Source organism: Tamandua tetradactyla, chromosome X (assembly GCF_023851605.1).
Source record: "Tamandua tetradactyla isolate mTamTet1 chromosome X, mTamTet1.pri, whole genome shotgun sequence".
Classification (NCBI taxonomy): Eukaryota; Metazoa; Chordata; class Mammalia; order Pilosa; family Myrmecophagidae; genus Tamandua; species Tamandua tetradactyla.
In genome coordinates, this window is record NC_135353.1 from 496,779 (window position 1) to 640,957 (window position 144,179).

The 144,179-nt window shown below is 37.4% G+C and overlaps 1 protein-coding gene and 1 pseudogene across 1 annotated transcript; one reads left to right on the top strand and one right to left on the bottom strand.

The window, feature by feature from the left end:
* The first annotated feature begins 1,508 nt into the window (after positions 1-1,508).
* Positions 1,509-108,281, top strand: TMLHE (trimethyllysine hydroxylase, epsilon). The gene is made up of 5 exons (XM_077146007.1): positions 1,509-1,556; positions 1,759-2,144; positions 3,613-3,842; positions 83,254-83,415; positions 88,178-108,281. Exons 1-5 carry the CDS (start codon positions 1,509-1,511, stop codon positions 88,186-88,188), a joined length of 837 nt encoding a protein of 278 aa, XP_077002122.1. The 3' UTR covers positions 88,189-108,281.
* LOC143670819 (cyclin-dependent kinases regulatory subunit 2 pseudogene) lies at positions 31,357-31,593 on the bottom strand (annotated as a pseudogene).
* Positions 108,282-144,179: the final 35,898 nt, after the last annotated feature.

Consider the following 144,179-nt stretch of genomic DNA (forward strand, 5'->3'; position numbering starts at 1 on the left):
TCAAAGCCACAATTAATACATAGTTTAAATCACTTTTCAAGAATTCTCAAGGTTATGAGTATGATTACAGAACATGAAAACTTCATTAAGATGCTGATAATGTCAACATTTAGATGTTGGTTAAAGATAATGTCTTCCACACATCATTCTTTTATGGTAGTCCAGACAAGAGATTGTGCTGATTTGGCCTAGAGCAAGGGTCAACAAATTACAGCCTACAGGTCAAATCCTGTCTGCCACCCTTTTTTTTTCTTTTTGTAAATAAAGTTTTATTGGAACATATTCAAGCTCATTCATTTACATATTATCTACAGCTGCTTTTGCTCTGGCAATGCAGAGTTGAGTTCTTGCAATAGAGACCATGTGACCCCCAAGGCCTAAAATATTTACTTTCTGGCCAATAGCAGAAAAATTTTTCCAACCCCCTTGGTCTTGTGTTAGCAGTGCAATTGGAACAGAAATGGATGAACAGATAGTACTGTGGAAATGGAGCAGTTACAAATTTGGTGTGTTCTAGGTACAGAATGAAGGCCAGTGTGGCTGGAACATAAGGGGACTCAGATTCTTCCTTTTTTTTTTTTCCTTATCCTCTAGCACATTTGTACCTATTGCTTTTTGTTCAACCATTAATTCCCTTATTCAACAAATATTCTGTAAATTCCCACTCTGTGCCAGGCACTGTGTTAGCTGCTTGAAATATCATTGTACTAAGCTCTAGATAAACAAAAACCAGATATAGTCCATGCTTTTGTGAAGTTAACCAGGCAAACAGGATAAAGAAGAGTATCCCAGAAAAAGAAAAGAGCATGGTAAATAATCCTGTGACAGGAAGGAGCATAATACCAGCATCTAGAATGAATGAGATCAGTAAAGGTAAAGTTTGATCAGTAGTTACCAAGTACCCAGAAAGCATCAAGAGGCTGATAGATCAATCAAGTTTTCTGCTCTCAAGAAGCTACTTGTTCATTTGAATCAGACATGCAAAGAAATTATAATCTAAATGATAAGTGGCATGTTTAAAGTTGGTACAGCATCTACTAGGTATATCAGATACATGGAGAAGGAGAAGATAAATTAATCCGGATTCATTGAAGGATTCACTGAACAGGTAGTATCTGAATTGAGTAAAAAAATCATAGGTAGCAGTTTTGTAGACTAACGGGGGTAGAGCATCTCCAATAGGAAGAATTCCAGGGCAAAGGTGTAGCAGCTTTTTCTTCTTTTGTTGAGCCTGACTTCTACAAACTGTTTCAATTGTTATCTTTTTGAAATTAGACTAATACTTTTCATATCTAATAATTATAATATTGCACAATTTCCCATTTTTCAACATGTATGCATTCTATTCCTTGTTTGTCTTTGCTCTCATTTTTTCCTTTGCCCTGGATTTCCATCACATATTTCAATACACTTATTGAACATTCTCTGCAACATTTATATTGCTCTTGAATTTTTATGTACATAAGAAGTTTGTTTCTAATGGCTGTACCTTCACCAGTGCTCACACTATGGAATACTGTACCTGGACCTTGGATTCAAGATGCTCAATTAAACTGGTAAGAATCCAGCAGTGGTGTGTGATGTAAGTTCAGGAGAGTGGCAGAAGGATAGAGGAAGAATTTTAGTGCAGCAAACCTCTTATTGCCCTGGATAATGTCATCATATTCAGCCAAGCTAAGTCACCATAAATAGAAGCGTAGAGGGGAACTCGAGCCAAATACTGAAACGGCAGGGAAGCAACGCGGGTTTTACTTGCAGTGGAGCTTTTTAAGTTCGTTTTTTCTCCTCCCTGCACCTTTGACTCCAAACCTGTTTAACGAATGTGATCGATTAGCGCTCCCCGGGCCAGATCGTTCTGGATTTGAGGCTCTAAGAAGTCCCGGCACCGAGCTAAGTCTTAGCCAGGCGAGGCGCCCACCCTGCGCCGCCGGAAGGAGCAGGGCGGAGCATCGCGGCTCACAGCTGGGCCTTAGCAGGCGGGGGGAGGGGAGCGCGGAGCCAACAGTTTCGGTGGCCGGGGCTGGCGGGGCGGGGGAGGGCGGTGTGTGTGAGTTAAAGGCAGGGCACAAGGCTGCCTCCGGAGGCTCTCCTTGCTTGCAATTCCTCCCGTTTTGCAGAGTTGGGATTCACGACCTCCAGCACAGGTGGGTCCCACCCCGAGGGTCGGAGAAGGGGTATCCTGGGTGGGTGTGATAGGCAGGTTTGCCCAGGTGCTCGTTTTCAGGCCTGGCGCAGTGGGTGGCGGCGGGTGGCGGCTCACACCGGGGCTGCTCGGCCCGCGGCGGTGGTACTCACCTTAACCTTGGCGGAGAAGAAGGCTGCGCCTGCTTGCTACGGGGCTGTCGTCACGGTTTGTGCCCGTTTCGCGACAAAGAGGCCGCCTACAGATCAGCGGAGGGCCAGTTGGGCCTAGCGTTCGGGAAGATCTGGAGCAAGCTCGTGTTGGGACTGCCGCCCAGTGTACATCGTTTCAAACTCAGAATGACTTACTAACCCTGGTCCTGTAACTGACTTGATGTCTACATTTCAACGAGTCCCTACTCTCTCCCTGCCTCAGTTTGCTAGGCAGTGGAGTGAAAGGTGGAACTCAGCTGTCTGCAAGACCTTACAGCGCTGACTTTCTTTCGTTCTAATATCCACTACAGTTCTCTGCCCAGATTTTACCCTTTGTCTTCCCCTCTGGAGCAAGGCTGCCCTAACATGACTTGGGAGTGGCAGAGCAGGGCAATTGAGGAAGCTAGGTGAGGAAGCTCTCCATTCTAAAAGCAATAACTCTGAAAAGCCTTTTAAATAGTATTGACTGCCCCCAAAATGGAATAATATTCATTCAATGCATTAATTGAATGTCAACTATGAAGAATTTTTTTTAATGCTTTACTATTAAAGATCTTAACCACATGATTACTTGCCCAAAGTGTTTGTGTTGAATAGTACACTGCCTGCCTAGCAAAAGTCTCATAATAAAGAGTTGGGTGATTTAACTGATTAACCAAATCCTGAAAGAAAAATGTGAGCTTTCATATTTAAGAACACCTCCATAATCCATTTTTCCTTCTTTATATATAATACTCCCAAACAGTGGTCTTTTTGACTTTTTATCCTGATACTGTCTTCCCAGAACTCACTAGAGTAAAGATTACATAAAGTCTATTTTACATTAACTTAATTATAAACATAAAAAAAGAATTATAAACACTATAGACCAGCATTGTTGTGTCCTCAACTTCCAATTCCTCCTCATTAGGAACTGGCAATAATGGCAACTATATACTATGCAAAACATTATAATCTTCACAACAACCACAAGGAGTAATGATTATTTATCCCCATTTAAAAATGAGTACACTTATATTAAAAGAACTTAAACTTCATTTCTTAGCCAGTGTAATGAATGGAATATTTGACTGGGGTGGGTGAATCTGGAGGCTTCTTTTGCATGCCCCACTTACTTTTTTATTTATGGGATGTGTAAACTGGAACTGATCACTTCCTTGTTTAGCGTCTGTACCAGGAACCACAAGTCATTCTCTCTTTCTGCTTGTGAATCCTGGGAACAGCAGTAAAATATTGTTGTCCACAATGTTTCCAGCAGTTGTGTTTTCTGCCTGCTAGGACTGGGGAAGAGAGGCCTGGATTAATAAACCTCTCTGGTGGGAAGACACTCTTCCTGTTTGGAGCCAAACTGAACAGAGATCCATCGTTTGTGCATCACCAGGACCCTCTTTCTACACCACCAAACATCCCCCACACTTTTGAGCCATGTACAGGCACCTTCCATTGTCCTGATTTACAGGATGAAACACTTAGCAGAACTCAGCCGGCAAGGAGTGGCAGAAATGAAGGTGGGTGTTCTGGGCGTGGGCCCTCATGACTTCCCAAATGGTCCTAAAAGTGGCTGAGAATTTATGCTGCGCATCTGCTGAGCTGGACTTTGATGGTGAGCTTAGGGCTGCCTTTTGTTTGTCAGGAACTGGTGAATGGAATTTTGATTGAGATTGCATTGAATCTATACATTGCTTTGGTAGTATTGACATCTTTATGATATTTAGTCTTTCAACCCATGAACACATAATGCCCTTCCATTTATTTAGGTCTTCTTTAATTTCTTTCGGCAATGTTTTGTAGTTTTCTGTGTAGAAGTCCTTTACGGCCTCGGTTTGTTTTATTCCTAGGTATTTGATTCTTTTAGTTACTATGTTGAATGGAATTTTTTTTCTTGATTTCTACTTCAGATTGTTCATTACTTGTATATAGAAAGATTACTGATATTTGGGAGTTGATCTTGCATCCCGCCAGTTTATTGAATATTTATTTTTTTATCTCTAGGAACTTTATTGTGGATGTTTCCGAATTTTCTGTATATAGGGCCATATCTACAAATAGGGAAAAAAATTACTTCTTTCTTTCCAATTCAGATGCCCTTATTTTTTTTCTTGCCTAATTGCTCTGGCTAGAACTTCCAGCACAATGTTGAGTAACAGTGGTGCCAGTGGGCATCCTTGTCTTGTTTCTGGTCTTAGAGGTAGAGTTTCAGTCTTTCCCCACTGGAGATGATATTAGCTGTGGGTCTTTCATATATGCCTTTTATCATGTTGACGAAGTTTCCATATATTCCTAGTGTTCTAAGTGTTTTGATCAAATAAGGGTGCTGTGTTTCCTCAAATGTCTTTTCTCCATCAATTACGATTATAATATGTTTCTATCCTTCACTCTGTTAATGTGTTTGTTGTATTACATTAGTGGATTTTCTTATGTTCAACCACCCTTGCATACCAGGGACAAATCCCACTTGATCATGATGTATAATTAACTTAATATGCTGTTGGATTCAGTTTGCTAGTATTTTCTTGAAGATTTTTGCATATATTCATAAGAGATATTTATAATTTTTTTTCTTTTGGTATCTTCATCCAGTTTTGGTATAAGGATGATGTTACCTTGTACAAAGAAGTTGCATTTCCTTCTATTCAATTTTTTGGAAAAATTTGGGCCAAATTGGAATTAAGTCTTCTTGGAATGTTTGCTAAAATTCCCCTGTGAAGCCATCTGGTTCTGGACTTTTCTTTATTGGGAGGGTTTTAATGACTGATTCAATCTCTACTAGTAATTGTTTTGTTGCAATCTTGAGTCAGTGTAGCTAGTTTCGAAGAATTTGTGCATTTTGTCTAATTTATTGACATAGAGTTGTTCATAGTATCTACTTATAATCCTTTTTATTTCAGCTGGGTTGGTAGTAATGTCCCCTTTCCCTTTTTGATTTTTGTTATTTGTATCCTCTTTCTTTTTTTCTTTATCAGTCTAGCTAAAGGTTCATCAATTTTATTGATCTTTTCTAATACAAACTTTTGGTTTTGTTGATTCTCTAATTCTTTTTTTTGTTTTTATTTACTTTATCTACATTCTAATCTTTATTACTTTCTTTCTTCTGCTCACTTTGGGTTTGGTTTACCTTTCTTTTTCTAGTTCTTACAGTTTGAGGTTTGGTCTCTGATTTAAAGTCTTTCTTCTTTTTTAATGTAAATATTTAGTGCTACAAGTTTCCCTATCAGCACTGCCTTTGCTGCATCCCATAAGTTCTTATATGTTATATTTTCATTTTCATTTGCTTCAAGTTATTTCCTAATTTCCCTTCTAATTTCCTCTTTCAGCCATTGGTTCTTTAATTTTGTGTTATTAATTTCCACATATTTGTAAATTTTGCATTTCTCCCTCTGTATTGATTTCTAGCTTCATTCCATTGTGATTAGATAATGTACATTGTATGATTTCTGTATGTTTTTCTTTTTTTTTATTTGCCTGACTTTAGTTAGCATACCAGTAGTTTATCTTGGTAATAAATTAATATGTACAGTTATCAAAACATGTTGAATGCTTTCCAAGGAGATGTACACTGGAGGTGTATACTAAAGTGTATGTAGAGCCATTTAAACAGCTGTCTTTATAATTTTCAAGTTCAAATGTGGTAACATCAAATTTTTAAAGAATAAAGTCTGTTTTTCTGTAATTCATGATTTAAATAGTTTAAGTTTATGTAGGTTTCAGATGCCATTTCAGTTCCTGCAGGCTGCCAAACCTGACATTATAGAACTTACAGTTCAGAAATCATCTGATGCAATCACCTAATTGTACAGTTAAGAATCCACTGACATTGTCAAATATTATAAAAGCTAGTAGGAGGCATAGCTCATACTACAAATTGTTTCTTAGGAAGGTTCCAGAAATATCTGTTGAGCTAAATAAGGCACATATATTACATGGAACTCTAGTCATTTGTAAAACAACCCTGATTTTACTTTCAGTTTAACATTAGATTAAATTCTGATGGTTCTTTTGTAGTTTGCAAACATATTTGGTGATTCAGTTGCTTTGGAAACAAAATCATTCTAATTATTGCTGTTTATTACCCATCACTGCTTATGACACCCAGTGACATTTCTGCTTCATTTTTCCTGGGATGTTTCAACTTTGGCAACTTTTCTTCTCGTTTTTCTGTACTCATAACAGACCTATGTCAAGGGCATCTGTTCTTATTTGAAATTCAACATCAGCAGAGGAAGCTAACATGGTATCAATATTTACAAAACCATCAACATTTGAGTTTGGGGCTACTCATTTAATTCAGTTTCCACATATCCTGCTCTGTTCATTTGAGCAGCCACTGGTTCTGAGACCAACTTTTACAGAGCAGCTGTGGATTACTTCAGGGGTGCCGGTATCCCACATAGCAGTGAGATTTCTCAGCACGTCAAGAATATACCATGTAATAAATGCTTCACATGATGTACCCTGGCAATTTATTATGCCTCAGGCTAATGGCTGCGCATAACCATGCTGCAAGCAAGTAAAAGGCTACCAGTGAGTGTGTGTAGCACATTTATCAATCAGTAAAAGAATGTTCAAATTCTAGCAAGCCAATTTTCTCTTTAATTGCAAGAGCCATTTCCCAAACAACCTGCCAGATATCAGTTCATTTTTTTGACTTTATATCTACACAAGAAAGTTGCATATATAAAGGAAAATTTTATATATGCAAATTTTATAAATGATTCTCATTTTGTGCTACTTCTCAGCACTGCAGCAAAGGAAGATGAATGGCCTATCTTCATATATCTATTTTTCTCCAGAGCAATATCTTGGTAAGAGTGCATGTCCTCCATGGGCATATTTATTCAGATTAGACCTCCTGTTTTCGAACTTCATCTATGGCAAACAGAAGCCATTGTAGAGGCTTCACTTTTATCCACAGTGGCATGATACTGTAATCATGCTGAAAACATTGCCTCCAGCCATAAAGACTGGACCTCCATCTGAAGTACAATTTCATTCAAACATCTCGTTTACTAAGTTCATATGTTTGGCTCCTCTTATTCTGTTAACAATTTTGCTTCCCTTGGCTGCTTGTCTTTTTATCTTATCCTGATTCTCAAGGAACATGTAGAATGTTGAAAAGGAAACTCAATATTCTTTGACCATTTCACTTTTTAACTTTTCCTTTTTATTGACTAACTTTTAGCTCTGGAAAAATTATGACCTCATCGTATTTTCTCTTTAAAAACACAGACAGCACTGTATGCATCAAGTATAACAGGAAAAGCATGCTTAACAAAATATTTACATTCTGACAATAACACACAAAAGTAGAGACTGATTTTCTTAAGTTTAGAATAGCAAGTTTCTATACTTCTGTATTTTTTAACTTATTGAGACTTTCTTTGTGACCCGTGATATGGGCTATCCAAGAGAATGATCCATGTTGATTTAGGAAGAATGTGTTTTCTGGTTTTTTGTTTTTTTTTCTTTTGGCGGGGGGAGAGGTGCAGTGTTTTATACGTGCCTGTTAAGTCTAGTTGGTTTAATGTGTCATTTAAGTCCTGTACTTCCTTCTTGCTCTTCTGTCTAGATGTTCCATTCATTATTGAAAGTGGTGTGTTAAAATCTCCTATTAATGTAGAAACATCAATTTCTCCCTACAAATCTGTCAGTATTGGCTTCACATACTTTTAGACTCTGCTTTTAGGTGCATATATATTTATAATTGTTACATCGTCCAGTTGAAGTGCCCCCTATTTCAATATATAATGATCATCTTAATCCTTCCTTAAAGTCTATTTTATTTGATATTGGTATAGCCATCTTAGGTCGCTTTTGGTTACTGCTTGCATGGTATAGTTTTCTATCCTTTCACCCTCAAACTACCTGTATCGTTTTTAAGTTTTTTATTGTATAGTATAACATATATACAAAGCAAGTAAATAAAAAGAAAGCAATTGTTTTCAAAACACTCTTCAACAGGTAGTTTCAAGATAGATCCCAGAGTTTATCATGGGCTACCATACCATCTTCTCACATTTTTCCTTCTAGCTGTTCCAGAATATAAGTGGCTAGAAAGTTTAAATATTTTTTTATCACCACAATCAACTTTTTTTCTTTTTTTGTGAAAAATAACATATACAAAAAAGCAATAAATTTCAAAGCACAGCACCACAATTAGTTGTAGAACATATTTCAGAGTTTGACAGGGCCTACAATTCCACAGTTTTAGGTTTTTATTTCTAGCTGCTCTAAGATACTAGAGACTAAAGGAGATACCAATATAATGATTCAGCAATCATATTCATATGTTAAATCCTATCTTCTCTGTATAACTCCACCATCACCTTTGATCTTTCTGTACCTCTCTTTAGGGGTGTTTGGGCTATGGCCATTCTAACTTTTTCATATTGGAAGGGGCTGTCAATAATATGGGGTAGGGTAAGGGAACTAGCTGATGTTCTGGAGAGGCTGGGCCCTCTAGGTTTCAGGACTTTTCTGGTCCAAGGACCCATCTGAAGGTTGTAGGTTTCTGGAAGGTTACCCTAGTACATGGAGCCCTTGTGGAATCTTACATATTGCCCTAGGTGTTCTTTAGGATTAGCTGGTATGGTCCTGGTTGGGGTTTGGCAAGTTATGATAGGTAGAAACATCTAACTGAAGCTTGCATAAGAGCAACCTCCAGAGTAGCCTCTTGACTCTATTTGAACTCTCTCTGCCACTGATACTTTATTAGGTATACTTCTTTTCCTCCTTTTAGTCAGGATGGAATTGTTGAACCCATGGTGCCAGGATTGGATTCATCCCTGAAAGTCATCTCCCATGTCACCAGGGAGACTTTCACCACTGGATGTCATATCCCATGTAGTGGGGAGGGCAATGATTTCATTTGCAGTGTTGGGCTTAGAGAGAGTGAGGCCACATCTGAGCAACAAAAGACGTCCTCCAGAAGTAACTCTTAGGTATACCCATGGGTAGACTAAGCTTCTCCACTACCTACATAATTTCACAAGAGTAAGCCTCAAGATCAAGGGCATGGCCTATTGATTTGGGTGTCTCTAAAGTTTGACACAGTATCAGGGGTTTTCCTGATAGTAAAATTTAATAGTTCCATATTCTTTTTCCCATCTCTGAAGGGATTTTGCCAATACTTTTTGATTATATGCTTAATATACTCTAGGATGTATCCAGGCATTATATTAGGCTTTACAGGATTAAAGAACCTCTTTCTTATTCTGGGCTCCCTGTGTTTCACTTGTTTAAATGAGCTATACAAATAGGTTAGACTATATGTTACAGAAAATTTTGATTCTTGACCAAAGAAACCTTTCTTCTTTTGGTCTCAAAGAGTATGTATGGTTCTATAATATAGGCATTGTCCTCCTTAACCCCTGAGTTCTGAATTTCTTTAACCCCAAGCTGATCAACTTTGTTATTATCTCTAGATATATATATATATATAACAGCATCTCGAAATCCAGAAATAAAAATTACCACCCCAGACTAAATGTGTCTGCAATAAAAGCTTACAATTTAGGCCCTTGTTTTCTTATTTGCATTTTCTAAGGGAGACCATACCATTGTTGTTCTTTTGTTTCTGGCTTATTTTGCCTCACCAAATGTCCCATGTGTTCATTCACATCATTGCTTGCCTCATGACTTCACTCCTTTTTTGTAGCAGCACATTTGTTCATAAATATTCAGCGCATCCCTCAGATACCTTCATTTATTGGGTATCATAGTGCCCAAAGTTCACAGTCCATTAACATTCTCAATTTTAGATAATTTCATTGTTCCCAATAGAAAGAAAACCAATAAACACACTCTCGCCAAATAGGAAATCTAAACCTCCTCTTAACTCTTGTCCCTCCCCCCGTCATTTACCTCGTCTGTTGCTGTGGGAGTGCTGATATTTTCCTTTTACACATGGCTCATAACATACAATAGCAGTTTTCCCTCTGTAACTTAGACTTAAACACTCTTTATATATGAATCATACCTTTGAAGTAGTTCTTACAAGAACTAATTTATGTTTCTAATGCTAATCAGTGGGACACGTAGGTCACTACAACCGATTTCAACCTTGTTCGTCTTCAGTATGATAATATTACTTTCAGACTCACTAGAGAACAGCCTTCGCTTCTATCTATTCCCTTACATTGGAGATTAACCTCATTAGCTAATCGTTCACCCATTTCTAGCTTCTATATATCTCTAGGTTCCCTATATTCTGTATTATAAGCCTCTGATTTTACCATTACCATGGTCATAAAAGTGAAATCATACAGTATCTATCCTTTTGTGTCTGGCTTATTTTACTCATCACTATGTCCTCAAGGCTCATCCATCTTGTCATGTGCTTCATGATGTCATTTCATCTTACTGCTGTATAATATTCCATCGTATGTATATACCACATTTTGTTAATCCACTCATCTGTTGATGGGTATTTGTTTTGTTTCCATCTTTTGGCAATTGTGAATAATGCTGCTATGAACATCAGAATGCAAATGTCTGTTTGTGTCATTGCTTTCAGCTCTTCTGGGTAAATGTGAAGTAGTGCTATTTCCGGGTCAAAGGGCTATTCGATTTTAGTTTCCTAAGGAACCACCAGACAGTCTTCCATAGTGGCTGCACCATTATACATTCCCACCAGCAGTGCATGAGTGTCCCAATTTCTCCACATCCTCTGTAGATCAATTTGGGTAGAATTGACATCTTAACTATATTTAGCCTTCCTATCCATGAACAGGGAACGCCTTTCCACCTATTTAGATCTTCTTTGATTTCTTTTAGCAATGTTGTGTAATTTTCTGTGTACAAGTCCTTTATGTCCCTAATTCATCCCTAAGTACTTAATTCTTTTAGTTGGTATTTTGAATGGAATTTTTTCCTTAACTAACTTCTCAGGTCATTGCTTGTGTATAGAAATGTTACTGATTTTTGCACATTAATTTTATATCCCAGTACCTTATTGAATTTGTTTATTAGCGCAAGTAATTTTGCTGTAGATTTCTCAGGATCTTCCAGGTATAGTATCATGTTATCTGCAAATAATGAAAGTTGTACTTCTTCCTTTCCAATTTAGATGCCTTTATTTATTTGTCCTGCCTGATTGCTCTAGCTAGAACTTCTACCAGAATGTTGAATAATAGTGGTGACAGTGGGCATTCTTGTCTTGTTCCTGATCTTAGGGTAGAGCTTTTAGTCTCTTTCCATTGAGTACAATGCCGGCTATCAGTTTTTCATATATTCCTTTTATCATATTGAGGTAGTTACTTTTGATTCCTATCTTTTGGAGTGTTTTTATCAGAAAAGGATGTTGAATTTTATCAAATGCTTTTTCAGCATCAATCGAAATGATCATGTGATTTTTCCCTTTTGATTTGTTAATATCTGTATTACATAAATTGATTTTCTTGTGTTGAACCATCCTTGCATTCCTGGTTTAAACCCTAATTGATCGTGGTGCATAATACTTTTAATGAGTCCTTGGATTCAATTTGCTAAATTTTGTTGAGAATTTTTGCAACTATATTCATTAGAGAGATTGGCCTGTAGTTTTCCTTTCTTATGGCGTCTTTACCCAGTTTTGGTATTAAAATGATACTAGCTTCATAAAATGAGTTAGGTAGAATTCCTTTTTCCTCAACTTTTTGGAAATGTTTGAGCAGGATTGGTGTTAGTTCTTTTTGGAATGTTTGAGAATGTCCCCTTTGAAGCCACCTTGCCCTGGGTGTTTCTTTGTAGGAAGATTTTTGATGACTGTTTGTATCTCTTTACAACAGATTGGTTTGTTGAGATATTCTATTTCTTCGTGAGTCAGTGTAGCTTGTTTGTATGTTTCCAGGAATTTGTCCATTTCATCTAAGTTGTCTAGTTTGTTGGCATATAGTTGTTCATAGTGTCCTCTTACAATTTCTTTTATTTCTTCAGGGTCTGTGGTAATGCACCCCTTCTCACTTCTGGTTTTGTTTATTTGCATCCTCTTCTTTTTTTCTTTGTTGGTCTTGCTAGTGGCCCATCAATCTTATTGATTTTCTCAAATAACCAACTTTTGGTTTTATTGATTCTTTGTATTGTTCTTTTGTTCTCCCATTCATTTAACTGTGCTTTAGTCTTTCTCACTTCTCTTCTTCTATTTACTTCAGGGTTAGTTTGCTATTCTTTCTTGAGTTCCTCCAGGTGACAATTAAGTTCTCAATTTTTGCCCTTTCTTGTTTTTCAATATAGTCATTTAGGGCAATAAATTCCCCTCTCAGCACAGCTTTTGCCACATCCCATACGTTCTGATAAGTTGTATTCTCATTTTCATTCATCTCCAGATAGCTACTGATTTATCTATCAGTTTCTTCTTTGACTTACTGGTTGTTTAAGATTGTCATTTAATCTCCAAATATTTGTGAATGTTCTCACACTTTGTTGCTATTGAGATCCAGCTTCATTCCATCATGATCAGAGAAAGTGGTTTGAATAATTTCAGTGTTTTTAAATTTATAAAGACCTGCTTTGTGCCTCAGCATATGATCTGTCCTGGGGAATGTTCTATGAGCAGTACAGAAGAATGTATATCCTTGTTTTTTGGGGTGCAATGAACTGTATATTGTCTGTTATGTCTAATTAATTTATCAAGTTGTTTAACTTCTCTGTTTCCTTGTTGATCTTCTGTCTGGCTTTCTATCTGGTCTCCTACTATTATTTGAAACATCTCTCAATCCATTCAGTTTTGCCAGTGTCTGTCTCATGTACTTTGGAGCTCCTTGATTGGGAGCATGTACATTCATGATTGTTATATCTTCTTGGTGAATTGTCCCTTTGATTAATATATAGTGTCCTTCTTTGTCTCTTATGATGTCTTCACATTTAAAGTCTGTTTTGTCCAATATTAGTATAGCTACTCCTGCTGTCTTTTGGTTTCAGCTTGTATGAAAAATCTTTTCCATCCTTTCACTTTCAATCTATTTGTATCCTTGTGCCTAAGATGAGTCTCTTTTAAAGAGCATATAGCTGGATTATATTTCTTAATCCATTCTGCCAATCCATATCTTTCAATTGGTATGTTTAGTCCATTAACATCCAAAGTTATTACTGAAAAGGCATTTCTTGAATCCACCATCTTATCTTTTGAATTTTATTTGTCAGATCTGTATATTCTTTTCCCTCTTTCTCTTTTTATCCTTTAAGTTATCCTTACTGGTACGCTTCAGTTCTGTGCCCCCCTACAGACTTCCCTTTCCTGTCTTTTTTTTTCCAAGTGGCAGAACTCCCTTTATATTTCTTATAGAGCCAGTCTCTTGTTGACAGATTCTTTCAGGATTTGTCTGTGAAAATTTTAATCTCTCCCTCAGTTTTGAAGGACAATTTGGCTGGGTTCAGAATTCTTGGCTGGAAGTCTTTCTCTTTCAGGATCTTAAATATATCATACCACTGCCTTCTCGCCTCCAAGGTGCTAGTTGAGTAGTCTGAAGTCAGTCTTATGTGGTTTCCCTTGTATGTAGTAGATTGGTTTTTTTCTTGCTATTTTCTGAATTTTTTGCTTCTCTTCAACATTTGACAAACTGATTAGTATGTGTCTTAGGGAAGGCATATTTGAATTTATTCTGCTTGGAGTTTGTTGGGCTTCTTTGACTTGTGTATTTATGTCCTTTATGAGGGTTGGGAAGTTTTCCCCCATTATATCCTCAACTACTCTTCCTAGCCCTTTACTCCTCTCTTCTCCTTCTGGGACACTAATGATTCTTATTTTGCATGCTTTGTTTTGTCTATCATTTCCCTGAGATCCAATTCAAATTTTCCATCTTTTATGCCATTTGCTATTCTGAATGTTTGAAATCAGTTATTATGTCCTCTATATTGCTTGTTCTTTCTTCTGTCTCTTCAAATCTGTTGCGTGCCTCTAGTATGTTTTTTCTTTGGTGTACAGCAGCTTTAATCTCTGTGATATCTGATATTTTTCTATTTATTCTTTCAAATTCCTCTTTGTGCTCTTCTACAGTCTTCTTGATCTCCTTTATGTCATTAGCCGTCCCACTTATTTAATTAAGTAGAGTTATATAAACATCTTTGATTAGTTGTTCTGTCTGTGTCTCCTCTGGAGTTTTAATTTGGTCATTAGGCAGAGCTACATCTGTCTCCATCTTCATATGGTTAGCAATCTTCTGTTGTTTTCATGGCATGTAAATATCTTGATTGATTTTGTTTGGGAGTTGATTTCCTTCAGTTGTCTAAGGCCTTGTGTTTGCGGGGTGGATGTGTAGCAGGGTATGGGGCACAGCAGTGTGGTGATTCATTTCAGGGCAGGTTTAGGCGCAGGTTTGGGATGTTATGTTGGTGCCTGTTAAGGTCTGTGTTCAGCGGCCAGGGAGGATGTAGCTGTGTGGGTATACAGGCCTGGGGGCCATGGCCCTGGTGTGCACTGGTCTAGGGCATGGGGCCCTTTGTGCACATGTGCAGAGCTATGGTAGTGGGTCAGCATTATGCCTTGATAGGCTGGGGGCGCAGATATGATCCAGCTGCACAGGTCAGGGCTTTCGCAGAGCTGAGGGGTGTGACTAAGTGCTGTGTGCATGCTTAGGTCTAGGAGTGCCTTAAACTGATGTTCCCAGAGCTGAAGGACATAATTGGGGGCTGTGCACATGTGCTGTTCCAGGAGTGCTGTAAATGGATGTTCCCAGAGCTCAGGGGTGTGATTGAGGCCTGTGAACATGTGTGGGTCTAGGAGTGCCGTAAACTGATGCACAGAGCTGGGGGGGTCTGTGTGATTCTATGGGCTGAGGGTGGGTGTCACCTGGGTATGGAGTTAAGCGCCAACATCTTTTATGCACTGGCGACAGCCTGCAGGGAGCAGGGAGGGGGAGGTAGTGCTCGGGAGGGGTACAGGAGAGGTGGGTTGGGCTGAACTTGGGGTGAGGGTGTGGGGCAGGTACACGTACATTGGTGCTTGCAGCCTGGGGACTGGGGACAGGTCATGGGTCTGTGCTGATGAGGAGTAGTGTGTTCAAGGAACACGGCTTGGCTTACTTCCTAGTCCCCGCTTCCCTGTTGTGCACTCCTGTGGGCTCCACGCTTCTGTGTTAGGCTCCAGTTTTCTGCCTCTCAGTTCCTCAGCTTTTGCAACCAGGGCCAACCTATGTGGTGCAGAAGGCTCTCCCAGGTCAGTTGCACTCTTGAATTGCTCTCTCAGTCACCCTCCCATCCCTTCTGTAACTTTTCCTTGGAGCCGGTCTGAACTCGATCTACCCTATTCGGCCATCTTCCTGGAACTATCTGTATTTTTTAATTTAAGGTGAGTTCTTGCAGACAGCATATAGTTGGGTCATACTTTTTTATCCATTCTTCCAATCTTCAGTCCTATCTTTTGACTGGAGAGTTTAATCCCTTTACATTTAAAATCACTACTTAAAAGAGAACTTTGTTCTACCATTTTGCTATTTAGCCTTTGTATGCCTTTTTGTCCTTAACTTCTGTTGTTGCCTAATTTCATTTATTTGCTTTTTTGTGTTGTACCATATTGAGTGCCTTCTCATGTCTATTTGGAGTTAAATATCAACAATACGCTACAACAATAGTGACATTCATAATTACCCAAATTGTTACTTTACTGCAGGTCTTTATTTCTTTATACTGCTTTGAACCATTGTCTGGTGTTCTTTCTTTTTATTTTGAAGAACTTCCTTTAGCATTACTTATAGAGCAGATCTAGTAGTGATGAAAGAGATTCTCACCTGATCCAAGTTTCTTGTCTGGCAATTGTTTTCTTTCCATAGTTTAAGTATTTCAACCCATTGCCTTCTTGTCTTCATGGTTTCTGAAGTGAAATCAACACTAAGTCTAATTGGGATCCCCTTGTTTATAACCCTATTTTTTTCCTCTTATAGCATTAGGAACTCTTTCCTTGTCCATTGTATTCAATACTGTCATCAATAAATGATGGGGTGTATTTTTCTTCATGTTTATCTTGTTTACTGTTCTCTGAACTTCTTGGATGTGCATATTCAGGTCTTTTGCTAAGTTTGGGAAGTTCTCTGTCATTATTTCTTTCACTATTCTTTCTGCCCCTTTCTCTCTATCTTCCCCTTATGGGGCTCCCTAAATGCATAGATTAGTGTGCTTGACGGTGTCCTAAAGTTGTCACAGACCATATTCACTTTTAATATTTCTTTATTCTTTCTGCTCTTCAGTCAGACTCATTTCAACTGTCTTTCCTTCACGTTCTCTCATTCTTTCCTCTGGTAGCTCCAATGTGCTCTTGAAATCCTCCTGGGCATTTTTCATTTCAATTTATGTGGTCTTCAACTTCAGTATTTCTGTTAGATTTATTTTAAAATTTTCTATCTCTTTACTTAAAGTGTCATATTGCTCAATAATTAATTTCCTCATAGTTCTGTCCTTCATCTACTTCAACATTTTAAAAATATTTTTATTGATATATATATTATATATTCACATATCATGTGTTATGGTCAGGTTCATGTGTCAACTTGGCCAGGTGGTGGTTTTGATGTGCTTTGAAATTTATTGCTTTATTGTATGTATTTTTTTTTCAAAAAATAAAAAAAAGTCCACTTGTCTGTTTGGACAAGTGCTAGCCTGTCTGTTGCTATGAGGACATTTCATAGAATTAAATCATAATCATGTGGGCTGCATCCACAGCTGATTCCATTTGTAATCAGCCAAAGGAAGTGTCTTCTGCAATGAGTGATACTTCTCTAATCACTGGAAGCCTTTTAAGGAGGATTCAGAAGAGACAGGCTCTCTTCTTCCTGCTTCGGCTGGTGAGCCTCTCCTGTGGAGTTCGTCCAGGCCCTCCATCGGCATCATCAGGTTCACAGCCTGCCCTATGGATTTTGGACTCTACATTCCCATGATTACATGAGACACTTTTATAAATTTTATATTTACGGATACTTCTTGTCAATTCTGTTTCTCTAGAGAACCCTAACTAATACACCATGTAGTCATCCAAAGTGTGCAATCAGTGGTTCACAATATCATCATATAGCTGTGCATTTATCATCACAATGGACTTTTTATTTTTTGTAAAAAAAATACATACAATAAAGCAATAAATTTCAAAGCACATCAGAACAATTAGTTGTACAACAGATTTCAGAGTTTTGTATAGGTTACAACTCCACCATTTTAAGTTTTTACTTCTAGCTGCTCTAAGATACTGGGGACTAAAAGAAATATCAATATAATGATTCTGCAAACATACTCAAATGGTAAACCCTGCCTTCTCTGTAAAACTCCATCATCACCTTTGGTCTTTCTCCCACTCTTTAGGGGTATTTGGGCTATGAGCATTCTAACTTGTTCATGTTGGATGGGGCTGACAGTCATATGGGATAGGAAGATGGAACTAGTTGATGTTCTGGAGAGGCTGGGCCCTCTGCATTTCAGGACTTATCTGGTCCAGGGAACATCTGGAGGTTCTAGGTTAAAGAAAGTTACCCTAGTGCATGGAACCTTTGTAGAATCTTATATATGCTCTAGATGTTCTTTAGGATTGGCAGGAATGGTTTTGGTTGGGGGTTGGCATGTTATGGTAGGTAGCAATGTCTAACTTAAGCTTACATAAGAGTGACCTCCAGGGTAGCATCTCAACTCCATTTGAACTCTCTCAGCAATTGATAGCTTATTTTATACACTTCTTTTCCATTTGGTCTCTGTTCTAGTTTGCTAGCTGCCAGAATGCAACACACCAGAGACAGATTGGCTTTTAATAAAAGGGGATTTATTTTGTTGGTTCTTCAGAGGAAAGGCAGCTAACTTTCCACTGAGGTTCTCTCTTACATGGGAAGGCACGATGGTCTCTGCTGGTCTTCTCTCCAGGCCCCTGGGTTCCAACAACTTTCCCCGGGGTAACTTCTTTCTGCATTTCCAAAGGCCTGGGCTGAGCTGCGAGTGCTGAGATGAGGAATGCCGAGCTGCTAGGCTGTGCTACCTCATTTAAGCACCAGCCAATTAAGTCAAACGTCACTCATTGCAGCAGACACACCTCCTAGCTGACTGCAGATGTAATTGGCAACAGATGAGGTTCACATACCATTGGTTTATGTCCGCAGCAACAAGACTAGGTATGCTCACCTGGCCAAGTTGACAACTGAATCTAACTAACACAGTCTCAAAGAGTAGATGAGGTTCTAAAATATAGACAATGTCTTCCTCACCCCTGTATTCTGAATTACCTTAAACCTGATCTGATAAGCTTTGTTCTTTTCTCTAAATACCAGGTTATACATATATAAAACAGTCTTTCAAAATGCAGAAATAACAATTACCACCTCAGACTAAATGTGACTACTACAAGAGCTTACAATCTAGGCCCTGTTTTCTTATAACTATTTTCTAAATGAGACCATGCAATATTTGCTCAACCTCATTAGCTAAACATTCAACCATCTCTAATTTCCATGTATCTCTAGGTCCCCTATATTCTGTATTAGAAGCCTCTGATTGTACCTTTACCATGGTCAAAAAAAGTGGAATTATACAGTATCTATCCTTTTGTGTCTGACTTATTTCACTCAGTGTTATGTCCTCAAGGCTCAGCCGTCTTGTTATGTGCTTCAGGATGTCATTTTGTCTTACTGTTGCATAATATTCCATTGTATGTATATACCACGTTTTATTATTCCACTCATCTGTTGATGGACACTTGAATTGTTTCCATCTTTTAGCAATTGTAAATAATGCTGCTATGACCATCAGTATGCAGATGTCTGCATGTGTCACTGCTTTCAGTTCTTCTGGGTATATACCAAGTATTGGTATTGCCAGGTCATAAGGCAACTCAATATATAATTCCCTAAGGAACCACCAAACTGTCTTCCATAGCAGCTGTACCATTATACATTCCCACCAGCAGTGCCTGTGTCCCATTTTCTCCAGATCATCTCCAATATTTGTAGTTTCCTATTTGTTTAATAGCAGCCATTCTTATGGGCTTGAGGTGGTATCTCATTATAGTCTTGATCTGCATTTCCCTTAGAGCTAATGAAAATGAGCATCTCCTCATGTGCTTTTTAGTTGTCTGTTTTTGCTCTTCAGAAAAATGCCTATTCAAATCTTCAGCCCATTTTATAATTGGTTTGTTTCTTCTTTTGATGTTGAGTTCTATGATTTTTTTATGTTGACAGCATATAAAACCTTTATCTGATGTGTGATTTCCAAATATTTCCTCCCATTGAATTGGCTGCCTCTTCACCTCTTTGACAAAGTCTTTCACAGTTTCAAAAGCATTTGATTTTCGAGTAGTTCCCATTTATCTATTTTTTCCTTTTACGGCTTATGATTTGTAAAGTTTAGGAAGTTACCTCCTTTTACTAGGTGTTGAAAATGTTTCCCTACATTTTCTTCTAGAAGCTTTATGGTACTGATTCTTATATTTAAGTGTTTGATCCACTTTGACTTCAGTTTTGTACAGCGTGTAAGGTAAGGGTCCTCTTTCATTCTTTTGACTATCAATATCCAGTTCTCCCACGCCCATTTATTGAAAAGACTATTTGATCCCAGTTAAATGGATTTGGGGGCCTTATTGAAGATCAGTTGACCATAGATTTGGTGGTCTATTTTTGTACTATTGATTGCATTCCATTGGTCAATACTTCTATCTTTGTGCCTGTACCATGCTGTTTTGACCACTGTGGCTTTATAATAAGTTTTAAAATCAGGAAGTTTTAATCCTCCCATTTCATTCTTCTTTTTTAGAATGCTTTTAGCTATTCAGGGTTTCTTTCCCTTCAAGATAAATTTGATAACTAGACGTTCCTAGTCTTTAAAGTGGGTTGTTGTAATTTTAATTGTTACTTCACTGAATCTGTAGATCTATTTGAGTAGAATTGACATCTCAACTACATTTAACCTTCCTATCCATGAGCAGGGAATGTCTTCCACCTAATTTAATCTTTTAAAAAAATTTCTTTTAGCAGTGCTATGTATTTTTCTGTGTATAAGTCCTTTACGTCCCTAGTTAAGTTCATTCCTAGATGCTTGATTCTATTAGTTACTATTTTCAATGGAATTTTTTCCTAAATTTATGCCCATTAGGTCATTGCTTGTGAATAGAAACATTACTGATTTTTGCATATTAATTTTGTATCCCACCACCTTACTGAATTTATTAGCTCATGTAACTTTGTTGTAGATTTCTCAGGATTTTCCAGTTATAGTATCATGTCATCTGCAAATAATGAAGGGTTTACTTCTTGCTTTCCAACTGGGATCCCTTTTATTTCTTTTTCCTGCTGGATTACTCTAGCTAGAACTTCTAGTACAATGTTGAATAATAGTGGTGACAGAGGACATCCTTGTCTCACTCATGATCTTAGGGGAAAGTTTTCAGTCTCCATTGAGTATGATGCTGGCTATGGGTTTGTCATATATCTCCATTATCATATTGAGGAAGTTACCTTTGATTCCTCCCTTTTGAACTGTTTTTATCAGAAAAGGATGTTGAAATTTGTTGAATGTTTTTTCAGCATCAATCGAGATGATCATATATTTTTCCCTTTTGATTTGTTAATGTGCTGTATTACATTAATGGATTTTGTTCTGTTGAACTATCCTTGCATTCTTGGTATAAACTCCACTTGGCCATGGTGTATAATTTTTTTACTGTGTTGTTGGATTTGATTTGCTAATATTTTAATGAGAAAATTTATGTCTGTGTTCATTAGGGATATTGGCCTGTAGTTTTCCTTTCCTATAGCATTTTTACCTGATTTTGGTATTAAAGTGGTGTTAGCTCAATTTTTTCAAAAAGTTTGAGCAGGATTGGTGTGAGTTCTTTTGAAATGTTTGATAAAATTCCCCTGTGAAGCCATGTGGCCCTGGGCTTTTCTTTGTTGGAAGATTATTGATGACTGATTGAATCTCTTTACTTGTGATTGGTTTGTTGAGATTTTCTTTTCCTTCTTGAGTCACTGTAGCTTGTTGGTGTGTTTCCAGGAATTTCTCCATTTCACTTTGTTGGCATATAGTTGTTCATAGTATCCTCATGATTTTCTTTATTATGTCTTCAGGGTCTTTTGTAATGACATGCTTCTCATTTCTGATTTTGTTTATCTGCATCTTCTCTGTTTTTCTTTGTCAGCCTTGCTAGTGGTCAATTGACTTATTGCTTTTCTCAAAGAACCAACTTTTGGTTATTGGTTCTTTCTATTATTCTTTTGTTCTCCTATTCATTTAACTCAGCTTTAATCTTTGTCATTTCTCTTCTGCTATTTGCCTTTGGGTTAGTTTGCTGTTCTTTTTCAAGTTCCTCCAGGTGAGCAGTTAAATCCTTGATTTTTGTTCTTTCTTCTTTTTCAGTATAGGCATTTAGGGCAATAAATTTCCCTCTCAGCAAAGACTTTGCTGCATCCCATAAGTTCTGTTATGTTGTATTCTCATTTTCATTCATCTACAGATAGCTACTGATTTGTTTAAAAGTGTGTTATTTAATCTCCATATGTTTGTGAGAGTTCTCATTCTTTGGTGGTTGGTTATTGAGATCCAGCTTCATTCTATTGTGATCAGAGAAAGTGCTTTGAATAATTGAAATGTTTTTAAATTTATCAAGACCTGTTTTGTGCTCCAGCATATGATCTATCCTGGAGAATGGTCCATGAGCACTAAAGAAGACTGTATATCCTGGGGTTTGGGGATAAAACAACCTTTTTATGTCTGTTAAGTCTAACTCATTTATCAGTTTTTTTTTTTTAGTTCCCTATTTCCTTGTTGAGCCTCTGTCTGGTCATTCTATCTAGAGGAGAGTGGTGTATTGAAGTCTCCTACTATTATTGTTGAAACATCTATCACTCTCTTCAGTTTGCTAATATTTGCCTCATGCACTTTAGAGCTCTTTTATTGGCAGCATAAACATTTATTATTGCTATTTCTTCTTGGTGAGTTGTCCCTTTTATTGATATATAGTGTCCTTCTTTGTCTCTTATGATGTCTTTACATTTAAAATCTTTTTTTTCGGATATTAGCTTAGTATTCCTCCTTTTTTTTTCAGTTACAACTTGCATGGAATATCTTTTTTTACATCCTTTCACTTTCAATCTATTTGTTTCCTTGTGTCTAAAGTGAGTCTCTTGTAAGCAGTATAGAGTTGGATTATATTTCTTAACCCATTCTGCCAGTCTGTATCTTTTAATTGGTACTTTTAGTCCATTAACATTCAAAGTTATTGCTGTAAAGACGTTTCTTGACTCCCCCATCTTGTCCTTTGGATTTTATCAGATCTAGGAATTATTTTCCCTTTTTCTGTTTTTATCCTTTAAGTTACCCTTACTGGTACTCTTCAATTCTGTGCCCTCCTCCAAACCACACTCTCTTGTCTTTTTTTTTTTTTAATTGGCAGAACTCTCTTTTATATTTCTTGTCGGGCTGGTCTCTTGTTGACAAATTCTTTCAGGATTTGTTTGGAAGATTTTCATCTCTCTCTCAGTTTTGAAAGACAGTTTGGCTGGATTCAGAATTCTCGGCTGGAAGTCTTTCTCTTTCAGGATCTTAAATATATCATACCATACCCTTCTTGCTTCCATGGTGCCAGTTGAGTAGTCTGAACTCAGTCTTAGGTGGTTTCCCTTGTATGTAGTAGATTGTTTTTTTCCTGCCACTTTCAGGAGTTTCTGCTTCTCTTCAACATTTGACAGACTGATTAGTATGTGTCTTTGGAAAGGCCTATTTGGATTTATTGGCCTTCTTTGATTTACATATTTGTGTCCTTTATAAGGGTTGGGAAGTTTTCCCCCATTATATCCTCAACTGCTCTTCCTAGCCCATTACACTTCTCTTCTTCCTCTGAGACACTGATGATTCTTATATTTGTGCACTTTGTTTTGACCACCATTTCCCTGAGCTCCAATTCAAAATTTTCTATCTTTTTTGCCATTTGCTTTTGTATGTTTGAAATCAGTTGTCCTGTCCTCCAGTTCACTTATTCTTTCTTCTGCCTCTTCAAATCTGCTGTTGTGTGTCTCTAGTATGTTTTTTATTTGGTCTACAGCATCTTTAATATCTGTGATATCTGCTATTTTTCAATTTAGTCAAATTCATCTTTATGCTCTTCTAGTGTCTTCTTGATCACCATTATGTCATTAGCCATCCCACTGATTTTATTTAATAGAGTTATACGAACATCTTTGATTATTTGTTCCAAAATCTGTATCTATTCTGATATTTTAATTTTGTCTTTAGGCTGGGCTATATCTGTCTGCATCTTGATATGCTTAGTGATTTTCTGTTGCCTTTGAGGCATGTAAATATCTTGATATTGTTACTTTGGAAATTCATTTCCTTCAGTAGTCTAAAGTTTTGTATTTGTGGAATGGCTGTGGAGTAAGATGTGGCATGTAGGGTGGGGCACAACAGTTCAGTGATGGGTTGCGGTGCAGGTATAGGCATCGGTCAAGGAATGCTATGCTGGTGCCTGTGAGTTTAAGGTGCAGGGTTTGGGGTTGTGGAGGTGTGGGTGGGTGCATGGAGTGTGGGTTTCATGGGTATCAGAGTGTGGGGTATGGGGTATACAGGTTGTGACCCAGGGAGGACAAGGTGAGAGTGTGTCTTTGCATAGGAGGAGGGGTCCAGGGGGGTCAGGATGTGGACGTGCCAGTGTGTAGGGGTAGGGCACAAGTCATGGGGGTTGCGGGATGTAGGTCAGGGGTGGGTGATGTCGGTTGGGTGTGGCCCTGGTGCAGGTCAGGGGCTATGTAGCACCGATGCCCATGTGATCACTTGCCAATTGTGGAAGCAGGGCACTTGTGCCAGGGGGTGGGGCAAAGTTGTGCACATGTGTGGGACAGGGTGTTGTGCTGCAGGCATCAAGAGGTTGGTGCTCAGATGCATGGGTACTTATGGGTGAGAAGGTGGCTCTGCATGTGTGTGGGTTGGGTGGTGGGGCTCTGAGGTGCATGTGGCCCCTCATGTGTATGGGTCCCTGGTGTATGTGGCCCTGGTGTGTGTGGGTCTATGGAGTGGGGTCCTGGTGTGGGCTGGTCTAGGCAAGGGGGCTCTGGTGTGCACATGTGCAGAGCTCAGGGACAACAGGCCAGGGTTGCACCTATCTGAGCTGGGGTTGGATGTGCACAGGTCAGTGCTTGCCCAGAGCTGGGGGGGCGTCATAGGTGTGCACATGTACACAGATCTGGGGGCAGCCAGATGCTGATGCCAGCGTGTGTAGAGCTCAGGGGGATGGAGCAGGGTTATGCAACCGTATAGGGTGGGTGTGTTTGTGGCCTGGGCATGAAGGTGATGTACAGGTGACCGCCTGCAGGGGGCAGGGAGGGAGAACTGGGAGTCAAAGGTCTGGGCCCAGTGCAAGGGTCACAGCAGGGATGAGGCAATAATACGCTTTCATGGGAAAGATGGGTTGGGCGGGGTGGGGGCTCTTGGAACACGGTGGCGGGGGTGGGGCAAGTGATTGTTCAGGTGTGGGGGTGTGTGGGGAGTCGTGGGGCAGGGATGGGGACAGCATGCATGAGGGTAGTGTTTTCAAGGAATGTGGCTTGGCTTATTTCCTTGTCCCTATCTCCTTGACTGTACAGTCTTGAGGGCCCTTCTACTTGAGCATTTTAAAGATTTTTTTTTTTGTATGTTGTATGGCAAGGGTCACATTTCATTTTTTTTCTATGTGACTATTCCATTATTGCAGCACTGTTTGTTTAATTTTTTTTGGGGGGGGTGCAGGAAGAGCGAACAAAACCCAGGCTTCCTGAATGGCAAGCAAGAGTTCTATCACTGTTCTACCCTTGCACCCTTAAAGATAATTTTTAGAAGGTTTTGTTAGGTATGCCCACATTCTTATCTTCTTCTTTAGTGTTTTTTGTATTTTTGTCCTCTTCCTTTGGATGGGCCATCATTTTCTGATTGTCTTAAATGTATAGTCTTTTGTTGTTCACTGTACATTTTAATAGTTTAAAATGTTAACTCAGTAATTTACTCCCTGAAGTATCTGTTTCTTAGTTTTGTGATGGGCTGGGGATGAAACAGAGGTTTACTTGAGCTTCAGCTTTCCTATCAGGAAGCTCTGCCCAAGGTGAATGCAGTGTATAGGGTTTTCCTTGTTTTTCTGGGCCTCTGTCAAGTCCTGTGCTTTTGTTTTTTATTTGTTTTGAAGTTCCTCTCTTTATAAGAGTTTGGTTGTTCCTTCTGTTTCCCAGCGGACAGACTTCCCTCTCCTGGGTGTTTGAATTCAGAGCCCTTTCTTCCAGACTGTAAGCATCTATAGTTTTTTTTTTTTTTCATTTTTCATATTCCTTTTGTTGTTTCAACCTACTTTTGCCTGGAGTGAAAATTCTGGGGGAAGGGTCACCCTGGAGAGGTTTCGGGGCCAAGACCCAGCTCTTGCATAGCATGGGAGGGGGCGACTACTAGACCAAAAAGCATGCCAGGTACAGAATTGGACATGGGTTTATTGGGACTTGTGAATAAAGTTTTTGGTGATGTCAGCTGGGCACTTAGTACACCACTAAAGGGACAGAAATGCATGAGGCAATATATGATTTCAAAACAAAGACATTCCATAGAGTGTGAAGACATTGGGTCTCTAGTATAATTATTAAAGGGTCCTAAGACCTGTTATTTTACTAAGGTTAGTGTTTAAGACCAAGATATAACCACTGCCATTTTTTATATTTGTAATTACATTCTTCCCCCTCCAGGAAGGTTATTTTCTTGACATTTGTCCTTGGCTAAAGCAGGTTTGCTACGGGCTTTTAAGAGGAGTCCTGGGCATCCAGCCACCACATCCCAACCCCCATCCCCCACAACAGGCTGCGTTGACCAAAGGACAGACATTTCATCCATATACAGCAACAACAATATAAAAGACAACAGAATAGTAATAATCCATCCTATAAAGAAATGCCACCAAGGCTGAGTGAGAGAATTAAACCAAGTAGAAAAGAAGCCAGTAGATAATTGATCAATGCTGTATATGTACACTTGCAAGTTATTTAGAGATTGTGAAATATTATGTGAGTGATTGGGAATATATACAAAACACTGTATGTTTATAGGGGTACAGATTCTGCCTTGTGCTATGGTTAAAGTATCTGAAGCCATTCTATTTTGTTACAAAACGTTCCATAATTGGGTGATCATATCATTTAACAATGATATTGCCAGTTAGGATTTGTTAAGTGTGGGAGCCGTGTGGTTACCTAAGGTTGTTATGCTTTTTGGTAACCTTCACAGTTCTCCTTTGGGCAAGAATAGCTAAAGGATGAAACCACTATGGGGTATGCTTCACACAATATCTAGATTTAACCATTTCCCAATTGCTTAGGAGTGTGTGGTAAACAGTCATATAATGTGACAGGGACATATGGCTGCCCCCTTTTACAGCATCCTGTCCAAATTATAAGGTAAATAGGGTCATCCATATTGCCCACAGGTCCAAAGCCACCCCTTGGGGGAGGCATAGTCTCCATATCTGTGGGAGGCACTTTGCCAGTGGAAAAGGCTATCATTTTGTAGCTTAACAGTAAAAGTACATACTTCTGAGGATAACCACATCATCACCTTCCCATTAAGTAAGACATTCCATGCAGACAGGGGCAATGTGGTGTAAGGCTACTGCTTCTGCTGTCAGCCATCTTATCCCATCATCTACAGCACATCTTAATTCTGGCCGGGGCTTATTTACTTGTTCCCTTGAAGAGGAAAAGATATAAGCCTGAGTCTCATTATGAGACAGTGATTGGATTTGTCTTAAAAGAGAAAATCACAATCTAGATATGTTAGTGCTTCAAATTCTGCCACACCAACAAGTCATTCTACATGGTCCTGTTTTCAGGAGCTATTGTCCAGGGAAGGCTAGTAGCATCTTAAGATGGCAAGTCTGTGCAAACCCAACATTGGGTTTCCTGTGGAAGTGAGTTACCACTGAACCCCACTGTAGAAAGGTGTTTGCTAGGGTGCTATGGGTGTTTATGGAGAACAATAAGAGGTAAATCTTGCTGATTTAGTAATATACATGCAAGAGTTCCGTTGGAAGATAGTAAGGTATTAGGTAGCTCATTGTGTGGAGGTTTTCAATACCAGATATTCTCCCCCGTAGATCTTGAAAGTCCTTCATCATGATATCAATCATTAGTCTAGGCTTAAGAAGGGTCCACATAATTATACATAGGTTCCCATGGGAATATGAGACCCCAGATTGGGTATAAAAATTTTAACAGGCATTTTTTGTGTGTAAATTGTGGTCTTATTACAATATTCTGGGTAAATCCTGTTCCCCATGGGTTTAAGATTCCCAACCAGCAAGGCTGCATAGGCCAGTACCAAGGCCAAAGGACCCCATTTTCCCCCATTTTATAGTCTCAGGAATTGGCAACAATAAATTATTATCATTCCCCCTTTCAAGCTGTAAAGCAGCTGGCCCTTCCACTAGCATTTCAATAGGAGCTGAGGTTGCAGCTTGAGGTGTAGAATTCAGGCTGGTTAAAGCATGAGAAAGCCTTTTAGTCCATTGTTATAGGGAATTTTTATCATCTTTCAACTGAGATGATAATAAAGAGGCCCAGTAATTCTTTCTTTCCATGAGGCCTGCACCTATGCTGTTATAGGGTGGATGAAAATTCCACGTTACATCATAATCTATAGCCTGTGCTTGGGTCATTTGTCCAGTGAAAGGAGTTCACTGATAACTAGGTATTCAGTAGAGGGCATGTACCCTTTCTATCAGTGTTTGGTGGATCTTTGATTAGTTTTCCCCTCTGGAAAAAGCTAACTGAAGTCTCATAGCAGTATCTACTGCAGTGAATGCATACCTTTCCCCTTCCAAGAGCAAGAGGGGGCTGAGGTAAGCCACTTGCCACTAAGTCATTGGAGTCTGTGTATAAGGAGGATGGACCTTAAGGTGACAGGACATTTCTGTGTCAGACCTTCCACTTGCAAAAAAACATTATAAGCAACATACGGGTGCTTTTCTAAGGGTTATGCTTACCTTAATTCTCCTCCTTTCTCTAATTGTGACCAGAACCCTGGGGGCAGTTGTTTAGAATGTTACCTCTGCCACAAGCCCCACCCAAAGCCAGTGTCAATACGAGCCACATCCAATTCACAGGGTAAATCAAGATCTGCCTTCTTCAGTGCTTGTGCCTGTGCTATTGTCCTTTTTGATTTTTCAAAAGCAGCCTGCTGGAGGTTACACATTCCCAAGTATGACCTTTCCTAATTGTCATATGTAATGCTAATGGTTTTAATATTTGAACAAAATGGCAAATAGTACTCCTAGAAAGGCCACTAATTGCTTTGTCATATGTGGTAGGAAAAAAAAGACACTGTACCTTATCAATTACCAAAAGAAAAAATAATTTTTCTTTTACTTGACCATACAGTACCCAAGAATTTGACACAGCATCCAGGGTCTTGTAGCCTGTTGTGATTGACTGCCCATCCCCAGCCCTCAAAATGGGATATTAATGTTTTTGACATCTCTTTTAGTTCAAAAGAGAATTGCTAGTTAACATAATATCATCAATATAATGAAATAAAGCCACAGATTTAGGTTTCTCCCAATTTGCCAAGTTTTTTGCCACTAAGCCATGGTAAATGGTAGGGCTATGTAAATAGCCTTGTGGCCCTATGCCCACTGCTACTTGGCATTATCTTTTTCTTTTGCTAAGGCTTAGTTGTCCTGCTATCTGTTGCAAAACAGAATTTTCAGGTCATCCCCATACTCTTACAGCAGTCCCCATTCATCCAGGAGGTCAACCACCCCTCCACACATGGATGATATAGGCCATTTTTGGATTTTCCCCATGGATTCTCCCCTCCCTAGACCCATACCTACTGCTGCTGGTGGGATTTTGGTATCCTGGCTGCCTTGCCAATTGCTCAGGGCCAGACCCAGCTCTTGCAAGGTATGGGAGGGGGCAGCTGCAGACTGGAAAACATGTCAGGCACAGAAGTGGACATGGATTTATTGGGACTTACAAACAGAAGTTTTATGGAGATTGATAGCTGGACATTTAGTGTACCACCAAGGGAACAGAGATGCATAAGGCAATATATGATTTCAGGGCAAAGACATTTCATATAGTAAGGACATTGGGTCTCTACTATAATCATTAAAGGGGTCTAAGACCTGAGGTTAGTGTTTAAGACTAAGATACGATCATTGCTGATTTTTACATCTGTAATTATACTCTTCCCCCTGCAGGGAGATTGTGTACTTTCTTGACTTTGGTCCTTGGCTAAAGCAGGTTTGTTATGGGCTTTTAGGAGGGAGCCTGGGCATCAGACCAGCACAAGAAAACTTTCACAAGACACTCTTTCTCAGGAAAAAAAACAGGTCCAGAAACCCATGAAGGGGTTTCGCACTGACTCCAAATTGCTCCAGGGTGGGAATCAGGAAGGGTGCCCAAATCTTCTCTGACAGCTCCACAAAGCTGAGCTTTCTTGGCCTGTCCAGCAAATGCAGTCCTTCAGTTAATTGCCCCTCCATGGCCTTGAGGAAGTACTTTGCTTTTCAAATTTCCACCGCCTCTACTCCTGACCAAGGGAGGTTTGAAACAATAGCTGCTGCCACCTTTCCCTTGGACAAGTTTGAAACAATATGCTGGTTTAAAACTGTTATATTTCATTTTCTCTTAACCCTAGTCTAATTTTGTGCAGGTAGCATGTTATTTTAATCCTGATCCAATACTGTAAGGTGGGATCTCTTGCTTAGGTTGTTTCCATGAAGATGTGACACACCCAATTGTGGGTGTGACCTTTTGATTAGATGGAGGAAATATGATCCACCCATTCAAGGTGGGTCTTAATTAGTTTATAGGAGACCTTTAAAAGCAGAAACATTTTGAAGAGAAGCGACACAGACAGATGTTTGGAGATGCAGAAGAAAATACCCAAAGGACCCACAGTCTCTGCAAGAGCCCTTTGAAATCAAAAGCCAGGAGAGGAGCTCAGTAGACATTATCATGTGCCTTTCCATGAGATGCTAAGAAAGCCAGAATCCAGAGTTTTGCTCCAGAGAAGCTAAGTGGAGGCCCAAAGATGTTTAGAAAGGAATTCACAGGAATCAGAAGTACAAAGCAAGAAATTGTGAGCAAGGACCTCAGACACCAGCCATGCACCTTGCAAGCTGACAGAGAAATCCCAGATGCTATTTGGCCTTTCTTCAGATTCAAGCCATCTTTCTCTGGATACCTTAGGTTGGACATTTTTAAGCCTTAAACTGTAAACTCGTAACATAATAAATCCCTTTTATAAAAACCAATCCATTTCTGGTATATTGCATTCTGACAGCTTTAGCAAACTAAAACAATACCCCCAAAATGTGAAAACAGGCCTTTTTTCCAGGGCAGGTTGAAACAATAGCTGCCCTCAGAGCTGGCCCCCCCAGCTATCCTAATGAAAATGGTGATCAGAGATCGGCTGTGTCCACCCCTATTCTTGGGGAATAAGATTTTTACATTCTTTTTTATCACCTGAGCTAGCCAGGATTGGACCCCAAATCATCCTGCTGTGAGAGTAGAGAATGGGCACCAATTGCTGCCAGACAGAGAGAGCAATTTACTGTAGTTTATCAACCTCTTCTTTCTACTCTTTCCTGGATGCTGTACAGTGTTCTTCTGTCCTCTGGAGTTTCAAAATAGTTGTTTCAGATAGTCCCTGCCTGTTTAGTAGTTGTTTTGGTGGAAGGGTTGAGTCCTGGTGCTTCCTATTCCACCATCTTCCCCGTGGGTATATTTACCTTCATTTTTGAAACATAGTTTTGCTGAATATAGAATTCTTGGTTGACACTTTTTTTTTCCAACCCTTTTAATATGTAATCTCACTACCTTTTTGACTTCACTGTTTCTAATGATAAGTCAGTTGTTAATTTTAATGTGGTTCCACTGGATCTGATGAGTCATTTTTCTCTTATTTATTTCAACCTCTCTCTTTGTCTTTCAGTATTTTGACTGTGATATATTTAGGTGTGGGTCTCTCTTCATCTTATGTGCAATTCATTGAGCTTTCAGGAGTTCACTGAATATACCATATGCATGCATATACATTAAATATGAAAAAAATTTTAATTGGGAATTCTCAGATACACTTCATTTATTGCTGCTATTTTGTAAGAGGTCATCTAAAGAGGAGACTAGGTGGTTCTGAGTTTTGAAACATGTAATAATCCCATCCTAGACTCTATTGGACACCAAGTCTCCTCCACTCTTCCTCAGACATTAGATGGGTTTAGGGTAATTTTTCAGAAAGCTCTCTGGGTAAGATGACCTACAGGTGTTCATCGTGTTCATCAAAGTACTTGTCTGAATAGTATATCTGCTTGTGGACCATCCTGTTGGCCGTGCAGCAGAGCAGGATAAGTCAAGAGTGCAAAGAGTATGAGCAATAGGCAACATGTTCATATTGGATGAAAACAATGATACAACTGAGGTCAACTTCCCTGTTTCTTTTGTTTTTTTTTTTAGTACTATATGCATTAGTTGGTGTGCTGGTTTAAATCTGTTGTGTACCCCAGAAAAGCCAAGTTCTTTAATCCTTATTCTGTACTGCTGAGAGGGACCTTTTTTTATTGTTTCCTTTGAGATGTGACCCAACCAATTATGGGTGGCAACTTTGATTAGATGGTTTCCGTGGAGGCGTCTCCACCCATTCAAGGTAGTATTGCTTCCTGGAGCCTTTTAACAGGGAACCATTTTGGGAAAAACTTTAGAGCCACCAGAACTGACAGAGCCACTAGAACCAACAGAGCCCATGCAACCAGAGACCTTTGAAGCAAAAAGGAAAACACTCCCAGGGAAGACTTATGAAATGAGGAGAGATAGCTAGCAGATATTGCCCTCCTAGCTGAGAGAAAAACCTTGAACTTCATTGGCCCTTTCTTTGGAGTTAAGGTGTCTTTCCCTTGATGCCTTAATTTGGACATTTTCATGGCCTAAGAAGTGTTAACATGCAGCTTAATAAATTCCCTTTTTAAAAGCTGCTCCAAATTTCTGGTGTATTGCATTCCAGCAGCTTTTGCAAGCTAGAACAGTTGGTATACTTGATAGTCAAGTCACTGAGGCTCTGTCCATTTTTCTTTTTTTTCTTTTTGTTCCTTAGACTAAATAATCTCTAATGATATATCAAGTTTTGATTCTTACTTCTGCCAACTCAAATCTGCTCTAAAACCCCTCTTGTTTTAGAGGATTTTTCATTTTATTTATTGTACTCTTCAACTCCAGAATTTCTATTTTGTTCTTTTTAAAAATAATGTCTATGTCTTTATTATATTCTCTATTTGGTGAGTAACTGTCCTCATACTTTCCATTAATTCTTTAAACAGAGTGGTGTTCATCTTAACTGCTAATTTGTATTCCACTGTATGACTATACTTCAATTTATCCATTCTCCATATTTTATTTATATTGTTTCAATTATTTTGCTTTTGTTGCAGTCTCTCCATGTATGAAAATTGCTCTGAGTCTAAAATCCTGTTAGACCCGATGCCCCTTTTATGTAACAAATGCTTTGCAATGTATTACCCATAAAGTAAATTAATAGCATAACCTAACCTATGTACGTAATTTTAAGATAGCAACATAATGCCCAAATTATAATGTAAAGGAGACATAAGAGGCAAGTTACTTATAATGAAATAATGTCTTTGAATATGTAAATGATAGAGCTGAGTATTTAATATACCCACATGTTTGTACCTATGCATGAAATCACCATAAATATCAGAACTAAAAATGCATGCTGGTACCAAAAACTGCAGTTGTTGGTGGTGACATGATTTTCCAAAAAAGTAAATAATTGTGGTAAATTTCTGAACAAAAGGAAATGCAGTCTTCTCTCAATTTACTTGTTAGATGTAGTCTTAAAAATTCAGCGTATAGGGCGGGCCGCGGTGGCTCAGCGGGCAAAGTGCTTGCCTGCTATGCCGGAGGACCTCGGTTCGATTCCCGGCCCCAGCCCATGTAACAAAAACGCAGAAACAGAATACAATAAAACAAGAAAATGTTTAAAAATGTTTCCCTTTCTTCCTTCCTTCCTTCCTTCTATCCTTCCTTCCTTCTCTCTGTCTTTCCTTTAAAAAAAAAAAAAAAAAAAAAAAAAAAAAAAAAAAAAAAAAAAAATTCAGCGTATATTAAATTCATGCCAAAAATACCATATTCACATGAAAGAAAGGAGTTATATAAACAAGTTTTCATCTATGAGCATGCTCAGTGTATATTTGAAAGTCAAGCAGCATGTGGGTCATTCTCCATTGTCTGGTACTGTCCTAAACATTTCAGGACACATAGTAGCCCTGGTGCCACTAAATGCCAACAATGTCCCTCCAATCATTGTAATAACCACCCTCTCTACACATTTCCAAAAAATCCCCTAGAAGTGGCAGTATGGCTGTTGAGAACTACTTCTCTAAAATAGAAGTGTTATTGTTATGCGAAAGTGAATGAGTATATCAACTCTAGTAGATAATGCCAAATTCTTTCAAAATGGTCGTACTGATTCTTGTCTCATCAGCAATGTACACTTGCTAATGCTTTCAAAATTTTACTATTAATATGTTTGTAATGTTTTTGGTACCCTTTATCAGGCTAAAGAAGTTCCATTCCATGCCTTATTTGCTGAGGTTTTTTTTTTTTTACCACGAGTGGTTTATCTACTGTTATTTGTAATGTATTAAAGTGAACATATTTCTCCCCATCTATTAATTTTTTTTAATTCTATAATGTATTTTCTAAAATTTTAACAGTTGTGTTCTTGGGATAATTCTTTCTTTCACATACTTTGCTAATGTATTTTGATCGTTTTTTTTACAAGCATGTTCTTGAGTGAGGTTGCTCTACAATTGTAATGTCTTTAATTTTATAGTAAGGTTATACTTGATTTAAAAATGAGTATGTATGTGAAAGAAAATAAGTATGTAGGTGACACCTGAGACTCTGAGTTAGAGCACTGAAGCTATGAAAGTCAGCATTACCCCATACAGAAACTATTAAAAAAAAAGTTGTGAAAGTGATCAGACTTCGACTAGAGATATGAATGAAGCTGATCTGGATAGGACTAAGGTAAATCAGAATACAGGTAAAGGATGATATGGTCCATTTTTTAAAACTTCAACTTCTGTGTGTCCCAGGGAAAGTTGAGAGAATGTGAGGTCTCATACCATTGTAATTGTCTAGGACCATTTTTTAATAGAGCAGTCTCAAAGAAGGTAGTAAACTTGAAATGTGTATTTATAGACTATACTCAGGGAGAGTAGGCTCTCCTGGATACGTGGTGGAGAAAGCTGTTCGAAAATATGATACTGGAAAGTTTCAGTCATCTGTTCTCAGAGGAAATAGGTTATGAAGTCTGCAAACCAGGCATATGTTCCCAGTTGGAGCAATGAGAGGAACTGTGAAGAGAAGGAATAGTAATCCTTCAAAACTCAAATTCAGGCAGAGAAAGTGGCCTTAGAAAACAGGAGGTGATAACCATAAAACATATCTGCAAGAAAGATGCATATACCATTATACCATTGGAAACTTACATTCCAATGAATCCCTTTAAATATAGTGTCTGCAAGAATTTTTCCCTTAGAGATCCATGGTTATTCAACATGCCAGTTCACAAGGGAAGGAATCCCTGTTTCAGCAAACTCTTTGGAAAAGATCTCTGTGACCAGTCATCTTTTACTCAACATAAGCAAATTCACACTAGATGTAAATAATATGAAAATCATTTTAATGATAAAGCCTTTATTCAAACCTCTGGCTTTAGACCATTCAATGTAACTGACACTGGAGAGAAACCCTATGAGTGTCATCTATCTGGGAAAGCCTTCACTAAATTTTTTCATCTTAGATAACATGAGAAAACTTGAAAGCCTTCACCAGTTGTCCTGGTCTTAGATGGCATGAGAGAAACACATGGGAGAGAAATCCTGTGAATGACATCTAGGTGGAAAAGCCATCATTCATTGTTCTGGCTTTAGAGGACATGAGATAGCTCACACTGAAGAGAAACAATATCAATGTCATCTACATGGGAAAGTCTTCACTCAGTGTTCTTTGTTTATACAGCATGAATTATGCTGAAGAGAAACTATTAATGTTCAGAATGTTTCTGAAAGCCTTTTGTCAATATTCTCATCTTAGAGATCATGAGAGAACTCACTGGTGAGAAATCCTATAAATTTTATCTATGTGGAGGACTTTTCACTCATTATTCTAGTCTTTGATGATCTGATATCACCCAGTATAAATGTTTTGAATACAGAAGAAATTTCAGTCATAGAAATAACCTTTAGCATACTCACCCAGTGATGCAACACTGTGTAATTACAATGGAAGAGCTTATCATCCTTACTATTTCAGACGATCTGAGCAAATTCATACTGAGAAGACTCTATATGACTGTCATCTATATAGAAAAGTCTTCTCTTGATGGTCTGATGGTATACATAATAGGTGAACTTATAATATAAATGTAATAAAAGTGGAAGAGACTTCATTCGCTACTCTAAGTCATAAACAAACCAGGGAAATAACATGGGAGAGAAATAACTAATCAGTGTGAGAATACCTTAATTTATAATTTCACTTTAAATAAAAAGAGTGAACAACATAGGAAAGAAATCCATGCTTGTTAGTAATCAGTGTGCACAACTCTTTAGCCAAACATCAGCCTTGTTTTGCAAAAGAAAATTCAGTATAGGTATAAGTACTAAAAATAAAATAAGTGGGAAGAGGAACTGCCAAGGGACAGGAATAGGAGGGAGGGAACAGCAGAACCTACTTCTCTCCCAAAAGCAACGAGTAGCCACACAAAACCTGAATCAACTATTTTGGGGAACAAAGACCAGAGAATTTCAATACAACATCCAGGGAAGTGTGAGATGAAGAGACTGAGAAAGAGCGGTCTGAGACTGTGAGTAATTCTGTCTGTGGCTACTGGCGCCCATCCCCCCACCCTCTAGGGAAGCAGCAGTGGGTGGCCTTATACTTCCCTGGGTGGCAACTGATGACTGGGATGGGTGCAGGAGTCCTCTGCCCCCAAGTACAGAGGGGGAAACAACCCAACACTGAGCTAGATATTGGCTGGTGAAGTGAGAATACATGATTATGCAGTTTCAGCCTGTCACAGTCAGATGCCATAAGGTACTACTGTTTTGACCCCATCAGAGGTGGAACTGGCAAAGAGCCATAACTATGTGCCTTTGTAGTTATGGCTCTTAAGGGAACATGTAGCCAAAGAGCACCATCTGCTAGACAGGTTGGAAAGTGCTGCCTGATGACACACAGTGAACAAATAAGGGCTTTTTGGAGTCTTTCCAGATCCTCGCCCAGGGCCCTTTGAATCTGGTCTATCCCCCCTGCATGAGTACCTGGCCCTGTTTTGGCTGAGAAATACTGTTGAACCAACTGCAAAAGAGCCTTGATACAAACCCAATAAGCAACAAAATCCTTGTCAAGAAAGAGAAACTGACCTTCAAAATAAGCCCATCAAAATAATCAGATGTGCATATATCAGCAAAAAATAACAAGGCAAACTAAAACATAGGAAGATATGGCACAAAGGAACAAATTAAAACGTCAGAGGGGATGTAGAATTTGGAAGAACTAATCAAAGATGTTCAAACATATCTCCTAAATCAATTCATTGAGGTGGTAAAAGATATAAAGAATATGAAGATGACACTGTGAGAGCATAATAAAGAATTTGGAAGCATACAAATAACAGATCTTGTGGAAATGAAAGACAATAAAAGAAATTAAAAATACAATAGAGATACGCAACAGCATATATGAAGAAGCAGAAGAAAGAATCAGCAAGCTGGAAGATAGAGCATCCAATTCAAACAGACAGAAGACCAGATAGAGAAAATAATAGGAAAATGAGCAAGCACACAGAAAAAGATTGACAATGCAAGGTGCACAAGTATATGCATCATGGGTGTCGTAGAAGGAGAAGAGAAGGAAAAAGAGCCAGAAAGAATATTTGAGTAAATAATGACTGAAAATTTCCCACTCATTGCAAAAGACATAATTATGCAAATCCAAGAAGCCAAACAGACTCCAAACAGAATAAATCTAAACAGATCTACTCCAAGACACATACTAATCAGACTATTAAATGCCAAAAAGAGAATTCTGAAAGAAAAAAGTAATTCACCACATACAAGTTAAACCAAATAAGACTAAGGGGTGATTTCTCATCAGAAACCATGGAGGCAAGAAGGCAGTTGTATGATATATTTAAGATTCTGAAAGAGAAAACTTGTCACCAATAATTATTTATTCAGCAAAGTTTTCCTTCAAAGTGATGGAGTGTTTAAAATTTCACAGATTAAGAAGCTGAGAGAGTTCATTAACAAGAGGCCAACCCTACAAGAAACAATAAAGGGAGTTCTACCAGCTGAAAAGGAGAGAAAGCCTTGGAGGATAGTATAGAAATGAAGATTAACAGTGAGGATAAGTAAAAAGAAAAAGAAAAGAGATAAAAAAAAAATAGATATGACAAATAAAAGCCAAAGAGCAAAATGGTTATGGTAAGTACTGCCTTTACAGTAATAATATTTAATGTTAATGGATTAAACTCCCCAAATAAAAGACACAGACTGGCAGAATGGATAAAAAATATATATATGACCAATCTATATGCTCTTTACAAAAGACTCATTTTAGACCCAAAAATACAAATAGGTTGAAAGTGAAAGACTGGAAACAAATATTCCACACAAGCTGTAACAATTCAAAACAAAAAAAGGATGGTAGCTATACTAATATCAGATAAAATAGACTTTAAATGAAAAAATAGACAAAGAAGGACATTAGATATTAATAAAGTGGGAAATTCACCAAGAGGTAGTAACAGTCATAAATATCTATGCACCTGTTCAAGGTGACCCAAAGTACATAAGTAAAACACTGGTTAAACAGAAGGGAATAATAGATGTTTCTACAATAATAGCAAGAGGCTTCAACACACCTCTCTTTTCAATAGATAGAACATCTAAACAGAGGGTCAATAAGGAAACAGAAAACTTAAATATTATGATAAATGAACTAGGCCTAACAAACATATATAGAACATTGCACCCCAAAGCAGCAGGATATACTTTCTTTTCAAGTGCTCATGGAACATTCTCCAAAATAGGCCACATGCTGGCAACACAGAACAGGTCTTCATAAATTTTAAAAGATTGAAATTATACAAGCCCTATCTCTGATCATTGTGGAATGAAGATAGAAATCAACAGCCAGAGAAGTGGAAAATTCCCAATATATGGGAGGTTAAACCAAACACTTTTAAACAATCAGTGGGCCAAAGAAGAAATTGCAAGGGAAATCAGTAAATATTTTGACATAAAAATCAGAACACAACATATCAAAACTTTTGGGATGCAGTGAAGGCAGTACTGAGAGGAAAATTTATAGCACTAAATGTCTACATTAAAAGGGAGAAAGAGTTAAAATCAAAGACCTAACCTGACACCTGGAAAAACTAGAGAAAGAACAGCAAATCCTAAAGCAAGCAGAAGGAAAGAAATGGCAAAGATTGGAGCAGAAATAAATGAAATCAAGAATAATGACAACAAAAAAACTAGAGAAAATCAATAAAACCAAGTTGATCTTCTTTGAGAAGATCAATAAAATTGACAAACACTTCGCTAGACTGACAAAAAAAGAGAAAAGATGCAAATAAAATAAAAATCAGAAATGAGAGGGAAGTCATTACGATGAACCCTGAAAAAATACAAAAGATCATAAGAGTATACCATGAACAACTATATGCCAACAAAAACAACTTAGGTGAACTGGACAATTTCCTAGAAACACATGAACAACCTATACTAATGCAAGAAGGAATAGAAGACTTCAATAAACCAATTTCAAGTAAAGAGATTGAATCAGTCATCAAAAACCTCCCAACAAAAGCCCAGGACCAGATGGCTTTACAGGTGGATTTTACCAAGCATTTCAAGAATTAATACCAATTCTACTCAAACTCTTCCAAAAATTTTGAAGTGAGAACAGTACCTAACTTATTCTATGGAGCCAACATCGCCCTGATACAAAAGGCTGAATGAGATAATACAAGAAAAGAAAATTACAGACCAATCTCCCTAATGAATATAAATGTAAAATCCTCAAATATACCTGCAAGTTGAGTTCAGCAGCACCTTAAAAAATTAAACACCATGATCAAGTGGGTTTTATTTCAGGTTTATAAGGGTGGTTCAACACAAGAAAATAAATTAATGTAATACAACACATTAACAAATTGAGAGGAAAAGCCCACATGATCATCTTGATTGAAACATAAATGATATTTACCAAAATTCAGAATCCTTTCTTGATAAAGATATTTTGAAAGGTAGAAATCGAAGGCCACTTCTTCAACATGATAAAGGGCTTATGTGAAAAACCCGCAGCTAACATCATACTCGATGGTAAGATACATAAAGCTTTCTGTCTAAGATCTGGAACAAGGCAAGGATGCCCACTATCACAATGTTATTTAACATTGTGCTAGAAGTTCTAGCTAGAGCAATTAGGCAAGAAAAAGAAATTACAAAGCACCTAAATTGGAAAGGAAGAAGTAAGATTTTCACTATTTGCAGACAGTGTGATCCTATATTTAGAAAGTTCTCCCAAATCTGCAACAAACCTACTAGAGCTAACAAATGAGTTCAGCAAAGTGGCAGATCAATGCACAAAAAATTAATAGTGCTTGAATATACTAGTAATGAACTATGCAAGGAGAAAATCAAGAAACAAATTCATTTACAATAGTAATAGCAACTAAAAGAATCAAATATCTACCACAGACTTACCAAGAATGTAAAGGGCCTATATTCAGAAAACTACAAGACATTGCTAAAAAATAAGACCTAAATAAATAGAAGGACATTCCATGTTCATTGATTGGAAAGCTAAATGTTAAGATTTTAATTCTACCCAAGTTGATCTACAGATTCAATGTGATCTCAATAAAAATTCCAACATCCTACTGTGCAGAAATGGAAAAGCCAATCATCAAATTTATTCGGAAGGGTAAGGGGCCTCAAATAGCCAAAAACTTCTTGAAAAAGAAAAATGAAATTGGTGTATTCATGCTTCCTGACTTTAAAGCGCATTACAAAGCTACAGTGGCCAAAACAACATGGTTCCAGCATAAAGATAGACATATTGATCAATAGGCTCAAATTGAGAGTTCAGAAATAGACCCTCAGATCTGTGGTCAACTGATTTTCTACTAGGCTTCCAAGTCCACTGTACTGATACAGAACAGTCTGTTCAATAATATTCAATGATGCTGGAAGAACTGGGTATTCATATCCAAAAGAATGAAAGAGGACCTCTATTTCATACCCTATATATAAGTTAACTCAGAATGGATTAAAGACCTAAATATAAGAGCTAGTACCGTTAAACTCCTGGAGGAAAAAGTAGGGAAGCGTCTTCAAGATCTAATTATTGGCAGTGATTTCTTAGACCTTACATCCAAAGCACAAAGAATGGAAGAAAAATTAGATAAATGGGATCTCCTCAAAATTGAACACTTCTGTGCTTCAGAGGACTTTGTCAAAGAGGGTGAAAAGGCAGCCAACTCAATAGGAGAAAATATTGGAAACCGCATGTCTGAAAAGGGTCTGATATCCAGAATAAATAAAGAAATCCTACAACTCAACAACAAAAAGACAATCCAATTTTTTTAATGGGCAAAAGACATTTTTTTTCCAAAGAGGAGAGACAAATGGCTAAAAATCACATGAAAAGATGCTCAGCTTCACTAGCTATTAGGGAAATGAAAATCAAAACCGCAATGAGATATCATTTCACACAATGGTCACCATTATACAAACAGCAACACCTAACATAGTTAACTGTTGGGGAGGATGTGGAGAAATAGGAACATTTATTCACTGTTGGTGGGAATGTAAAATGGTATAATTGCTGTGAAAGATGATTTGGCAGTTCCTCAGGAAGCTAAGTATAGAGCTGCCATATGATCTGGCAATCACACTACTTGGTATATACACAGAAGAACTGAAAACAGAGACGTGAACAGACATTTGTATACTGATGTTCATAGCAGCTTTATTCACAATTGCCAAACCAATTATAATATGTAAAGTCATTGTATTAGTTAGGGTTCTCTAGAGAAACAGAATCAACAGGGAACATTTGCAAATATAAAATTTATAAAACTGTCTCATGTGACCGCAGGAATGCAGAGTCCATAATCCACAGGGCAGGCTGCAAAGCCAGCGACTCCGATGGATGGCCTTGATGAACTCCACAGGAGAGGCTCACCAGCCAAAGCAGGAATGGAACCTGTCTCCTCTGAGTCCCCCTTAAAAGGCTTCCCATGATTAGATTTAGCATCACTAATTGCAGAAGACACTCCCCTTTGGCTGATTACAAATGGAATAAGCTGTGGATGCAGCTGACGTGATCATGACCTAATCCTATGAAATGTCCTCATTGCAACAGACAGGCCAGCGCTTGCCCAATCAGATAAACAGGTACCACAACTTGGCCAAGTTGACACGTGTCCCTAACCATGACAGTCCACCCCTTGTCAACTTGGCACCTATATATATATCACCTTAAACCATACTTAATTTCCAAATGAAAACAAATAAGCACACATTTTTTTCTTTTACCTGACAATACTCAACTGTCCTGCATATAACTGGAAACACATTAAATCTCTCCAGAATAGGGTGCAAATCCTTGGGCAACATTCTTTCTTAAAATTGATATCTTACAACTTAAATAATAGTATAACATGAACAAAACAGCATTACAGTCCTCGTTTCTGTAACTGATCACGTGGTTGAAGTTCATATTTATCACTACTTTCTTCCACTACCCATTCCATGTTTCCTTTACCCTCAGCAAGCACTTCAGCTGGCCGTGGTTCTTTACCTGGTGGGGTGACCCAAACCTTCATTCCTGAAGTTTCAGAGCCATTAGTAGTCCTGCCTGGATTGTATTGTTGCAGTTTCCCATTGATTTTAATCACAGGGCATGGTAGTACTAATAGATGCCCTAGGGGATCTCCTATATTCCAAGAAAACTCTTCTTTACCTCCATTATGTAGTTGCAGTCCTATTTCCTTCTGATAGTCAGGGTCAATTACCCCAGACAATAATGTAATCCCCTTCTTGGCTTGTTGATCCAGAGGCATAAGTAGCCCAAAGTGACCAGGTGGCAATCTTAACTTCCAGTTCAGTGGTATCACTGTTGTTTCTCCTGGAGGAAGCACACCCCATTTTGGAACTAAAACCTGTAGACCAGCAGAACTCAGGGTAGCAGGGACAGGAAGCAAAAATTTTCCTAGTGGATCACTAGGGGTAATAGTGAGTGGTACCACACCATTTCCACCCCTTGGTTCCTGGACCCATGGATCCTGGTTATGGGAGAAACAACACCATACAGTGGACGCTGATTCAGAGCATACACAGCTTCTTGGAGAACATTACCCCAGCCTTTCAAGTTTTTGCCACCTAGTTGGCACTGTAATTGAGTTTTCAAAAGGCCATTTCACCGTTCTATCAATCCAGCTGCTTCTGGATGATGGGGAACATGGTAAGACCAGAGAATTCCATGAGCATGTGCCCATTCCTGCACTTCACTTGCTGTGAAGTGTGTTCCTTGATCCGAAGCAATGCTATGTGGAATACCATGACAATGGATAAGGCATTCTGTAAGCCCACGGATGGTAGTTTTGGCAGAAGCATTGTGTGCAGGGAAAGCAAACCCATATCCAGAGTATGTGTCTATTCCAGTTAGAACAAACAGCTGCTCCTTCCATGAAGGGAGTGGTCCAATGTAATCAATCTGCCACCATGTAGCTAGCTGGTCACCTCGGGGAATGGTGCCATATCGGGGGCTGAGTGTGGGTCTCTGCTGCTGGCAGATTGGGCACTCAGCAGTGGCTGTAGCCAGGTCAGCCTTGGTGAGTGGAAGTCCATGTTGCTGAGCCCATGCATACCCTCCATCCCTACCACCATGACCACTTTTTTCATGAGCCCATTGGGCAATAACAGGAGTTGCTGGGGAAAGAGGCTGACTGGTATCCATAGAACGGGTCATCTTATCCACTTGATTATTAAAATCTTCCTCTGCTGAAGTCACCCTCTGGTGTGCATTCACATGGGACACAAATATCTTCATGTTTTTAGCCCACTCAGAAAGCTCTATCCACATACTTCTTCCCCAGACGTCTTTGTCACCAATTTTCCAGTTATGGTCTTTCCAAGTCCCTGACCATCCAGCCAAACCATTAACAACAGCCCATGAGTCAGTATACAAGCGCACCTCTGGCCAGTTTTTCTTCCAAGCAAAATGAACAACCAGGTGCACTGCTCGAAGTTCTGCCCACTGGGAGGATTTCCCTTCACCACTGTCCTTCAAGGACACCCCAGAAAGGGGTTGTAATGCTGCAGCTGTCCACTTTCGGGTGGTACCTGTATATCGTGCTGAACCATCTGTAAACCAGGCCCTAGTTTTCTCTTCCTCAGTCAGTTCACTGTAAGGAACACCCCAAGAGGCCATAGCTCTGGTCTGGGAAAGAGAAGGTAATGTGGCAGCAGGAGTGGAAACCATGGGCATTTGTGCCACTTCTTCATGTAACTTACTTGTGCCTTCAGGACCTGCTCTGGCTCTCTCTCGTATATACCATATCCATTTTACAATAGAGTGCTGCTGTGCACGCCCAACTTTATGGCTTGGTGGGTCAGACAACACCCAACTCATGATAGGCAACTCAGGTCTCATGGTAACTTGGTGGCCCATGGTTAAGCATTCAGTCTCTACTAAGGCCTGGTAGCAGGCCAAAAGCTGTTTCTCAAAAGGAGAGTAGTTATCTGCAGCAGATGGTAAGGCTTTGCTCCAAAATCCTAAGGGTCTGCATTGTGATTCTCCTATAGGAGCCTGCCAAAAACTCCAGACAGCATCTCTATCTGCCACTGACACTTCCAGCACCATGGGATCTGCTGGATCATACAGCCCAAGTGGCAGAGCAGCTTGTACAGCAGCCTGGACCTGTCGCAGAGCCACCTCTTGTTCAGGTCCCCACTCAAAATTAGCAGCTTTTCTGGTCACTCGATAAATGGGCCAGAGTAGCACACCCAAATGAGGAATATGTTGTCGCCAAAATCCGAAGAGACCAACTAGGCGTTGTGCCTCTTTTTTGTTTGTGGGAGGGACCAGATGCAGCAACTTATCCTTCACCTTAGAAGGAATATCTTGACATGCCCCACACCACTGGACACCTAAAAATTTTACTGACGTGGAAGGCCCCTGTATTTTTGTTGGATTTATCTCCCATCCTCTGACACGCAAATGCCTTGCGTGTCAAGAGTATTTAGAGTAGTTGCTACTTCTTGCTCACTAGGTCCAATCAACATGATATCATCAATATAATGGACCAGTGTGATGTCTTGTGGGAGGCAGAAACGATCAAGGTCTCTGTGAACAAGATTATGACATAGGGCTGGAGAGTTGATATACCCCTGAGGTAGGACAGTGAAAGTATATTGCTAACCTTCCCAGCTGAAAGCAAACTGTTTCTGGCTGTCCTTACTAATAACTGTTGAGAAAAAAGCATTTGCCAGATCAATAGCTGCATACCAGGTACCAGGGAATGTACTGATTTGCTCAAGCAATGATACTACATCTGGAACAGCAGCTGCAATGGAGTTACCACCTGGTTGAGTTTACGATAATCCACCATCATTCTCCAAGACCCATCTGTTTTCTGCACAGGCCAAATAGGAGAGTTGAATGGGGATGTGGTGGGAATCACCACCCCTGCATCTTTCAAGTCCTTAAGAGTGGCAGTAATCTCTGCAATCCCTCCAGGAATACGGTATTGCTTCTGATTTAGTATTTTGCTTGGTAGGGGCAGTTCTAGTGGCTTCCACTTGGCCTTTCCCACCATAATAGCCCTCACTGTATGAGTTAGAGAACCAACGTGGGGATTCTGCCAGTTGCTCAGTATGTCTATGCCAATTATACATCCCGGAACTGGGGAAATAACTACAGGATGGGTCTGGGGGCCCACTGGACCCACTGTGAGACGGACCTGAGCTAAAACTCCATTGATCACCTGGCCTCCATAAGCCCCCACTCTGACTGGTGGCTCTGAGTGACGTGTTGGGTCCCCTGGTATTAATGTCACTTCTGAATCAGTGTCTAATAATCCCTGAAATATATGATCATTTCCTTTTCCCCAATGCACAGTTACCCTGGTTAAAGGCCATCAGTCTCTTTGGGGAAGACTTAGAAGAAGATTAAGAGTATAAATTTGTGGCAGTGTAACAGGTTTCTCCCCCATAGGGACCTGGCCTCCCCTTCATTCAAGGGGCTCAGGGTCTGTAAACTGTTTCAAGTCTGGAAATTGATTAAGGGGCCGTGACTCTGTGTTTTGTAATTCAGGTTAGACTTCTGTTCCCTTGACCTAGAACTATTTTGTTTATACAGCTCCAACAAGAATTTAGTAGACTGCCCTTCTATTGTATTTCTAGGTACCCCATGATTTACTAGCCAATGCCACGAATCTCTGTGAGTCAGATTATTGTGACGCCTCCTTTGAGTTTGCTGTCTATTATAATAGCCGCGTCTACCCTGTCTTTGGTGATTAAATGCTGCCAGCTGGCTTCTGCCAACTCAGGATCCTGTCATCCCCATTGTGTTTAAGGATTCCAGCTCAGTGACAGCAGTTCCTACAGTAATATCTGACCTACAGAGACGTGCAACCACAGAGCTCTTTTATAAAAAACTGAATGCTTATCTCAATTATTAAGTATTTAAGAAATGTGGGTTGCAGCAAAAGCATAAGTACTGCTCTTGTTTGGGTGTGAAGTGTTTTTTAAATTTGCATTTCCCAAATGACCATTGATGTTTAACTTTCCTTGTCCTTCCATTTCTATATATTCTTTAGTAAATTATTAAAAAATTTTGTCAATTTTAAAATTGAGTTCTTTACTTTCTTGGTATTGAGTTGCTAGAGTTCACTATTTCTTGTTGATAAAAGAAACATGATTTGCAGATATTTTCTCCATGTCTGTGGCTTGATTTTTAAAGTTTCCTTAATGTTGCATATTGAAGAGCAAAAGTTTTGGATTTTGATGAAATCCAATTTATTAACTTTTTCTCTTAGGGTCAATGCTTAGGTTATAGTATCTAAAACATTACATACTTTGCCTAAACCAAGGTTGTAAATATTTTCTCCTAGACCTTTTAAAGTTATAGCTATAACTAGATTTATGATCCATTTTTAGTTGATTGTTTGTGTATAGTGTGAGAAAAGGTTATAACTTAATCTTTTTCATGTGAGCTTCCAATTTTTCAGCACAATTTGTTCAAAAGATTCTTTCCTCATTCAGTTGCCTCAGCACTTTTGCGGAAAATCAACTGACCATAAATATATAAGGTTTATTTCTGGATTCTTGATTCTGTTGCATTAATCTATATTTATTTTTATTTCAATGCCATATTTACTTGTTTTGAAATTGGGAAGTTTAAGTCTTCCAACTCATTTTTTAAAATTTCTAAATACATTTTAATATCAGCTTATAGATTCCTGCAAAAAAAAAATCAACCATGCTCTGCTTTTGATAGAGACTACATTGAGATTATACAATAATACTGGAAGAATGGCCATCTAATGTATATTTTGCTTTAAAATCCATGAATATGGAATGCCTTTCTATTTATTTAGATTTTCTTTAATTTCTCTCAATAATGTTTTGTAGTTTTCAGTATTCAAGTCTTGTACTTCTTCTGTTGAATTCATTCCTAAGCATTTTATTCTTTTTGATGCTCTGTGAATGAAATTATTTTCCTCATTTCATTTTCAGACTGTTCGTTGCTAGTATATAGAAATACAATTACTTCTTATATATGGATCTTGTGTCCTGCAATTTTGCTGAACTTGATTATTCTAGCAGATTATTTTATTCCTTAGAATTTTTTACATATAGAATCAATTCATCTGCAAGAAAGGGTAGTTTTATTTCTTTCATTTCAATCTGAATACCTTTTATTTCTTTATCTTGCCAGGTTGCACTGACTAACCCCTCCAAAATCATGTTGAATAGAAGTGGTGAGATTAGACATCTTATCTTAGGGGGAGACATTCAGTCTTTCACCTTTACAGAATTGTTAGGTATAGATTTTTTCATGGATGCTATTTTTCAGGATGAAGAAATTCCCTTCTATTCCTAATTTCTGTAGGTTCTAGTATGAACGGGTGTTGGATTTTGCTAAATGCTTTTTCTGCATCTATTGCTATGATCTGTATTTCTGTCCTTTGTTCTATTGATTTCATTTATTAGATCAATTGAGTTTTGGATGTTAAGCTAAACTTGAATTTCTAGAATAAATACCACTTGGTTATCATGTATAATGCATTCTATATGTTAGTAGATTCACTTTGCTAACATTTCATTTAGGATTTTTGCATCTATGGTCATGAGGAATATCAGATTGTAGTTTTCTTTTGTCAACACGATGTCTTTCTCTAGCTTTGGTACTGGCCTCTAGAGTTTGAAGTTTCCCCTCTGATACTATCTAGGAGAGTTTATGAAGGCTTGGTACTATCTCTTCTTTAATGGTTGATGGAATTCACCAGCAAAGCCACTGGGGCCTTTTTGGAGGATATTTAATCACTTTCTATGCTTTAGTAAATGTTGATAGTTTGAGTCTTTCTAAACATTTACAATGAACCTTATTAAAAATACTGTACAAATTAAGCATCAGCTCCCCATTCTCCGCTCTCATTTTACCTTCTGGTAACCTATATTCTATATGTTAATTCTATGAGTTTACTCATTATATTTAGTTCATATTAGTGAGATAATACTAATATTTGATATTTTGTGTCTGGTTTATTTCACTTAGCATATTCCATCAAGGTTGATCCATGTTGGGTCATGTGCATCAGGACTTCATTTCTTCTTACAACCAAATAATATGCCACAGTGTGTACATACAACATTTTGTTTAAGAATTCATTAGTTGATGGACACTTGGTTGTTTCCCTCTTTTGGCAATTGTGAATAATGCCACTATGAACATCAGTGTGCAAATGTCTGTTCATGGCCCTGCTTTCAGTATTTCTGAGTATATGCCTAGTGGCAGAATTGCTGGATAATATGGTTCTCTCTTTGGCTACCTGGAGGAATCACTGTACTGTCTTTCATAGCAGCTGTACCATTTTGCATTCCCAAACGCAGTGAATAAGTGGCTGTCCTTATGTATGTGAGATGATCTCTCATTGTGATTTAATTTGCATTTCCCTAATAGCTAATTAATATGAACATCCTTTCACGTGCTTTTTAGCCATTTGTATTTCTTCTTTGGAAAAAATATCTATTAATATCTTTTGCCCATTTTATAATTGGGTTGTTTGACCTTTTGTTGTTCAGTTAAGATTTCTTTATATATACTGGATATCAAACCCTTGTCAAATATATGGTCACTAAAGATTCTTTCCCATTGAGTTGACTGCCTCTTCATCTTTTTGATAAAGTCCTTGGAAACACAGAAGTGTTCAGTCTTGAGGAGTTCCCATTTATCTATTTTTACTTTCATTGCTTTGGGTGAAAAGTCTAAGAAGCTACCTCCTATCACGAGATGCTGGGGATGTTTCCCTATAATTTCTTCTAGGAGTTTAATGGTACTGGCTCTTATATTTAGGTCTTTGATCCACCTTCAGTTAGTCTTTGTATAGGAAGTGAGGTCGAGGTCCTCTTTCATTCTTTTGGATATGGATATCCAGTTCTCCCAGCCCTATTTATTGAAGAGACTATTGTGTTCCAGTTCAGTAGATTTGGGGGCCTTGTAAAAATCAGTTGACCATAGATTTGATGGTCAATTTCTGCAGTCTTGATTCAAGTCCATTGGTCAATAGTTCTTTCTTTGTGCCACTACCATTCTGTTTTGACCACTTTGGCTTTATAATATGCTTTAAAGTGAGGAATTGTAAGTCCTCCCACTTCATCCTTCCTTTTTTAGTTGATTTTGACAAATTTGAGGCTTTTTTTTCTTTCAAATACATTTGATAACTAACTTTTACAAATCTGCAAAGTGAGTTTTTGGAATTTTGATTGGTATTGTGGTGAATCTGTGGAGAAATTTGGGTAGAATTGACATCTTAATGACATTTAGCCTTCCCATCCATGAACACAGAATATCTTCCCATCTATTTATGTCATCTTTGATTTCTTTTAGCAATGTTTTATAGATTTCTGTGTACAGGTCCTTTACATGCTTAGTTAAGTTTATTCCTAAGTATTTGATTCTTTTAGTTGCTATTGTGAATGGAATTTTTTTCTTAATTTCCTTAGGTCTGTTAGGTCATTATTAGTGTATAAAAACACTAATCAGGCGGGCCGCGGTGGCTCAGCGGGCAAAGTGCTTGCCTGCCATGCCGGAGGACCTCGGTTCGATTCCCGGCCCCAGCCCATGTAAAAAAAAAAACAAACAAACAAACAAAATACAATAAAACAAGAAAATGTTTAAAGATGTTTCCCTTTCTTCCTTCCTTCCATCCTTCCTTCCTTCTCTCTGTCTTTCCTTCCCTTCCTCCCTCTCTCTTAAAAAAAAAAAAACACTAATCATTTTTGCACATTAATTGTGTATCCCGCCACTTTGCTGAGTTTATTTGTTTCTTGGTTTATTAGCTCTTTTTCATAGATTTCTCAGGATTTTCCAAATGTAGGATCATGTCATCTGCATATATGAGAGTAATATTTCTTCCTTTCCAATTTAGATGCCTTTTATTTCTTTTTCTTGCCCAACTACTCTAGCTAGAACGTCAAGCACAAAAGTTGAATAACAGCCGTGACAGTGGGCAACATTGTCTTGTTTCTGATATTAGGGGGGAAGATTTTCTGTCTCCCACCAATGAGTAAGATGTTGGCTGTGGTTTTTTCATATATGCCCTTTATTATATTAAGAAAGTTTCCTTCAGTTCTTACCTTTTGAAGTGTTTTTATCAAGAAAGAATTCGAATTTTGTCAAATAACTTTCAACATCAATTGAAATAATCATGTGATTTTTCTGTTTTGATTTGTTAATGTGTCATATTACATTAATTGATTTTCTTGTGCTGAACCACCCTTGCAAGACTGGACTAATGCCCTCTTGGTTGTGGTGTATAATTCTTTTAATGTGCTATTTGATTTGATTTGTAAATATTTTATGATAATTTTTTGCATGTATATTCATTAGGAAGATTGGCCTGTAGTTTTTCTTTCTTGTAATATCTTTATCTGGTTTTGGTATTAGAGTGATGTTACATTCATAGAATGAGTTACATCTTGTTCCTTTTCCTCAATTTTTTTGGAAGAGTTTGAGTGAGAATAGTGTTAATTCTTCTTGGAATGTTTGGAAAAATTTCCCTGTGAAGCCATCTGGCTCTGAGATTTTTTTTTTGTAGGAAGGGTTTGGATGACTGATTGAATTTGCTTCCTTGTGATTGGTTTGTCGAAGTCTTCTATTTCTTCTCTAATTAGTAAAGGTTGTTTGTGTGTTTCAAGGAAATTCTCCATTTCATCTAAGTTGTCTAGTTTGTTGGCATACAGTTGTTCATAGTATCTTCTTATGAATTTTTTATTTCTTCGAGGTCCATGGTAATGACCTCTCTCTCATTTCTGATTTTTTTATTTATTTGCATCTTTTCTCTTTGACTTTGTCAATCTAGCTAGGGGTATGTCAATCTTGTTGATCGTCTCGAAGAATGAACCAAGGAATGAACTCTTGGTTTTATTGATTCTCTCTATTGTTTTTGTTCTCCAATTCATTTATTTGCACTTTAATCTTTGTTATTTCTTGTCTTCTACTTGATTTAGGGCTAGTTTCTGATGTTTGTCTAATTTCTTCAGTTTTTGAGTTAGATCTTTGGTTTTAGCTTTTCTTCCTTCTTAAGGTTGGTGGTTATAACTATAAATTTCCTTCTCAGCACTACCTTCGCTGCATCCCATAGGTTTTTATATGAATGAATATTTCATTTTCATTCATCTCCAGATATTTACTGATTTCTCTTGCAATTTCTTATTTGACCCACTGATTGTTTAAAAGTATGTTGTTTAACCTCCATATATTTGTGACTTTTCCAGTTCCTTGGCTATTGATTTTCACCTTCACTCCATTATGATCAGAGAAAGTGCTTTGTATAATATCAATAATATCAATCTTTTTAAAAGTATTAAGACCTGTTTTGTCCCTTAGCATATGATCTATCCTGGAGAATGTTCCATGAGCACTTAAGAAGAAGGTGAATCCTGGTGTTGTGGGGTGCAATGGTCTATATATGTCTGTTAAGTCTAATTAATTTATCATCCTGTTTAGGTTCTCTATTTCCTAATTGATCTTCTGTCTGGTTGTTCTGTCTATACAGGAGAGTGGTGTGCTGAAGTCTCCCATTATTATTGTAGAAACATTTATTGGCCTCTTACAGCTTTCCCAGTGTTTCCCTATGTACTTTGGAGCACCCTTGATTGGGTGCATAAACATTTATGATTGTTCTTTCTTCTTGTTGAATTGCCCCTTTTATTAATATATAATGTCCTTCTCTATCTCTTATGACATCTTTGCATTTAAAGTCTATTTTGTCTGATATTAATATAGCTACCCCCTGCTTTATTGTTGGTTACCACTTGTGTGGAATATCTTTTCTCCATCCTTTCACTTTCAACTTATGTGTATCTTTGGGTCTAAAATGAGTCTTTTATCAACAGCAGATAGATGAAGCATATTTTTTAATCACTTCTTCCAATCTGTGCCTTTTAATTTGGGAATTTAATCTATTAACATTCAAAATAATTACTATGAAGACAGTTCTTAATTCAATAATCCGATCCTTTGGTTTTTATTTGTCACATCTATTTTCTCTCTCTTTTTATCCTGTAAGTTACCCTTGCTAATACTCTTCAATTCTGTACCCCCCTCCAGACCTCTCTCTCCTGGCCTTTTTTTTCCTTTTTTTGCAGCTGGCAGAAGTCCCTTTAATATTTCTTACAGGGCAGGACTCTTGTTAACAAATTCTTTCATCATTTGTTTATCTGTGAAAATTTAAAACTCTCCCTCATTTTTGAAAGACAGCTTTACTGGATAAAGAATTCTTGGCTGGCAATTTTTCTCTTTCAGAATCTTAAATATATTGTACCATGTCTTCTCTCCTCCATGGTGCCCAGTGAATAGTCTGAACTTAGTATTATGTAGCTTCCAGTGTATATGCTGAATTGCTTTTCTCTTGCTTCTTTTAAGACACTCTCCTCTTCAGCCTGATTAGTATGTGTCTTGAAGTGGGTCTGTTTGGATTTATTCTATTTAGGATTCATTGTACAAATCAGAGAAGGCCAACTGTGACTAGTACATTATGTGTTTTATAGGGGTTGAGAAGTTTTCCCCCATTATACCTCAACTACTCTTCCTAGCCCTTTACTCTTCTCTTCTCCTTCTGGGGCACCAATGATTCTTATATTTGTGAATTTCATATTGTGAATCATTTCCCTGAGATCCAATTCAAAATTTTCCATCTTTTTCTCTATTTGTTCTTTTTGTGTATTCAAATTCAATTTCTCTCCTCTAGTTCACTTGTCCTTCTGCCTCTTCAAATCTGCTGTTGTGTGTCTCTAGTATTTTTTTATTGGATCTACCATATCTTTCATTTCCATAAGAGCTGGTATTTTTCTGTTTATTCTTTCAAATTCTTCTTTATGCTCTTCTAGTGTCTTTTTTTTTGCATGGGCAAGCACTGAGAACCAAACCCAGGTCTCCAGCATGGCAGGTGAGAATTCTGCCACGGAGCCACTGTCACACTGCCCTCTTCTACTGTCTTTTAGATATAGTTTATTTCTTTAGCCAACTCATTGAAGTTATTTAGGAGGTTTGTTTGAACATGTTTGATTAATTGTTCTTGCTTCATCATGTTTGTTGTGATTTTTTGTTTGTTTTTTGGCATTTGATTATCTTGATAAAATTATTTTGAAAGTTGATTCCTTCACTCATCTAAGATTTTGTAGTTGCTTGGGTTTGCTTTAAAAGTCTCCTTTGGCACTTGGATTTTTGGCAATTCCCTCCCATACCAAGGCCGGGGCCTAATGCTTGGGGAATAGTACTTTTAGAGGCTAACCAGAAAATCAGTTTGCCCAGACCTCACTTTCCTAGTCTTCCCAGCAGATGATGCTCTTGGATCACCTCTTCCCACAACCTTGCCTCTCCCAGACTGTGGTAGCCTACTGGGCAGGGACCCTTCCAGGTCACAATCCAGTCAACATCACAGGTCTCCAAGTGTGGTGGAATCTGCCAGCTCTTAAGGTAGGCAGTAGGCATTGTGCACCTCAGCTATGACTCTGCTTGTGGCCACAGTGGGTTTGGTGATTCTCAGCCTCCCGTGTAGAAAGACCTCAGGCTGGGGGACTGAGAGGTTCAAATTGCCCAGTCCAGAGGTGTTCCAGGTGTGCTCTCCTTTTTGCTGGCCCACGAGACCCTGGTGTGTACCTGTGGGCTTCAGGCGTGGGGGAATGGCTCCTGCTGCTGCAATGCAGCTCTCTCTGCCACACCTTGCTCTCCACTTGTACATGCTCCAGGCCTCCATGGAGAAAGTATGGGAGCAGTGGGACCCAGAGTGTCTCTTTCACTGACCAGCTGTCATAACAGCACTGCTCTGCATCCCCTCTCCCCCAAAGGGAAGGGCTCCCCAGTCTCCCCACAAACCATGTGCCTGCAGTGGCCTGCCTTGGGAATAGGTTTAGGCACTGGGCACTGTACCAAAGTCTCTGTGTCTGGATAAAACGAGTCTACTGGCTCTCGCGTTCACACATGGGAACTCAAAGCTGTGGGACTGTGAGGATTGGCCTCCCCAAATGGCTGCCAAGGTGGGAGTGTGCAGTTCCTCATCCATACACATTGGCTGGTGCATAGAGGCAGGCCCCAGTTGTGGTCCTGACTGGGCACATTTATTCCAACCTCCCAGTTATAGCCTCTCCACTTTTTCAACCAGATCCTGCCTATATAACACAGTGGTCCCTCTTCAGTCATCTAAACATTGAAACCACTATTCTGCTCATTCTCTGCCTTTTCTCTAGTTGCTCCATGGTGAATGAGTGAGCTCTACCTATCTTGTCCCACCATCTTCTTAGAAGTATTACTGATTTTTGCATGTTGATCTTGTACCCTGCCACATTGCTAAACTCATTTATTAGCTCTAGTAGCTCTGTTGATTTTGGGGCAGATTTTCTAAATATAGGATCATTTCATGCAAATATTGGAAGTTTAACTTCTTCCTCTCCAGTGAATGCCTTTTATTTCTTTTTCTTGCCTAATTGCTCATGCTAGAACTTCTAGCACAATATTGAATAGCAGTAGTGACAGTGGGCATCCTTGTCTTGTTCCAGATCTGAAAGGGATAGCTTTAATTCTCATTATTGAGGACTGTATTAGTTAGAGTTCTCTAGAGAAACAGAATCAACAGGGAACACTTGTAAATATAAAATTTATAAAAGTGTCTCACATGACCGCAGGAATGCAGAGTCCAAAATCTGTAGGGCAGGCTGTGAAGCCAACGACTTCGATGGAGGGTCTGGACGAACTCCACAGGAGAGGCTCACCAGCTGAAGCAGGAAGAGCGCCTATCTCTTCTGAATCCTCCTTAAAAGGCTTCCTGTGATTAGATTAAGCATCACTCATTGCAGAAGACACTCCCCTTTGGCTGATTACAAATGGAATCAGCTGTGGATGCAGCTGACATGATTATGATTTAATTCTATGAAATATCCTCATCACAACAGACAGGCCAGCACTTGCCCAACCAGACAAAGTACCACCACTTGGCCAAGTTGACACATGAAGCTGACCATGACAAGTACAATGTTAGCTATGGGTTTTTCATATAAACTCTTTGTCATGTTGAATAATTTCCTCTGATTCCTATCTTTCTAAGGTTTTTTTTTTACCCCTTACCCCTCACTTTCATTTACCACTAGCACTTCAAACTAAATTTATTTTTAACATTCGTTCCCCCTATTATTTATTTATTTATTTTTAATTAATTAAAAAAAATTAACACAACATTTAGAAATCATTCCATTCTACATATGCAATCAGTAATTCTTAATATCATCACATAGATGTATGATCATCATTTCTTAGTACATTTGCATCGATTTAGGAAAAGAACTAGCAAAACAACAGAAAAAGATATAGAATGATAACATAGAGAAAAAAATAATATATATATATATAAACACAAACAAACAAACAAAAAAACTATAGCTCAGATGCAGCTTCATTCAGTGTTTTAACAAAATTACATTACAATTAGGTAGTATTGTGCTGTCCATTTTTGAGTTTTTGTATCTAGTCCTGTTGCACAGTCTCTATCCCTTCAGCTCCAATTACCCATTATCTTACCCTGTTTCTAACTCCTGCTGGTCTCTGTTACCAATGACATATTCCAAGTTTATTCTCGAATGTCAGCTCACATCAGTGGGACCATACAGTATTTGTCCTTTAGTTTTTGGCTAGACTCACTCAGCATAATGTTCTCTAGGTCCATCCATGTTATTACATGCTTCATAAGTTTATTCTGTCTTAAAGCTGCATAATATTCCATCATATGTATATACCACGGTTTGTTTAGCCACTCGTCTGTTGATGGACATTTTGGCTGTTTCCATCTCTTTGCAATTGTAAATAACGCTGCTATAAACATTGGTGTGCAAATGTCCGTTTGTGTCTTTGCCCTTAAGTCCTTTGAGTAGATACCTAGCAATGGTATTGCTGGGTCGTATGGCAATTCTATATTCAGTTTTTTGAGGAACCACCAAACTGCCTTCCACAGTGGTTGCACCATTTGACATTCCCACCAACAGTGGATAAGTGTGCCTTCTTCTCCGCATCCTCTCCAGCACTTGTCATTTTCTGTTTTGTTGATAATGGCCATTCTGGTGGGTGTGAGATGATATCTCATTGTGGCTTTGATTTGCATTTCTCTAATGGCCAGGGACATTGAGCATCTCTTCATGTGCCTTTTGGCCATTTTTATTTCCTCTTCTGAGAGGTGTCTGTTCAAGTCTTTTTCCCATTTTGTAATTGGGTTGGCTGTCTTTTTGTTGTTGAGTTGAACAATCTCTTTATAAATTCTGGATACTAGACCTTTATCTGATATGTTGTTTCCAAATATTGTCTCCCATTGTGTAGGCTGTCTTTCTACTTTCTTGATGAAGTTCTTTGATGCACAAAAATGTTTAATTTTGAGGAGCTCCCATTTATTTATTTCTTTCTTCAGTGCTCTTGCTTTAGGTTTAAGGTCCATAAAACCACCTCCAATTGTAAGTTTCATAAGATATCTCCCTACATTTTCCTCTAACTGTTTTATGGTCTTAGACCTAATGTTTAGATCTTTGATCCATTTTGAGTTAACTTTTGTATAGGGTGTGAGATACAGGTCCTCTTTCATTCTTTTGCATATGGATATCCAGTTCTCTAGGCACCATTTATTGAAGAGACTGCTCTGTCCCAGGTGAGTTGGCTTGACTGCCTTATCAAAGATCAAATGTCCATAGATGAGAGGGTCTATATCTGAGCACTCTATTCTATTCCATTGGTCAATATATCTATCTTTATGCCAATACCATGCTGTTTGACCACTGTGGCTTCATAATATGCCTTCAAGTCCGGCAGCGTGAGACCTCCAGCTTCGTTTTTTTTCCTCAAGATACTTTTAGCAATTCGGGGCACCCTGCCCTTCCAGATAAATTTGCTTATTGGTTTTTCTATTTCTGAAAAATAAGTTGTTGGGATTTTGATTGGTATTGCATTGAATCTGTAAATCAATTTAGGTACGATTGACATCTTAACTATATTTAGTCTTCCAATCCATGAACATGGTATGCCCTTCCATCTATTTAGGTCTTCTGTGATTTCTTTTAACAGTTTTTTGTACTTTTCTTTGTATAGGTTTTTTGTCTCTTTAGTTAAATTTATCCCTAGGTATTTTATTCTTTTAGTTGCAATTGTAAATGGAATTCGTTTCTTGATTTCCCCCTCAGCTTGTTCATTGCTGGTGTATAGAAATGCTGCAGATTTTTGAATGTTGATCTTGTAACCTGCTACTTTTTTGTACTCATTTATTAGCTCTAGTAGTTTTGTTGTGGATTTTTCCGGGTTTTTGACATATAGTATCATATCATCTGCAAACAGTGATAGTTTTATTTCTTCCTTTGCAATTTTGATGCCTTGTATTTCTTTTTCTTGTCTAATTACTCTGGCTAGAACCTCCAACACGATGTTGAATAATAGTGGTGATAATGGACATCCTTGTCTTGTTCCTGATCTTAGGGGAAAAGTTTTCAATTTTTCCCCATTGAGGATGATATTAGCTGTGGGTTTTTCACATACTCCCTCTATCATTTTAAGGAAGTTCCCTTGTATTCCTATCTTTTGAAGTGTTTTCAACAGGAAAGGATGTTGAATCTTGTCAAATGCCTTCTCTGCATCAATTGAGATGATCATGTGATTTTTCTGCTTTGATTTGTTGATATGGTGTATTACATTAATTGATTTTCTTATGTTGAACCATCCTTGCATACCTGGGATGAATCCTACTTGGTCATGATGTATAATTCTTTTAATGTGTTGCTGGATTCGATTTGCTAGAATTTTGTTGAAGATTTTTGCATCTATATTCATTAGAGAGATTGGTCTGTAGTTTTCTTTTTTTGTAATATCTTTGCTTGGTTTTGGTATGAGGGTGATGTTGGCTTCATAGAATGAATTAGGTAGCTTTCCCTCCACTTTGATTTTTTTGAAGAGTTTGAGGAGAGTTGGTACTAATTCTTTCTGGAATGTTTGTTAGAATTCAGATGTGAAGCCGTCTGGTCCTGGACTTTTCTTTTTAGGAAGCTTTTGAATGACTGATTCAATTTCTTTACTTGTGATTGGTTTATTGAGGTCATCTATTTCTTCTTGAGTCAAAGTTGGTTGTTCATGCCTTTCCAGGAACCCGTCCATTTCATCTAAATTATTGTATTTATTAGCGTAAAGTTGTTCATAGTATCCTGTTATTACCTCCTTTATTTCTGTGAGGTCAGTGGTTATGTCTCCTCTTCCATTTCTGATCTCATTTATTTGTGTCCTCTCTCTTCTTCTTTTTGTCAATCTTGCTAAGGGCCCATCAATCTTATTGATTTTCTCATAGAACCAACTTCTGGTCTTATTGATTTTCTCTATTGTTTTCATGTTTTCAATTTCATTTATTTCTGCTCTAATCTTTGTTATTTCTTTCCTTTTGCTTACTTTGGGGTTAGTTTACTGTTCTTTCTCCAGTTCTTCCAAGTGGACAGTTAATTCCTGAATTTTTGCCTCTTCTTCTTTTCTCTTCTTATTTAGGGCAATAAATTTCCCTCTTAGCACTGCCTTTACTGCGTCCCATAAGTTTTGATATGTTGTGTTTTCATTTTCATTCGCCTCGAGGTATTTGCTAATTTCTCTAGCAATTTCTTCTTTGACCCACTCGTTGTTTAGGAGTGTGTTGTTGAGCCTCCACGTATTTGTGAATTTTCTGGCACTCCGCCTATTATTGATTTCCAACTTCATTCCTTTATGATCCGAGAAAGCATTGTGTATGATTTCAATCTTTTTAAATTTGTTAAGACTTGCTTTGTGACCCAGCATATGGTCTATCTTTGAGAATGATCCATGAGCACTTGAGAAAAAGGTGTATCCTGCTGTTGTGGGATGTAACGTCCTATAAATGTCTGTTAAGTCTAGCTCATTTATTGTAATATTCAAATTCTCTATTTCTTTATTGATCCTCTGTCTAGATGTTCTGTCCATTGATGAGAGTGGTGAATTGAAGTCTCCGACTATTATGGTATATGTGTCTATTTCCCTTTTCAGTGTTTGCAGTGTATTCCTCACGTATTTTGGGGCATTCTGGTTTGGTGCACAAATATTTATGAGTGTTATGTCTTCTTGTTTAATTGTTCCTTTTATTAGTAGATAGTGTCCTTCTTTGTCTCTTTTAACTATTTTACATTTGAAGTCTAATTTGTTGGATATTAGTATAGCTACTCCTGCTCTTTTCTGGTTGTTATTTGCATGAAATATCTTTTCCCAACCTTTCACTTTCAACCTATGTTTATCTTTGGGTCTAAGATGTGTTTCCTGTAGACAGCATATAGAAGGATCCTGTTTTTTAATCCATTCTGCCAGTCTATGTCTTTTGATTGGGGAATTCAGTCCATTAACATTTAGTGTTATTACTGTTTGGGTAATATTTTCCTCTACCATTTTGCCTTTTGTATTATATATATCATATCTGATTTTCCTTCTTTCTACACTCTTCTCCATACCTCTCTCTTCTGTCTTTTCGTATCTGACTCTAGTGCTCCCTTTAGTATTTCTTGCAGAGCTGGTCTCTTGGTCACAAATTCTCTCAGTGACTTTTTGCCTGAAAATGTTTTAATTTCTCCCTCATTTTTGAAGGACAATTTTGCTGGATATAGATGTCTTGGTTGGCAGTTTTTCTCTTTTAGTAATTTAAATATATCATCCCACTGTCTTCTAGCTTCCATGGTTTCTGCTGAGAAATCTACACATAGTCTTATTGGGTTTCCCTTGTATGTGATGGATTGTTTTTCTCTTGCTGCTTTCAAGATCCTCTCTTTCTCTTTGACCTCTGACATTCTAACTAGTAAGTGTCTTGGAGAACACCTATTTGGGTCTATTCTCTTTGGGGTGCGCTGTACTTCTTGGATCTGTAATTTTAGGTCTTTCATACGAGTTGGGAAATTTTCAGTGATAATTTCTTCCATTAGTTTTTCTCCTCCTTTTCCCTTCTCTTCTCCTTCTGGGACACCCACAACATGTATATTTGTGCGCTTCATATTATCATTCAGTTCCCTGATCCCCTGCTCAAATTTTTCCATTCTTTTCCCCATAGTTTCTGTTTTTTTTTGGAATTCAGATGTTCCATCCTCCAGTTCACTAATTCTATCTTCTGTCTCTTTAAATCTACCATTGTAGGTATCCATTGTTTTTTCCATCTTTTCTACTTTGTCCTTCAATCCCATAAGTTCTGTGATTTGTTTTTTCAGACTTTCTATTTCTTCTTTTTGTTCAGCCCATGTCTTCTTCATGTCCTCCCTCAATTTATTGATTTGGTTTTTGAAGAGGTTTTCCATTTCTGTTCGTATATTCAGAATTAGTTGTCTCAGCTCCTGTATGTCATTTGAACTATTGGTTTGTTCCTTTGACTGGGCCATATCTTCAATTTTCCTAGCATGATCCATTATTTTCTGCTGGCATCTGGGCATTTAATCAGATTTCCCTGGGTGTGGGACCCAGCAGGTTGAAAGATTTTCCTGTGAAATCTCTGGGCTCTGTTTTTCTTATCCTGCCCAGTATGTGGCGCTCGTGGTGCTTGTCTGTCTGCGGGTCCCACCAGTAAAAGATGCTGTGGCTCCTTTAACTTTGGAAAGCTCTTGCTGTGGGGGAGAGTCACCAGCCGAAGCGGCTTGGGGGAGTTCTGATTCAAATCTCCCAGCCAGCCCGGGAGTCCGCGCGTGGCGGGGGGGGGCGCCGGCCTCCATGGCTTGGGGGAGTGCCGGTCCAAATCTCCCAGCCGGCCCGGAAGCCAAGCGTGGCGTGGGGCGCTGGCCACCACAGCTTGGGGGGTGCCGGTCCAACGTTCCCAGCCAGCCCGGGAAGCCACATGTGTGGAAGGGACCCTGGTCGCCAGCCTCCATGGCTTGGGGGACCTCCTATCCAATTCTCCCAGCCGGCCCAGGTGGCCGCACGTGGGGGGGGGCGCCGGCCACCGCAGCTTGAGGGGACCGCCTGTCCAATTCTCCCAGCCGGCCTGGGAAGGAGGGAGGGAGGGACTCCAGCCACCAGCCGCCCCGGCCTGGGGAAGCGCACGCCCGTCGGTTATCTCACTGCAGCGGATTCTCCCTGCCAGTTCAGCCTTTCCAGAATGGGGTACGCTGTCTTTTTGGTCTCTGTCGTGGCTCCGGGAGCTGTTCTGTACCGTTTCTATTTCTTTAGTAGCTGTTCTGGAGGAGGAACTAAGACCTGCGTGTCTTACTAAGCTGCCATCTTCTCTTTAAGTCTCTAAGGTTTTTATAAAGAAAGGATGCTGGAGTTTGTCAAATACCTTTCCTGAGTCAATCAATATGATCATGTGGCTTTCCCCTTAAATTTATTAATGTGTTGTATTATATTAATTGATTTTCTTGTGTTGAACCACCTTGTATACTTGCAATAAAACCCACTTGATCGTGGTATATAATTCTTCTAATGTGCTGTTGGATTTAATTTGCAAGTATTTTGTTGGGGATTTTTGCATCTATATGCATTAGACAGATTTGTACTTTTTTCCTTATAGTATCTTTATCTGTTTTTGGTGTTACAGTGTTATTAGTGTCACAGAATGAGTTACGTAGTGTTACCTCTTCAATTTTTTGGAAGAGATTGAGCAGGATTGGTATTAATTCTTCTTGGAATGACTGGTAGAATTCTCCTATGAAAGCTATCTGGTCCTGGACTTTACTTTGTTGGTAGGTTTTTGCTGACTGAATCAATCTCTTTACTTGTGATTGTTTTGTTGAGGTCTTCTATTTCTTCTTGAGTCAGTGTAGGTTGTTCATTGTCCATTTCATCTAAGTTGTCTTGTTTCTTGGCACACAGTTGTTCATAGTATACTCCTATGATCTTTTATATTTATTCAGGGTCCGTGGTAATGACCCACCTCTCATTTCTGATTTTTTAAATTTACATCTTGTTTTTTCCTTTGTCAGTCCAGCAAAGTGTTTGTCAATTTTATTGATCTCAAAGAACCAACTTTTGATTTTATTAATTATATATTTTTTTGTTTTTGATTTCATTTATTTCTACTCTAATCTTTGTTATTTCTTTCCTTATGCCTGATTAAGAATTACTGTGCTGCTCTTTCTCTAGTTTCTCCAGGTGTCAGGCTAGGGGTCTTTGACTTTAGCACTTTCTGCCTTCACTGCATCACATGAGTTTTGATATGTTGTATTTCTATTTTCATTTGTCTTGATATTTACTGATTTCTCTTGCAATTTCTTCTTTGACCCACTGATTGTTTAAAAGTAGATTGTTTAACCTCCATATGTTTATTGATTTCCACTTTCATTCCACTATAATCAGAAAAAGTGCTTTGTATAATTCAGTCTTTTAAAATATATTTAGGCCTTTTTTTGTGACCCAACATGTGGTCCATCCTGGAGAATGATCCATGAACACTTGAGAAGAAAGTATATCCTGATGTTTTGGATTGCAATGTTCTATATATGTCTGTTATGTGTAGTTCATTTATCATATTCAATTTTTCTGTTTCTGTATTGATCCTCTGTCTAGATGCTCTATCTATTGATGAGAGTGGTGTATTAAAGTCTCCAACCATCATTGTAGAGATGTTTAGTACTACTTCAATTTTGTCAGTGTTTGCTTCATGTACATAGGGTCATCTTGATTAGGTGAATAAATATTTATCATTGTTATTTCTTGGTGTTTTGCCAATTTTATTGAAGTGTCATGTTCTTCTTTGTCTCATATAACAGTTTGCATTTAAAGTCTATTTTGTTTGATGTTAGTATAGCTACCTAAGCTTTTAATTTTTTTTACTGTTTGAACAGAATAACTTTTCCCAGTCTTTCACTTTCTACTTATTTGTATCCTTGGGCATCAGGTGAGTCTTTTGTAGACAGCATATAGATGGCTTCTGTTCTCTTTTGCATAGTCTGCCAATATGTGTTTTTGATTGGTGAATTTATTCCATTAACATTCAACATTTTCACTGTAATGGCATTCCATACTCCAACCATTTTATCCTTTGGCTTTTATATGTCATCTTGTTTTTTTCTCTCTCTTTTTACCCTTTGAGTTACCCTTACTGGTAATCTTCATTTCTTCACTCTCCTCCAAGCCTTTCTATCCTGTCTTTTCCTTTCAGCCTGCAGTACTCCCATTAGTATTTCTTGTAGGGCAGGTATCTTGTTAATGAATTCTCTAAGCTCCTGATTATTTGAATATTTTGAATCACCCTAATTTTTTGAAGGATAGTTTTGCAGGATAAAGAATTCTTGACTGGCAGTTTTTCTCTTTCAGTATCTTTAATATCTCATACCATTGCCTTCCTGCTTCCATGGTTTCTGAAGAAAAATTGATACTCTTATTCAGCACCCTTTGTATGTGATGGATCACTTTTTTTTTCTGCCCCTTTTCTCTTCTCTTCTTCTGAGAAACACATGACATGTATGTTTGGGCACTTCATATTGTCATTCAGTAATCTGAGACCTTGCTCAAATTTTTTCCATTCTTTTCTCTTTCTGTTTTTTTGTTCAATTTCAGATATCCTGTCTTCTGATATGCTGATCCTTTATTCTGCCTGTTAAAATCTCTTGTTTTATGCTTCCAGTGTTTTTTTTTTTTAAAGGGGGTGCGTGATCTGGGAATAGAACCCGGGTCTCCCGTATGCAAGGCGAGCAATCTATTAGTGCATTTTTAATCTCCTCTATTGTTCCTTTCATTTTCATAAGTTCTGTTATTTTTCTTTGCATGCTTTCAAGTTCTTCTTTATGCCAACCCAGTGTCTTTTTAATATCCTTTATCTCTTTTGCCATATTTTCCTTCATCTCCTTGAATTATTTTAGGAGATTTATTTGAACTTCTTTGATTAGCTGTTACAAAATCTGTATGTCCTCTGACTTTTAAACTTATTCCTTTAAATGGCCATATCTTCTTGTTTCTTAGTAAGGCTTGTAACTTTTTTGCTGATATTGGGCAGCTTGATGAGAACATTTTCACCTAGGATTTTGTCGTTCATTGGGTTTGTGTTTTGGCTCTTCTTTGACCCTTGGTTCATCAGTATTTCCCAGCAAAAACAGGGCCAGAGACCCACTGAGAGGGGTCCAGACCAGTTCAAAAGGGCCCTAATGAGAGGGCCAAGAAAGACAGCAAAAAGCTTTCATTTCAGCTCTCCAAACGTGCACTTACCAGACGTGACCAGCAGATGGCAATCTTTGCCAAAAATTATTTTTGACGACTTCCTGAAGGTGCATTTTCAGCAACCTATTTCCTGCAACCCTAAGAAGACAGGGTATTTTAGCCCTCTGGCAGTTCTGCCTCTGAGACAGGTCAACATAATGGTATGGCTAGTGCCTGTCCAGGATGGGCTCCGGCAGCACAACCCAGCAGTCTAAATCATCCCTCCAATAGCTGCGTCATTACTGGGCCATGTCCCCATCTATTTTTGCCAGGCAGGACTGGGCCAACCCAAAACTGCTTGCCTTGAGGGTGGTGGATGGGCACCAGACACCTTGGCTACATGTGTTAGAGTTTTTCACTGCAGCATCTCAGTCTCTTAGTCCCACTCTTCCCTGAATGTTGTGTTGTACTCCTTTGGTCTCTAGAGTACCAGAACAGTTGTTTCTGACAGTTTTGCTGGTCTATAAGCCATTTTTTGAAGAGAATGAGCCCTGCAATTCCAAATTCTGCCATCTTCTCAGAAGTTCTTTGTTCGTTATAACTTCAAATATTTTTCTGTTTCATCCTGTCTCTCTACTCCTTCTTGGACTACATTTATGCAAAGATTGGTATGCAGGTCTCTGTAGCTTTGCTAATTTTTCTTAATTATGTTTTCTTTCTGATCTTCAGATTGGGTAATCTCTATTGATCTATCTTCAAGTTCGTTAATTTCTTCTTCTGCCAGCTCAAATCTGCTGTGGAGTCACTCTAGTGAATTTTTTCAGTTATTGTAATTTTCATCTCCAGAATTTCCATTTGATTCCTTCATATAATTTCTGTCTTTTTACTGTTGTTCTCTGCGGGATAAGTCATTGCCCTCATACTTTCTTTTACTTTATTAAACATGGTTTCTTTAGTTCTTTGAGCATGTTTTTATGTCTTTGCCTGCTGTATAGAAGATCTGAGTCCCTCAGAGAGAGTTTTTATAGACTGCTTTTTTTCCTGTGTATGGATCACACATTCTTATTTCTTTACATTTTTAATGAAAACTGGTAATTTAGATAACATTACCTCTATGTCAGCAATCTTAGTGGTCACCTAATGTTTGGTCAAAGGTAGTGATAAAAATCTTGAGCCATGTGAGTTTTCTTCCTTTTTCCAGTTGATCTGTGTGTGGGTTGGGATATACATTTGAAATTCAGGCTGTTTATCAGTCTGTCCTAGCTCTTACTTTCTATATGAATAGGAACCTCATGTTCTGCCAAGGATGAATACATATTTGGAACCCACTTTGGCCTTTCCTAGGTGGTTGTGCAGCTTTTTATATGCATAAGTCTTCCAGACCCCCAGAGACATGTGAGAGCTTTTCAAGTCCCACTTTGGCTCTCATTCCCCCAATACCTCTGTTAAATTTTTCGCTGAGCTTTTTGTCTGTTGTTTTCCACAACCAGTATTGAAACCTTAAGCTTTTGGCTTTCCTTGATTGTTTGCCACTGAGATTGCTATTATTTTTGACAATGCCAGTGGGCATGGGTGTGTATGTGTGTATGTGTGTGTGTGCTTTGTTCCAAATCATGGCAGCCTCTTCTATCTGTGGAGCTATTAGTCCTCACAGCCTCCCCTACTCATTTAGGACTACCATGCCACAGAGCTTGTGGGTGGTAGGAATAGAAGCAGCCCAAGGTAGAAAACACCACAGTCCCACTGTTCTAATCAAGGTTCATTTTCTGTTGAATAAATGCATCTCAATTTGTTGTGTGCCTTAAGTTAATTTTCAGAGTCCTGAAATAATTGTTTTGGACAGCTTTGTATAGTTTTATTGCTTTTTAGAAGTGGTTTTGCTGAACTCTTTACTTAGCCATTACGAAGTTCCAGTCTTGTTTCATTTTGCTTTGCGTTCTGTAACTTAAGCCAAAACTTAGACATCTGGGATTTCAATTTCTTAGCCTGAATCCTGTGCTGCAGAAAAAGTTGAGGAAAGTTGTTTCTCATTCCAATTTCTAATAGAGTCATTCGCTCAGAAGTATCTGCTACTCATTCAGAATCAAAATGTACTAACAGTTGGTTTGCAGCCTTTCAGAATATTTCTTTCTTTTTAGTAAGCATGAAGAAATTGAAGTTAACTCATTATGTGATTGCCTATTCTGACTAGAATTTCTAGCTGTGTCCATTCCCCAGATACTTCTGATTCTGTAACTTGTGATTGTTGGATCTTGATTTATTTAATTCATGTAAAAATGTATTGAGTCCCTATGATTAGTTTGGCACTGTGGGGGTTATAAGAACATTTTTGGAAGAAATAAATCACTCAAAATAGATGTCTAAAATAAATATGGGTAGAACCGCTGAATGGCTTGATATCATGGAATTTACAGTTTAACTGGAGAATCAAAGATAACATACCTTAATCAATTAAGAAGACAAGTCAAATCAATACAATACAAGCATATGTAGTTCAAACATGTATGTTCCATTGACCATCGGGAACAACAGAGATTTGTATAGTCCAGATGAGTTGAGGAAGACTTCTTTGAATGAATAGGCTGCAAGATGGCCTTTGAAAGTGGGTAGAAATCTGAAATACAAGACAAGATTGAACTGAGCATTCCAGTGTGAAGTAGTATGAGCAACAACATGGTCAGAACTATGGAGACCCCCTAACTAAAGCAATGCGTGTTTCCTTTAGTCATCTATACCTACTCCTTCATTATATACTTAACACCACATAAGAAAGGGAGTCCTGGCACATTAGTGGCCATTCCCAGGGAAATCATAAACCATTAAATCTGACTAACATTGGCCCACCTCTCACTTAACTTTCTTAGAAGCCAACTTTGCCATTTGGTTCTCCTGTTACACCTCTGTCTCACCTCTCATATTTAGCACTCACTGAAACTTCCTACAGTGTCTTCTATTTCTCAAAACCCCAATCTTATATTTCCATATTTGTAGGGCATCCTTGGACTGTCTCTGATAGTTCCTATCCTGATTTTAGCAGTGCCCATGACCTTCCTGCCTAGACACAAGCAACATTTCCCCATGTATTGAACACCTTAGTCTAAAAGAGACTGTTGTTAAAACAGTAATTCTAGTAGTACCATGATGTACCCCTGAAATAGATCATTATTCCCCAGTAGACAATATACCTGGCAAGTATAGTCCCAACGAAACAAGCTTCCTTTCTTCATATTAAGAATGCTAACTTTCAGCCAGCTAGCAAAATCCAAGAGTATAGTTATTAATCTTGAAGCCATCTGGCCCCATTTATTCCTTCTGGAAAGCACATACATGCACACAGCCCTGGGTTCAGGCTTTGCTTTAGAGGCGCTGACTATAAAACATTTACTTCTATTGGAACATTTTTTCTAGCAATTTATCATAGTTGTTCAGATTTGTAATTAGCCCTGGGGCTCCTGATCAGCCCAAGGCATTTAGGAGGCTTTTCAACTACACCCCATCTTAGCCCGCAGTATCTATACATCCAATGGAAGGACCCCTCTAACAGAGCAGTGCAGGTTGCCCCCACATGAGTGATGAGGTATTCTGCCCATACTTTGATTACAAACTCTCAGCAACCAAAGGCCACACCAAAAATGTGAGTGGGTGATCCCCACTATAAAATCAACTTCTGTGGTATAGTGACACCTCCTTCAGCAGACACTAGGGTTAGATGGGCTTCATCCAGAAGCAAGAACAGACCAACATCTGTGTCTAATATAACGTGGTGGAAATTTATAAAAGCCTGGCTTGATACCTGAGGAGGGAATGTGTGGTTGAGGTGTGTGTGATACCCTATGGTACGTGGAAACATGAGGTCCATGCACTCGAACCAAGGACACACCAGGAGCACCCAAAGGAGACTCTAGACCACCTTTGTTTAACAATAACAGTAAACTTTACCATAACCTTTCCTACCCTGACTTGCAGTACCACAAACCATGTATATCACAATAGATGTACTGATTAAATTGTCTGTGTCCTGCCTGACATTATCATCTCTCATGAAGTGCCACAACTGTCACTTTTTTTCTTTTCATACCTCAAATTCTTTAAGCTCTTGATTCTTCTCTCCCAGAATGCTCTTGACACTATATAAAGCATATGTAACAGTGCTTATTCTCCTTTCATGTAAAATATATCTGAAATACTCTACTTAGTCAATAATTATCATCTATTTCTGTCTTTCAACTTCACTCTTCATTCTTCTATAATGTTATAGATATTTTGCTTAAATTCATACTTTTTCCTTTACTTGTGGATTGTACTGTCAGCTCCTCCACACTGTGAAACTAATTTTCTATTCTGGCAGTGTATTTTAACCCACCTCAGCTATACTTTTCATGCTTTAACCTAGTACCTTAAACTCTGCTTCCTAGATGTTATTGATTATACCTTTTGGCCTAGTTCAGGATCTTAAGGCCACCTATTGATGGTGAATAATATTTTAATAACTACAGCAGCATTTTCAAACTGTCTACATTTTGGCTCACTATAGCTTGCAGGTGTGTTTTTGCCCCATATTGTGCCAGCTATCACAGCGTGGTGGCCCTTGAAAATTGCTTCTCAAATCTCCCACTTCAGGGAGCATAACTGTTCAAGGGCCTAGCTGCTATGTTCTATAATCCATCATTGTTGTTTTCCGGCTGAAGCCACATTTCCTATGGGCTGCTGACTATGCTACTAACTAAGCATGAGCAATGAAGTCCATTCTTCAGTAACCCAGAATCCTCTGATGACCACATTTGGCTGAAGGACTCCCCAACACCCTTGCTGAAACCTTCTTAGAACTGCATTATAGTGTAAAGCTTTGCTTCATTCTTCTCCCTCCTTCAAAGGGGTCATATCTACACCATGATCTGACAGCTCTTTCAGTATTTTCAGACTCTTTCCCCATTTTCCCTCACAGGTATTTTCCCCAATAAATCACTTGCACATCTACTCCAATTTTGATACCTGCTTTTCAGAAGATGTACAGCTCTGTCCACCCCCAGAAGCTTTGGACAACCAGCAAGAAGTGACAGAAACTCAACTCCAGAAAACAGATAAAAGTTTTTTATCTACAATAACAAGGCAAGTACTGAATCAAGAAAAAGGCCATTTAAAAGTAATAGGATCTCATTGTTTCCAGTCTGGGCCTTCTCCATCCCTTACCAGCTTAAGCACCAGAGATAATATTCAAAGAAATAATGGCTGAAAACTTCCCAAATTGAATGAAAGACATGGATATACACATCAAGATGTTGAACGAACTCCAAACAGGATAAACCCAAATAGAGTGACACCATGGCATATTAAAATCAAATTGTCAAATGCCAAAGATAAAGAGAGAATTCTGAAAGCTGACAAGAGAGACGCAACCCTTAATGTACAAGAGAGCCTCAATAAAATTAAATGCTGATTTATCACTGGGAACTATGGAGGCAAGAAGACAGTGGGATGACATATTTAAAGTGCTTAAAGCAAAAACTCCCCAACCAAGAATTCTATATCTGACAAAGCTGTCTTTCAAAAAAGAAGGAGAGATTAAGAAATTCTTAAACAAAAGCTGAGGGAGTTCATCACTATGAGACTGGCCTTACAAGAGATTCTAAAGAGAGTTCTACTGGTTGAACTGAAACACAACACATAATAGATCAAATCCTCATGAAGAAATAAAAATCTCTGGTAAGGATAACAACAGGGTAAAATATGATTCCCAGACTGTTGTATTTTTGGTTTGTAACTCCACTTCTTATTTCCTACAGGATCTAAAAGGCAAATGCATAAAATGTAATTATAAACCAATGGTTCTGAACTCATAATGCTCTCTTTTTCAGTTTTTTTTTTTTTTTTTTTTTAGTATATGGGCAGCACCGAGAATCAAACCCAGGTCTCCCACATGGCAGACGAGAGCTCTGCCTGCTGAGCCACTGTGGCCCACCCAATGCACTTTTGATAAGAACTATATAACAGTGGGGAAACATAGGGGTATGAGAACAAAATTTGTGTATACCAAAGTTAAGTTGGTATCTAAGAAAACAAGAGTGATATTGATTAAGACCCATGGTAATGTCAAAGAAAGTATCAGACTATGCAAGAGTACAGTTACCAGCAGTGGGAGGTAGGGGGAATGGGATGTGAATGCAAAATGGTTGTAAAGTTTTTCCTTGGAGAGATAGAAAAGATTTAGTAATGGAAGATAGTGCAGATACCACAACAATGTAAATGTGAAGTAATCTCCCTGAATGGTATGCTTGGAAGTGGTTGAGATAGTAAAGTTTTATGTTGCTTATATGTTCCCAAAATTTTAAAAAAGAGCCATCAAAAGAGACAATGATAATTAAATGTAAATATAATATTTTAGCTCCTGGACAGGATCTAACAATGGAGGAGAAAAGACCCAAAAGGACATTTTTGAGACATATGAAAAAATTCAATTTTAGATAGTAAGCTTTATATCAATGTTAATTTCTTGGACTAGATAACTGCATTTAAGGTGGGTATGTAAGTGAATATTCTTGTTCTTAGGAAATGGGCATAATGGCATTAAGTGTTCAGGAAGCATGTGGTATACAACATACACTTAGGTGTTCAGAAACTGGATTGATAGATGGACAAGCATACGAAAAGATAGATAGATAGATAGATAGATAGATAGATAGATAGATAGATAGATAGATAGATAGATAGATAGATATAGATAGATAGAGAGCAAATGTAGCAAAATGTTAAAATTGGTGGGTCTGAGTATCTGGGGACATGTGGTATGTTGGAATTCTCTGTATGGGGATTTGTATTACTTTTGTAACTGCCTTTTAAGCTTGAAAGTATTTCAAAATATAAAGATTTATTTAAAAAAAAAAGTATGCACAGCTAACTGTGAAAACACTAAATTTTCCTAAGAGGGTCAGGAAGATATTACAAGAAGGTGACATTTGAGCTAGGTCTCAGGCATAAGAGTGACATGATGAAAGTGTTTTAAGATGATTAATCTGGCAATAGTATGGAAAATGGATTGGAATATGGATGGACTGAACGCAAGGAGACCATCTACTATATGGCAATAGTCCAGGTATGAGGTGATGAAGGCATCTATAGGAATGGAAAGAAAAGGACAAAACTGAGAGACATTTGGAAGGAAAAATTGACAAGAGCTAAATGGACTCTTGGCTTTAAGCCTCTCAGGAGGTAATGCTTCTTTCTTAGTAATAACCATGAATAGATTCATATTGACCTATTATGTAATTGCCTACTCTGACTAGAATTTCTAACTATGGCTGTTCTCCAAAAGTTTCTGTTATTGTGATTGATACTTGTTGGACCTTAATTTACATTAAAATGACTTTAGACTAAAGGTTGGGAAGCTCTCAAAAACATAATTTTGATTATGAAACAGCAAATTATTCTATTAAAGGAGAAAAGAGGGAAACCATGGGCTGCATGAAAGTTCTACAATGAGCTCATAGTTCCTTTATTTTTTAAGAGTAATCTATAAGAGATGGAAGAGAAGCACACAAAAAAAGGATGAATATAAACTGTAGCATGTACCTAAAGGATTAGTATTTGGAAGGATAAGGTCTAAAATTACCTCAGGTTTATAGAAATACATATATGCAAAGATAACAAGAACAATATTTTAACTATGCCACAGAAAGAAAAAGTGCATGTGTCATTTCATGGATGAATTATAACACAAATCATATTATCAAACTATGCTTATAGGAATGGTGCTTTAAGACAGGATTTAATTAAATATATTATGAATTATAAATGTAGGAAGGGGGAGCCTTTAATCTACTAACCAGTGAGTTAAATATCTCCTGAGTTAGGTTCTAGAATAGAGTTTCAAGTAATTGATTTCTTAGAAAATGACAAAAAATATTTCCAACAAGGTTATTGAAAGCTAGTTTATGGAAATATTGCATAGTATATATGTTAAATGAATGAATGAATGAAATATTAGCAAATATTCAATGACATTCTTCTGGACGAAACAAATGAATATGAGTTACATATTTAATAGGATTATTGTTTAATTAAATTACCATATTCAAAGAGTTAAGCAAAAGAGATAACTTTGATATGAGCTACATTTGTCTTCACCTAGTCAATATTTTTATTATTTACTTAAATGAAGATTTAGAACAAGCATCTTATCAGATTTGAAGAAAATATTAAGCTGGAAGAAGAGCAATGCAATCCAGTTCCCATGAACATTTGTGGAGTTCTACTAAATTCAAAGTACCATGATAGATATTAGGGTACAAAAATGAGTAGGACATAGTTCTTTCTATTGAAGAGTATCCACCTAAACTACACCTAATTGGCTATTAGAGGGCAACGATGTATAAACATAAAATTTCACCATGCATTAAGAAGAAAGATAGAGACATAAACAGGGTATTATGAAAGAATAAATGAAAACTACTAGCTCATTCTGGGGGGTTATGGAAGACTCCTTAGATGAGATGATATCTAAGCTGGATCTTGAAAGATGAATAAAATGGAGTTTGGAGAAGGCTTCCAGTTTGAGGGAAGAAAGAGCATGAACAAGAGTTTCTTAGAATCAGAATATAATATGGTGAGTTTGGGGAACTATAAGCAGTAAAGTACAAGGGGGGAAGTAGCAGGGGTGAAAGGTAGTTTGAAACCAGTAATGGAAGGCATTATATAACATACTAAGGATATTGAACTTTACCCTGAAGGCCCTAAGGACCCATTCAAAGGGAGTGACATACTGAAAAATCTATTTTAGTTTACTCTTCCTGTAGTGTGTGGAATGGTTTGAAGAGGGGACAACAGTCAATATGGATGGATCAGTTAAGACTCTCTTATCATCTCTGACTGGGAAATAATGGTGGGCCTGGCCTTGGATGGTGACGAGTAGAGAAATAATGCAATGGGTAGGGTTTGAGAATCAGGGGATAAAAGTTATCGTGACTGGTAGAATGCTCGCCCTTCATATGGGAGACCTGGGTTCAATTCTTGGACCATGCACATACACACCCCCACCAAAAAAAAAAAAAGTTATCATGACTTGATAATTGGGTATGGGGAAAAATGAAAAAAAGTAGTGTCAAGTTTGAAGTACAGATTTATGAATTATACAACTGATTGGATAGTATTGGCATTTACTGTGAAGTAGAGCACTGTGGGAAGAGCCAGTTTAGGTGTAGAGAAGATCAAGATGTTACTAAAAGGTGCTTCTTGAGGACAAGAACATTTATTTTGTTCACTGATATAGTTCCATAGCTAGAACAGTGCCTGACCCCAGTATGTGTAAAGGTCTGATATATTTGTAGTAGAAATCCTGGAAGGGCGGGCAAGAGAAAATGATATAGAAGCAATATTTGAAGAGATGATGACTGAGAATTTTCCAAAGCTAACAAAAAACCTTGTATTAGTTTTCTATTGCTGCATAATAAATTCCCACAAACTTAGTGGCTTAAAATAAGACCCATTTATTAACTCACAGTTCTGTAAGTCAGAAGTCCAGGCATGGTGTGGCTAGGTTCACTGTTCAGGTTCTCAAAGGCTGAAATCAGTGTATTAGCAAGGTTGTTTCCCTTTCTGGAGACTTTTGGTAAGATTCCACTTCCAGACTCATTCAGCTTGTTGGCCGAGTTCCTTGTGGTTTGTTGGAATGAGATTCCCGTTTCCTTGCTGGCTGTCAATTGTGGGCCTCTCAGCTCCTAGAGGTTTCCTATGTTCCTTCCAACATATTACCCTCCGTCTTCAAAGCCAGCAGCCGAGAATTTCCCTGGCATCAACTCTCTCTGGCTAGGAGTCATTCTCATCCCTTTTAAAAGATCACTAGATTAGGTCAGCCCACACAAGGATCATCTCCTTTTCTTAAAGTCATCTGTACCATGTATATAACCTAATCATTCAAGTAAAATCCCATTCATATTCATAGTCCATCCCGCACTCAAGGGAATAGGATTATACAAGGAAAAGTGTCACTAGGGATCATCTTAGAATTCTGCAACCACAAGTATAAAGTTATAAATTAAAAAAGTGCTACAACCCAAAGCAGAATAAATACAATGAAAGACTTATCTATGCATATTATAGAAAAACTGCTAAAAAAGACAAAGAAAAATCTTAAAAGCATTCAGAGGAAAAGATGTATTCCTTTAAAAGCAGTAACAATTTTTACAATTGACTTTGACTTCTCAACAGAAATATAGTGAAGATAATGGAATGATAGCCTCAAAATATTGATGAAAGTAATTGTTAACCTAAAATTCTATACCCAGTGAAAATAGCCTTTCAAAATGAAAGTAAAATAGATGTTTTAAATGGTCAAAACTTAGGGAATATGTCACCAGCAGACCAAAGGAAATATTGAGGATCTTCAGACAGAAGGAAAAGAATTCCAAATGAAAGCTTGGATATATACAATAGAATAGCAAACATTGGAGAAGACAAATATGTGAGTAGATCTGAATGTGCTTTGATTGTATAAAAACAAAATAATATGTGGGAAATATATGTGTGTATAATTAAAATGTACAACAATAGTAGCACTTGAAGGAAGAGGATAAATGGAGTTAATATAAATTCTCTAATTTGTATTAAACTTATTAAGTCAAAGATAAATGTCATAATACTTACAGAAACCAGTAAAAATAGTAATGTATATAGGTATACGTATATAAGAAGTAAATAAAGGATAAATGGAATATTACAAATTACCTAATCAGTGTAAAAAGGATGAAAATGCCTAGTAAAGTGGTCTGAGGACTCAGCCTGCCTTCCTGGTGTTCTAATCAGGAGGATCAGAGGATACAGGCTTCTGAAGGGTAGGCAGGAGTGTGGGTTTAATGTGGTCATCTTTCCTGTTTACCCTGGTATCCTGAAGAACACTTCTCCAGGACCTTCCTGGAGGTTTTCTTCAGTTAATTAGAGAGGCCACTGCATTTGCCATAGGATAATGGACTCCAAATTTTGTTCAAGGTTTTGTGAGATTTAAAAGAAAGTGAAGAAGACCTAGACCTTGTTTTATAGCCTATACTATTAAAAGGAAAAAAACAGAATAAATAGCAAAATATTCACACAAAAACAAAAAGAGAAACTCATATAAGAAATAAAAATAAATAGCACTTACATTGCATTGCATTGTAATTAATATGATAAATGTCTGACTCCCTTATCACATCAAACTGTGAACTCTTTAAAGATAAGGAGCATATATTATTCATCCTTATATTCTCAGGCACCTAGCATAGTGCCTGGCACACAGTAAATATTCCATAAATGTTTATATGAACTCAAAATTAAAAAAGAAAGGAAGAGAAAAGGTAACATAGAACAGGTAGGACCAATAGAAAACAGTGATATAGTATTAAATGTTAATGAACTGAACACATTAATTAAATGACAAAAATTATTAGACTACTTAAGAAAACAAAATCCAAGTTATGCTTCTTATAAGAGAGAAAAATTAAATGTAAGGATTTAGGAAGTTTGAAAATAAGAAGGTGGAAGAAGATATACCATGACAACCAAAAGAAATCTTATATAGCTATATTAATATCAGACAACATTGACCTTAAAACAGAAACCTTTACTAGACATAGAGATATTTTTATAATGATAGTGGAGGCAATCCACCAAGAAGATAAAATTAGTCTAATTCGTATTCCCTGAATACCATAGCCTAAAAACATATAAACCAGAAATTGACAGATTTCCAGTATCTAAATTCACAATCATAATCACTGATCTTAACACATATCTTTCAGTAACTGATAGAACATCAGACTGAAAAAAAAAACAGTATCTGGAAGAGCTGAACAATGCTATTAACAAACTTGACCTAACTGACATACATGCACATACATAAATGACCGATATACAGCAACTGCAGAATACATATTCTCTTCTGCACACAGAAAAATAGATGATATACTTTGCCACATAGCAAGTCTCAAAATCTTTGAAACAATTGAAGATACACTGAGTATTTTTGCTTGGCCGTAGTGAAATTAAGTTAGAAAATAAAGTTAAAAGAAAGCTAAAAAATTGCTCTAAAATAAAGTTACTTTTAAATAAGCTATGGGTGAAATTTTGAAATCATAATATAATTTGGAAAATATTTTGAACTGACTGAAAAATGAAAATATAGCATATCAAAACACATGAGATACAGCTAAACAATTCTCAGAAGAGGAATTTATAGATTTAAAATGCATGTTCTAGAAGAGGGAAAGCTAAAAATCAATGAGATATAGAAAAATCTCAAGGGATTGGAAAATCAATAGCAAATTAATCCCAAACAAAATAGATGGAAACAAATGAGAATATGAACAGAATTTCCTGTAGTAAAGATACATTTAATAGAAAAAATCATAAAATCAAAAGTTTCTTTTATGAAAAGGCTAATCAAATTGATGAACGTCACTGGAAATACTGACCAAGAAAAAAAAGGCGACATCTCTGAGAAGGAGGTCCATTTGATGATTCCAGTGTGAGCCATCCCAAACAAGAGAGAATTTGAACATTTTATTGTGTTGACATAGAAAACCAGCTGATCACTTTTATAAGGGTAAGAAAAAATGAAGGATTGCTGCAGTTTTTAACTGAGTAATCTCTATCTTGAAAAAATAATATACCTTAAGTGTAAAAAAAGAGATAAGGCATAAATAATATTAAAAACATCAGTATATACTATAAAACATTAAAGTTACAAGTGCATACTTTAAACAACTTTAAGCCAATGTATTTAAACTGTAGAAAAATTAAAATTCCTAGAAAAATATAACTTACCCAAAAAGGACACAATAAGATAAAAAGTCAGAATTTGCCTATATCACTAATTAAATCAAGCCAGAAATTTAAAACAGTCTCACAAAGAAAACACTAGGTTCAGATGACTTCTCTTGTAAGTTCTACGAAAATTACAGGAGGAAATAATGCCAACAATACTGCATGCATGGCTTTCTCCAATAGAAAACCCCGCTGATCTGGCACTGCAAAGGAGAAACATGTCTCTTGGCAAGAAGGTGATTTTATTGCAAATAGAGGAACTCTTCCCCAAACCATTTCAAAGTGAAGATGTGAGTTACGGTTTTTATAGGTAAAGGAAAGGAAGCAGGGATCAAAAATTAAGTAATAGCTGCATGACACATTCTTGTCAGGTCAGCAATTACACTGGATCTTTGTAAGTAGGGCATAGGCAAATTTCTCAATCCTGTGTTGTCTCAAGCATGTCTTATTCTCTTACATGCAGGGTTTTCATGACTCTTTTCTTAGCTGACCACTCAAGAATGTCAAACTTTTGTCTTTTGAGGAGGAAGTCACTGATTCACTAGGCTACAGGGTGTTCTTGATGCTATTCTCTTATCTTATTCCTGTAAGCAGAACTGAGGTCTGGTTAATGTCCTTCTGGGAGCTGAGTACAAAGAGTAGACTGCTAAGCTCAGCTAGGGTAAGCATATTCTCCAGCCATCACCAATCTTACACAATGTTTTCTAGAGAATATAAGAAAGGGGAAGCTTTCCCATTTTTATTAGACTATAATAAGCTTGTAAGTAAAACCTTACAAGGATGGTATAAAAAAAAGAAAATTGAAGGCCAATTTCTCTTATGAACATAGATGCAAAATTTCTAACAAAATAGCAGAAAACTGTATCCAGTAATATATTAAAAGGTTTATGCAAAATTGGTTTAAATATGAAAATGAATCAAGGTAATTCATAACCATAACACTATAAAGGAGAAAAATCATATGGTTATCTTAGTAGATGCAAAAGAAACTTTGATAAAATTCAACATCTATTTATGAGAGTAAAAAATTCTTAACAACCTGGGAGTAAAAGCTATCTTATGATAAAGGGTACTTGAAAACCAAACTACAGCAAACATAGTACTTAATGGTGAAATATTGAACACTTTCTCTCTGTGATTTAAGGAACAAGACAAAAATATACACTATCATCACTTCTATTTAACATGCAACACAAGTTCTTGGCCAGTGCACTGAGGCAAGGAAATAAATGTATAAAGATTGGAAAGTAAGGAATAATACTGCCAGTATTCATGTCCAGTACAATTGTACATGTAAAAAAATCATAAAGAATCAAGAGATAAATTATAAAAATTAAAATGAGTTAAGGGGTTCTGGTTCCAGTCACGGCAGAGTACTCTATATAGGTACTCCTCCTGATGATTATAAATTCTGTACAAAACATAAAAAAAACAACTGTTTGGGAACTCTAGAGAGCAATGAAAAGCATGCAAAACCAGAAGAAGACACTAGATCAGACCCACCTTTAACTGGCTTTTTCCCTGAGAAGATTTCCCAATTTGCCATGGCACACAGTGGACTAGAGTTCAAGCAGAAAAATGACAGTTTTATGTGCTGAGAAAAACTTTTGGTCAGATCTCAGGGTGTCAGAATGGCTGGGACTTGATGGAGAAATCCTGAAAAACATGGAGCAGCAGAGTGGGGAGCCTTAAAAATCTGCATAAACATTCCCATCAAATCCCTGTTTGGCCCCTATCCCAGCGAAAGCAGAAGCTGGGAGGCTAGAGCTGAGCAGAGATTTTAGTAGCTACAGTTACACCTTCCACATTGCAGTGATTGTGTGCCACTCCTGTGATCTGGAATATCCACATCATTTTTTTTTCTTCAGGGTTTCAGGAAACTCCCTAGCTGCTCTTGATCAGCAGACACTGCTTCTCCTGATTTTTACATTGCATAGGCTAAATCTTTTTTCAAATTTTCAAATCCAAAGAGGTAGACCCTTCACTTTCATTTTCCTTTAGGGACTCATATAAGGACTTAGCCTTTCCTCATATGATGCCAGAGTCTAGAAGAATGCCTTTTTTATAACAATCATGTACAATTCTAGCCTTTGTGTGTCATCTGCTGGCCTTTGCATGTTATCTGTGGCAAAACTCCCCCCAGATTTCCATTTAATTTTAGCCAACCTATGATATACTGAAACCACGATGGGAAAAGTCACGATGTGGAGGGGATAACTGTACTCAGTGTTGGGGATATAGTGTTTTGATTACAATTCTTGCTAAGATAGAGGGGCTGGTAGTACTTCAGGTTTTCCATGGAACCCCAAAAGTAAGAGTAAGGACCACCTAGGGCTAAGTATAAAACAAAAGTATACCTACCCTTAGCAAAGCCTAAAATCAAGCCTCCACAGGATTAAGGTGATTTGCCAGTGATTGAACTGCTTGCTAGAACAAAAATCACACTCTTTAGAGGATGATATGTAATCCAGAGTTTCTATAAATAATACCTACAACATACAGCATCCAAAGGAAAAAAATACTATATATGTGAAGAGGCATTAAAAAAGTGAACAATAATCCAAGAATAGAAAATAATAGTCAATAGAGGCAGACTTGCAGATGACCCAGATGATGATATTTTCAGACAAGATAATGACATTTTCAGATAAATATTATAAATATATCAGAGAATTTCCAGGAAAAAAAATGAAATAGGCAAGCAGATGGACAATTTCAGAAAATAAGTGGAATTTCATTATAAGGACCAAATGGAAATACTAGAAAATCAAATTTTTCTAGTGAAAGTAAAATATGTGAAATAAAAAATTATTTGGATCATCTTAAGTGGACACTGGACACAGCAGGAAAAAATCATTAAATAAAAATGTCAAAATTAAAGAACATAAAAAGTTAAGATGGAAGGAAAGAATGAAGTATACGGGAAATGTGAGCCTCAGACAAAAAGTCTCACAAAGGTATAGAGTTCCAGAACAAAGAGAGAGAAGAGATCACCCACAAAGAAAACTCCAGACCTAGTTGGCTTCTCTGGTGAGTTCTGCAGAACCCTTAAGGAAGAAATAATACTGACCTTGTATAAGCATTTTCAAAGAATAGAGACAGGGATAGAGAAACACTTGTTGAATTATTTTGTGAAGCCAGCATAAACCTGATAAAAACATGATAAATACATCACAAAAGAATACCAAAATTTCTCATGTATCTAGTTGCAAGTTCCTTAACAAATTTCAGCTCACTGAATCTAGCAGTGTATTAAAAGAAAAAAAAAGCCATACAATATCTCAGTGAATGAAGAAAGTGTATTTGTTAATGTTCAGCATTAGTTCATGAAAACTATGAGCTGAAGGGAACTTCCCAAACCTGAGAAAAGGCCATTGATAACAACAACATCCCAAAACAAAATAACTAAAACATGACTAGCACCTTAATTGGGAAATACTGAATGTTTTCTCTTAAAATCAGGAACAAGGAAAAGATGTGCACTATCACCCTTTCTATTCAGAATTGTACTTCAGGTCCTAGCTAGTATAATAAAGCAACAAATGGAATTAGGAAGTATAAAAGTTGGAAAGGAAGAAATAAAACTGTCTTTATTCATAGATGATATGATCCTTTATGCAAGAAATTCTAAGAAATCGCCAAAAAAGTTATTAGCAGTAATCAGTGATTTTAGTAAGGTCATGGGATTCAAGGTCAGTATAAGAAAATAAATTGTATTTGTATACATTAGTAACAAACAATTGGAAATTGAAAATTTTTTAATGTTGTTTATTATAGCATCAAAAAATCAAATTCTTAAGAATGAATTTAATGAAATATGTAAGACTTCTACATTCAATATTATCAGACCTTTTAATTTTTGCCAGTCATATGCGTATAAAATAATATGTCACTGTAACTTGATTTTAATTTCCCTGATCATTGGTGATATTAAACATCTCTTCATAAATGTATTGACCATGTTTTCTTCTTCTTAGGAATGTTTACTCACATTTGCTTCTGGATTGCTAGAATTCATTTAAATGTTCTTGATACTATTGTGTGAATCCTGTTGTATGAATTGCAGATATCTACTCCTGATTTGTAAATTTCTTGGACTGACTTTTAAATATTAAAAGTAGTAAGCTTTGAGTATTAAGATTAAGGGAAATGGAAGAGGACAAATTTTCTTTTTGTCTTCTATCGTTTTTGTGGTTTTAATACTAAATACATATGTGTTTTTGTATATGCATATGGCAGCTGTGAAGATTTCCATTGTAGTGGTCTGGAAGGTGGTCTTCCAAACTGTTCATCAGGTTTATATTCATGTATTAGACCAGGGATTGGCAAACATTTTCTGTGAAGGACAAGATAACAAGTATTTTAAGCATGCAGACAACATGTGATTTTGGTCACATGTTTTTCTCTGTTTTTATTTACCACCATTTAAAAGTATAAAATTCAATCTTAGTTTGTGGGCCATACAGAAACAGATACAGGCCATAGATTGCCAGCCCCTGCCTTAGACAGTAGCTATAGGTGTTGTTTCGGTTTGCTAAAGTGGCCAGAATGCAGTAAATCAGAAATGGTTTGCCGTTTAACAATGAGGATATATTAAGTTACAAGTTATAATTCCAAGGCCATGGAAGTGTCCAAATTAAAGCAAAAGTAGAGGATACCTTCATTCAAGGAAGGCTGATGGCATCTGGGGTTCCTCTGTCACATAGGAAGGCATCTGCTTGTCCTTTACTCTCAGGCTCCATTGCTTTTAGGTTCCATGTATCCTTGCTTACTTTTGCTGGGATACCTCTCTGAGCTCTCTGTGTCTGTGGATCTCCCTTAGTGTCTCTGTGGTGTTTCTATCACTCTTTGCATCCTTCACTTGGGTTCATCTCTCTACTCTTTATATCTTTTTCTGTGTATTTTCTATCTTTATTCTCTTCATAGAGGACTCCAGTAAAAGGATTAAGACCCACCTTGAATTGGGTGGGTCACATCTCCATGGAAACAGCCTAATCGAAAGGTCCCACTCACAATAGGTCTGCACCCACAAGAAAGGATTAAATGAAGATAGGCTTTTCTGGGATACATAACAGATTCAAAGCAGCACAGATAAGACATTGGAAACTAGGAGACAGTGAAGAAAATAAATGAAACCAGATATCAGCAGAGACCTCTATACCCTCCTCTCCCCACTCCCCTGCCCACCACAGAATCTCAATATATTTGAATTTTGCTCTGAATTTCATACCTTGTATTTCAGAACCTTTTTCAAGACATCATCGAATTTTATTATGTCTATCTATGGCCTTTGTATATACAATTGTTTTCATCTCATGTCAATATAAAATTCAGTCCTTCATTAGCTTACACACCACACACACACACACACACACACACACACACACACACACACACACAATGCACCGAAACAAGCATTTTGTGGGTTTAGTAACTTAACTGCATGTTTGGGAATTACTGAAAATGTTCACATCAAGCACTACATTTCTCTGCAATTTCATGGCTTTCCCCCTCTCTTCACATAGGACATATTAATTCTTTCTAAGAGTTTATGCAAAGGAAGTTTTTTCATTAATTTTTCTGAATCCATGCCACCAAGGGACTCACCTACTCCTTAGGCACTTTTCTCAATAGTCATAATTTATCCCTAACAAGAATCATCATAATAATAATGATTCTAATAGCAACTAACACTTATTTAGGGCTTAACTACGGGCCAGACACAGTACTAAGTATTATTCCTCAAACTATTCCCACAGGATAGGTGTAATTATTTTTTCTCATTTTACAAAGGAGGGAAGAGTCACCGAGGGTTTAAGTAACTTGCCTAGAGTCACACACAATCAGTGAAGAAGAGAGTTTCAAGGAGTCAGAGTGAGGATATGAGGATGATCAATAATTTCAAAAGCAGAGAGGCCCAGAAGTGATCATTATGCGACCTGAAAAGTGATCATTATGTTTAAGTTGGGAAACAAAAATCAGTGACTTTCAAAAAAACTGCTTCAGTTAAATAGTAGGACAGAGGCAAGATTGCAAGGCATACAATAGGAATGGCTGGTGAGAAAATGGAAACAATGATTAAAGAGCACTTATTCTTAACTTTTCAGAACTTCTCTTTTGTTTAATCCTCAATAGATGGCATAACAAAATCTAATCCTTCTCATAGTTATAGCCTGTAATGATTGTTTTATAACTTCTTAAGAGGTGTTTTATAGTGTTACTAACTCTCTCTTATCACCAAATTTTCCAGGTACTTGTGCTGCTAGGCTCCAGGACCTGCTGAAAGGAAGAATCACATATTGGGTCCTTCAACAGCACAACTTCAAAAACTTATTTCCAGTAGCCATCCATTGGTACCATACAACTTCCAAGTCTCTGAGTTGTTCTTGGCAGCAACATGAAGACCATTTTGGTAAGAGATGTATGGGGCTAGGTACTTTCTATGTGGTCTGAAATACTTTCTGTGGAGTTGGGAAGACATCTAATCATTTCTTCCCAAGATTATCCTATAATCTGTGAGAAATAGAAAAAGTTAGAATTGTGCTATTAGGTTGGCTATTAATTACAATATTCCTAAATATTCCTTTTGAATAATACTCCTTAAAGTGTAATCAGCAGACTACCTGTAATACAATCACTACTGAATCATAGACTCTGGAGGTTGGGTTCTGGAAGCTGCATTTTTAACAAATTTCTCTGATGACTCTGATATAGAAGATCATTTGAGATCCCCAAATGAGTTCTATTTAGATATATTAAGGTTAAGATATATGTGAGATATTAAAGTAAATTTCTGGAAGTTCATGTTGGAAATACAAATTTGGTAGCCATCAGCATATAGATGGTATTTAAAGTAACGAAGCTTAAATAAGGTCATTTATGGAGTGGTATAATCCAAGAATATCATAAATACCATGATAGAGACAACATTTAGCAGAGGATGAAGAGGATATAATAAAAGCAGCCTGAAAAGGAGCTAATGCAGTAAGAAGAAAAGCGTGTGAGTGTTGCGTCCCAGAAGCAGAGAGGAAAAAAATACTTAAGGAAGGAAGGCGTGGGCGGTTTTGTCAAATGCTGCAAAGAGAGGTCAAAGATGAAGACTTAGAAATGACTGATGTATTTGGAAGCACAGAGGTTATTAGCATCCTCTACTAGAGAAGTTTCATTTGCCCTTTGGGGGAGGAGGGGAGCTTTATTGGAATTCATTCAAAAGAGAACTGGGTGACTTTCTGTTTCAACTTGGATATGTGAAAAGCTTGGAAATTATAATTCTTGTCCTTAAATGCTACATATATGGAAAATCAATGACTTTTGGACTCATCAGCGAACTAGAACCTGAGGGCAAACCACCATTCTGAAAACTTGAGAAACAGGCACCTCTAGGGAGACATAGAATCCTAGATTTCCTTGCCTGAAGCAGAAACCATGGGATACCATAATCTCGTCAGAACAATTAGCCAGGAATTTGAATGAAATTTTGGAGGCCAAGTGTGGGCTAGTATGAGACTGAAAAGTGCATGGGAGATACAGTTGCACAGGCTTGCTCTCCACGAACCCAGCAAACTCTGATAGAGAAAATCAAAATGAATCTAGAGTGCCCTCTCCCCCAATACCCCACCCCATGCCTGGCCCTGAAGAGGAAAAATAAGAATAACCATTGAACAACCTTTGCAGGCTCATCTCTAACAGAACAAAAAGCCTTAATTTAGGGAATGACATGGCTAGAAAAAAACAGTGGAATCCTATCTCAGCTAGAAGAAGGGAAAAATTCTTCCTTTTCCCAATCCTACTCCAGTTTCCCTGTATCACATAAGCAAAAGGAAAGGAAAGCCTAAATATACAGGAAAAATGGTTTCAAAGGCATAGACTGAGAATGCTGCAGCCAGGGAAGGGATTAGGCAACAAGAAGAGAAAAGTTATGCCCATAGAGGAGAGACAGAAACAATTGTGAAGACCACATCCCCAATACACAGGCCCCCTGTGTATTCCAAAGACTGAGTTCTAATCAGAAGATTAGAGAAAATCCCATTTTTCCACACCCCAATAAGACTCTGGAATGAAGCTGCAAGAGACAGACTTGTCTTTTGTCTCTGAGGAGCTGTACAGAGGAAAGGACTGGGGCTAAGATGGGAGATGAAAACAGTGTCCATAGAGGAATTTGACACCTCTGGCACTCATAGATACAGCAAGTATCAGACACAGCTCAATTCCTGGTCAGATTAATATAAATCCTTCCATTAAAGTCATATTTACCTTAGAATCTACTGCCCTATATGTCCAGCTTTCAACAACAGCAAAATACAGGACACACCAAAAGTCAAGAAATAATACAGTTTGAAGAGACAAAGCAGCAATAAAACCAGACTTAGGACAGAAGTGTTAAAATTATCAGACAGGAAATTTAAAACAACTATGATTAATATGTTAAGGTTCTCATGGAAAAGATAGACAACATGAAAGATCAGATGGATAATGTTCTAGTTTGCTAGCTGCCAGAATGCATATACCAGAAACGGAATGGCTTTTAAAAAGGGGAATTTAATGAGTTGCTAGTTTACAGTTCCAAGGCTGAGAAAATGTCTCAATTAAAACAAGTCTATAGAAATGTCCAATCTAAAGCATCCAGGGAAAGATACTTTGGTTCAATAAGGCCGCTGACATTCAATGTTTCTCTCAGATGGAAGGGCACATGGCAAGCATGGCAGTGTCTTCTGGCTTTCTCATGGCTCTACAAAAAGGGACTCTCTCCAAATTGTTTCCTCTTTTAAAGGGTTAATGGGGGAAGTCACAACTCTATTGAAGCTTATCTGATCAAAAGTTACCACCCTGGCAGGCCATGATGGCTAGCAGGCAGAATTCTCGCCTGCCATGCGAGAGACCCAGGTTTGATTCCCAGTGCCTGCCCATGCAAAAAAAAAAAAAAAAAGAGTTACCACCCACAGTTGGGTGGGTCACATCTCCATGGGAATAATCAAAATGCTCTCACCCAGCAATACTGAATGAGTATTAAAGGGCATGGCTTTTCTGGGGTCCACCACAGATTCAAACAGGAAGATAATGTCAACAGAGAGATGGAAAATACAAGAATTAAAAGGAAATGGTAGAAAAAAGTAGTTTTTAAGTAACAGAAATGAAAATGCCTTTGATGAGCCCATCGCAGATTTGACACATCCAAGGATAGATCAGTGAATGTAAAGATAAGTCAATAGGAATTACCCAAACTGTAATGTAAAGAGAAAAAAGTGGATAAAAACAGACTACCCAGGAACTGTGGGACAATATTAAAAGGTGTAATATATGCAATATTAGAACACCAAAAAGAACAGGTAGTGGCAACTAAGCAGAAGAAATATTTGAAGAATAGCTGAGAAATTTCCACATTTAGGGACAATCACCAAACCACAGCTCCATGAGTCTCAGAAACACCCTAAAGGAAAAATACCAAAGAAAAAGAAAAAGAAGGGAAGGAAAGAGGGAAGGAAGGAAGAGAGGGAGGGAGGAAGGGAGGGAGGAAAGAGGGAAGGAAGGACTTAAGCATATCATACTCAAGACAGAGAGAAAACCTTGAAGGAAGCCACAGTGGGGAAAAACACCCTACACACAGAGAAACAAGTATTCTCATCAGAAACCACGTGTTTTGGTTTGTTAAAGCTGCCAGAATGCAATATCCCAGAAATGGGTTAGCTTTTACAATGGGGGTTTGTTAGCTTACAAATTTAAGATCTTAGGCCATCTCACTCTCTCTATGCCCAACTCTGTAAGTGAAACCATAACATCCAGGGATGAAAGACTTCATGGTACTGTGGGAGATGACTCCCAGGGATGAGCCTGGCCCTGGCACCATGGGATCAACAATTCCAACCTGACCAAAATGTGGGAAAAAAATTGTAACAAAAAAGGTATCAGTAGCTGAGAGAGTTCAAATAGAGTCGAGAGGCTACTCTGGAGGTTGCTCTTATGCAAGTTTCAATTAGACATTACTACCTATCATAACTTGCCAAATCCCAACCAGGACCATTCCAGCCAGTCCTAAAGAACACCTAGGGCAATATAAGATTTCACAAGGGTTCCAGACACTAGAGTAACTTTCCAGAAACCTACAACCTCCAGATGGGTCACTGGACCAGATAAGTCCTGAAACCTAGAGGGCACAACCTCTCCAGAACATCAGATAGTTCCATCTCCCTACCCCTTATTATTGACAGCCCCTTTCAACATGCAAAAGTTAGAATGGGCATAACCCAAATACCCTTAAAGAGAGGGATAGAAAGATCAAAGGTGTTGGTGGAGTTATACAGAAACTCCAGTATCTTAGAGCAGCTAGAAGTAAAACTTTAACAAACGAATATGATTGCTGAATCATCAAATTGATATTTCTTTTAATCTCCAGTATCTTAGAGCAGCTAGAAGTAAAAACATAAAACTGTGGAATCATAACCCATACCAAACTCTGAAATCCGTTCTACAATTGATTGTTGTGCTGTACTTTGAAATTTATTGCTTTTTTGTATATGTTATTTTTCACAAAAAAAGAAAAAAGTCAATTATGATGATTAACTTCCACATGGTTCCTAGGCCAGATAGATCCTGAAACCCAGAAGGACTAGCCTCTTCAAGATTATCAACTAATTATATCCCACTGTCCTTTATTGTTAACACCCCTTCTCCACATGAAAAGTAAGAATGGGTATTGCCCAAATATCCCTATAGATTGGAAAAGCATCAAAGCAGGAGGAGTTAGAGAAAATAATTGCTGAATCTTGCTAGCTGCCAGAATGTAATATACCAGAAATTGAATGGCTTTTAAAAAGGGGAATTTAATAAGTTGCAAGTTAGCAGTTTTTAGGCCATGGAAATGTCCCAATTAAATCAAGTCTATAGAAATGTCCAATCTAAGGCATCCAGGAAAAGATACCTTGATTCAAGAAGGCCGATGAAGTTCAGGGTTTCTCTCTCAGCTGGAAGGGTACATGGCGAACACAGCATCATCTGCTAGCATCATCTCCAGCTCCCTAGGAGTCGTTTTCCTTCTTCATCTCCAAAAGTCACTGGCTGGTGGACACTCTGCTTTGTGGTTCTAAGGCATTCTCTGTTGTGACTTTCTTGTGGCTCTATCATTCTTCTCTGCTTGCCGTGAATCTCTAGCTTTCTCAAAAATGTTTCTTCTTTTATAGGATTGCATTAAAGTAATCAAGACCCACCTGGAATGGGTGGAGACATATCTCCACCTAATCCAATTTGACACCCATTCTTGAGTGACTCACATCTCCATGGAGATAATCTAATTAAAGCTTCCAGCATACAGTACTAAATAAGGATTAGAAGAAACAGCTGCCTTTACAAAATGGGATTAGGACTGAAACATGGCTTTTCTAAGGTACATGCATCCTTTCAAACTGGTACAACTATATTAATATTTCTTTTAGCCACCAGTATTTTGGAGCAACTAGAATGAAGAATCTGAAATAATGGAATGGTAACCTGTAACAAATTCTGAAATCTGTTCTGTAACCAGTTTTTGAACTGTACTTTGAAAATTATTGCTTTTTCTTTCTTTTCTTTGTATATATATTTCACAATTAAGAAACATTAAAAAAAGAGAGTTCTTAGGCCATGAAAATGTCCACCTCAAGGTATCAATGAGATGATATCTGGACTCTGAAGACAGGCTCCTGGCATCTGGGATACCTGTCACATGGGAAGGCACGTTGCTTTCAGCTTCTGGTTCCAGTGGCTTCCTCTCTTGACTTCTCTGGGGCTTTTCTCTCTGAACTTTCTGGGTTTTTTCTGTCTTTTGCCCTCTAAAAGGACTCCAGTAAAAACACTAAAACCCACAGTAAATAGGATGAGTCACATCTTGTCATGGTCAGGTTCATATGTCAGCTTGGCCAGGTGGTGGTACCCAGTCATCTGGTCAGGCAAGTGCTGCCCTGCCTGTTGCTATGAGGACATTTCATGGACTTAAATCATTATTATGTTGACTGCATCCACAACTGATTCCATTTGTAATCAGCTAAGGGGATTGTCTTCTGCAATGAGTGACCCTTAATCTAATCACTGGAAGGCTTTTAAGGAGGACTCCAAAAAGACAGTCTCTCTTCCTGCTTCAGCCAGCTAGCCTCTCCTGTGGCGTTCATCCAGACCCTGGATCAGAGTCGTCAGCTTCACAGCCTGCCCTACAGCTTTTGGACTCTTCTATTCCTACAGTTGTCCAGCCAGCCTCTCCTGAGAGTTCGTTGAGGAACTTCATCAGACTTACAGCTTGTGGCCTTCCCTACAGTCCTTGGATCCTTATATTCCCACAGTTGCTCAGCCAGCCTCTCCTGGGAGTTTGTTGAGGACCTTCATTGTGGCATGCCCTACAGACCTTGGACACTTACATTCCCACAGTTAACCAGCCAGCCTCTCCTGAGAGTTTGTTTCAGACCTTCATCACAGTTACCAGCTTGTGGTCTGCCCTACAGACCTTGGATGCTATGTTCCCACAGTTACATGAGACACTTTTATAAATTTTATATCTATGGATATCTCCTGCTGATTCTGTTTCTCTAGAGAACCCTAGCTAATACAGCTTGGTACCGGGAGTGGTTCTTAAAAACAGAGAATCTTAAAAATGGGTTTTTACAAATGGTTTTCTACTCTGACTGGATTCAGAGGCACTAAGGACTCTGTTTCCTGTAATCAGAATGACACTGCCAATCCATGGGGTGAATTGGCAAAAGAGATAGTCAGAATATCACCATTGGATTCTTCTAATGCTTCATTTGTATGAAGCCAGGCTCTGGGGGATAATGTTTTTGACAGCTTTATGGAGGTTTGTGGAAATGATTGGTATAGAGATGTTGGCTGTTGTTTAGAAATACTGTATACATTAATGAGGGAAAGGGATGGGCTGAAGGCTTCAAATAAGCTTACACACCGTATGACAGATGTAAATGTTTCTATGGGTGCCCTGAAGGAAAATATTAATTCCCGTAGCCACAGACCTGAGATCTCCAAAAATCAGACTCAGAATCTTATTGTTAGAGTAGCAACTTTACAACGTAAACTGAAATCTCAATCTTGCATGGCATCTGCTGTTAAAGTGGGGGCATTGATTGGAAAGGAGTGGGACCCTGAAAAATGGGATGGCTACATATGGATTGATGATGATGTTGAGGATGAGGTTGAAACCCTAGATCATGCTGAGTCTTTTCTAGATAACCCTGTAATAGTCTGGACATAGCCACTCCACCTCTAGCCTGCCCTGAGGAGTTGGCCACCCAACTTCCGCCTGAAGCGATTAACGCTAGAGTGACTAATCATGTTTCACCAGGTGAAACTGCAAATGAATGCCCTGAAGCAGATGTCTTGGGAGATACTTCTAATTCTTTTCATGACCCACCCCCACCACCCCTCATTTCTTCCAGACCTATAACTAGACTAAAGGCCCCTAAAGGTGAGGTACAAAGTGTCACCCATGAGGAGGTATGTTATGTTCCAAAAGAACCCGTATGAGTTTTCTAATTTATATAGACAGAAATCAGGGGAATATGTGTGGCAATGGATTTTAAGGGTGTGAGATAATGGCAGGAGGAATATAAAGCTGAATCAGGCTGGATTTATTGATATGGGCCTACTAAACAGAGATTCTGCATTCAGTATTATAGTTTGAGGGGTTAGAAAGGGTATTAACAGTTTGTTTGGGTGGTTGGCTGAAACATGGATCAAAAGGTGACAACATTACCTGAGGTCGAAATGCTAGAACTGCCCTGGTATAATATAGACGAGGGGATCCAACGGCTTAGAGAGATTGGAATGTTTGAGTGGATTCATCATGCAAAGCCTGCTCGTACACCCCAGGAATGTCCAAAGGATACACCTTTCACCAGAACTGTGAGAAATAAATTTGTGAGACTAGTGCTATCATCCCTGAAGAGCTCTGTAGTTGCTTTTCTCTGTAGGCCAGATATTACCATGGGAACTTCTGTCACTGAGCTGTAATCCTTAAACACATGGGGTTGACGGGATCCTGAGTTGGCAGAAACCAAGTGGCAGCACTTAATTGCCAAAGACAGGGTGGACGTGGCTATTATAATAGACAGCAAACGCAAAGCAGGAATCAAAATAATCCGACTCGCAGAGTGGCATTAGCTAGTAGATCATGGGGTACCTAGAAGTACAATAGATGGGCAGTCTACTAAATTCTTGTTGAGCTGTATAAACAAAAGAGATCTAGGTCAAGTGAACAGAAGTCTACCTTGAATTACAAAAACAGAGAGTCACAGCCCCTTAATCAATTTCCAGACTTGAGAAAGTTTACAGACCCAGAGCCCCTTGAATGAAGGAGAGGCCAGGTCCCTATGGGGGAGAAACCTGTTACACTGCCACAAATTTATACCACTGACCTTCCTCTAAGTCTTCCCCAAGGAGACCGACGGCCTTTTACCAGGGTAACTGTGTATTGGGGAAAAGGAAATGATCAGATATTTCGGGGATTATTAGACACTGGTTCAGAAGTGACATTAATTCCAGGGGACCCAAAACATCACTGAGGGCCACCAGTCATAGTGGGGGCTTATGGAGGTCAGGTGATTGATGGAGTTTTAGCTCAGGTCCATCTCACAGTGGGTCCAGTGGGCACCCGGGCCCATTCTGTAGTTATTTCCCTAGTTCCAGAATACATAATTGGAATAAGCAACTGGCAGAATCCACACTTTGGCTCTCTAACTCGTGCAGTGAGGGCTATTATGGTAGGAAAGGCCAAGTGGAAACCACTAGAACTGCCCCTACCTAGCAAAATAGAAAATCAGAAGCAATACCAGATTCCTGGAGGGATTGCAGAGATTACTGCCACTCCTAAGGACTTGAAAGATGCAGGGGTGGTGATTCCCACCACATCCCCATTCAACTTTCCTATTTGACTTGTGCAGAAAACAGATGGGTCTTGAAGGATGACAGTGGATTATTGTAAGCTCAACCAGGTGGTAACTCCAATTACAGCTGCTGTTCCAGATGTGGTATCATTGCTTGAGCAAATCAATACATCCCCTGGTACCTGGTATGCAGCTATTGATCTGGAAAATGCTTTTTTTCTCAATAGTTATTAGTAAGGACAGCCAGAAACAGTTTGCTTTCAGCTGGCAAGGTCAGCAATATACTTTCACTGTCCTACCTCAGGGGTATATCAACTCTCCAGCCCTATGTCATAATCTTGTACACATGGAGCTTGATCATTTCTCCCTCCCACAAGACATCACACTGGTCCACTATATTGATGATATCATGTTGATTGGACCTAGTGAGCAAGAAGTAGCAACTACTCCAGACTTATTGGCAAGGTGTTTGCATGTCAGAGGATAGGGAAAAAATCCAACAAAAATACAGGGGCCTTCGACCTCAGTGAGCTTCTAGGTGTCCAATGGTGTGGGGCATGTCGTGATATCCCTTCTGAGGTGAAGGATAAGTTGCTGAATCTGGTCTCTCCTACCACCAAAAAAGAGGCACAAGGCCTAGTTGGTCTCTTTGGATTTCGGCAACAACATATTCCTCATTTGGGTGTGCTATTCTGGTCCATTTATTGAGTGACTAGAAAAGCAGCTAATTTTGAGTGATGACCTGAACAAGAGGAAGCTCTGCGACAGATCCAAGCTGCTGTACAAACTGTTCTGCCACTTGGACTATATGACCCAGCAGATCAAATGGTGCTGGAAGTGTCAGTGGCAAATAGAGATGCTATCTGGAGCCTTTGGCAGGCCCTTAAAGGAGAATCACAATTCAGACCCTTAGGATTTTGGTGCAAAGCCTTACCACCTGCTGCAGATAAATACTCTCATTTTTAAATTTTAAAAAAGTTTATTGGGAGGGAGAGAGAACTGGAGAAGATAGTGGAAATATCAAGTCATAAGTTTCACTAAAAGGGCATATTAATGAGGCAGGGTTGTACTGGAAAGGGGAGTGTTGTTTTAAGATGGGAGATATTAAAACATGTTTGTTTGCTGATGAGAGTGATCTAGTAGGGAGGGAAAAATTCATGATGTGAAATAGGGAGCAGAACAATTTCAGTAGTGTAGTACCTGAGATTAAGACAAAAGATAAGATCTAATTCCAAATGGAAATGTTGGCCTTATTTAAGTTGCCATAGATATTTCAACCATAGTAACAGGAAGGAAGGTAGAATACGTGAGCACTGATACAGGTAGGTGGATGGATGGGGACATGAGTTTGTGGAAAACTCTTCTGATTACTTCTCTGTTCTTTGAATAAGGAAGGAAAGTCATTGATTGAAAGTGGGAGGGGGGAAGAGGTTTTGAAGTTGAAGAGAGAAGACAGGGTATGAAATAATCTTGGAGAGTGAGTGATTTTATTAGTAAATTGTGGAAGGATTGTCAGCAGTGTTGAATACCCACTTGAGATTTTTGGTGATTAACTAAAAATGAGACTGGACAACACAATTTTAAATATTTTCTCCAGCAATGTTCAACTGCTTGATTGAAGGCACAGAGGAGGCAGAGACTTGAGTTTTACAAGAGTTGGGGATTTGTCAGTTAAGGATGGCAGAAGGAGAGAAGGACAAGGTAGTTCAGGGTGTTTACAAAGAATTGATTAAAATAATGAACCATGGAACCTGCAACTCTGTAAGGAGGAAAATGAAGACATTAAAGGAGACAAGATGTTAGATAGTGAAACAGAGTTTAAGATCAATGGATTGGAGGTTTTTGTAGAATTGAAGGAATATTGGAGTAAGGAATGCTCAAATAATTGAGCAAGAAAGGTATCAAGAGGTGGTCAACATATGAGTGTTTGAAATGAAAATTTTGAAGGTATTACTGTTAATGGTGATAAAGTTTCCAAGAAGGTTGACAAGGGAAGGGGTGGAATGGCAGACTGGTCTTCATTAAAACTGAAGAGTGACTCAGTTTTAACTCAGGAATAAAGAGTTATATAGGACGCATGAGATTCAAAGGAACTTGAGTTTTTGAAGGAGAGAAGATCAATGATCCAAAAGCAGGACTGGAGAGAAAAGAGGCAATTACTCCTACTCTGTGACCTTAGGTACAAGGAATATGAGAAAAATAATAGCTTCTGCTTCAGAATGTAAAAGGGGAGAAAACAATGTCCTCAGGAAATGGCCAGATTTCTGTTAGGATCCAGTGATAGAAGAGCTGTTCATAGAGAAAATTGAAAACACAGGGGAGTTTGCTCTAGGGCAGTGCATCTCAAGTTTTGTCAGAGAGATAGTTTGAAAAAGTCCCCCAGGTGATTCTGTGTTGAAGGGTTCAGAATAGGATTACCTACTTAGAAATAAGTGATTTCCAACCACTTATCCTAGATGTGTATTTCCACCATTTGGAGATTTGTTTCTTTGGGTTTTAAAAGCTTTTTAAGAGTTCCCTAATAAATTGTAGCTATTCCAGGAAGGGTGTGTCATGTATCTAGTGCCATAATAACACTGTGTAATAAAACACATCAAAACTCAGTGGCGAAAAACAAAAAAATATTCATTACTGGTTACAAGTCTGTAGGTTGGCTGGGTGGTTCTTCTGCTATTGGCCAGATTCACTCATGGATCTGATCAGTTGAGATTGTGTTTACAGCTCTGCTAATCTTGACTGGGCTGTCTCACATGTTTGGTGGTTGACTGACTCAGCTGTTCTGGGATGGCTTCAGCTTTCCTCTACATGTCTCACATATCCCTTAAACAGATTAGCCTGGGTAGGTTCTCATGTTGAAACAGAGATACACAAGCAAATAAGCCCAACTGTGCAAGAGGGCAAGCAGAAATGTAGGCACAACCTCTGCTTTTTTTTTTCTTTTGGCTTAAATAGAAGGAATTTTTGTCTTATAGTTTTAGAGGCTAGATGTCCAACATCAAGGTATTGGCAGAACTTGCTTTCTCCTGAAGTCTGTAGCATTCCAGCAATTTTCCATCACATGGCAATCTCTCTCTCCTTGTTTCTGTTCCTTTGGTTTTCAGTTGCTACTTCTGTGTCCAGTATTCTTTGCTTATAAAGATTTCAGCCATATGTATTAAGGCCTACCCTCATTCAGTTGACACAACATCTTCTTGTGGTATGTTTGCCAACATCATACTGGTCAAAATAAATTGTGAAAGCTATACCATTATACAGTTATCTTCAAGAAACATGGCTACTGGAGCACAGCTCTACATTCTCAGGTAGTTCCCTCCAGCCTCTCCATTGCACCTTAACTAAAAAGGCATTATCTATTTAATGTGTAAGAATAACCTCCAGGATAACCTCTCGACTCTGTTTGGAATCTCTCAGCCATTGATACTTTATTTTGTCTCATTTCTCTCTTCCCCCTTTTGGTTGAGAGGGTTTTCTCAATCCTTTGATGCTGAGTCCCATCTCATCCTAGCATTTCTGTCCCACGATGACAGGGAGATTTACGCTCCTGATATGTCCCACATAGTGGGGAGGGCAGTGAGTTCACTTACCAGGTTGGCTTAAAGAAAGAGGCCACATATGAGCAACAAAAGAGGTTCTCTGGGGGTGACTCTTAGGCCTAATTTTAGATAGGCTTAGCCTATCCTTTGTAGGAATAAGTTTCATGGGGGGAACCCCAAGATCGAGGGCTCAGCCTATTAATTTGGTTGTCGCCAGTGCTTGCTAGAATATTAGAAATTCTCTAAATGAGGAAATTGAATATTCCTCCCTTTCTCCCCATTCCCCCAAGTAGAGCTTGCAAATACTTCTTAATTCACTGTCCAGATCACTCTGGGATTTATCAAGGCACCATGCTAACCTGCACAAACCAAAAAAATCTCATGCCCTATTCAAGATTCCATGTACTTATGGTGTTAACTAAACTGACAATACAAGTTAAATTAGGGGTTGTACTACCCAAAACATAAATTTTATACCAAATAAACAGCTCTCCCTTTAGTCTCACACAGAAGTTGAAATTTTGAAATATGGATGATATGATCCTTTACCCAGTCTACTGATATACATTAGTCCTATCCAGATAGCTTCATTCATATCTCAACTCGAAGTTGGATCACATTTTCAACTTTTTAAACTATTCCTGTATGGGATACTGCTGACTTTCATAGCTTCAGAGTTCTAACTCTGAGTCTCAGGTATCACATAAACACCTGAAGTTTCTGGGAAAGACCATTTTATATGCAAACAGCTCAGTATCTCAGAATTTAGAATGAACATTTGCACCTCCTGAATATATGTAACTGCTGTAAGAGCTTACAGTCTAGGACCCTTTACAATAAGCCCCAACCTGATAACCCATGCTCTTGACTTCAGTTCACAAAATTTTTATATTGTAGTTATTCCATATGATTGAAGCATGATAATATTTGTCTTTTTGTTCCTGAAATTTCATTCATCATACAGCTCTTAAGGTTCATTCATCAAGTTACATGCCTCACAAATTCATTCCTTCTTGTGGCTGCTCAGTAGTCCATTGTATGTACACACCATGGTTCCCCCTTCTATTCCTCAGTCGTTGTACACTTAGGCCACTTCCATTCATTATGGATCAGGAACACTGCTGCCATAAACACCAGTGTGCAAATGTCCATTCATGTCCTCACACTCAGTTCCTCCAGCTATACAGTGAGCAATAGGGTTGCAGGATCATATGGCAATCCCACCCCTAGCATCCTGTCTAACCACCACACTGCCCTCCAAGGGACTAGACCTCTCATTTCCCTACTGATGGTGACTAGGTACATCTCCCTCTCTGCTTTTCTCTAGCACTTGTTTTTTTCTGTTCATTTTTAAACAGTTCTATTCACACATCATACAATCCAGCCTAATTGTGTAGACATGCCTTCACCAGCATACTCTATCTGAAGACATTTCCTTTTCTTTCACACAGAATCCATACCACTTTCCCAATCTCCTGCTTGTTGACATTTAGTTTTGGCATAATGCCTTTGATATATTCAGTGGAAACATATTACAATGTTATTGACTATAGACCCTAGCTTGCATTGATTGTATTTTTCCCATATACCATCTATTTTTAACACACTGCAATATTGACATTCCTTTGTTCTTCCTCATGCAAAAACAGTTTTTTAATTTGTACATTTAATCACCATCATTGTACACTCTAGGCATTCCTGAATTATACCATGCCAGTCTTTATCCTCTATCTTTCCTTGTGGTTTCAAATGTGCCCCAGCCCCTCTCCATCTATCATACTCATCACAGCTTCATTCCGTGAACTTATTTTATGGTGCTATAATCAGGTAGTATTATGCTATCCATTTCTGAATTTTTACAATAAGTTCTGTTGCACAAGCTGTATTCTTTCAGCACCAATTGCCCAGTCTCTACCCTATTTGTATCTCCTGATAACCTCTGTTATTAACTTCAATTCTCCAAGTTTGCTCATTAATGTTAATTCACATTAGTGAGACTCTGCAGTATTTGTCCTTTTGTTTCTGGCTAATTTCACTCAGCATATTGTCCTCAAGGTCCAGCCATGTTGTTACATGCTTTATGACTTTATTCTGTCTTACAGCTGTGTAATATTCCATTGTATGTATTTACCACAGTTTATCCACTCACCCATTGATGGACATTTGGGCTGTTTCCATCTCTTGACAATTGTAAATAATGCTACTATAAACATTGGTGTGTAAATGTCCATTTGTGCCCTTGCCCTCATGTCCTCTGAACCTAGCAATGGGATTGCTGGATCAATACGGCAATTCTATTCTTAGCTTCCTGAGGAACTGTGAAACTGCATTCCAAAATGGTTGTACCATTTTATGTTCCCACCAACAGTAGATAAGTGTGCCTCTTTCTCCACATCCTCTCCATCACCTATCATTTTATTTTTTTTATAATGGCCATTGTAGTAGATGTCAGTTGATATCTCATTGTGGTTTTGATTTGCATTTCCCTAATAGCCAGTGAAGTTAGGCATCTTTTCATGTGACTTTTAGCCATTTGTAATTCCTCTTCTGAAAAGTGTCTGTTCATGTCTTTTGCCCAGTTTTTAATTGGGTCATTTGTCTTTTTGTTGTTGAGTTGAAGAATCTCTTTATATGTTCTGGATACTAAACCCTTATCTGATATGTGTTTCCAAATATTGTCTCCCATTGCATAGGCTGCCTTTTTACTTTCTTGAGAAAGTTCTTTGATGCACAAAAGTGTTTAATTTTGACAAGTTCCCATTTATCTATTTCTTTTTTCAATACTTGTGCTTTGGGTGTAAGGTCTTGGAAACTGCCTCCTATTATATGATTTATAAGATATTTTCCTATATTTTCTTCTAAAAGTTTTATAGTCTCGATCGAATGTTTAGGTCTTTGATTCATTTTGAGCTAATTTTTATATAGGGTGTGAGATATGGATCCCCTTTCATTCTTTTGCATGTGGATATCCAGTTCTCTAGGCACCATTTATTGAAGAGACTGTTCTGTCCCAGGTGAGTTGGCTTGACTGCCTTATCAAAGATCAATTGTCCATAAAGAGAGCGTCTCTATCTGAATATTCTATTCAATTCCATTGGAATCAATTCTATATCTATCTTTATGCCAGTACCATGCTGTTTTGACAACTGTAGCTTCATAATATGACTTAAAGTCAGGTAGCATGAGACCTCCGATTTCATTTTGCTTTCTCAGGATATTTTTAGCTATTTGGGGTACCCTGCCCTTCCAGATAAATTTGGTTATTGGTTTTTCTGCTTCTGAAATGTAAGTTTTTGGGATTTTAATTGGTATTACATTGAATCTGTAAATCAATTTAGGTAGAATTGACATCTTAACTATATTTAGTCTTCCAATCCATGAACACAGTATGCCCTTCCATTTATTTAGGACTTCTGTGATTTCTTTTAGCAATTTCTTATAGTTTTCTTTATATAGGACTTTGTATCTTTAGTTAAATTTATTCCTAAATATTTTATTCTTTTGGTTGCAATCATAAGTGGATTTTTTTTCCTGATTTCCCCCTCAGATTGTTCATTACTAGTGTATAGAAACGCTACATATTTTTGAGTGTTGATCTTGTAGCCTGCCACTTTGCCATACTCATTTATTAGTTCTTGTAGTTTTGCTGTGGATTTTTCTGGGTTTTCAACATACAGTACCAAATCATCTACAAACAGTGAGAGTTTTACTTCTTCCTTTCCAATTTTGATGCCTTGTATTTCTTTTTCTTGTCTAATTGCTCTGGCTAGAACTTCCAACACAATGTTGAATAACAATGGTGATAGTGGGCATCCTTGTCTTATTCCTGATTTTAGGGGGAAACTTTTCAGTTTTTCCCCATTGAGGAAGATGTTAGCTGTGGGTTTTTCATATATTCCCTTTATCATGTTGAGGAAGTTCCCTTCTATTCCTATCCATTGAAGTGTTTTCAACAAGAAAGGATATTGAATTTTTTCAAATGCCTTTTCTGCATCAATCGAGATGATCATGTGGTTTTTCTGCTTTGGTCTGTTGATATGATGTATTACATTAATTGATTTTCTTATGTTGAACCGTCCTTGCATACCTGGGATGAATCCTACTTGTTCATGGTGTATAATTCTATTAATGTGCTGCTGGATTCATTTGCAAGAATTTTGTTGAAGATTTTTGCATCTATATTCATTAGAGAGGTTGGTCTGTAGCTTTCTTTTCTTGTAATGTCTTTGTTTGGTTTTGGTATGGGAGTGATGTTGGCTTCATAGAATGAGTTAGGTAGCCTTCCCTCCTCTTCATTTTTTTTGAAGAGTTTGATCAGGATTGGTACTAGTTCTTTCTTGAATGTTTGGTAGAATTCACATGTGAAGCCATATGGTCCTGGACTTTTCTGTTTGGGGAGCTTCTTAATGACTAATTCAATTTCTTTACTTGTGATTGGTTTGTTGAGGTCGTCCATTTCTTCTCGAGTCAATGTTGGTTGTTCATGCCTTTCTAGGAAGTTGTCCATTTCATCTACATTGTCTAGTTTATTAGCATAAAGTTGTTCATAGTATCCTCTTATTATCTCCTTTATTTCTGCGGGGTCAGTGGTTATGTCTCTTCTTCCATTTCTGATTTTATTTATTTCTCTCTCTTCTTTTTGTCAACCTCGCTAAGGGTCCATCAATCTTACTGATTTTCTCATAGAACCAACTTCTCATTTTGTTGATTTTCTCAATTGTTTTCATGTTCTCAGTTTCATTTATTTCTGCTCTAATCTTCATTATTTCTTTCCTTTTGCTTGCTTTGGTGTTAGTTTGCTGTTCTTTCTCTACTTCTTCCAAGTGGACCACTAATTCCTTGATTTTTGCTCTTTCTTTTTTTTGACATAGGCATTTAGGGCAATAAATTTCCCTCTTAGCACTGCCTTTGCAGCATCCCATAAATTTTGATATGTTGTGTTTTCATTTTCATTTGCTTTGAGATATTTACTGATTTCTCTTGTAATTTCTTCCTTGACCCACTGGTTGTTTAAGAGTGTGTTGTTGAGCCTCTATATATTTTTGAATTTTCTGGCACTCTGCCTATTATTTATTTCCAACTTCATTCCTTTATGATCTGAGAAAGTGTTCTGTATGATTTCAATCTTTTTAAATTTATTCAGACTTGCTTTGTGACCCAGCATATGGTCTATCCTTGAGAATGATCCATGATCAGTTGAGAAAAAGGTGTATCCTGTTGTTGTGGGGATTAATGTTCTATAAATGTCTGTTAAGTCTAGCTCATTTATTGTATTATTCAAATTCTCTGTTTCTTTATTGATGCTCTGTCTAGATGTTCTGTCCGTTGATGAGAGTGGGGAATTGAAGTCTCTAACTATTATGGTATATGTGTCTATTTCTCTTTTCAGTGTTTGCCTCATGAATTTTGGAGCGTTCTGGTTTGGTGCATGAATATTTATGATTGTTATATATTCTTGTTGGATTGTTCTTTTTATTAATACTTAGTGTCCTTCTTTGTCTCTTTTAACTGTTTTACATTTAAAGTCTAATTTGTTGGATATTAGTATAGCTACTCCTGCTCTTTTCTGATTGTTATTTGCATGACATAACTTTTACCAACGTTTCACTTTCAACCTATGTTTATCCTTCAGTCTAAGATATTTCCTGTAGACAGCATATAGATGGGTCCCGTTTTGTAATCCATTCTGCCATTCTATGTCTTTTGATTGGAGATCTTAATCCATTAACACTTATTGTTATTACTGTAAAGGCAGTACTTTCTTCTACCATTTTGCCTTTTGGACTTTATATGTCATATCTATTTTTTTCCTCTTTTCACCCTTATTGATAGTCTTCATTTCTGCACTCTTCCCCAGACCTCTCTCTCCTGCTTTTTCCTATCTGCCAGTGGCATTCCCTTTATTTCTTGCAGAGCCAGTCTCTTGGTCACAAATTCTCTCAGTGATTGTTTGTCTAAATATGTTTTAATCTCCCCCTCATTTTTGAAGGACAATTTTGCTGGATATAGAATTCTTGCTTGGCAGTTTTTCTCTTTTAGAACCTTAAATATATCATACCACTGCCTCCTCACCTCCATGATTTCTGCACACACAGTCTTATTGAGCTTCCCTTATATGTGATGGATTGCTCTTCTCTTGCTGCTTTCAAAATTCTGTGTATCTTTGACATCTGTCTTTGCATATGTCTATTTGGATTTATTCTGTTTGGGGTATGTGGCACTTCTTGGATCTGTAATTTTATGTCTTTCATAAGAGATGGGAAATTTTCACTGATTATTTCCTCCACTAGTCTTTCTCCTCCTTTTCCCTTCTCTTCTCCTTCTGGGACACCCACAACACATATCTTCATGTGCTTCATGTTGTCATTCAATTCCCTGAGACCCTGCTCATATTTATCCACTCTTTTCCCCATATTTTCTTTAGTGTCAGATTTCAGATGTCCAGTCCTCTAGATCACTAATCCTTTATTCTGCCTCTTCAAATCTATTGTTGTAGGTTTCCATTATTTTTTTCATTTCTGTTGTGCTTTTCATTCCCACAAGTTCTGTGATTTGTTTTTTCAAAATTTCAATTTCTTCTTTTTGTTCACCCAATGCCTTCTTTATAATCTCCCCTAACTTGTTGATTTGATTTTTGATGAGATTTTCCATGTCTGTTCAAACATCCTGAATTAGTTGTTTCAACTCCTGTATCTCATTTGAAGTATTGGTTTGTTCCTTTGACTGGGCCGTATCTTCGATTTTCCAAGTATGACTCTTTTTTTTGCTGAGGTCTAGGGTTTCGATTTCCTTAATTAGTTCATTCTGGAGGTTTTCACTCTTTTACCTAGGTTTTTCTTGCTGGATGGCTTTGTTGTCTATCTGTTCTTTGACATTCAGTCAGCTTATTCTAGACCTCTAGCTTAGGTTTTGTTTAAGATCAGATTTTTTCTGTTCTTGTTTCTTGCCCTGCCTGTATGGTGCCTTTTTTTTCCCTTAGAGGATCTACTTAGGTATTATAGACTGTGGTCAGATTTTCCCAGACCAGGCTGGCCTCCTCTCAGGAGGAAAGAGTCACCTGCATCAGTTTTACCTGAGGGTGAGCCCCAGCAGGTTAAAAGACTTTCCTATGATTCCTCTGGACTCTGCTTTTCCTATCCTGTCCAGCAGATGGTGCTTGTCTGCCTGCGGCTTCCCACCAACTTAAAGTGATGTGGTGCCTTTAACTTCAGCAGACTCTCCCTGCTGGGGTGTGGTTGAGACAGATAAGTTGTAGGTTGGCATTAACTGCTTCAGTTTTCCAGTCTCTGCAGTCTGAATTCCTTGATGGAGGGATTCCACTTGAGCTGAGCCCAACCTTTCTCTTGGGTAAAATACACCCTTTAGGTAATTAACTTCTTTCACCTGACTAATTACTTTGTCTCTCAGACAAGCTTAATTCCGCCCTTGCCTGGAGCAGTGCTGTAGTCTGAGAAGGCTTTCACTTCTATCTAATGAGCTATTAAGTAATAGACACAAGAAAAAAAATCATTTTCAGAGCAGGACCCCTGTTCCTGGGGTTTGTCAGTCAAGAGCTTAAGATGGTACATGGCTCTGTGTATCTCCAGGGTCTATGCGTCCCCTTTTCTTGGGGTCCAGCCCTTTCGTAGTATTTTGTGCTGTCCAACTCAAAAGGCCTCAGGTTTGTTTTCTTTTTGTCAGCCCCACCCCTTCTCTGACAAAAACTCCTATTACCTTAAGTGCTTTTTCCAAGATTCTCTGTGCTGGGGGCCTATTTTCGGTAGTCAGAATTTAATTATTTCCACAAGTGGAGCTTGGTTGAGTTAAACCCTTCCTGCTAGTAAAGTCTGTTTCCTTTCCCCTTGGGGAACCAGCCTGCTGAACCCATAGGGGACAGTTCTGTGTAGGGTCTTAGCCAGTTCAGCTTGTTCAGACTGATGTATACTGTGTGTCCGGTCACTGATGTAGTCCCAGCAGTTGTTCTGTACTGTTCCTGGCTATTTACTAACTCCTCTGGAGGATGAACTAAATGCCACACCTTAATAAGCCACCACCTTGCCCTGCCTCTCAAGTCCTGAAGTTTTCCTTCAATATGGTTTTGTCTAATATTTTCACAAGATTAAATTTATCTAATGCATTTTTGGCAAGAATGCCTTATGAGTATTCTTAATGTGTACTTTTTAATGCATTATATCAGGAAGCACATAACACTACTTTGTCCAATATCATTGATTTTACTGTGGAATCATTTTGTTACCCTCGTATCCATCACAGTTTCTACCATATTTTTCCTCTGTAAGTAATATATAATTTGTAAGACATATATATAATTTGAGTATATATAAATACAGGAATATCTTGGAAATATAATGAGCTTGGCTTGAGACAGCCACAGTAAAAGCAAGTATCACATGAATTTTTTGGTTTCCCAGTGCATGTAAAAATTATATTTGGACTATACTGTAAGCTATTGAGTGTGCAATAGCATTATGTCTAAAAAACAAAACAAAACAAAACACATCATTCTAGTTTGCTAGCTGCCGGAATGCAACACACCAGAAACAGATTGACTTTTAATAAAAGGGGATTTATTTTGTTAGTTCTTCAGAGGAAAGGCAGCTAACTTTCAACTGAGGTTCTTTCTTACGTGGGAAGGCACAGGATGGTCTCTGCTGGCCTTCTCTCCAGGCCTCTGGGTTCCAATAACTTTCCCCAGGGTGATTTCTTTCTGCGTCTCCAAAGGCCTAAACTGAGCTGTGAGTGCTGAGATGAGGTATGCTGAGCTGCTTGGGCTGTGCTACATTGTGCTCTCTCATTTAAGCATCAGCCAATTAAGTCAAACATCATTCAGTGCAGCAGGCACGCCTCCTAGCTGTCTGCAGATGTAATCAACAACAGATGAGGTTCGTGTACCATTTGCTCATGTCCACAGCAACAGAACTAGGTGCCTTCACCTGGCCAAGTTGACAACTGAATCTAACTACCACACACATACCTTAATTAAAACATGGTTTATTGCTAAAAAAAAAATGCTAGCCATCATATGAGCCTTCAATGACTCAACATCTTTTTGCTGGTGGAGGGTCTTGCCTCAATATTGATACCTGCTGACTGATCAGAGTGGTGGTGGTTGCTGAATGTTGATGCAGCTGTGCCAATTTCTTAAAATAAGACAAAACTGAAGTTTGCCACATTAATTGACTTTTCCTTTCACGGTAGATTTCTCTGTAGCATGCAATGCTGTTTGATAGCATTTTACCCACAGTAGAATGTCTATCAAAATTTCAGTCAATCCTCTAAAACCCTGATGTAGATTTATCATCTAAGTTTATGCAATATTCTAAATCTTTTGTTGTGATTTCAACAATGTTGACAGCATCTTCACCAGGAGTAGATTTCATCTCAAGCAACCACTGTCTTTGCTCATCTATTAGAAGCAACTCCTCATACATTCAAGTTTTATCATGAGATTGCAACAATTAGTCACATCTTCAAGCTACACTTCTAATTCTAGTTTTCTTGCTATTTCCACATCTGCAGTTACTTCCTCCACTGAAGTTTTGGACCCCTCAAAGTCATCCATGAAGGTTGTACTCAACTTCTTCCAGACTCCTGTTAATGTTGATATTTTGACCTCCACTCATGAATCAGAATGTTCTTAATGGCATCTAGAATGGAGAATCCTTTCTAAACGATTTTCCATTTACTTTGTCCAGATCTATCAGTGGGATCATTACCTATGACAGCTATAGCCTTATGAAATGTATTTCTTAAGTAATAATTCTTAGAAGTCAAAATGACTCCTTGATCCATGGGTTGCAGAATGAATGTTGTGTTAGAAGGCATGAAAGCAACACTCATCTCTTTGTACATCTCCAGCAGACCAGGTGCATTGTCAATAAACAGTCATATTTTGAAAGGAATCTTTATTTCTGAACAGTAGTTCTCAAAGGAGGGTTTAAAGTATTCAGTAAACCATGTTGTAAACAGATGTGCTGTCATCCAGGATTTGTTGTTCCATTTATAGAGCACAGGCAGAGTAGATTTAGTATCATTCTTAAGGGCCCTAGGATTTTTAGAATACTAAATGAGCATCAGCTTCAACTTAAAGCCACCAGCTGCATTAGCCCCTAACAAGAGAGTCAGCCTGACTTTTGAAGCTTGGAAGCCAGGCATTGACTTCTCTCTAGCTATGAGAGTCCTAGATGGCATCTTCTTCCTATAGAAAGCTGTTACATATACATTGAAAATCTGTTATTTTGTGTAGCCACCTTTGCCAATTATCTTAGCTACCTCTTCTGGATAAATTGCTGCAGTTTCTACATAAGCACTTGCTGCTTCACCTTGCAATTTGTTGTTATGGAGACAGTTTCCTTCCTTTAATCTTAGCAACCAACTATTGCTGGTTTCAAAGTTTTCTTCTGCAGCCTCTACTCCTCTTTAAGCCCTCACAGAATTGAAGAGTCAAATCCTCTGAATTAGGCTTTGGTTTAAGGGAATGTTTTGATTCTATCCATAACAGTAAAAGTTTCCCCATATCAACATTAAGGTTGTTTTGCTTTCTTATCATTTGTGTGTTTGGTGGAGCAATACTTTCAATTTCTTTCAATAACTTTTCCTTTGCATTCACACTGTGACTAACTGTTTGGCACAAGAAGTGTAGCTTTCAGCCTAGCTTGGCTTTTGACATGCCTTCCTCACTGAGCTAATCATCTCTAGCTTTTAATTTAAAGTGAAAGGTGTGTGACGCTTCTTCTCATTTGGAAGAAATTCATTGGCTGAATTTCAATCTTGTTGTGTCTCACGGATTAGGAAGGCCTAAGGAGAGGGAGAGGGATGCAGGAACAGCCTGCAGGTGTAACATTCAGAACACACACATTTATTGATTAAGTTTGCTGTCTTATATGGGTGTGGTTCATGGCATGCCAAAACAATTATAATAGTAACATCACAGATCACTAATCACAGATCACTGTAACAGATATAATAATAATGAAAAAGATTGAAATGTGAGAATTATTGTAATGTGACAGAATCACTGAGTACCAGCTGTTAGAAAAATGGTGCTAATAGACTGGCTTGATGCTGGATTGCCATAAACCTTCAATTTGTAAAAAACACATCATCTGCAAAGTGTGGTAAAGTGAATTGTGATAATACAAGGTATTCCTGTATAGCAGTATGGTTAAAAGTTCAGGTTATAGCATCAACCAGACATGGAGTTGCATCCTAGCTTGAACACTTATTAGCTTTGTTATCTTGGGCAAATAACTGAGCCCCTCTGTTTCTTAGTTTCCTCATATGTAAAATAAGACTAGTGATGAAACTATCTATTAGTATTGTTATAGGATTAAGGTAAATGATGTATTTAAATACTTGGCATACTTCCTGACACAGTTCATATGTTCAATAAATATTAGCTGTAAACATTTTGTTGTTCATTATCATCATCATCCTCATTTTTATATGCTTTACCCTTTCTAAAGTTACCTTTGTTCTGGATGTCATCCTTTCCAGTTCCCTTGAAGATTTTTCTCCATCATTATTCCTTCCCTCTCATATCTTCAGCCTTTCCATGCCTATTTACCTTTTCCTATCAGCTTCTGTCTTAAAAATCTATTTTTGCACATTTCTCCAGACTCTATCTCCCTCTAGCTACAGCTCTGTCTTTCTTCTTTCCTTTAGAGCCTATTTTCTCAAAATAATTATCCACATTTCCTATCTTTTTAAATGAAATTCTGTTGAGACATATTCACACATCATACAAGTCATCTGAAGTATACAATCAATGGCTCATATAGTTGGGCATTCATCACCATGATCAATTTTAGAACATTTTCATTACTCCAGAAAAATTAATAAAAATTAAAAAGAAAACTCAAAACATCCCAGACCCCTTACCCCACCCTTCATTATTGACCCTTTAGTATTGGTGTGTTACATTTGTTACTGTTGATGGAAGAATATTAAAATATTATTGTTCACTATAGTCCATATTTTGAAATAGGTTCATTTTCCCCCATACACCCCTCTATTATTAACTCCTTGTGATTGTGTTGTACATTTGTTCTAGTTTACGAGAGAACTTTTTAATATCTGTACAGTTAATCACAGTCATTGTCTACCACAAGATTCACTGTTATACATTCCCATGTTTTAACTTCTCTGTTACGACTCCTCCCTCTCATTTGCTCATTCTCTTAATCTTCAGGGATATCAGGGCAATGACCATTTTAACTTGTTTGTTCTGAAAAGGGTGTCGACCTTATGGGGTAGAAGAATGAAACTAGTTGATGTTCCTGGAGAGACTGGTACCTCTGAGTTTTAGGGCTTGTCTGTACATTCACTATCTTTTCATTCTCATTTCTGTTAACTAGTTTTTCCAACTCCCTCCCCAAGTAAAATTGCTTTCTCCAAAGGCACCAGAACTGATTTATTGCTATATCCAGTATTTACCTTTCAGTCTTCATCTTACTTGACCCCTGGGGAAAATCATGAACCACCACTTCCTCTTAAATAGCCTTTCTTTCCTAGTTTTCATCATATGTCTTTGATCATTTTCCCTCAGCCTCCTTGGCTGGCTTACTTTCCTCTATCCATGTTCCAAATATTTTTGTTACTCAAGGTTTCATCCTTGTCTCTTTTCTTTTCTTACTCGAAATAATCTCTCTAAATAACCTTTTTCTGTATTCTTAACTTTAGCTATCATCCACAGATAACTACAAAATCTACATCCTTAATTTTATCTCTCTTTAGAGTTAAACATCATTAATTGGCTACTAAATAATCCTGGCCCAGTTGTTTCATAGAAAGGTCAACAAGGCCAGAGCTGACCTTTCTCATTTTAATGGTATTTATAGTTGTATCTCCTTGATTTTATTCTATCTTTCTTTATGTTTATTGCTTATCTTACCTTGTTATTTACTCTTTTTCATTTTTTTTATTTTTGCTTATTTGATTAAATTGCTATTAATTTTATTTTCTCTTTGTTAATTTAGAGGTTCTACTTTAGTTTCCCAATCCATTAATGGTCATTTTCCCCTTTCCTTGTTAACATATTCAGACATATATGACTCAACTATTACAACATATTCCTAAACTGAACTTCAGCCTCAACCTCTCACCCCATCATTAGCATCCAATTGCATATCTGCCTGCATTCTCTGTCTTAGTAAATGTCATTATCCTCCTTCAAATTGCCCAAGTGAAAAACATAGGGTCATCTTAGATTTCTGCCTGTCCTTCTTCCTCCACATCTAATCAGTTATAAAATCCTGAGTTATATTTCTGTAATATGTCTCATGTGTGTCCAGTTCTCTACAACACCCCTCTCTAAGCTCAAGCCTTCCTACTATTTCAGATTTCTAAGTCTCCTATCATATTACTTCCTCTCCTCTTCCACATTATTTCATAGTCAACAATTTAAAATGTTAATATGACCATAGAGTTTCCCAGATTAAAATCCTTCTGTGGTTCTCTGTTCTATGTCAATAGGAATTTTATGCTCTCTTCCCTGAATATAACTAGTTTTTATACTGGTATTTTTAGTCGTGCTTTTTCTCTGCCTGGAATGCCATCAATCTCATTCCAGTCCAACAGAAAGCCTCCTCTGAAATATTTCTTTATACAACACCCCACTAGACCATATCATTCTTTTCTTATGATCCCACTGTATCTTGTATACAACTTATTATAGTACCTATCATACGTTATTAGTCTTATTTGCTTCATCTCTTCCTACTAGCATATTTGCTTCTTTAAACAGAGATTATATCTCATTCATGCCTGCCACATATAGGTTTCAATACATGTTGAATATATCTAGAAGAACTTCTACTATCATGAATACTCCAAAACACAAAAAGGACAACTGGCTACAAGGGTAAATAATTAGGAAATATTGTTTATTTCCTAATATAAAGAAAACACAAGTAGTTTTGGTAATCATTTCATATACTTTTTAAGAATTTTGATATGCTCTCCTTTTTCCACTGAACATAAAAATTTACTTTTCATTTTTCCTCTTTGGCATTCAAGTGTTTCACTGTTTTAAGTACAAAGGAACAGGTGGCAGGACATTGCTAGTAGACGGATTCTATGCAGCAGAACAGGTACTTCGAAAGGCACCTGAGGAATTTGAACTCCTCAGCAGAGTCCCACTGAAGACTGAATATATTGAACATGTTGGAGTATGTCACAACCACATGATTGGGATTGGGCAAGTCTTAAATATCTACCCATGGAATAAATAACTCTGTTTTATCAGGTGAGTACTAAAGAACTATCTCCCAGTGTAATGTATTTAGCAAATCTTAGCCTTCTAATTTAATGAAAATCCTTAAAAATCCTTACATCTGCTACATTTTAATCTTGTTATTCTGTAGCTTTTCATGATAGTTCAATTTCTATTATTATTACAATTCCTGTAAATAATAAACAGGTCAAGAGCCAAGGAATACTAGATTTGATGCAGCAGATATTTGAAGTAGTATTTAAAAATGTAAACACTATTAACGTGAAAAGTGGTCATTAAGTTTTCCTTAATGACCAAACAGCTAGGATACCCCAAGGCATGATAATTGCAAAATTTATGTCCCTAGCACAGATTTATGCAAAGCTCCTGACCTGTACATCTGATCATCTACTGCATACCACCACTTAGATATCTTGTAAGATCATATAACACATCATGTTCAAAACTGTTCTCATCATCTCCACTCATTTCAAGCCTGCTTCTCCACTTGTGTCCCCACCTCATTGAATGATATCACCATCCACCAATTATTTCAAACCAAAAACTAAGTCATATTTAACTTCTCCCTCTCCCTCACTGTTTTCCATTTACACTGCAGCTTCTTTCAATGAGATCCCTATCATCTATTATTGCAAAAGCCTTCTTACTGGTCTTTTTGTTTCCATCATGAGCTCCCTTCTATTCATTTTTCATTTTCTAATTAGAGTTATCTTTCTAAAGTATAAGGCCTATCCTGTCACTCCTCTGTTAAGATCCTCCTCCTCATGAATTATAAGGCTTTGCACGATCTGATTCCTTCTTACTCTTCTAGCATCATCCCATACAATTCATGTAATCCACTTACATTCTGCCCTAGCTATACAAAACTTCTTAAGGTTTCTGGAGCAAATTATTTTCTATCTTGCTGCCAAACATTTTCCTATTCTGTTTTGTATTTGGAATACCCTTCTTGCTTCTACTTATTCCAAGCAAACTCCTACTATTCATTAATTCAATTTACTCAATGAATATAAGAGAGCTAGGTACTGTTCCTGGTACTGGAGATACAACTGTGCACAAAACAGACAAAAATCCCAGACCTTGTGGAGTTCTCATTCTCATGGGAGGAGATAATTAATAGAAAATAAACAAGCAGATATATAGTATATCAAATGATAATAAGCCCTAGGGTGAAAAAAATAAAGCAAGGAGGGAGATACAAAGTGCAGAGGCAGGGTGGTGGTGGCTGCAAAATTTGACATAATAGAGAGTATGAGCTTGGTAATCAGAAAGAGTTTAGTATGAAATCCTGGCTGCCTTTTACAGACTGTATGGCCTGGGATAAATCACTTAACATACAGGTCCTGAGTTTCCAGTTACAATAATACCTACAATTCTCAGTTATTGAGATAAAAATAAATTGCTGCTCCTGCCTTTGCCTCTAACTAGTAGTAGGAACTACATATATACTAATTCACTTCACCTAGATAAATCTGTCTGGAAAGCACTCTCTCAGTCATCTCTGCATTCCTATTGCCTGGAACAATGAGTAGATGTTCTTCCTTTTCCAACATTTTATTACGAACATTCTTAAACATGTAGAAAATTTGAAAGCATTTTATGGGGAAAACCCATAGATATACCACCTAGATTCTACTATTAATATATTACTTGATTTACTTTGTCACCTATTTATCCATCCTTCCATTCATTCATTCATCAATTTTATTTTCAATGTATTTCAAGGTACATTGCAGACATGACTACACTTCCCCCTAAATTACTTCAGCATTTGTATCATTAAATATAATTCAATGTTTGTTTACAGCTTTTTCTTTTGAAATAAAATTTACATACACTGAAATTAAAAAATATTAAGTACACACAGTTTTGACAAATGCATATTCCTATGTAACCCAACCCAATCAATATATATAATATTACCACCACTGCAGAAAGTTCTTTCATACTCCTTGCTAGTCAAACCCCATCCACACCCCCAGAGGAAATCATTATTTTGATTTTTTTTTTTTACCACCATAGATAAATTTTGCCTGTTCTGGAAATTCATGCCATTGTATGAACCCATTATTTTCTGAGTGGACACCTGGGCTGTTTCCAGTTTTGGGTTATTTTGAATAAAGCTGCTATGAATGCTCAGGTAAAAGCATTTTGTGAATATGTTTTCATTTCACTCAGTTAAATACCTAGGAGTAGAACTACTAGGTTATGGAGTACAGTGAATGCTTAGTTTCATAAGCAACTTCCAGAACTTTTACCAAAGTAGGTTGTACCATTTAACACCATTTAACACCATCATCAACAATGTTGAGAGTTGTAGTTGCTCCACATCCTTGCCAATATTTGGTGTTGTCAGTCATATTAATTTCAGCCTTTATGATGGGTGAAATTAGAGTTTCTATTATTAGAAACTATTAGAGTTTTAATTTGCATTTTTCTGATGACCAATAATGTCGAGCATCTTTTCATGTGCTTATTGGCCAGCCATATACCTTCTTTTGTGAAGTGCCTGGTTAAATTTCCGGCCATTTTAATGTTAGGTTGCCTGTTTATGGTTGAATTGTAGGAATTTTTTATATATTCTGGTTACTAGTTGTTGCTAGATATATGCTGAAGGATATTATCTTCCAGTCTGTGGCCTGCCCATTTTTTTAACTTTTTTTTTCTGTCTGTTTTTTTTATAGTCATGTCTTTTCAGGAGCAGAAAGTTTTAATTATAATGAAATATAAATTATCACTTTTTTCCTTAATGAACATTGTTTCTCTGACCTAAGAAACCTTTGATTACACTGAAGACGTGATGATATTCTTCAGTTTTCCTCTAAAAATGTTTCGGTTTTAGCTTTTACATTAAGTTTCTAATCCATCTTGAATTAATTTTTCGTGTTGTGAAGTAGGGGTTGAAGTTCTTTTTTTTAACATGTGGATATCCAAGTGCTAACTGCACCATTTGTTCAAAAGGCCTTCCTTTCCTCAATTTGGACTACCTTTGCACCTCTGTCAAAATCAAATGACCATATAATTGTGGGATTATTTCTGGACTCTCTATTTGGTTCCATTAATCTATTTTTGGATCCTTATGACAGTTCCACACTGTCTTGGTTATTATATGTTTATAGTAATTCTTACAGATAAAGTAAGTTTGTCAGTTTTGTTACTCTTCTTCAAGATTGTGTTGCATTTTCTAGATAAGGCGTCCTTAAACTTTTCTGTAAAGGGCCAGATAGTAAATATTTCAGGCTTTGCAGGCCATATAGTCTTTATCACGATTACTCAACTCTGTTGTCACAGCACAAAAACAATATGCAAGTGTTGGTGTATCTGTGTTCAAATAAAACTTTATTTACAAAAACAGGCAGCAGCTTAGCTTGTCAACTTTTACATAAAACTCTGACATCATGTTTGAGAATGCTTTCAGTATATAGACCATTTTGGTGAGAATTTACAAACTAACAATTTCAAGTCTTCCAATCCATGAACCTGATCTATCTCTCATTTATTTAGGTCTTCTTTAATCTCTCTCAACAGTATTTTCTAGTATTGAGGATACAGCTCCTTTACATCTTTTGTTAATTTTATTCCTAAGTATTTATGTTTTGGTGATATTATAAATTGAATTTTTAATAATATTTCCTAATTGTGTGTTGCTAGCATAAAAAAACACAATTTAATTTATAAATTAACATTGTATCCTGCAACCCTACTAAAGTCATTTGTAAGTTCTAGCAGATTTTTGTTGTTGTTGTTGTTGTTATTTCTTTGTTTTAGATTCCTTGGGATTTTCTGTGTAGACAATCATGTTGTCTGCAAATAGGAACAGTTCTATTTTTCCCTTCCTATCTGTATACGTTTAATTTATTTTACCTTATTATACTGGCTAGCACCTCTAGTACTATGTTGAATAAGGGTGGTAAGAACAGACATCCTTACCTTTCTCCCAATCTTAAAATTAAAATGTTCAATATTTCACCAGTAAGTATGATGCTAGCTATAGGATTTTTGGTAAGTCCCTTTATCAGATTCAGATTTAGGAATTTCCCTCTATTCTTAGTTTGCTGAGAGTTTTTAAAAATCTTTGATTGGTATTAAAATTTGATAAAGGCTTTATCTGCATTTCTCTATTGAATTAATCATGTGATATTTCTTCTCTCTTCTGCTAATACAGTCAATTATATTGACTGATTTTTAAATGCTAAACCAACTTTAAACTCTTAGGGTAAACCCTATGTGACCATGATATATTATGTGTGTGTGTGTGTGTTAATAGTCTGGGTCCAATCAGGACATAGGTACCACACAGTCAGTGAAATAGGGGAAGTTTAATAAAAAAAACAAACATAACTATAATAAGAGAGTAACTGTAAAATATAAGGAATTTGGGGGGGAAAAAAAAACAGTAAGTTGGGGAAGATGGTGGAGTAGGGAGCTCTAAAACTCAGTCCTTCCACCAGAACAATGATTAAACAGGCAGGGATGATCTGAAACAACTATTTTGAAACCACAGAGGCCACAAGAACAACTCTGCAACATCCAAGGAAGAGTAGGAGGAAGAAGCTGATAAATTACAGTGAATTGCTCTTTCAGTTGACAGTTTATTGGAATCCACCCTCCACTCTCATGGGATTCAGCTAGCTCGCTGTGACAGAAAATGACATAAAAATCCTCTTGCCCAGGACCAGGGATGGGCAAGGCCAATCATTGATCATGACTTTTGATTAGCGGCTTCAGATTGCTAGGGACCAGGCTCTGAGGGTGGCCATTATTTCAGTCTCCCACGGACAAAGGCAGAAGCAGCCTACCCCAGACAAAGGAAATGGCAGAGGAGACTTAAAGATGCTACACTACCTCTGAGATGCTGGGGAAAGTTGGGTGAAGGGCTGCATTTGCTGGGCAAGTCAAGAAAACTTAGCTTTGGGGATTCATGGAAGAAGCTCCTGAAACCATTCCCGATCCCCTCCCAAGAATACTATGCAGCTGGTCTGCACCTCCTTCATGGGTCCCTGATCCTGTTTCAGCTAAGAAAGATTGATTGGGAAAGTCCTCTCCAGCACACCCTTCCTCCCAGAATTTGCCTTCCAGGCAAAAGCAGCTTGAGACCACAAAAAGAGTGAAAGAAACTACAGAGACTGACAATCTAGTGTAAAAACTTATCGGCTTCAAACATCCAGGAGAGGGAGGTCTGTCTCCTACAAAAAAGATAGGAAAACCAAACTCTTGTAAATAAGGAGTCTCCAAAACAACTGACAAACACAAGCTTGGGACAAGACAAAGACCCAGAAAGACAGAGAAAACCCTGCACAAACCCTGTATTTGCCTTCAGCAGATTTTCCTGATAGGAGGGCTGATGCTCCATAACATCTCTGACTTATCACTAGCTGGCTACAAAAAAATCAAGAAACAGGAATCCCATGGGGTAAATCCCAGAATTAACATTTAAAAATATTAAGATGCACAGTGTGCAACAAATGAGTACAAGCCAAAGAAGCAAGAATTGATGGCCAATCCAAAGAAAGAGGATAAAAATACAGAAAATACCAACAAAGAAGATGAAAATGTGGACATGCTGAGAAAAGCCTACTAAAAATGATCTTAAAAAATGTTCAAGGAAATGAAGGAAATACAGAGAAAGAACTAAAGGATATCAGGAAAACAATGAAGAGCAATATGAGAATCTTAGTAAAGAGACAGAAATTTTTAAAAAGAACCAAACAGAGCTACTGAGCTGAAGCCCCAAAAATGCAAATGATAAAATTCCCAGGATGGTTTCAAGAGGACATTAGAGCTGGCAGAAGAAAGAATCCATGAACTGGAAGATGAGACACTTAAAATGGCTCAAACTGAGGAGCAAAAAAAAAAAAAAAGAATTATAAAAAGCAAAAACAGCCTAAAACACCCATGAGACACCATCAAGCATACAAAATGCATCATGGAAGTCCCATAAGGGAAAGAAAGAAGAAAGAGGCAAAAGGAATATGCAAAGAAATAATGACAGAGAACCTCAAAAAATTTAGTAAAAGATATGAAAATGTACATCCAAGAAGCACAGAGAACAACAAACAGGATAAATATGAAGGAAAATAAATCCTGTCATATATTGCTCACACTACCAGATCACAAAGGCTAAGAAGCAGTTCTGAAAGTTGCTTGGGAAAAGCAACATAGTATGTACAAGTGGGTCACAATAAGAATCACGATTTATGTTCAGAAACCATGGAGGTAAGAAGACAGAGAGTTGATATATTTAAAGTGCTGCAAGAAAACGACTGACAATCAATAATTTTATAACCATTGAGACTTTAATAAAAAATGAGGGTGAGTTAAGGACATTCCCAGATAAAAGCTCAGGGAGTTCATCACCACTAGACCTGCCTTCTAAGCAGTACTAAAGGAAATTCTTCAGCCTGAAAAGAAAAGACAATAGGCAGTGGTTCAAAAGAGCATAAAGAAAGACCTGCAATAAAGATAACCATTTGGGTAATTATAAATGCCAGAATTCTTTTACTGTATTACTTGGTATATAACTCCACTTCTCACTTCTATAGGTGCTAAAATACAAATGCATAAAATTTAATGATGAACCTATGACTTTTGACATTCAATAAACAATCATATAAATGGTACCAAGTACAGAAAAAGGGTTGGGGGACAGAAGAGTACAGAAAAGAATAGTGTATGCTACTGAAGTTAAATTGGTATCAAACCAGATATGATTGCTATATATTTAGGATGTTAAATTTTAACCCCATGGTAAACAACAAGGTAAATAGAGGGAAAAAATCTATCCAGTACAAAAAGAGAAGATACTCAATATGATACAACAGAAAAAGTCAAATAAATATAAAAGTAGGCATTAATGGAAGAATTGAAGGCCACATAAGGTATAAGACATATATAGGATAACTAGCAAAATGGTAGAAAAAGATATTGCATTATTAATAGTGACCTTAAATGTCAATGGTTTAAACTCACCAGCCAAAAGACAGAGATTGGCAGACTAGATTTTTAAAAAAAGCATGCCCTAACTATATGCTGTCAGCTAGAGATTCACTCTAAACTCAAAGATACAAGTATGTTGAAAGTGAAAGGATGGAAAAATATATGTCATGTAAATAGTAACCAGAAGATAAGATAAAATAGACTTTAAATAAAAAACAGGTGCAAGGGACAAAGATGGTCATTATATACTGATAAAGTAGATCATTTGACAAGAAAATGTAACTATTGTAAATATATATTCACCTATAAGCAGAGGCCCAAAATATATGAAGCAAACGCTGACATATTTGAAGGGAAAAATTGACAACTGTACATTAAAGTAGGAAACTTTAATACACCACTTTCAATAATAGATAGACCATCTAGTCAGAAGATCAGTAAGGAAATAAAAGACTTGAACAATACCCTAAACCAACCAGCCCTAACAAACATATATAGAACACTTCATCCAACAACAACAGAAAAACACTCATAGAAAAATAGGAATAGAAGGAAACTTTCTGAATGTGATAAAGAGCATATGTGAAAAATTCACAGCTAACCTCACACTCGATGAAAGAAGGAAAGCTTCCCTCTAAGATCAGAAGCAAGACAAAGATGTCCACTGTCACTACCATTATACAGCATTGTACTGGAAGTTATCAAAGCAAATAGACAAGAAAAAGAACAAAAGGCATCCAAGTTGGACTTGAAGAAGTAAAACCTTCTCTATTTGCAGATGGCATGATCCTATATGCAGAAAATCCCTGAAAAAAAAAACCACACCAAAGCTCCTAGAGCTAATATATTCAGCAAAGTGGTGGGGTACAAATCAACACCCCCAAAATCAGTAGTGCCTATATACACAGACAATGAACAATCAGAAGGAAAAAAATCAAGAAAAAAATTCCATTCACAATAGCAACTAAAAGAATCAAATATCTAAGAATAAATCTACCAAGGATATAAAGGACTTACACAGAAAACTACTAAACACTGCTAAAACAAGACCTAAATAAATGGAAGAGCATTCTATGTTCATGGATTGGAAGACTAAAAACATTAAGATATCAGTCCTACCCGAAACAGTTTATAGATTCACTGTAGTCCCAATGAAAATTCCAACAACATTCTTACAGAAATAGTAAAGCCAATCATCAAATTTATATGGCAGGGGAAGGGGCCCCAAATAGCCAAAACCATCTTAAAAAAGAAGAGTGAAGTTGGAAGACTCACAGTTCCCAATGTTAACACCTATTACAAAGTCATAGTAATCAAAACAGTATGGTGGGGTGCATGAGTACTTCAGTGGTAGAATTCTCACCTGTCATGCAGGAAACCTAGAGTTGATTCCTGGCCCATGCACTCACCCATAAAAAATGTTATGAACAAAATTCTCTATGATATACATATCAAATATCTGCCTCTGTGTATATGTAGTAGATATAGAAATACATATATATGTAGGAAGACATAAAAAACAGCATGATACTGACACATGGACAGACATATAGACCAATGGGATTGCATTGAGATGTTATAAAACAACCCTCAGATTTATGGCCAACTGATTTTTGACAAGGGGGAAAAGACCACTCAATGAGGAAATAATAGTCTCTTCAACAAATGGTGCTGGGAAAATTGGACGTCTTTTTGCCACAAAAAAGTTGGACCCCTACCTCACACCATATGCAGAAATCAACTCTAAATATAAGACCCAGGACTGTAGAACTCCTAGATGAAAACATGGGGAAGCATCTTCAGGATCTTGTGTTAGGCAATGGTTTCTTAGACTTTGCACCCAAAGCATAAGCAACAAAAGAGAAAAAATAGATAAATAAATCATCAAAATTAAAAACTTTTTAAACTTTTTTATTGTATACTATAACATATTTACAAAGAAAAGAAATAAAAAAGCAAAAGTTTTCAAAGCATTCTTCAAAAAGTAGTTACAGGACAGATCCCAGAGTTTGTCATGGGTTAACATGCGATCCTCTCGTATTTTTCCTTCTAGCTGCTCCAGAATATAGGAGGCTAGAGGGCTTAAATATTTCTTTATCATCACAATGGACATTTTTCCTTCTTTTCTGTGAAAAATAAAATATATTCAAAAAGCTATAAATTTCAAAGCACAGCAACACAATTAGTTGTAGAACATATTTCAGATTTTGACATGGGTTACAATTCAACAATTTTAGGTTTTTGTTTCTAGGTGCTCTAAAATACTGGAGGCTAAAGGAGATATCAATTAAATGATTCAGCAATCATATTCATTTGTGAAATCCTATCTTCACTTTATAATTCCACCATCACCTTTGATCTTTCCATCCCTCTCTTTAGGGATGTTTGGGCTATGGCAATTCTACATTTTTCACATTTTAAGGGTCTGTCACTAATATGTGGTAGGGAGACGGAACTATCTAATATTCTGGAGAGGCTGGACTAGGTTTCAGGATTTATCTGGACAGGGACTAATCTTGAGGTTGTAGGTTTCTGGAAACTTACTCTAGTTCATGGAACACTTGAGAAATCTTATATATTGCCCTAGGTGTTTTTTAGGATTGGCTGGAATGGTCCTGGTTGGGCTTTGGCAGGTTATGATAGGTAGCAAGGTCTCACTGAAGCTTGTGTAAGAGCAACCTCCAGAGTAGACTCTCAACTCTATTTGAACACTCTCTGCCGCTGAGACTTTATCAGTTACACTTCTTTTCCCACTTTTGGTCATGATGGAATTGTTGATCCCATGGTGCCAGGCTAGATTCATTCCTGGGAGTTGTCTCACACGTTGCCAGGGAGACTTTCACCCCTGGATGTCATGTCCCATGTAGGAGGGAGGGCAATGATTTCACTTGCAGACTTGTGCTTAGAGAGTGTGAGGCCACATCAGAGTAACCAAAGAAGTCCTCCAGAAGTAACTCTTAGGCATACCTATAGGTAGTCTAAGTTTCTTCGCCACCTATATAAACTTCACAAGAGTACGCCTTATGATCGAGGGCATGGCCTATTGATTTGGGTGTCTCTAAAGTTTGACACAGCATCAGGGAATTCCCTGATGGTAAGGTTTAATAGTTCCACATTCTTTCTCCCATCCTTCAGGGGACTTTACTAATAATTTTTCATTATTTGCCTAATAAACTCTAGGATGTATCCAGGCATTACAATATTCTATACAGGATTGAAGGACGTCTTTCTTATTCTGTGCTCCCTGTGTTTCAATTGTTCAAATGACCTATATAGATAGGTTGAATTAGATTATGTGCTATAGAAAATTTCAGCTCCAGACCAAATAAATCTTTCTTTCATTGGTCTCAAAGAGTATCTGTGGTTCTAAAATATAGACACAGTCTTTATTACCCCTATGTTGTGAATTATTTTAGCCCCAACCTGTTTGGCTTCATTCTTATCTCTAAATATCAGGTTATATATATATAACAGCCTCTCAAAATCCAGAAATAATAATCACCACTCTGGACTTAATGTGTCTGCTCTAAAAGCTTACAATCTAGGCCCCTGTTTTCTTATAAGCATTTTCTGTAGGTGATCATATCATTCTTGTTCTTTTGTTTCTGGCTTATTTTGTCTCACCAAATGTCCCACATATTTATTCACATCATTGCATGCCTCATGACAACGTTCCTTTTTGTAGCAGCACAACCTTCATTCATAAATACACACCATCGTTCACCAATCTACTTCTCCATCAGTGCATCCTACAGCCGTCTGCATTCAGTGGGCATCATGTAGATGGCCCAAAGTCCACAGTTCATCGACATTCTCAATTTTAGATGATTTCATTGTTCCCAAGAGAAAGAAAACCAATAAACATACCCTCGCCAAATAGGAAATCCAAACCTCCTCTTAACTCTTGTCCCTCCCCCCATTATTTACCTCTGCTGTTGCTGTGGTAGTGCTGATGGTTTCCTTTTGGACATAGCTCATAGCATGCAATAGCAGTTTTCCCCCTGTACCCTGGACTTAAACACACTTTATACAAGAATCATATCTTTGAAATCATTCTTGTAAGAATGAATTCATATTTCTAGTGTTAGTCAGTGGGACACATAGGTCTATACAACTCCTTTTAATCTTGTTTATCTTTAATATGGTAATATTACTTCTAGACCCACTATAGAATCACCTTCACTCCTATCTATTCCCTTACATTGGAATCCAACCTCATTAGCTAACAGTTCATCTAATGTATCTCTAAGTCCCCTATATTCTGTATTATAAGCCTCTGATTATACCTTTATGCTGGTTATAGAAGTGGAGCCATATAGTACCTATCCTTTTGTGTCTGGCTAATTTCACTCAGCATTGTGTCCTCAAGGCCAATCCATCTTGTCATGTGCTTCAGTACGTCATTTTCTCTTACTGCTGCATAATATTCCATCATATGTATATACCACGTTTTGTTGATCCACTCATCTGTTGATGGACATTTGGATTGTTTACATCTTTGACAATTGTGAATAATGCTGCTATGAACATCGGTGTGCAAATGTCTGTGTTATTGCTTTCAGCTCTTCTGGGAATATAGAAAGTAGTGCTATTGCTGGATCATAGGGCAACTCAATATTTAGTTTCCTAAGGAACTGCCAATAAGTCTTCTATAGTTGCTGCACCATTATACATTCCCACCAGCAGCGCATAAATGTCCCAGTTTCCCCACATCCTCTCCAACATTTATAGTTTCTTGTTTGTTTAATAGGAGTCATTCTTATAGGTTTGAGGTCGTATCTCATTGTAGTCTTGATCTACATTTCCATTATAGTCAATGAAAATGAGCATCTCTTCTTGGCTTTTGAGCCATCTGTATTTGCTCTTCAGAAAAAATGCCTATTCAGATTCTTTAGCCCATTTTATAATTGGGTTGTTTGTTTTTTGTTGTTGAGTTGTATGATTTCTTTATTTATACAGGACATTAAACCTTTGTCCGATATGTGATTTCCAAATATTTTCTCCCATTGAGTTGGCTACCTCTTCACCTTTTTGACAGTCTTTTGAGGTGCAGAAGCATTTGATTTTTGAAAGGGGTTCCCATTTATCTATTTTTTTCTTTTGTTGCTTGTGCTTTGGGTGTAATTTAGAAAGCTACCTCCTATTATTAGGTCTTGAAGATGTTTCCCTACATTTTCTTCTAGAAGCTTTATGGTGCTTGTTCTTATATTTAGTTGTGTGATCTACTTTGAGTTAATTTTTGTGTAGGGTGTAAGATAGGGGTCATCTTTCATTCTTTTGGCCATTGATATCCAGTTCTTCCATGCCCAATTATTGAAAAGACTATTTTGTCCCAGTTCGGAGGATCTGGGGGCCTTGTCAAAAATCTGTTGACCATAGGTTTAGTGGTCTATTTCTGCACTCTCTATTCAATTCCATTGGTCAATGCTTCTATCTTTGTACCAGTACCATGCTGTTTTGACCACTGTGGCTTTAGAATAGGTTTTAAAGTCAAAGAGTATTAATCCTCCCACTTCGTTCTTCTTTTTTAGGATGCTTTTAGCTATCTGGGGTCTCTTTCCCTGCTAGAGGAATTTGGTAACTAGCTTTTCCAAATATTCAAAGTAGGTTGTTGGAATTTTAATTGGTACTGTGTTGAATCTCTAGATCAGTTCAGGGAGAATTGACATCTTTTTTTTTTTGGCTGACAAATTACTCTTTGGTTGCCTCTTTTTTTTTTTTTAACATGGGCAGGCACTGGGAATCGAACCCAGGTCCTCTGGCATGGCAGGCAAGTGTTCTTGCCTGCTGAGCCACCGTGGCCCGCCTGAGAATTGACATCTTAACTATATTTAGCCTTCCTATCCATGAGCAGAGAATATCTTTCCACCTATTTATATCTCCTTTGATTTCTTTTAGCAATGTTCTGTAGTTTTCTGTGTACAAGTGTTTTACATACCTAATTAAATTCATTCCTAAGTATTTGATTCTTTTACTTGGTATTTTGAATGGAATTTTTTCCTTAACTGATTCCTCAGCTAGGTTATTGCTTGCATATCGACATGTTATTGATTTTTGAACGTTAATTTTATATCCCGTTAATTTGCTGAGTTTGTTTACCAGTTCAAGTAACTTTGCTGTAGATTTGTCAGGATTCTCCAAGTGTAGTATCATATCACCCACAAATAATGAGAGTTTTACTTCTTCCTTTCCTATTTGGATGCCTTTTATTTCTTTGTCCTGCCTGTTTGCTCTAGCTAGAACTTCTAGCAGAATGTTGAATAAGAGTGGTGACAGTGGGCATCCTTGTCTTGTTCCTGATCTTAGGGTTAAAGCTTTCTGTCTCTCTCCATTGAGTATGATGCAGGCTATCGGTTTTTCATATATTCCCTTTACCATATTGAGGTAGTTACCTTTGATTCCTATGTTTTGGAGTGCTTTTATCAGAAAAGGATGCTGAATTTTGTCGAATGCTTTTTCAGCATCAATCAAGATAATCAAGTGATTTTTCCCTTTCGATTTGTTAACGTGTTGTATTACATTAATTAATTTCTTGTGTTGAACCATCCTTGCATTCCTGGCATAAACCCCCTCCCCCCTTGGTCATGGTGTATAATTTTTTTAATGTGTTGTTGGACTCAATTTGCTAATATTTTATTGAGAATTTTTACATCTATGTTCATTAGGGAGATCGGCTTGCAGTTTTCCTTTCTTTCAGCATCCAGTTTTGGTATTAAAATGATATTATTTTCATAAAATGAGTTAGGTAGCATTCCTTTTTCCTCAAGTTTTTGGAAAAGTTTGAGCAGGATTGGTCTTAGTTCTTTTTGGAATGTTTGAGAAAATTCCCCTGTGAAGCCATCTGATCTGGACTTTTCTTTGTAGGAAGATTTTGATGACTGATTGAATTTCTTTACTTGTGATTGGTTTGTTGAGACTCCTGTTTCTTCCTGAATCAGTGTAGCTTGTTTTTGTGTCTCCAGGAACTTTTCCATTTATCTAAGTTGTCCAGCTTGTTGGCACACAGTTGTTCATAGTACCCTCTTATGAATTCTTTTGTTTCTTCAGGGTCTGTGGTAATGCATCCCTTCTCATTTCTGATTTTGTTTACTTGCTTCCTTTCTCTTTTTTTCTTTGACAGTTTTGCTAGTGGTCCATCAATTTTATGGAGTTTCTCAAAGAACCAACTTTTGCTTTTATTGATTCTTTGTTCTCCCATTCATTTATCTCTGCTTTAATCTTTGTTATTTCTCTTCTTCTATTTGCTTTGGGGTTAGTTTGTTGTTCTTTCTCGAGTTCCTCCAGGTGTGCTGTTAAGTCCTCAATTTTTGCTCATTCTTCCTTTTTAATATGGACATTTAGGGCAATACATTTCCCTTTCAGCACAGCCTTTGCTGCATCCCATGAGTTCTGATAAGTTGTATTTTCATTTCCATTCATCTCCAAATAGCTACTGATTTCTCTGGGAATTTCTTCTTTGACCGACTGGTTGTTAAAGAGTGTGTTATTTAATCTCCATATATTTGTGAATGTTCTCTTTCTTTGGTGGTTACTGAGATCCAGCTTCATCCCATTGTGATCAGAGCTTTGAATAATTTCAATGTTTTTAAATTCCTAAAGACCTGTTTTGTTCCCCAGCATATGATCTATGCTGGAGAATGTTCCATGAGCACTGGAGAAGAATGTTTATCCTTGTGTTCTTGGGTGCAATAACCTGTATATGTCTTTTAGTCTTCATTTGTAAGTTATTTAACTTTTCTATTTCCTTCTTGATCTTCTGTCTGGTTGTTCTATCTATAGAGGAAAGTGGTGTATTGATGTCTCCTACTATTATTGTTGAAACATCTATTGCTCCCTTCAGTTTTGCCAATGTCTGTCTCATAAACTTTGGAGCTCCTTGATTGAGGGCATAAACTTTTGTGATTGTTAAATCTTCTTGGTGAATTGATCCTTTAATTCATATATAATGTCCTTCTTTGGCTCTTATGATATCTTTACATTTAAAGTGTATTTTGATGATATTGGTATCGCTACTCATGCTTGCTTTTGGTTACAACTTGCATTGAAAATCTTTTTCCATCCTTCCACTTTCAATCTATTTGTATCCTTGTGTCTAAGATGAGTCTCTTGTAAGCAGCATATAGTTGGACTATGTTTCTTAATCCATTCTGCCAATCTGTATGTTTTAATTGGTAAGTTTAGTCTGTTAACATTCAAAGTTATTACTGAAAAGGCATTTCTTGAATCCACCATTTTATCTTTTTTATTTTATTTGTCAGATCTGTATATTCTTTTCCTTCTTTCTCTTTGCATTCCTTAAATTACACTTAGTGGTACTCTTCAATTCTGTATTCTCCTCCAGACCTCCCTCTCCTGTCTTTTTTTTTTCATCTGGCAGAACTCCTTTTAGTTTTTCATGTAGGGCTGGTCTCTTGTTGACATATTCTTTCAGGACTTCTTTGTCTGTGAAAACTTTAACCTCTCCCTCAGTTTTGAAGGACAATTTGGCTGGATACAGAATTATTGGCTGGAAGTCTTTCTTTTTCAAGATCTTGAATATATCATACCACTGTCTTCTCACCTCCAGGGTGCTAGTGGAGTTGTCTGAACTCAGTCTTATTTGGTTTCCCTTGTATGTAGTAGATTGTTTTACTCTTGCCACTTTCAGGATTTTCTGCCTTCTCTTCAACATTTGACAGACTGATTAGTATGTGTCTTGGGGAAGGCCTATTTGGATTTATTCTGTTTTGAGTTTGTTGATCTTTTTTTGACTTGTATATTTATGTTCTTTATGAGAGTTGGGAAGTTTTCCTCCATTATATCCTCACGTACTCGTTCTAGCCCTTTTCTCCTCTCTTCTCCTTCTGGGACACCAATGATTCTTATATTTGTGCACTTTGTTTTGTCTATTTCCCTGAGATCCAATTTAAATTTTTCCATCTTTTTTGTCATTGCTGTTTTGAGTCCTTGAAATTAGTTATCCTGTCCTCTATATCACTTGTTCTTTCTTCTGTCTCTTTAAATCTGGTTTTTTGTGCCTCTAGTATGTTCTTTTTTGTCAACAGAGTCTTTAATCTCTGTGATAGCTGGTATTTTTGTATTTATTCTTTCAAATTCCTCTTTGTGCTCTTCTACTGTGTTCTTGATCTCCTTTATGTCATTTTCTATCCCACTTATTTTATTAAGTAGAGTTGTATGAACATCTTTGATTAATTGTTCCAATGTCTGTGTCTCCTCTGGTATTTTAATCTGGTCATTATGCAGGGCTATATCTGTCTGCATTGTGATATGCTTAGTGATCTTCTGCTGTGTTCATGACATGTAGATATCTTGATTGACTTACTTTGGGAGTTGATTTCTTTCAGTAATCTAAGGCTCTGTGTTTGTGGGATGGTTGTATAACAGGGATCAGGGCATGGGATGGAGCAGCCAGTATGGTGATTTGTTTCAGGACAGGTATGGGCACAGTTTGGGGATATTGTGCTGATGCTTGTGAACATAGGTGCCCAGCAGCCAGGGAGGATGTACCTGTGCTGGTGTACCAGTTTGGAGGGCATAACCCTGGTATGTGCTGGTCTAAGCCTGGGGCCCTTTGTGGGTATGCTTAGAGTTGTGGCAGCAGGTCAGCATTATGCCTTCATGGATTGGGGGCATATGTGACCCAGCTGTGTAGGTCAGTACTGTCTCAGAGCTTGGAAGTGAGGCTGAGGGCTGTGTGCATATGTGGTTCTAGGACTGCTGTAAAGTGCTGTTCTCAGAGCTGAATGATGTGATTGTGGGCTCATGCATATATGTGGACTTAGGAGTGTCATAAACTGATGCACAGAGCTCATGGGGGGCAAGGTGAGGCTGTACAACACTGGGCAGGGGGGTATGGGTAGCCTCGGTATGAAGGTTTGTGCCTGAAGCCTTTATGCACTGGCAACAGTCTGCAGGGAACAGGGAGGAGGAGGTAGTGCTAGGGAGGGGTGCAGGAGAGGTGGGTTGGGCTGCATTTGCACCCAAGGAACATGGACTGGCTTACTTCCTAGTCCTGGTCTCCCATCAGTGCACTCCCAAGGGCTCTGTGCCTCTGTGCCAGGCTCCAGCTTTCTGCCTCTCAGTTCCTCTGCCTCTGCAACTAGGGCTGCCACTTGTGGTGCAGAAGGCTCTCCCAGTTCAGCCGCACTCCCAAATTCCCAGTTCAGCCGCACTCCCAAACTCCCCGCACTGCCTCAGTCTCCCTCCTGTCCCATCTCTAACTTTTCTGTGGAGCAGGGCTAATCACAAGCTACTCTATTCCTAAAATTAAAAACTTTTTCACCTCAAAGGACATTATCATAAAAATGAAAAGACAACCTACTCAACGTGGGAAAATAATTTGGAAACCATAAACCTGATAAAGGTTTAATATCCATATTTACAAAGAAATCCTTCAACTTAAAACAGAATGACAAGCAACCCAATTGAAAAATGGGCAAAAGGGCGGTACAAGAGTGGCTCAGTGGCAGAATTCTTGCCTACCATGCTGGAGACCTGGATTCAATCCTCAGAGCCTGCCCATGCCAGAAAAAGAAAAAGAAAAACTGGGCAAAAGACTTGTATAGATATCTCTTCAAAGAAAGTATACAAATGGCCAGAGAGCACATAAAAAGATTTTCAACATCATTAGCCCTCAGGGAAATGCAAATCAAAACGACAATGAGACATCATTTCACACCCATTAGAATGGCTGCTGTTAAAAAAAGAAAAGAACAAAACGAGTGTTGGAGTTGATGTGGAGAAACAGGAATACTCATTCATTGCTGGTGGAAATGTAAAATGGTAGAGCCACTGTGGAAGACAGTTTGGTGGTCCCTTAGAAATCTAAGTACAGAATTACCATGTAACCTAGTAATCCCACTACTAGATATATACCCAAAAGAATTAAAAGCAGGGATTCAAACAGATATTTTCATATAGATGTTCATAGCAGCATTATTCACAATTGCCAAAAGATAGAGGCAACACAAATGTCTGTCATCTGATGAGTGGGCAAATAAAATGTGGTATATACATACAATGGACATTATTCAGCCATAAAAAGGAATGAAGGGCTGATACATGTAACCACATGAATGATCCTTGAAGATATCATGCTGTGTGAAATAAACCAGACACAAAAGAACAAATATTGTGTGAGCTCATTGATTTGAAATAATTAGAATAAGCAAACTGATAGTGTGAGACTCTAGAATATAGGTTACCAGGGGATAGGGTGTGGGTAGGGAATGGGAAGTTAAGGCTTTAAATCTATAGGTTTAAATTCCTATTTGGAATGATGGAAATGTTTTGGTAATAGATCGTGGTGATGGTAGCACAACATTGTGAATGTAATTAACAGCACTGAAATATATATCTGCATGTGGTTAAAAGGGGAAATGTTAAATTCTATGTGGTAACAGGATACATTTTTAAAAGCCAATGGAACTATACTACACAGTGAACCCTAAGTTAAACCATGACCCATAGGTAATAGTACAATTGTAAAAATATGTTATCAATTTAAAAAAATGTTCCACAGTAATGTAAGGTGTTGGTGGTAGGGTATTATATGGAAATCCTGTTTTTATACATGATTGTTCTTTAAAACCAGAACTTCTCTAATAAAGAAAAAATATATGTAAGGTATTTGCACATCGATGTTCATAGTTGCATTATTCACAATTGCCAAAGATGGAAGCAACCCAAGTGTCCATCAGCAGATGAATGAATAAGCAACACATGGTCCATCCATGCAATGGAATATTATTTAGCCATAAAGAGTAATGACACTGATACATGCAACAGTATGGGTGAAGCCTGAAGACATCATGTTGAGTGAAATAAGCCAGACACAAAAAGACAAATATTATATGATCTCACTTATATGAAGTTATTAGAATAAGCAAATTCATATACAGAACCTAGAATATAGGTTACCAGGGGCCAGGGTGCAGATGGAGAATGGATCATTAATGACTGTTACAGAGTTTCTTTTTGGGGTAATGAAAAAGTTTTGGTCATCGATGGTGATGATGGTAGCACAACACTGTGAATGTAATTAATGCTAATGCCACTGAACTGTTTATATGAAAGTTGTTAAAAGGGAAATTTTAGGTTATGTATATGTTAACAGAATAAAAAAAATGTAAAAACCATGGATAGTATAATTCTAATAATATTGTTTCATCAATTGTTACAAAGGCACCACACTAATGCAAAATGTTAATAATAGGGAAAAATGTGTCCATTTGGATGTGTATAGAGGAACTCTTTACTTTCTGCATGTTTTTTTTTAATATACAACTTCTCTAATAAAAACTTTAAATAAAAACATTATAAGGAAATTCTGTATAGTACCTTTGGGCAGAGGGAGAGTATCCAAGGAAGGCAAACCTGGAAGGTGTTCACACCTCGAAGAAAGAGTGTTTCAGCCACCAGATAGCAGAAAGGTTTGCCAGTATGGCCACATGGAAGCTGGTGTGGAGTTGCTGAGTAAGCAGTAGGCCACTACCCTCTGGAATACAAGCAGAGGAGCAGGGGATCAGCAACTGGTAGCATGGGTATGCAGTGGAAGTCTGGGTGTTGTTGGGGAAAGGAGGCTGTCAGAGTACACCAATTGCACCGGGTAAGGGTGGGAGGGTTCTTGCAGAAGGAATGACTGCTCAGTATGTGACCCTTTAGGACACAATTGACAGCATGCAGATTATGCAGGGGCTTGCCCAGATACTTCAGGCAGGCAGCTATATGAAGGCTGCATGGAGGCTCTGGTTTACCTTATCTAGACGGCTGTGGAAAGATTATCACCAGGCTGAGGTAGCAAGGTCATATAGGGACAGTGTCCTGAGTCCCATGGCTGAGACAGACGATGTCCTTCTGCCCCTGGACTGCGCTGGAAATTCAGGAAACCTCTTCTTCCTGCACTGCCCCTCCCCCCAGCACCCTCTACTGAGAAAGCTTAACATCGTGCTCACCATAAAGGAGAAATGCTTAAAGGAATTCTTTTATGAGAACATAAATGGAAGGGTACATTCTGAGCTGAGAGGCAATAAATTGATAACTAACAATACATAACTGGTTTCAGTTTAATAATATTGTGTTGAGAATTTTTTTATCTACGTTCATGAGTGATTTTGGTCTACAATTTTCTTTTCTTGTAATGAGTTTTCCACATTTTGTTAGTAGGTTTATGCTGACGTCATAAAACTCTAGTTCACCAAAAAGTTTGTGTGATATTGGTGTTATTTCTTACTTAAATGTTTGCTAGAACTCACCAGGGAAATTCTCCGGGGATGGAGTCTACTTTGCAGTGTTTTCATAGATACAAAGCTAGTAAGATTTTCTTTTTCATCTTTAGTGTTTTTGAAAGAAATTTGTACAATATTCTCAGTTAAATTTGTAGTCATAAAGTAATTTATAATATTCTCTTATTTTCATAATGTCTATAGGCTCTATAGTGACAACAAATTCTTGATATTGCTAATTTTTTCTCTTCTTTTCTTTTTCAATCTAGCTAGACATTTATACTTTTTTTGGCATGGGCAGGCACTGGGAATTGAACCCTGGTCTCCAGCATGGCAGGCGAGAACTCTGCCACTGAGCCACCATGACCCACCCGATTTATACATTTTGTTGTTCATTTCAAAGAGCCAGCTTTTTGCTTTATTAATTCTCCATTATTTCTATTTCATTGATTTCTTCTTTTATCCTCAGTTTTCCCTTCTTTCTTTTTCCAGTTCCATAAAATATGACCTTTAGCCATTTAGTGACTTTAAACATTTAGTCTTTTCTGATATAAACATTTAAAGCTATACTTTTACCTTCAAAGTCCTTTTGAAAGCTGCATCCCACAGATTTTAATATACTTTATTTTCACAATCATTCAGCATAAAGGACTTTCTAATTTCTTTTATGTTTTCTTCTTTAACTGTGTATTGATTACCAGGATGTTCTTTTATTTTCAATTATTTGAGGTTTCCTTAGATATCTTATTCTATGGATTTCTAATTCAATCCCATTGTTATCAGAAAATACGTTCTCTAATATTTGAATTTTTTGAAATTTATTTAGACTGGTTTTTGACCCACCAAATGGCCTGTCTTGGAGAACATGCCCTATGTACTTGAAGAGCAAGTGCAGATGTTCTGCACTTGTCTGGCATACTGTTTTATAAATATCAATTATGTCAAGGTATTTGATAGTGTTATTTGATATCCTGTGCCCTTTTTATTTTTTTGTCTAGATATTCTATCAATTGCTGAGAGAGCAGCATTAAATTATCCAGCTAATATTGTGATTTTTGTCTATTTCTCCCTTTAATTCTATCAATTCTTGCTTCATGTATTTTGAAGATCCGTTATTGAGCACATACACAGTTGCAATTTTTCTGTCCTCCTGATGAAATGACCTTTGTCACCATGAAATGTCCCTCTAACTTTGCTTTGAAGTCTATTTTTCCTGATTTTAATTTAGCCACTCCAGCATTCTTATGTTTACTCTTTGCATGGTATATAATTTTCCATCCTTTTTTTTCCTAACCTGTCTGTATTTTTGTATTTAAAGTGTGCTTTTGTATACAAGATATATTTGATTCTAGCTTTTTAATTCAGTCTGGCAATCTCAGGCTTTTAAAAGCTTTATTGAGGTACAATTTATATACCATAAAATTAATCTGTTTAAAGTGTACAATTCACTAATTATTAGTATATTTATAAAGTTGTGTACCTATCATCACAATCCAGTCTTTTTACTTTTAATTTTTATTGTGGTTACAATGTAACATTTCCCATTTCAAGTATACAATTCAGAGTGTTAATTACATTCACAATGATACCCTACCATCATCACCATTATCAAAACTGTTCCATCATCATAAACAGAAACACTGTACCCATAAAATATTAACCCCCCATTCCCCACCACCACCCTTACCTCTAGTGCCCTAAAATTTTCTTTAAGTCTCTGAATTTGTATCTTCAAATTATTTCATATAAATGAGATCATATAATGTTTGTCCTTTTCTGTCTGGTTGATTTCATTCAACATGTGTTCAAGATTCACCCATGTTGTAGTGTGTATCAGAATTTCATTCTTTTTCATAGATGAATAATATTTCATTATCTACCACATTTTATTTACCCATTCATTCATTGATATACACTTGAGTTGCCTCAACCATTTGACTGTAGTGAATCATGCTGCTATGAACATTGGTATACAGGTATCTTTCCAAGTCCATACTTTCAGTTGTTTTGGGGTATATACCTAGAGGTGAGACTTTTGGGACATACAGTAATTCTATTAACTTTCTGAGTTAATAATAACTCTGAATTATCAAGCCATTTTCCCAAGCAGCCACACCATTTTACATCCCTGAAACAATTCACAGTGTGGTAATTTTCTTACAACTGATAAGAGAATATTATTATAATGTACTCTCTGTGTGAGCTTTCCTTTTAGGCCTTCAGTAACAGAATTAAGGCTCATCCTGGGCCATACCTTATCTGAAGTAACCTCATCAAAAGTCCTATTTCTCAGGGTTCACACCCATGGGAACGGATTAAGTTTAAGAACATATTTTTCTGGGGTACATAGCTCCAAACCACCACATCCTCCAAATTCATTCTTCTTTAGTAAGATGTTTTTGGCTATTTGGGGGGCCTCTTACTCTTCCATATAAATTCTCCTTGTCTGCAGAGAAAGTTGTTGGAATTTTGACTAGGACTGTATTGAATCTGTAAATCATTTTGGGTAGAATTGGCTTCTTGGCTATATTTAGTCTTCCAATACATGAGCAAGGAATGTCCTTCCATTTGTTTATGTCTTCTTTGATTTTTTTTAGTAATGTTTTATAGTTTGCCATGAATAAGTTTTCACATTCTTGGTTCAATTTATCCCGAATTATGTGATTTTTTACTTGTTATTTTAAATGAAATTTTTTTCTTAATTTCCTCTTCAGATTGCTCATTATTAGTGTATAATAGACACCACTAAGTTTTGCGTGTTGATCTTGTACCCTGCCATATTGCTGAATTAGTTTATTAGCTCTAGTAGCTTTGTTGTAGTTTTTCAGGATTTTATATATGTAAGATCATGTCATCTGCAAATAGAGAAACTTTTACTTCTTCATGTCCAATTTGGATACCTTATATTTCCTTTTCTTGGCTAATTACTCTGGCTAGAACTTACAATACAATGTTAAATAACAGTACTAATGGTAAGCATCTTTGTCTTGTTCCAGATCCCACAGGGAAAGCTTTCAGTCTTTCACCATTGAGTATTATGTTAGCTGTGGTTTCTCATATATGTTCTTTATCATGTTGAAGAAGTTTCCTTCAGTTCCTCATTTTCTAAGTGTTTTTTATCAAGGAGTGCTGGATTTTGTGAAATACCTTTTCTGCATCAATTAAGATGATCATATGGTATTTTCCCTTTGTTTTGTTAATGTAGTGTAGTATAATAATTGATTTTCTTATGTTGAACTATCTTGCATGCCTGGGATAAATTCCACTTGATCATGATATATAGTTCTTTTAATGTGCTGTTGGATTCAGTTTGCTGTTATTTTGCTGAGGATTTTTGCATCTATATTCATAAGAGATATTGTTCTATAAATTTCTTCTCTTGTTTTATCTTTGTCTGGCTTGGGTATGAGGGTGATACTTATAGAATGAGTTGGGAAGTGTTCCCTCCTCTTAATTTTCTGGAAGAGTGTGAGCAGGATTGGTGTTAATTCTTCATAGACTGGTAAAATTTACTAATGAAGCCATCTGGTCCTGGGTTTTTCTTTGTTGAAATGTTTTTATGAAGGATTCAATCTCTATACTTGCTATTAATTTGTTGAGATCTTCCATTTCTTCTTAAGTCAATGAAGGTAATTATTGTGTTTCTGGGAATTTGTCCATTTCATCTAGGTTATTAAATTTCTTGCTGTTCCATTTTTTTATGGAATCCTCTTATAATTCTTTTTGTGTCTGCCAGGTCAGTTGTAATGCACCCCCTTTCATTTCTAATTTTAGTTCTTTGTAACCTCTCTTTTATCCTTTGTTAGTCTAGCTCAGGGTTTGTCGACTTTATTGATCTTTTCAAAGAGCCAACTTTTTGTTGATGATTCTTTCATGCTTTTTTAAAATTCCTTATATCATTTGTCTCTGCTATATTCATTACTTCCTTCTTTCTGCTCACTTTGGGTTTAGTTTTCTTTCCTTTTTCTAGATCCTCCAATTGTGATGTTGGGTCTCTGATTTCACATCTTTCTTCTTTTTAAATGTAAGCATTTAGAGCTATAAATTTCCCTCTAAGCACTGTCTTTGGGCAGCCCATGAATATCGGTGTGTTGTGGTTCAGTTTCATTCACCTCAAGATATTTCCTTTGTCATTCCTTCTTTGACCCATTGTTGATTCCCAGCCCATGCACTTCCCAAACAAACAAAGAAACCAACAAAAACAAACAAACAAAAAATTCAACAAATGATGCTGCAATAATGGCATACTCACATGGAAAAAGAAAGAAATGCGACCTTGCCATACAGCATACAAAAAAAATAAAAGAGTGCATTGTTTAATTTCCACATACTTCTGAATTTTCCAGTTCTCCTTCTATTGTTAATTACCAGCTTCACTCATTTTGGTCAGAGAAGATAAATTGTATGATTTCAGCATTTTTAAATTTATTGAGACTTGTTTTGTGACATAACATATGGTCCATCTTGGAGAATGATCCATGTGCACTACAGAAGAATGTGTATTCTGTGGCTTTTGGGTGAAATGTTCTGTATATGTGTGTTAAGTCTAGTTGGTTTATAGTATTGTTCAAGTCTTCTGTTTCTTTAATGATCTGTCTAGATGTTTTATCCATTATTGAAGGTGCTGTTTTGAAACATACTACTAATGTAGAACTATGTATTTCTCCCTTCAAATCTGTCAGTATTTGCTTCATATAATTTGGAGGTCTGCCATTAGTTGCATATAAATTTATAATTGTGTCTTTTTGTTGAATTGATCCCTTTAACAGTGACCTTTTTTTCCCCTTGGATCTGTTTTTTTACTTAAAGTCTATTTTATCAGATATTAGTATAGATACTCCAGGTCTCTTTTGTTTATTATTTGCATGGTATTTTTTTTTCGATCCTCTCATTTTCAGCCTACAGATGTCTTTGAATTTTTGGTGAGTTTCATGTAAGCAGCCTATAGTTGGGTCATGTGTTCATCCATTTTGGCCATCTCTTCCTTTTAACTGAAAGTTCAGTCCACTTGCATTTAAAGTAACTACTGATAGTTGCAGAACTGTCTTCTGCCATTTTGCTGTTATGTATTTGAAAGTTTTATACCTTTTATGAGCCTCAATTCTTCTGTTACTGTTTACTTTCCTATTTATTTGATTTTTGTATTGTACCATTTTGAGTCCCTTCTCTTTTCTTTCCGTATATGTTCTTCATATATTTTCTTTGTGGTTACCATAGGGCTAAAATTTAACATCCTAAATCTATGTCACATTTAATTCGATACCAAGTTAACTTCACTAGCACACACCTACCCTGTTCCTATACCTCTCTGTCTTCCTACCTTATTGATTTACTGATTACAAATTACATGTTTATAAGTTGTCTTTCCCAAATGATTGATTTGTTATTATTTACGCATTTGCATTTTTTGAACCTGCAAGGAGCATAAAATGAATTTACATACCAAAAATACAATACGATAAAACTGGCATTTATAGTTACCCATATGGTTGCTTTTACTGGAGGTTTTTATTTCTTCCTGTTGCTTGGATCTACTGTCTCATGTCCTTTCCTTTAAGTCTGAAGAACTTCCTTTAGCACTGCCTGTAGGGCAAGCATGGCAGTGACAAATTTCAGCCTTTGTTTATTTGGGAATGTCTTAATCTCTTGCTCATTTTTGAAAGGCAGTCTCAACAGTTATAAAATTCTCCCTTGAAATTGTTTTCTCTAAGCACTTTAAATATTTCATCCCATTGCCTTCTCCTCTCCATGGTTTCTGATGATACACAGGCACTTAATCTTATCAGGACTCCACAGTACATATGCAGCTTTTGGAACTCTCTTCTTGTCCTTGATATTTGACAGTTTGACTACTATGTGTCTGAGTATGTTTCTCTTCAAGTTTATCATGTTTAGAGTTCCTTGGGCTTTTTTGTATTTGCACACTCACATCTTTTGCTAAGTTTGGAAAGTTTTCTGCCATTATTTCCTTGAATATTCTTTCTGCCTCTTTCTCTCTTTCTCCTCCTGGGATTCTGACAATGCACATATTGGTATGCTTGATGGTGCTCACAGGTCCCTTATGGTATTTTCACTTTTTCTATGTCCTTTTCCTTTCTGCTTCTCAGTCTGATTCATTTTAATAGTCTTGGCTTTGAAGGACTTTTTCATTTCAGTTACTGTGGTCTTCAATTCCAGTAGTCAGGTTGGGTTCCTTTTTAAATTTTCTGTCTTGACTTTGTCAATACTTTTTAATTATCTGCTAAACATACTCTGGGATGTATCTGGGCCCTACATTAAGCTATACAGAATTACAAACCCTCATTCCCATCCTGTGCTCCATGTTTTGGGTTGTTTACATGAGCTATCCAGACAGGTTGAGTTAGATTATGTACTATAGAAAATTTAGGTTTTGAACAACATAAACTCCTCTTCCTTTGTTCTCATATAATAGATGAAGTTCCAGAATACTGACAATATCATCCTCACCCCTGTATTCTGATTTACCTTAGTCCCAACCCGATCGGCTTCATTCTTATCTCTAATTAAAACCTGATTACTTTTATTTCTTTAACAGTTGTTGTACATGGCAATGCTGACTTGCAGAACTGCAGAACTCCTATTCCGAGTCTTAGGTGACACAGAGATACCAAAAACTCCAGGGAAATACCAGGTTATACATTTATAACACAGCATCTCAAAATATAGAAATAACAATTACCTCTCTGGACTAAATGTAACTGCTATAAGAGCTTACAATCTAGGCCCCAATTTTCTTATAGGTGTTTTCTAAAGGAGACCATACAGTATTTGCTCTTTTGTTTCTGGCTTATTTTGTCTCACCAAATGTCCCACAGGTTCATTCACAATGTTGCATGCCTCACAACTTTGTTTCTTTTTGTAGAAGCACAATATTCAGTCATATATAGACACCATCACTTGCCAATCTATTTCTCAGTCAATGCATCCTTCAGCCACCTGCACTCATTAGGCATCATGTATAATGCCCAAAGTCTACAGTCCATCAGCACTCTCAATTTTATATAATTTCATTGTTCCCAAGAGAAAGATAACCAATAAACACACCCTCACCAAATAGGAAATATAAACCTCCTCTTAACTCTTGTCCCTCTCCCCAATATTTCCCTCTACTGTTGCTGTGGTAGTGTTGATGGTTTCTTTTTGAACATAGCTCATAGCATGAAATAGCAATTTCCCCCCATACCATGGACTTAAGCACTCTTTATACAAGAATCATATCTTTGAAGTAATCCCTACAATAACTCATTCATATTTGTAATGTGAGTCAGTGGGACACATAGATCTGTACAACCCTTTCAATATTGTTCATCTTCAATATGGTAATATTACTTATAGACCCACTAGTGAACCACCTTTACTTCTATTTATTCCCTTACATTTGAGTTCAACCTCATTAGCTAACCATTCACCCATCTCTAGCTTCTATGTATCTCTAGGTCCCCTATATTCTGAATTATAAGTCTCTGATTTTACTTGTACCATGGTCAAAAAAGTGGAATCATACACTCTCTACCCTTTTGTGTCTGGCTTATTTCACTCAGCATTATGTCCTCAAGTTTCATTCGTGTTGTCATGTGCTTTAGGACCTCATTTCGTCTTGCTGCTGCATAATATTCCATCTGTGGATATACCACATTTTGCTTATCCACTGGTCTGTTGATGGGCACTTAGATCTTTTGGCAATTGTGAATAATGCTGCTATGAACATCTGTATGCAAATGACTGCATTACTGCTTTCAGCTCTTCTGGGTATATACCAAGTAGTGGTATTGCCAGGTAGTAAGGCAACTCAGCATTTAATTTTCTAAGGAACCACATGAATGACTTTAATTTTTTGTTTGTTTGTTTTCTCTTTGCCCACTATATACTTTTTGTTCCTCTGTTCCTCTTTTCTTGCGTTTTTCATATTATCTTAAAATTTTTTAAAAATCTGCTTTAGTTTTTTTACCATGTAAAATTTTTTCTGGTTGTTTTAAAGATTTTCTCTTTATTTCTGATTTACAGCAATTTGACTATTGTGTTCCTAGGTGACATTTTCTTTGTGTTTACCCTGACTGGAATTCACTGAGCTTCATAAATTGGTAATTTATATTTTTCACCAAATTTGGGAAATTTTTATTTCTTCAAGTATTTTTCTGCCCCAGTCTCTCTTTCTTCTTCTGGGAATCCATTTACACATATGTCTGACTTTTTTACACTGTCCACAGGCCATTGAGACTCTTAATTTTCTTTTCAAAATTTTTCTCTGTGTTCTTCAGATAGATCAAAAGGAATTATCCAGTTTTCAAATTCACAAACTCTTATCTGGCAACTTCATTCTATTGTTAAACCCATCCAGTAAATGTTTTAATTCACATATTGTGTTTTTCAGCTCTAGAATTTCCATTTGGTTCTTTTTTTGAACAAAGTTTTAGCTGGTTATTTCTTTATTTAAGGAGTTGTAGGTTTATAGAAAGATCATGCAGAAAATAGTTTCCATATACCTGCCCCTATTTTTTTAAATTTTAACAATGTACTTTTTAAAAATGTATTTATTTATTAATTTTTAAAAATTAAGAACAAAAACATTAACATATCATTCTGTTCTACATATATAATCAGTAATTCTCAATATCATCACATAGTTACATATTCATCATTTCTTAGAACATTTGCATCAATTCAGAAAAAGAAATAAAAAGACAACAGAAAAAGAAATAAAATGATAACAGAGAAAATAAAAATGATTATACATACCATACCCCTTACCCCTCCCTTTCATTTATCACTAGCATTTCAAACTAAATTTATTTTAACATTTGTTCCCCCTATTATTTATTTTTATTCCATATATTCTACTCGTCTGTTGACAAGGTAGATAAAAGGAGCATCAGACACAAGGTTTTCACAATCACACAGTCACACTGTGAAAGCTATATCATTATACAATCATCATCAAGAAACATGGCTACTGGAACACAGCTCTACATTTTCAGGCAGTTACCTCCAGCCTCTCCATTACATCTTGACTGACAAGGTGATTTCTATTTAATGCATAAGAGTAACCTCCAGGATAACCTCTTGACTCTGGAATCTCTCAGCCATTGCCACTTTGTCTCATTTCACTCTTCCCCCTTTTGGTCGAGAAGGTTTTCTCAATCCCTTGATGCTGAATCTCAGCTCATTCCAGGATTTCTGTCCCACGTTGCCAGGAAGGTCCATACCCCTGGGAGTCATGGCCCACGTAGACGGGGGGGGGGAGGGTGGTGAGTTTGCTTGTTGTGTTGGCTGGAGAGAGAGGCCACATCTGAGCAAAAGAGGCTCTCTTGGGGGTGACTCTTAGGCCTAATTTTAAGTAGGCTTGACCTATCCTTTGTGGGGTTAAGTTTCATATGAACAAACCCCAAGACTGGGGGCTCAGCCTATAGCTTTGGTTGTCCACACTGCTTGTGAGAATATCAAGAACTCAACTTCAGGAGGTTGAATTTTCCCCCATTCTCACAATTCCCCAAAGGGGACTTTCTAAATACTTTTCCGTTCACTGATCAAATCACTCTGGGATTCATCAGGGTATCACTCTGGACAAACCAACAAAATCTCATGTCCGACCCAAGATTCCAAGTACTTATGGTGTTCAATCAAGCTATCTGCATAAGTTATATTAGGTAATGCACTAGTCAAAATATAAATTTTGTACCGAATAAATATTTTTTCTTTAGTCTCACACATAAGGTGAGATTGTAAAATATTAATTACCATCTATTTTCAGCACCCTGTAGTTGGTTCTTTTTTTTATAGTTTCTGTTTCTTTGCTGAACTTTTCTATCCCTTCATTAAAAGCAAATTCCTCTTTACATCATTGCACAAAGTTATAATAACTGCTTTAAAGCCCTATCTGTTAATTACAACATCTGGAACATATCAGGGTTGGCCTTCTTTGATTTTCTTTTCCATTGAGAATGGGTTTCATTTTCCTGGTTTTGTTATATTGAGTAATTTTGGATTATAATTTGGACATTTTAAATATGTTGTTGAGACTCTAGATTCTGATATCTCCAAAGAATGTTGAATTTTGTTGTTTTTATTTTTTAGACAATTTATTTAGATATACTCAAAATTCAAACTGTGTTTCCTGATAGCTCAATTTTTTGTTCAGTTACTTTATCTTTAGCTGGAATGCTTTAGTCTGTCCTACACATGTGCAATTCAGATATTTAGACAAAGCTTACACAGGGTTTGGTGCTCTCTTTCTCTGCTTCTCCCCTTTCCAGGATTTTGTCTTCACTTTCTGGCAGCAGTGGCTGCCCCAAATTCCATCCTCAGGTTTTTAGGTTAGAAGGACTAAGGGTTTTCTTTGGAGGTTTTAACTACCCTGTATGGTACAGGCTGTGGCATGCACTCAAGCGAGATGCCATGAAAATAGGAAATACCCAGTGCCGTTCTTTTCTTCCATATGTCAACTCTCTTCCAGAATTTGCCTCAACAGTGTGTTCAGGTAGTTATTTTTGTGTTTTGTCCACAGTTTTTAATTGTCACCTGTGAGAAGAGGGTGTGGTCCATTAAAACCTTACTCAGCCATTACCAAAAGAAGAACCTGGTGCTCAATATTTTTAGTAAAATAAAATATAGCATACTTTGCATATAAGTAGGCTTTTTCTATAAGTGGAATATTGAAACAGGTAAACACAATGACTAATAAAAAATACATCTTGGGGCGGGCCGCGGTGGCTCAGCGGGCAAGAGTGCTTGCCTGCCGTGCCGGAGGACCCCGGTTCGATTCCCGGCCCCAGCCCATGTAAAAAACAAACAAACAAACAAAATATAATAAAACAAGAAAATGTTTAAAAATGTTTCCCTTTCTTCCTCCCTTCCTTCCTTCTCTGTCTTTCCTTCCTTTCCTCCCTCTCTCTTTAATAAAAAAAAAAAAAAAAAAAAAAAAAAAATACATCTTAAAACTTACTGAACATTTTAGACCAAGATGTTTAAAATGAAAACATTTAGAGGTATTTATTTATCTATTCTTAAGTCATTAGTCTAACCCTGTCCACCAAGTCTAAGCGGAACCAACTCACTGTGAAGCCTTTCATGGTTTCTAGGTTTTGTTTTTATGGCTTAAGAAATCTAAACAGTTTTTATTTTAATTAATATTGATCTCCTGTGTGTCAATCACAGCATGAGAGAATAATATATGGTACTCTGGGTGGGCCATGATGGCTCACTGGCAGAGTTCTCACCTGTCATGTCAGAGATTTAGGTTCATTTCCTGGTGCCTATCCATGTAAAAAAAAAAAAATATATATATATATATATATATATATATATATATATATATATTTTATATATATATATAAAATATATATATATGATGTTCTACATAATCCTCATAACAATAGTATAAGATAGTTATTATTCTCAGTTTTCAAATGGAGACTCTGAGGCTCCAAGAGATCAAGTAGTTCCTCCAAAGTCACACATCTGAACTGGGGTTGTAATGGTGATATATCTAACTACAGTGTCTGTTATCTTTTATTTATACCACAGTACTCAAAACCAGCAAAATCATCTTGCATTCAATCACTGAGCTTTCTTTAGTTGAAAAATCTTTAATTGCCTGTCAACTAATAAGGAGAATAGTTTTATTAAGACTTCCCTAGCTTTTCTTATCTATTTTCCCTTACTTCCACGTCTCCCTTACTTCCTATCAAAGCAGAAAAAATAGAAATATTACATAAAATATAGTACCATCACTTTGTGAAAAAGATCAGAACTCATTTTATCCTAATCAAGAAGAACATTGCACAATCATTTTACTAATTTGTAACATGCTTTTCCTTCTGCTCTCTGCTATTGGCTTTAGAAAATAACATCATCTAATGGAAATACTCAATACTGGATCCTATGTGACTTTGAGCAAATCAAAGAGATTTTTCTTTATTATCCTTACTTATAAAGTAAAGGTAATAATAGTTATCTTACTTACCTTGCAGGGTTGCCATGAAGATCAAATGAGATAATGTAGATGAAAATAATTCTAAACTGTAAACCTCCATCTGAAGTCAAGAGATAAGAATTATGATCTGTATACAGTCAACTTTATGAATCAGTCTACACAGGACTGGATCATTTTTCTGCTCTAGGTGTATGAAATGAATTAAAATATTAGAGAGCTATGATTTAAAACCACTCCGCTACTTATGAACTGTTTCAGTTGCCTTACCTTTAAAAAGCAATTAATACTACCTTCCTTTCTAGAGTAATGAAAGGAGCAAATATTTGTGCAAGTGTCTAGCGCAGCACTGGAGGTTTCTGGAAGTGACAATGGATAGCATAACTATGATAAATCCTATACTCCTTCACCCATTCTCCCTCTGGGCATAACTCCTTAAAGCTTGGGTGGATAGGCTTTGACTTGATTCTCTCAATATACCTGTGAGATCAGCTAAGCAGGTGTTATTATGCTCATTTTATATATGAGAAAAGTAGGAATACTGGCTCTCATTGTGCCACATAATATCTAGCATAACAAATATTGCCTGATGTCCAAAAAGGACACTACTGAGTGTTTATTTCTCTTTGAAAAGAATTATTTTGAAAACATCTATTAAAGCTGAGCACGCACATATTCTATCACCCAGCAATTCCATTTTCATGTATGTATATGTTCACCAGAAAGTATGTAATAGAATGTTCATAACATTATTTGTAATAGTTCCAAACTGGAAACTACTCAAATGTCTATCAGCAATAGAATGGATGAATAAATTGTGGTGTGGTCACACAATGGAATTCTATACAGCACAGAAAGCAAATACACTACTACTATGCCTCAAAAGAAGGATGGGTTTTTATATTATCCTATTTATATAAAGTTTTATAAACAGGCAAAACTAATCTTTGGTGACAGAAGTCAGAATGGCAGCTATCCTTGGGTCAGGGGAGAGGGATGACTGGAAGGAGACACAATGGAAAGTATGGAGTGCTGGTAATGACCTATTTTTCAATCTGGGTGCTAGTGACATAGATGTGTTTACATCATGAATGTTCATCAAGCTGTATATTTATGATGTGAACTTTTCTGTATATATATTGTACCTCGGTAAAAAGTTAATTTGCATTCAGCAAAACAGAAATCTAATATCTTAGCATAGGTTTCTCGGTGGCTTCCCAAGTACTCAGAATAAAATCCAAAGTCTTTACTGTGGCCTAGAAGGTTATATGTGATTTGACCCCTGGCTCCCTCCTCCACGTCATTCCCCTTGCTTGCTCAGCTCCAGCCACATGGCCTTCATGCTGCTCTACAAATACACTGAACTCTTTTCTATCCCAAGACTTTGTACTTGCTGTTCTCTCTGCCTGCAACTCTCTTCCCTATTTTTTCTTCATAGCATCTGTAACTAGCTTAAATTATTTCGTTTATGTATTTATATACTTTTTATCATCTAATTTACTCAATATAATATAAACTACTTAAAGACTGGTAACATGTCTGCCATGCTCACAATGGCATCTTTAACTGAAGTGAACTCTCCACTCGGCTATAGCTGGGAATTCTCCCCAAATTGTAAATACCTGAGAAGTTGTAAGTTATCCTGTTAAAAAGAAAGCTATATTAATATAACCTCTCTTCCTCACTTCAGATTGGTGAGGAGATAGCTCAGGTCTCTCCCCAGTGCCTCCATGAACTTTGGCCAATCAAGACTTGCTTTAAAGAATGTGCTTTCAATAGAACGTCATATTCTAAGAAGGGAAAAAAAAATAGCTGAAGCCTACTTATATCCAGTACTCCCCGATTCTCCAAAGAAAAACAAAACATGGTCAATATGTAGTGTAGCTCCTCTTTCAAATCTTATATTCCTAAGAAAACATTGACTTATTATTTCCTTTTCATCTCTGGGAACAGCGGTGATCATAGAGAAAGCCTTATATAATTTTTTTTAATAAACAACCAATGTCTTTAGCATGTGTTTGAGAAGATCTTTCTTATTATTACACGGTAGGTACAACAACTATGACTGGGCTGTCATTCATGCCATATCTTATGACATTGTCCATCATTGATACACAGCTCATCAGACTCTAACAATAGAGTTGAGGAGACCTGAGAATGAGTTTTGGGTCAAACTAAAGAATGGAGGGGTGAGTCCCAAACGCTAAAGATGTTAAGGAAGCTTGTTATATGGAAACGGAAGAACAGGTACTTCTTTAACAGGTACTTCTTTAATAATTGAGACACAATTATTCAAGAAATTAAGCTCCTCAAGTGCAGGGCCCATTACCTACTATTGCCTTTGTAACTTCCATTTAACCTACTGCACATCCTGGTTTCTGAAAGTCTGTTTCATTTCAAAAGAAAAATATCTTATTGAGTATAACTAGAAAGCAAACTAAAATTTTAC

Coding starts and splice junctions, on each gene's coding strand:
- TMLHE (XM_077146007.1), top strand. CDS start 1,509: ATGGAATACTGTACCTGGACCTTGGATTCAAGATGCTCAATTAAACTG. Junction 1,557..1,758: donor CAAGATGCTCAATTAAACTG/GTAAGAATCCAG, acceptor TTTTACTTGCAG/TGGAGCTTTTTAAGTTCGTT. Junction 2,145..3,612: donor ATTCACGACCTCCAGCACAG/GTGGGTCCCACC, acceptor TCTGCCTGCTAG/GACTGGGGAAGAGAGGCCTG.